This window comes from Rissa tridactyla, chromosome 1, assembly GCF_028500815.1.
Source record: "Rissa tridactyla isolate bRisTri1 chromosome 1, bRisTri1.patW.cur.20221130, whole genome shotgun sequence".
Taxonomy (NCBI): Eukaryota; Metazoa; Chordata; class Aves; order Charadriiformes; family Laridae; genus Rissa; species Rissa tridactyla.
In genome coordinates, this window is record NC_071466.1 from 117,934,195 (window position 1) to 118,078,373 (window position 144,179).

Sequence of the window (144,179 nt, forward strand, 5' to 3'; positions counted from 1 at the left end):
CAGCTCTCACAGCAGTAAACACCAGGGTAGAAGACAACAGAAAGCTTATTCTTCACCTCCAGGAAAAGATGCTTTGATGTCCCCACCACAGCGGGGAGCGCTCTCAGTCCCCTTGCTTGTTGCAGTGCTTTTATCTGCATGACATGAAGATGCTGCAGTAGCTGGGACTCAGCAGGAGGTCCCAGTTGTTGTGACCAGCAGGATCCCCCTACACCTGCTGGCACCAGCCTGGTGGTTTCAGGCCTCCCTGGGAACTCATGAGGGCCTGGCCCCGAGGATCTCAATTGCTCCAACAGTGAAAGGTTTTAAAAACACTTGCAACCAGAACTGTGGCCAGGATGCTGCATTTGAGAAAGCTTAGGAAAAAAAAACATCCTAGAGTCATGTCAAAACTACATTAAAGAAAAAAAAAAAACAAAAACCAAACCAAACTTCTGTAATGTATCACGCTCTAAATTAGCCATCTCTTAGGGCTCCAGGTCAAGCGTATGAAATCTTCTCCCATCCTTGGAAGGGGAGCACCCCGGGGAGAAGGAGATCAAGAAATCCTTAGAAGCACTAAGGAAGCCTCAGCAGGCTGCCAGCAGGAGGGACCCAGCTTCAAGGGCACGAAACTTCACTGCCTGGGCTAAAACACTGGGTCTCAGCTTGGGGGCAGAGATCAAAACCAGCAATCTCCTCCAATGCCTAGCTGCTAGAGCTTTCATACACAACCTGTCAGCGTGCACTAGGCTTGCAATGACCAATAACCTGCCCAGGATGAGCCCAGGCTCCTCTAAGGTTTCGGACAAAGGGCACCACCGAGCTAATGAGCTGCTGAGCACCTCATCACGGTTGGTGGTAGTCTAGCTTACCAGCATCTTAAACAGAGGGAGATTTTCAGTGTAGATGCACAGCATTCCCAATTCATAACCATAAAGACATGTACTCCTTCCCTTCAAATAGGTTTGAGTCCTGAAGCCAAGGAGATCTGCAAAACAAAGCAACCTGGGCACTCCTGTCTGCCTCCATGAACCACGCAGGTGATGGCCAGTAGTAGTACATCAGACTGTGAGAGAGAGGAAAGCTGCCATAACCTGGTGTTCAAACAGCTCACGATTTAGCCTGCTTGTGCTCATCAGAGTTTACGTTGCCTCAAACCATAAGCCCACAACCTCAGCCAAAACTGAGGAACTTCAAGCAACTTGAGAAACTCAGGAGCAGCAGAAAACCCGGGGCCAGAGCAGAAACATTAAATACAGTTCACCTTGCCCATGTGCAGAATCAACCATAACCCAAGCATCCCTGCTGAAGCCCAGGTGTCCCAATGAGCACCTCGGGGGAGGGAGAACCACTCATTCACATGAAGACACAATGCCAGGAGAGACAACACCACCACAAAGGAGATGGCAGGAATCTGGTGGAAAAAACATTTTTCAGGGCCTTGACAGTGACCCAGTGCACTCCCGCTGCAAGAGGAATTTCTTTAAAAGGCACTCTCACTGGGGATTTATGGGCGAACATGACTGTATATTTTACAGTACATTCTTATGGCCTCATCGGTCAATAATCTGCATTTAACTCAGTCCCTTCAGAGCGTGATGGGCCATAACGCTTGCGAAGCAGCTGCTACATGCTGAAATAATAATCAAGGAAGCAGAGAGCAGAGCTGATAATTGACTCTGCTAATGTGCAAGTCGGGAGTTTGAGTTATTGATCAGATGTGCTTCGGTGGCTTAGCAAGAGCACAGTCCTCCATGCCTGGAGGTTATCGACTCAGATATTACCCCCCAAGAAGGGGGTCCTCTCTTCTCCCTACCTACTCCCTTTGCAGATAATCAACTGTTATGGATTTTTTTCAACATTTCCCCTAGGACTGGTCTAACATAAACCCCTGAAATGGCCCAGCAAAGCAGCTTTGTCCCTGCTGCCAGCCTGCTGGTGTCCTGTCTTTAGTATCAGGGACATAAACACGCAATGCTGAGGAGACAATGACTTTCACCCCTCAGTACCTCTTCCAGGCACCATCCTTGGCATAGGTACCCCTTCCCATCATCCTCTTTTCCTTCCACCCCACAAGTGAATTCATCGCTTCCCTCTTCAGGTCTTCCACCCACCTTTCCTCCTGCTTCTTGAACGACCTAAGCTTCAGCATGTTTCTCCCCAGAGGTTACCGTGCCATGGCTGATCAAGGTGCTGCACTGGCACCTCATCCCCCACACCACCACTGAGCACCCGCTCACCCACCTCCTAGCCGGTTTTGGAGCCATAGCAATAAGCCACTTCCTCCACTGTTAGCTGGATGTCTGCATCCACATCTTGAATGTGCCTTTGCAAAGAGCCTCCTGCAAAAGCCAAATAAATTATGTCAGACAGTTCTTCTTTCTCAGCTAATTCACTGGTTTGTTCAAAGGCTTGCAAGAGTTCAGGAAATGTGGTTTCCTTTTGCAGAATCTCTGCAGGTTGCACCTCCGAGCAGTCTTACCCATGTAAGCTTCACGGCCAATTCTCCTAATTTGCTAGGTATTGCATTCATTTGCATGCATGTCAAACAGGCCTATAATTCTCCAGGTCATCCCAAGAGCCGTTAAAAATGTGAGTACAACATTCTCCATCCTTATCAAACACTGCTTTTTCTTCTAGAATTTTTTCTGTGTGGGTTTTGGTTTTTTTTTCCTTCAATAAGAGAAGAAACATTTTGCTTTTCAAGAGAAGCCCTTTCAACCTCGTGTTCCCCAAGACCTCTTGGCTGTGTGCCATTGTGACCTGGCAGCTTATTGATACTCACACAGTCTGGTTATCCCAGCTCCTCCTCTTTCAGTCACTGATGCTATCCCACCTTGACCCAGAAAAGAGCAAGGTCTGAGTAAGCACCTCCAGAACCACCTTTGTAGTGGAAACTAATATGAAGGAATTATTCAGCCCTTCAAGAACATCTTTATTTTCTTTAATTGCTCTCTCTTGAGTACAAGTGACTCAATCCTCAAATATATAAGCAGACCTCCCAGTGTGGGTAACTTGAGAAATCAATGCTTTTATATCTCTAGGCTTCTGCCCACTTAAACCCATTTTGATCTTCTAAGACTGGGGAAAATGCTGTCCAATGAAAGGCTTAGCCTGGGTTGTCCAAAACCACTTGTTAGTCGCTTTAAGCAAGTACCTGCACAGGAGTCTTTAATAATTCAATGGAGAAAGGTAAAAGAAAAGTCAGTGTCTGTAAGTTAGGAGCCAGACAAACCCTGTCAGGAAAAAAAAGCCATGTGCTCTTGGCCAGGAAGATAATTATCCACTGTAGTCCACTCCAAGAGGAGGGCTGGAGTCTCTCCATCCTAACGTCTTCATCACTGCATCATTATTCAGACCTAACACAAGACATCTGGGTGAAAAATTGTGTCCCGACTGAGGCCAGCCAAAATGCCCTGACGGCCCTCCTGACTCCAAGTCCCACACGGACCCCCCCACCCTGCGATGCACATGGCCGCACTTGGCCCCCGCTCCCTCCAAGGCACCAGCCAGACCAGCCGCTGGGAGCAGCCCTGCAACGTGATTAATGGCCACACAGCACCTTACCAGGGCCTCATGCTCTCCTACACCACCCTGAAAGGAGCTGAAGGGGGCAGGCAAGGCATCCACTGCCACCATCCCAGCACAAGGGGTCCCTCACGGGTCCCCGTCATCAGGGGCCAGATGACATGCAGGCAGCGCTAATGGCAACCCACAAGCTGCTGGCCCTCCGTGAAAGCTTTTTAAGAGGTGACTAAGAGAAGCGTGACGTGTGGCTTGGTAACAGGGTGGGGAAAACAACCACAGTGCTGAGCCGTCTGTCGAGCGGCGGCTGCAAGTCACACCACAAGAGACCAAGCCGGTGGCTCCCTGTGGAAGTGGCTAGCTGTGCTTCGCCTGCCGGCACGACACAGCTACCAAGGTGGGAAGAGATCCCACGTTTCGCACCATGCCCCCCCTGATGAGTGTCACCCACACCCAGCTCAAAGCCAAGCAGACGCTCTCCCGGGCAGAGCCCCTCGCAAGGCCGGCAGAATGCTGCTCTCTCCAGCGATTGCTCATGAGGCTGGAGGGAACACTGACTTTCAGATACAAGCTCCTTCAACCCACAAAGATGTGGCAGGATCCTGCTGGTAATAATGTTGGTTTTGACCACCAAACAAGAAGCCCATGGTGATTTCTTACAGATTTGCCGTGGTTTGGTGATTCTCATCATGTTGAAGCAAGAAAATCATGGTTTTAATTTTGCTTTTTTATAGATCGCCCTGCAGCCTTCTTGTCCATCTCTTAACTAGAAACACCACAAGGGCCCTTGCTTCCTCAGATTACTCCTTACTGCTCTGTAGGCCATGGTTCTGGGGCCAGTGTCACAGCTCTGCAAGCCACCCTTCTTCAGCTCCTTCTGAACATGATTCAAAAACAGAGACTTGTCCAAACCCAGAGTTGGATTTCAAAGGAAAAGACAGGATTCAACAGCCAATGGAGCTGATATCAGCTAGCACGCTTCAGGTGCAAGTCTGACTCTCTGCTGCCCACCATCATACCTCTTTGTGGGGAGGATGGGGCAGGTTGAACTCCCCAAAATCTAGCTGAAGGGTCCCTAGGTTGCTTCCGCCAGATGAGAGATGTCCGATGGGCTCTGCTCCCCCTCTGTCTGCAGGAAAGAAGGATAGCTTTCCATCCAACTCCAGCCTGCTGGATGCTATGGGATGCACCCATGTTTCCACAGCTCTCTACGTCCCTTCTCATTTTCCAGGCTGCCTTTCTAACTGGATTCATCTACTGCCAGACATTGCTCACCTTGCGGAGTCTGTAGCTCATGCAGCTGCTAGGTTTTCACAGAGGTTCAAAGTTTTTACTAAGAGTAGCAAAAGGTTGACGAGATGCTTGCAGTTTTGCTGTGGCTGGCAGAGTGCTGAGCTGCAGCAAGGGAAACAGGAAGGCTCTCGTTCAGCTCACTCCCATGATGCATGAAAAGCTAAGAAATATCCAGGCAGGCAGAGGAGCAATGGCTCTGTATGGAGACTCGAGATGCTGAGGGTCAACTCTGCAACTCAGAGATGTGGAAGATCGGGATTTTGAAAAGAAAAATGACATTTTACAGAAACAGACGTAAGCAGTTTCCAGACGAGCATCAGGAAAATACTTTCCAAGTGCCTGCGCCAGCTGGACAGAGCCTTGCCTGGAAGATGGGTACGAACAGAGCCACGGTTGCGGGCAGCAGATCTGCAAGGCAGGAGCCAACAACATGGGCGCTGGTGGCCTCCCCCAGCCCCAAGCCTCAGCGATTCCCCCGAGAAAGGAGAAGCTGCTGCTCTGCAGGGGTGGGGGGTGCCACATGTCTGGGCACCTTAGGGTTCCTGTTGCATCAAAGGCTTCCTGACTGATGTTGCAACTACTCTGTCCACCCTCAGCACGCAAACAAGCCCTCCCGCCTACGCCTGGTGGCTGGCTCCCCTTTCCCTGGGGGAAAGGCAAGGCACTGCAGTGTGGCAGACAGACAAGTTGAGCAGTATCCCTCGCAGAAACAGAAGTCCTGCAGACAAACCATCCACCCCCTAGGGCTCTCCTGACTTTTGTTGGATGGATGGACACAAGGACCAGGGCGTCCTGGTGGACAACAAGCTGAATATGAGTCATCAGTGCACCGCTGGAGCAATGAGGGCGAATCAGATCCTGGGATGCATCCGCAGGGACATCACCAGCAGAGAGAGAGATGTGATCATCCCACTCTACTCAGTGCTTGTCAGGCCACATCTAGCCTACTGTGTCCAGTTCTGGTGACCGCAATTCAAAAAAGACGGGGACAGACTGGAGAGGAACCAAAGGAAGGCCACAAAGATGATCAAAAGGCTGGAGAACCTGCCCTATGAGGAACAACTGAAGGAGTCAGGTCTCTTCTCCCTGGAGGAGAGAAGGCCCAGAGGTGACCTCATCACAGTTTTCCTGTACCTAAGTGTGGTACAAACTGGACAGAGGCTCTCTCTTATGAGGAGTCACACGGAGAGGACAAGGGGCAACAGGTACAAGTTGCACCAGGAGAGATTTCATCTTGATGTAAGAAAGAAATTTTTCACAGTGAGAGCAGTCAGTGACTGGAACACAACCTCACCAGGGACATGTTGGAGTCCCCATCACTGGAGGTTTTCAAGAAGCAACTGCACAGGGCGCCAGATAATCTCACCTAGGCTCCCTTTCCCACAAAAGGTTGAACCAGATAGTCTTTCAAAGTCACTTCCAGCCTGGGCTGTTCTACAAGACTGGTCCTGTCTCCACACCCCATCCTCCCTCCAAGTCTTTGCATCTCCTGGCCCCCGTGCAGCCTCCCCTCCCAGGCAGCTCCCCTGCTGCCCAGGGACACTGCTTCCAGCCATCCCTCACCTGCCTCTTACAAGGGGGAACCACGACTGCACTGTCCCCAGACATCATCTGCACTTGACAGGAGAAGCATTGCCTCTGCTTGCAGACCCCTCCCTGCTTCTTTTCTTCCACAGGAGGATTTGTTCTCTTGCTCGTCCCCTTCCAGACTCCTGAAAAAGTAGAGAACAAAAAGGGAGCCGAATCTGACACTTTATTGCTCCTAATCAGAAGGGTACAAGGAGATTTAGGAACCTGAAGGATTTTGGATATCCCACCCACATACCCATTCAGCCAGTGGATCCAGACACCTCTGTGTCGTGTGTCTTAATCCGTCCACTTGCGTTGCACAGCAATCGCCCTTCACCATGAGTTCACACAACTCCTACACCCACAAGAGCACATGAACCTCACCAGTCCCAAATAAATCACAGCTAATCTACCTGTTGTACAGGAACAGGCAACAAATCACCCGCTGACCATACAGAGCCAGGGAAGTTCTTTAGAAGGAGCCCAACATGGAAACATAGACTCCGCTACAGGGCTCTCCAACGGAGCTGTTGGAGAGACATTGCTGGTAGGTACCCACAGGTTTCACTGTACGTGTGTGTGCACATCTCTATTGCCCATGCTGCCCTGCCTGACTTCGGAAATAGCTCCCCTTCAGCACAGCAAGGAACGTTTCTGCTCCAGAGTCCGTCACATCAAAAAGGGCCAGATCTGGGGATGCTGTTTTGGATCCTTCATCCCACTCCACAGCATCTGCAAATGAGATGGAGGTGGAAACATCTGATCCAAGCCCAAACCAACTCCTTCAAAGGTTCAGGCCGAATTTTTGGTCCTAATCCTTTGCTAAATGCTGTGAAGTTCAGAGCGCCTTACAAGCCTGCTAATGAAGCAAGCGCAATAGGGAGAGAAATTAAACTCCCATTTCTGTGCCAAAAGTGAATCCAATTTTGTAGAGAAACTGCATAGTCAATACCAGGCGTCCTGTGATCGCTCGGTTCCAGTCTGCTCTTTTCCTTCCCTAACAGGATTTTCCCAGCACTACTTACCTCATCAGCCTTTCATTGCTGCTAAGCCAGGATTCCCAGACAATCTGTCCCACTGCCTCAAAACAACTTTCTGTCTATCACTAACAGGTCTGCAGCACCCATATGTCCTGCAGCCTCCACTGCTAACAACAGTCTTAATCTTCTTCTTTAACACCGGTTATCAAAGTAACACTCCGAGGCAGGAATAGATGCTAAACTTCGAATCATTAGCAGAAAACAGAACCAAGAACCAATTATGGAAAAAAAAAAAAAAAATACCCCAGTGTAAGAGATCTCACACTGGATTAAAAATAGGCTGTTTTTATTCATTCTCATGACTTCAGTTTGGCATGCAAACAGCAGGATTTGCAAGCTCAGAAGGGAAATGCGCCTGGCTAGGCGGCCAGCAGAGATGGCCCGCGTGGGGATGTACCCCCCCAGCACATGCCTGCAGGCTGGAGGACGCTGTGCCCAGCACCATGGCTTGTTTCACAGGGCTGGGATGCCTCCCAGGGGGCACCTGGGCAAGACGGGCTGGGGAGCGGGCAGGGTTAGCTTCTGCACTGGGTGGCCATTGCTGCTTCGGACCCGAGGCCCTGCTCAGACCTGAGGAGGCAGCAAAAGGGTGGCATAAGTCGCTCTTCCCGTGCAAATCCGTTCAACATTCTGTACGCTGACATAGGTCACGGGACTCCTCAGGGATTTGAAAGCATCCGAGGAGAAAGGCTGTCCGTCAGGCCCCTGCAGCTCCCCTCATTAGTTTTGCTGGAGGGATGTAATTTCCTTTGACAGCATCCTTTCCTCACACCTTGAAAATCCTGGAGCTGAAAACCAGCACCAAAGGAGAGACATAACTGCTGCCATCGCTAGCGTGCGCTTTTGCTGGTAACAGCATGGCAGGCACTGACAAAACAAAAAAATCTGTCCCAAAGCGGGGAAGAGAGGAGGATACCTGCAAAGTGAGGGTGGCTTTCAGTAAGCACTAAGAAACAACTGCATCTCCGGGACATGAAGCGTGTCCTCCATCTCCCTGTCAGAGAGAGTGTTGAGAAAGAATAGTTTCCAGCTGTAAGGGAAAACCGAAGCCCAGCAGCGCCCAGGGGCAGATTCGGCTGCAGCTGCCCCTCTGCTCTGGCACCAGCTTCACCATCAGTGACCATCGCAACCCCCTGCACGGAACAGCCCAGTGCAGCGACAGCACTGGTGGCCTGATGGGTGACAAGCCAGGGAGGTTGTTCATTGGCACTCAACAGCAAGTCAACAGTTTCCGTGTCGAACATAACATTAAGACGGATTGTTTAAATGCCTTGAGAGTTTGGTTTGGCTGGGACAGGCACAGGGGCTCAGGGGAGGGAACAAGAAAACTAGATACGATTTCCATGAGGATTATTTGTTCTTTGGCGTCTGAAAAGACCCCCAAAGCGCTATCATCAGTAGGCTTAAATTTATGATGTGGGGCTCTATAGTGCTGCTGGGAAATGCTTGGGGGGGGGGGGGGTCTACAAATAGACACCTCCCAAATAAAAAGTTGAAAGCCAATGTGAAATAAAGAGCGAATAAGAACATGGAAAGTTTGTGCGAAGACGAGTAGCCACATCCTGGCTACAAAAAAGTTTCATCTATTCCAAGTATACCAAATGGGAATAAAACTCTGAGACAGACCTTGTTTGTCCTATTAATTTGGCTGGGCATAAAGTCACAACAGAGGGGGGAAAAAACTACCATAAAACAGCCTTAAATAGCTAAAACTAAACCAAATCATTTACTAGCACACAGTCACAATAAAAGCAATTAGCATGCAAGATATTAAGAACCTATCCCGTCTTTAAGATGTCTATGGGCCATAAATAGAGGTGCACAAAAGATACAAATCCCAAACCTCTTATGCTATCAATTCTCAAGTTAATTATCTGATAATCACCATGGCGTTCATTTACAAAATAAATATCCCATGTAAATTTAAATCTGCGTGTAAATAGAAAAAGAGTTAATTAACAAAACAATAAAGTACCCAGCAATGCAAACACTCTGCTAACTCCACTCCCCCATTAGTGGGAAGACTCTGCTGGAACTTTGTGCTGAACTGCCAGTCTGAAGCACTGGGGTCTACACTTCCAGCAGCAAAGCAACACGTGCTGTCATAAAAGTCGCGGGTTTGTCAGCAGCGAGGAGGCACAAGAAAGCCCGGGTCCCAGTTCGACACAGCTTGTCCTTATTTCTACCTCCATCAAATAAAGCACATAAGCCTCCATGGAAATCACATGCTTGCATCCTGAGCTGAATAGGGATAAGCAAAGAACACGCTTAAATATTTTGCAGAATTAGATCCACAATCTTCATTTCATACTGCAGTAATTCGTTTTCAGAAAAATCTGTTTCTATGGAAACTTATTTTGGGTCCAGCAGAGCGATTTTTTTCCCCTTTGATTCTCACTTTTGGAATCAGTCTTTCCTCCTGTTTTCCTCTCTAGAGATGCTCTAAAAAAGCAGATTTCTGATTTCTTTGCCTGTTTCACAGCGAAGTACTGTGTCTAAGTTCCCTCATTTGCTAAGCAGAGAAAATTCTCAACTATGCTATTGTGAGGGTATGAAGCCCTTGAATGGAAGATGCTGTAGAAAAACAAAGGCTCATCTAAAAACTTCATCTTGCCTAGTGGCCTATAGCTTAATATGATTTACTTTACTTCTATTCTAAATCCTATTCTAAAGGATTCTAAAGCTTTTAGAAGCATCTTTAGAAAAAAAAAAAAGCCCTGATAGGCAGCATAAAAAGAAGAGAAAGCGTGAGGGGGTATATATGCCTTTTTTGCATCGTATGCAGTTATATGTACAGCTACAAAGTAAACACAGAATAAGAACATAAAACAAGTCTAGATGGTCAGACTATGTACCTCCTCACCTTGTCTGAGCAATGGCCAAAAGCACAGGCCTAAAGCAGAAGACAAAAGCAGAGCAGTCATATGTGATGCTTCCCCAAACCCCTACCGAACCACACTCAGGATTTACCAGGATGGCTACTTCATGGTTAGCAATGCTCAGTAGATTCCATTCTTGACAGTTTTCTCCTGGAAAACACAAAATTATAGCATGACATCCCATAACGAGGAGCTTTCCAACTTAATTTCACGTTGTGTGAAAACCCTGCTCCTTTTCATTCCTTCCGTTTGGAGGCTGCTGCTGGCTAGCTTCTTCAGTGCCCCACTGCCCCCGTGCAGGGAGAAAAGGAAAGCCCAACCACTCCCAATCCTTTCCTCGCCCTTTGAGACTTCTCACGCGGCCTGGGGTCATCTCCCCAAGACTGACAGGCCCAGGGTTGTTCAGCCATTCGCCACTTGGAAGCCATGCCATGGCTTTATCAGTCACTGCCAGCCCTCCCTGTGCCCTTGCCAGGTCTGCTGTCCTCTCTAGGGGTGGAGGAACGGTCCTGCACAGAAGGTGCGGGTGCACCACAGGCGTACACAGCGGCAAAACGACACTCTCTATTTGGGTCTGTATTCCTGACAACTCACAACTTCTTGTTTGCTGTCTTGGCTGCTCCGAATATCATGCGGATGTTATATACACCTGGCTATTCTCACATCAAGATCTTGCTTCTGAATGATAACAGTCAGCTCAGAGCCCATCATTTTATATGCAAAGCTTAGACTGATTTTTTCGCCACCGCCTCTCACTTTAGTCACCTACATAGAATGTCATCTGCTGTTTCATTGCCCAGTCACTTGCTCTCATAACGCCCCTGTGCATTTCATCAGAGCCAGCCCTTGTTCCTAATGCCTTGACTAACTTAATACTATCTTTCTTTGCTTAGTAGTCATCCTCTTTTCCAGACCATTTACACGTTCATTGAGCAGCACAGGTCTCATCGCTGGTGACCTTCCTTTTCTGTCAGAACTCTGTACTTTCTTTTCTGCCTTGTATTTTTAACAAATAATTTATCCATGCAAGGACCTGCCAGTCTTATCCCACCGTTACTTAGTTTCTGTAAGATCCTTTGATGATGGACATTGTGGAGGTTGTGGAGACTCTTTTGGCTCCTCACAGACTCCATCCATGAGATTTTTCTCATCCAGATGCTCACTGACTCCTTCAAAGAGCTTTATAGACTTGTGAGCCACACCTGTCCTTTTTCAATAGCCAGATGATTTCTTCCTTGCTTGGTGCAGAGTTCAAGCTTCTCAGCTGCCTTCAGCTCCCCCAGCCTTGCCATGTCTGGATGGTCTAGTGTAGCAGCTGCAGAGCCATCCAAGCCTCTGAGTACTCACACAAGATGATACACAACAAACTCTGCCCTGATCCTAGGGCCTAAGTGCCTCGTGTTAGTGAAGAGCGTAACAAATATCCCTTTAGACGCTCATTCTTCAAAACAGGTCAGATACTTGCCCATAACAGAGGCTCAAGAAGATGCAGTTGCCGAGTATGAGCTACCAGGCTCCCAGATCACTGCATCTGGCTTGACGACCCCATTCCCAGGAGCCTCTGGGTCTGCCCCAGAACAGCCTCATCAGTCAAGTCACAACAAGTTTTTTCTTGGTCAGGTCCAAATGATAGCACAAAACGAGGTACTTGGTCTCCCATACCTTTGCCTCGCTTGGGGAATGCACCGAATTGATGGTCACACTCTGAGACCAAAGAGCAGGATGACCTTGCATTGCCTGTACAGGATGCGTGCCTTAAAACATAGATGCTTAATAGCAGGACAGTATATTCATAGCTTTCCCTCTGGGCACAGAGGGGCTAGGGGCTTACCACAGGCACTGCTTCCCAAGGACAGAAGAAAGGGGACTTTGTGCCACACTGCTGGTGGCGAGAGTTACCCTGCAACATCCCCATCCTTCCTCCCTGTCTCTTTAGACCTTCAGTAATTCCTCTCTGAATAGCCTGCCTCTACTAACATTATCAGGCAGAAGCGTACGTCCCACTTCATTAAGCCTGTAAGCCACTGGCTGGATGATATCTGACTTGCATCCGCTTGCAATTTAAAACGGGCATTTGCCTCAGATCAAAGCTGCAGCAGGAACAGAAATTAGCATCTCATGGTCTCTCTCTCGCCGGTTTCATCGCCACAGTGTGTCTCCCTCATTACCAGGGAAATGAAACGTCTTTACAGTTCAGGCTGCCTCTGCCTTTTATCCCGCGGCCACCGCGTGAGGCATTACTGCCACATTTAACAGCGATTGGTCATGGCCCTTCTCTTTCAAACGGGACAGTGGGCCTCTCCTCCCTATTAGCATCCCACAAGGGGGCTGCGAGGAATCACAGCCCCTCCTGGTTTGCCCTACTGCCCCCAGCATTCACCCATTCTTTCCCTTATGCTTAAAATAATGATAAAACCGGTGGTTTTACCCCTGACCGGTGAATTTTCACACTTAGTCAACAGTCCCAGAAAGGAACTCCCACCCCCATCCCTACAAGAAGCAGGTACAGAACAGCACGCACAAGGCCAGAGACAAGGTCACCCTCTGCTTCACAGCCACCCCCACCATGCTTTGCTTTCGTCATGGTCCCCAAGGAGGGGTCGGAGGATGGCACCCCTGGTGAGGGCACGCTCCGGGGATGCAGGAGGAGCAGCTCCCTAATGGAGATGAGTGGTTTCCAATGGCTGTAGCGAGCTTGTGCCCACACGTCCCTAGAGACCTCACTGGCACTGGCTGTAGAGGAGAGCTCAGCTCCCTGCCAGCATCAACTTAAACATATAGCTCTCCTTAGAAATATACGGGGAAAAAATGTAATGAATGAATGAAAGCAAGAAAGCCCAGGTGAGCACACGCTCAAATTTGTCACCTGTGGTATTCTATTTCCTGTCTGGGTTGCAGGAGCAAGTAGTGTCTGGACCTCACTCTCCAGTTTGCATTCCTAAATAGGAGCTGCTCGGAAAACACACTTCTGTTGGTTTAAACTATGTCCATGAAAGGATTTTTTTTTTTTTTTTTTTTAATGCCCAGCAGGTAGGGGACCATTAATCCTGTCAGTCCCACACCACCACAACCAGCCCCTTTGCTGGCGAGTGCAGCTGGCTGAAAGGACGCTGAGCTGGGCCCTCCTGCCTGCTGCTGTAGCAAAGCGATCCAGATACCACAGTACCTCTCGCACATCCTTCCCCCACCTTGAGCCCCACGGTTTGTACCGCTTCTGCTTTGGAAAGCATTGCTCTAGGGCAAGGGCTGCCTTTTCCCACCCTGTGCAACAGCACTGTAATCCCATATTATCTGCTGGAAGAAAAGAGGGAGGAGGAGAATTGGAGAAGAAGGACCAAAAACCCATCAGTAGGCAGATACGATGCAGCAGGAGTTAAGGAAGAATTACAGAGTCCTAGAAGTGGTTCTACTTTGTCTTAGATGCCAGAGACCAAGGCGGAAGGACAAAAAAAAAGAAGCAGGGGCTGCAGGAAACAGCTGGAATGCAAAATGTCATCAAGTGAGGCCAAAGCACATGTCAAAACTGCATATTTTATTTCCAGTTTTTAAATATGTTATCACAGGAAGAAAAACGAATGTCAAATGTCAAAACCAACTCAGAGTTAATAGGAAGCAATGAAGAGACGCTGCTTGAGAGGGGACATGCCAGGAGAACTCCAAGTCATTTGTTTGGAAGCATTTCTTGAAAGTTTGGCAACCTTCCTCAAGAACCTTGCCCTGTCAGCACAGGACAGCACGCTGCTGCTGCGCCTTCTGCTCCCAGGGAGCAGGGCAGGCCAGGAAACCCTTGCCAGAGGATGCACAATATCTCCTGGTTTGCAGGTCAATTCCCACCGCTCCTGCACAGCAAACTAGCTCATCACCCACCTTCCCTCCTCATGGGATAGAGAAGCCTTGCAGTGAAAGGTCCTCCGTGCAAGGTGAGAGAGGCACAGTTGCCATCCTGTGTCCCACTGCACGTTGGGCAAGCTGTCCCAGCGGTCACTGAGCACTGGCCTTGCTCCTGCCCAAAGGCAGGTGCCGTAAAAGTGTTCCAGGAAGGCAACGCAACGCAGGGGTTCTGTTCCCACCCTTCCCACCCTCACATCATCCATCTTCTGAACAGTGAGGGTCTGCCCACAACACAGCTCTTGTGTTTCTATAGCCCCGCGCAAGCGCTTCCCAGTGGATTCATTCATCTTGGACCCAGCTCTGCATTGCCCTTTAGGCCCTTCAAGCCACTCTGAAGCTTATGAGAGGACCTTGGACCTTCCCACCACACGCTGCCCTCACAGAGGACATCTCCTGGGCAAGGGCACATCTGGGGGACAGGGTGCGACAGGGGCACTGCTATGCTTCAGGGTCTGCCTTGTTGCACTGTTTTCCCCCCATGGGGCTATAACAGCTAAATATACATTTTATCAGCTGTTCTAGTTTACATCAGAGGCTGGACTTGGAAAAAAGGTGGCGATGGGGGTGGGTAAAGGTGGCCAAGAGCCCCAGTAGCAAAATCAACACCATTCCCTGACCCACGACGCACACACGTCTGTCTCCCTCTCACACATTTACCTCAGCCGAGTGAAATGTTCTCTTTAAAAATAGGACTGTTTGGGAGCTTTTGCTGTGATAAGTTACAACTCTTTCTAAGTTCACTCATGGTAAAAAATACTTCTTAAAGAATATAGCCAAAAGGCTTGGTGGTGACCCAGCAAAGCCAGAAAAAAAATAAGGAGGAAAAATCCCCGCCACTGCAAAAACACACATTCTTCTTGCAGACCCTTTCATCAAGGCCCTAGGCATGCTTTACAAACTTAAATTAAAACCTCTAAATCTGTGTGAATAGAAAGCTGCTACTTACATAGGCCTCTGGTTAACTGAACGAAAACAGGACAGAAGAAAGTGCCCCGTTGATGCAGAAACCTGCCTCTCCCTGCCCCACCTTCTTCCTCCAGTCCACCAGACACAAAAATCTCATGTTGCATTAGAGTCTTGCAGCTTTTTACGTCAAGATCAGATGGCAGCAAAGATGCCTCTACAGACCTGCAACGGAGTGACGAGGTGGCCAAGCGAGGGGCCAGCATGGGCTTGGGGGATGCACCAAACCCAGCCAGGTCACTCATAGGGCTCACACGGCTTATGGAGACTGACCCATACTTAGCAGGGTAGAGGGTGTCCCACACCACCACCCCAGCACTCTGGTAACGAGTAGCAACCTAAATAGGTTAGATTTTTGAGCAGAAGGCTGGTCTTGACGGGGATCATCCTAAGACACATACAGAATGGGCTGTCAAGCCGTCTGTTAGTGGTTTTCTGCAGTAACACCCGAGGAGGTGTGAGACACCAAGTGACAAGAAAAGGGCAAAATTGCTTTTTAAAAAGAAGGGGAAACTAAACGTCCTGCACCTTCTTTACTGCAATCCTCAGGAAGATACAGGGATAAAGTATTTACAAGCACCTATAAGAATGCAAGAAAAAAATAAAATAAATCTTTTTTGGTTTGTTTTAAACCAGAACAGACCATGTCAGACCTATCTAATCTCCTTTGCAAGAACCTGCAAGCCTTGTGGGAAGGGGTAAGCAGAAGGCACCATATAGTCTTGACTTTACCAAGGCTTGTGAAGTATGCTCCCAAGGTACTCTTACGGGCAAGCTGAGGAAACAATCCAAATGAAGGCACAGTTTATCTGCCAATTTTGTGCTGTCCCTCTATGTGCACAGATTAATTGTTAATAGTTTATGGTCAAAAATGGTTCCTTCCTTCCTTTCCCACACCCTAACACACCTACATCTCCTTTCTGTATCCCCTAACTATGAGCTGGGTGCCAGGCAGCCGGCGTACAGCTGACTCGGGGCTGGCTGTCAGGCAACTCGGGCCACAGCCTTCCCTTAGCGGGACAACTCGCCTGCCTCCTCTCCTTCATCCAGCTACCACTTCTCATGAAACTCGTAGGAGTTTAATGTCCTGGGAGCATCTGCTTCTCTGTCAAAACAGACTGAAACTGGTCCATGAGTTAAAGCATTATCGAGACAGAATTAAGACAAACAGACAGCAGGATCTTTTACAAACTGGTGCAGAAAGCTGTTTAACATACCCATGCAAACGGTGCTTCAATTAGACAGGAAAAGTCAACAGCCTGAACACACAGTGGAGAAACAACTTGCTAGACAGCAAATCTGCAGGAGAGGAGCCTGTCGATCACGAGCCAAGCGCAAACAGTGCCATGCTGTCACACGCACGCAGAACATCAAACATCCCACCGGGATGTGTAAACGGGACATAACCCGCAAGGCAGGGGGGAAACCTCTGCAGAGAGCCCCACGCGCAGCTCCGAGCGCTCACGCTGCAGGAGAGACAGCTGGGGTCAGGGCAAAAGGAAAAAGCTGCGTGAGGTTCAGGAAAACATAACCCGCAGGGAAAGGCTGAGCAAGCTGGAGCCAGCCAGTACAGACAGAGGTGGCTGAACAGGGAAACAAAAGCATCAGTCTTCAAACTCATAGAAAAAGTGCTTTTTCAAGGAGAAAGGGATGGAAGCACCTTCCAGTTCCTTTGGATACAGGGCAGGCAGCTTTTCTAATTGTAAGGAAAGTGAAGACTTGAACAGATCATCTAGAGGGGTTGTAGTGTCTCCAACCCTCCCTTTGGTCAAAGGAAGCAGCTTCATAAACATCTGCCACGATCTCCGTACGGCTGCTTTTGTCTGAGGACAGTACTTTGAATGTTGCCCTGACGCCTGACCCTGTAACTCACTGGGACCACATCCCACTTTACACAATTAGGGGCTGAGGATCCCTTGACTTAATGGGGACTGGACTAAAATCTCATTTCCTCTAATGCATCAGCCAGACAGACTTCAGGTAGCAGAGCTCCTCAGCCTTGAAAAAGTGAGCCTGAGCAGGATCCCAGAGCATAGAGGAACTGCCCCGCAAGGACGCATGTGGGTTTTTTTTTTTTTTACATGGTACAACTTGGAGGTGTCTTAATACCAGGTCCCAGCCATGCAGCTTCCTGACCCAGACAGCCCAGGCATGAGGGGCTGGATGCTGCCTTCAACTACAGCAGTCCCAGCAAAGGAAAGAGATGGAAAGTCTTTGTACACTCATCTCCAAGATGGCTTGGTGTCCACTTTTTCCTTCTAGGATCCAAGACTCCATGCAAGCCCCTCACTCGGTCAACAGGATTAGGTTTTTGTGGATGGTTGTGGTACCCCTGCTATGGGCTTTCTTCAGCTAGTCTTGCTCAGCCCTCGTGTTCCTGCGACAGGTTTTGTGATGAAGACCAATTTCCTTTCAGATCTTTGGGCACAGGCACTGTCAGAACAACGGGACAGCAGTGTCTGAGAACTTCCCCAGCAAAGGGTGGGCAAAGGCAAGTGCAATGGGACACCAATACTCCATTTCCAGTTCTGCCACTGGTTTTTAGCCTGCGCATCACATAGATTTTGTCAAGTCACCTAAAATGAGTAGCAATTTGATACTTTTGTGCCACAGTGCAAAGAATGGGTTTTCCTCTTATACCTGTAGGGAAGTAACACCACTTCCATCCACAGTGGGAGACACATACTGCAAGGACCTCAAATATACCACAACGAACGGAGTGTGAAATGGGTGGGTACCTAAGCTAAGAGACAGGAACACCTGTTAAGAAAGCCCTATTTGCTTAGTAATTCAAAGCCGCTTCATTCCACTGAAAGTAAACACACAATTTCAAGGACTCATTGCAAAAGCTACTACAAAACAATAAAAAGCCCCTGTGCTGGTAGTCAGTCCTCTTCAGCTGTCCAGCTCTGCTCCTTCAATTTACACCTGCCATTATAGACCAGCTAAGTTTTCTTGACCCCTTCATCCCCTTGCAGTTCCATCAGTTGGTCTCCTGTGATGTTGCCCTTCTTGCTTTTTCTGAATTTGAAGTACCAGCAGAAGACAGCAAGGACCAGGAGAAGGATCAGAACCAGCGGTAAGTATAGGATGAAGTTCAGCAGTGGTGGGGATGAGCAGATCCTGGATGAAACAGTTGACTCTGGAGGAAGCAAGAAAGAAAAAAAAAGGCAAGTGAGGCCCCAAGTTAGTTTGATTTTCTCTCTCCTACTGTTTCTATAGGTTATCTTCTTAACACTTTTCCCTCAATCTTCAAAAGCTACCAATTTTTAAGAATTTGCACAGACTACCTGAGGAGAAGGGTGAGAGAAACCAGGTAATTTGCCTCAATTTCTTGTTTTGGGAGGTCAGGTAAGGCCCGGCTCATTCAGTTAAAACATCGCAACAGAAACAGCACAGCTCTTCAGCTAACCCCTTCCAGACTGGGCTCAGTAAGGAAAAGACACATATCCTTCAGCTCCTGGGTCCCTGCCCAACACCAGTGACAGCTGAGTGAGGCAGATGTCTGTCAGAGGCTGCACCACTGAACAAGGAGGAACAAGAGAAAAAACAAAGGAAACCAGATCTAGGAGGTCCCTGTCTCCCCCAGACACTTGCCCCTCCTTGCTTCTGCCACTCTGCTATCCTATTTCAGCCACGCTGAGCTGCAGGCAGCTCTCAACCCCATCCCGGGCAGCTCCTGCAGAACAGTTCCCCATTTGAGGTGGAGGCTGCCTGTACTGCTGGTGGACCCTCTGAGTACTTCAAAAAAAAACATGTTTGATCAGTCCCATGCTAGCTGAAAAGCTCTCATTTGCAGCCTCTCCATTTTTGTCCTGATCTCCTTACAGCCACCCATTAATCCTTGCCATCAAAATCTCCTCACTTGACACATGGCTTCAACACCAGAGACTAACCTCACATGCACCTGGCCTACCATGAAGGGTCATGCCAACTCCTGTGGGTCTATTTTATCCATCTCAAAGTATTGTTCTTCAATTCTCCTCTTTACCCAAGAGCCACGTGCAGATGTTTTATGTTTGCTCTGCAGAACCATGCTGAGCACGTGGGTCTGCTGATTTGAAGCCGTTCATGGGGGACCCACACAGCCTGGTGGGCTAGGTGTGACCCTAGGGATGAACAACCTGGGGGCTACTCCTGGCTGTGAAACTGGCTTTTACCTCTCTACCTCAGAAGCTCTGCACCCAATTCATATAAATGGAAGCGGCGTTTACTCTCCTATAGGAAAACAGGGAGAAGTCTCCACTACACGAATGTCTCTGTGTTATTAAGGAGGTACCCTAAAGGGCAGCATCAGGGATTAGAGCTGAAGTTGCACCATGACCCCTCGGAAAACTCCAAAACATTGAAATTTGTGAGCCAGAGGGGCATTTTAAGATACCTGCATCACTGCAGAAACACAAACACACACACGCAAAAAAAAAAAAAAAAAGAAAGAAGAAAAACCACCTCAGATTTTGTGAAGAACCAAGAAAACCACTTGGCAAAAAACACTTCTACAAAAATTGGAGGAGAATTTTGCAGCAGTTACTGAGCAATTTTAGCAATGGTTACTCCGCCAGTAAGGGGTAACAAGACACAGAGGGAGCTGATGAAAGAGAAATCCAAGTATTAGAGGTAGCCATGATGGACAACAGGAGGAACAAAACAGCATGGGGAATGGAATGAAGTGCTGTCAGTTCCTCCCTGTGCAATTAAATCCAGATTAGTTTTGCTGTAAGTGCAGAGTCATGTGAGTAGGCTCTGTGCCTGATTGTGCCAGTAGCCGGCACAAGGGAGGGCTCTAAAGGGTCCCCCCCAAGTTCCTCCACATCAGTCGACATTGACACTTGCTGCAGAAGCTACAACCATGTGTGGGCACCCAGGCTGGCTTCGGGCATGGCAATTCCAGGGCGGAAGGCACAAGAACTGCCAGATCATCTCAGCTGGGTGCAACACAACTGATTCCACTATTCATATTTTTTCTTCAACATGGGTTGCCTGAGCCTCCTATTTCCCCAAAGAGGCAACAAAAGCATACTTTTTTCTCACCCGTTACCTCCCTAAAAAAAAACCCCTGTGTATGCCTGATTGAACCCTTTGCTTTTTTTTTTTTTTATTAAAATTCTGTATGCAGAATCCAGCTCTATTTTTGCACCTGGCACACACCCCAGCTGACCCCAAGAGGACAAAGGCTGGTTTTTAGAGACCTCACTGGAGATGGACTTGCCAGAAAAATCACAACAATATTTTTTTTTCCCAAAACAGTTAGCATTTTGGCCCCAATGGCACAACTGAGAGCAAGGGCTTGTACCCATGGTCCTGCAGAGACCCCACAAGCCAGCAAAGTGCTGCAGACACAGGCGTGCTCAACAGTACCCTTTGGACCATGGGGCCTTGCAGTCGGAGCTCTTGGAGTCTCATTTGACCGCCACCTCCAACCTTTACAATGCCAAGCACCTGGGTTTCAGCCCTGGCAGATCAACGGGACTGGGAATAGGACCTCATTGCCTCCCCCACCAGGCCCACAGCACGTGTCCCTCAAAGGGCTCTCCTGGCTCCCAACACAACTCTGATGATCACCCCAGCACCAACCTCCTCTGCAATCCCTTAGCAGGTCCTCCCTGCCACGCTGCATCCCTGCCATTGCGGCCAGCATTGCCAGCAAGGAGCTGCCATTATCCACCCACACACCCCCCCCAGCATGGCTAAGGGGGAACCGGTGCGGGCCAAGCAGCCCCTCGCACCCAGCGGTATTACCTGGTGGGATGGTGGTGAGCTGGGTGTACCCAGAGCGTGCTGAGGCTTTCAGAACCCAGTCCTCCCCCTCGCTCTGCTGCTGCCACTCCTGCAGCTGGCAGTGATACACCCCGGCATCGCCCTCCTCCACACTCTGCAGCGTCAGGCTGAAGTTGCCGGCGGTGGGGCGGCGGAGGTACAGCCTCCCTGCCAGGCTCTGCTGGGGGTACTCGATGGCACCATCGCGGTGGAGGGTGAGCAGGGGCCTGATGCGGCCGCTCTCCTCCCTCCGAAACCACATGGCCGAGAGGTGGCTGGTGGGCTGGCGGGCACCCTGCAGCAGGCAATGCAGCGTCACCTCCTCGCCCTCTCTCGCCGAGATGCTGTGGTTGGTTTTCTCCAGCTGCAGTTGGCGCTCTGGGGTAGGATGCAAGCAGAAAGAGACATTGCGGTGTTGCACCACCATAGAAATACTCCTGGCTGCAGCCACAGGCTGATGGAAATCTTCTGGAGCAAAGCATGGGGGATCACTGGGATGGCCTCTAACAAGAGCCTCTGCAGGACACCCACAGAGCCCTTGCTCCTGTGATTCATTCTCCCTGGGGTGCTCCTCCCTTCCCTACCATCTCTGCCCCTCTTCACAGCTCTCTGCTGTAATATTTCTCCCCACCCCCTCTAAATAAGCGATAAGGCATCCTTTGGACCAAAAGCTATTTAGGAAGCTGGAATTTTCTGATCCATTTTACTTAGAGCTGCAACCCATAAGCCAAGTGAGGCTGAGAGAGGGAAGAACTGAGCCAGGGAAACCCACCGTGCACCCCAGTGGTGCAGTGCCCAAGATGGGAGCAGCTCAGCCTTCAGCCTTGTTCTCAGCAGCAATGTGCTGCAGGGTAAGGAAAACAGAGCATCTTGCTTCAGGGTGTTCAGGAGTACCAGGAAAGGGCTTCTCCTCTAGTCACAGCACTGTACAACCAACCAAGCGCACCATGTGTTGGAGGGAAAAGAAAATGCCACGATTCACTTTGTTATGAAGCATTAGACATCACCTGCCAGTGGCAAAAATACCAGCTTGGTTGGTTTGGGAGGATGTGGCAAATCCTCCTAACTCCCTATTTCCCCTTAAGAGGCACTGACACCTCCTTCACCCCTAAGCCTCAGATCCAACTTAGGAGCCGCTGCTTCTCCTAAGCCCTGCCAGAGAGGTCCTAAATAGGTCCAACCTGTCCAGCAGCACATATACAAGATATAACCACCTGCTTACCTGGGAGCTTGAACTCCAGCATGGTCCTTCCTGATGCTCCCTCTCCGAGTTTGTACCAGCCGTCCACGAGCCAGAGCCACTCCTCTACCACACAGTAGTACCTGCCCTGGTCCCCAGTGTTCGCAGAGAGTATCCGCAGCCAGAAAACGTTGCTGGACACTCTCTGGCTCAGGAACCGGGACTTCTGTGCAGGAGAGCTGAACTCAGCCCCATATTCCAGTATGCTGCTGTAGTCAGCCCTTACAATTTGCAGGGGGGTTGCATCTGTCGGAGAAGTAGGTAGGAGGTACCAGGTAATGGCGAACTGAGAATTATTCTGGGCAAAAACAATCCTGCACTCAATGGCTGTGTCAGCACCGCCGGCAACCTCCACAGAGCTCTCTTCCGTAGCTACCAGAAGCTTGCTTTCTAAAATGGAGAAATAAAATAATCACGCTGTTTGCAGCTGCCAGTACAGGGATGCTGGCAAGGAAAGGAATAAGGCTGTCCTGAGACTCGAAGAAAGCGGAGGAAGAGGGTGCTCAGAGGACGAAGACCCATTAGGGGATGCTGGAGCAGGGGGCTTGGGAAAGGAGGGAAAACGCAAATCCACACACCCTTATTTGAACTGTGGCGGGTGCTACTGTCTGGGTGCAGGGGAGTAGCCGAGGAGGTGCCTGGGGGACCACAGGGCAGGAACAGAGGGATGGAGACAGCTGCCGTGTTGGAGCTTTGGAGGCTGTGGCGGTGTGGGTCTCCCCTTTTCGCCCTCTGTCTGAAGCAAACGTGTCCATCTACGACTGCTTCTATCAGCAGGCTCACACGTAAGTGACAAAACCAGCCCACGGGAACAAGTGTCTTATCTCAGAGAGCCTGCGTGGGTTTCACTAACAGTCACCACCTCAGGTGTTTGCTGTGGTTATCAATCGGAAGCCACATAACACAGTTCTGAACATCCGCTGTGATTATACCCAGCAATTGTTCAATTTAGCGCCGAGCGGTTCAGGAGAGGAGAGCTGCGGTGCTGCCTGCAGCTCTGCCCCCCTGCCGGGTACATGGTTGCTCCCCATGAGCCTGTGCTGCTGCTCCTGCCTTGAGGGACGCCTTCCCATCGCACATCGCCCGTTGCTGCTGCCTCTCCTTCTCCTCCAGTAGCAGAAAGGCTGCCAACGGGTCTTTTCAAAAGGCCTCCAACTGCCTGCATTTCCCCTTGGCCCTCCCTTCCACGCTGAGGCACCACCTCTGTCAGATGTGGCCAGTGAAGGAGTACACACAGATATCTACCCGTGGTTAGACAGAAATTACTCAGCACAAGACACCATCAGGGTTTTAAGGGACCGTAGGCCAAGTTTCCATTCTTAGCATTTTCCTTGAATACAAGCTGAGCAGCAGGATGCCCTGTGCCACGGAGGCTGGGGGCCATCGAGATCCCTTAAGCTCAGCCCCCAGGTTCGGGGATGGGCTGCAGAGGACATGCTGAGATGCCCCCAGAGAACGTCTCAGGCCCCTGCCCTCGGCCACAGGCTCAGCAGGGCACTCTCCTCCACAGCACCTGCCCGAGGGATGCATCAGCAGCTGGTTATGGAAAGAGCCTGTGGACCAGGAGGGAGCTGTGGCTTCTGCTGCAGAGGCCAATGGGGAAGAGGGACACCACAGGGGAGAGCCCACACATTTCTCCTTCCTTCAAGCGTTTCTTCTCAAACCTCAAGCAATCCACTTCAGAGGCCATCATTGCTCTTCCCTCCAAAACAGCCCATCTGATGGCCCTTGACACCCCTGCACATTGCCTCTGCCTCCCTCTCAAATTTGCCAGCAAAATCTCCCAGCTCACATCCACTTATGCTGCTTTTTTCACTTTGCACCCTATTGCACTTCTTCCCTCTTCTCTCCGCACTGCGGAGATACATTTTCACGAAGAGGCAGACAGTTTCCTCCACAGCAGGACTTGCACATCCATACGTCCCAATATCTGCTTACTGCCTCACCTCACCAGTGAGGATTTCAGGAGCGACCAAGCAGACTTGGGTGTGCTTAGGAACCAGACGCAAGTCGATGCCTTCCAACTCCAGTAGCTAAAAGCACACCCAGCGCATAGCCAGACCTAAGGAAGCACAAATCGTCAGAGAGGGTCAGCCTCCCACCTTGAAGATATTCAAAAGCCCTCTGGAGACAGTCCTGGGGAACTAGCTGGCCCTGCTTGAGCAGAGGGTTGGACCTGATGACCTCCAGAGGTCCCTGTCAACCTCATCCTTCCTGTGTTTCTGTGACAGGTGAACTGATCACACTGGAAAAAATAAGACACTTGGTTCCCTGCCCATGGCAGAGGGGTTGGAACTAGATGATCTTTAAGGCCCCTTCCAACATCATCCACAAGGATATGCCTTCCCCAGCTGCAGCCGCCAGGGAGAGTGTGCCGGCAGAGCAGCCCCGCCACTCATCGCAAACAGTTTTTTTGCCTCTCCCAGCAAAAAGCAGCTGCAGAGAAGTCAGCTGTGGGGCCATGCTGGACCAAAACCTGCTCCTCCCTCCAAGCGAGCTCCTCCTGGCAGCACTGCTGCACTCAGAGTCAGCAGGTAAAACCCAGGACCTCTCCCCAGAGAGGCTGCCAGCACAGGAGACAGCAAACTGCCCGGGGTGGCCTCTCGCTTGAGTATGGCCCACCCTGACACCCACCGGGGCAGAAAATACTCCAGAGAAGCCAAAGCTACCAAAGCTCAGAGAGAAGCTGTGGGAACCGCTGCTGTGAGCACTCGATTTTGATGAGAAAAATTGCTGTTGTGCTCTCAGAGAGGATCACCTTGAGAGGAAGCAGAACACTTGCTGCAAAGCCCCTTCCTTTCAACTCCAAGTCTCCTCTCGCTCCTGCTAAAGATCAATTACCGAAAAGGGCAGAGCAGCCGCCTGCCTTTTCCTTTGCCACAGAAAGACGTGGTGCTGTTTTCCCTTTCAACTTAAATTTAATTAACCAAGCCGAGCCTCTCTCTGCCTGTCTCTCTGTGAACTCCGCCTGCTGACTCCACGCTTTCTGCCCAGCCCGGGAGCAGTGGAGCACACAGAAGGGCATGGCTGCTGCGGTGACCCATGTGGGGCCAGCCGGCTGGAGGGGCGGCTGGTGCAAAGCCCCCTGCAGCTCATTACAGAGCCAGGGGAAGCCACCGTGGGTGGCTGCAGTGAGAGGCCGATGAGAGCATCCCCGCTAGGGTTGGGTGGTAAAGCGTGGTATGGCTGGATCTCCATCTGCCTGCCCAGGGCGCTAATTATGGGACTCCACCAAGAATCAGAAGCTGAACTACCTAAGTCAGAAATGGAAGAGACCTGTCCTCCTTCCCCTCCTGTTATGATCTTTCACACATGTCCCTCCCATTTGAAGCTACAGGCCAGATCCACAGCGGCATTTTAAATTCCTAAAGCACCGACCGTGGTGCTTTAGGTGCTTTGCGGTAAACAAAGTGCTGAAGCAAGTCAAGAACTCCAGTATCTCTGCAGGCGTGAAGAAAGAAGCTGGTGATTCTCATGATTTGCAGCTTCATTTTCTTCAGCTTCGCCTCATCCCATTGCTGCTAGAGCTGTCTTCCTTCCCAGGCTTACTTCTCTACCTTCCCAAATATCTATTGCTGGCTCATGCTGTCTTCCTAAGAGAGACAGTACTAGAGCCAGCAGTCACCTCCCACTGCGCATCGCCCCCTCCCAGTTGCCACCATCTTTACAGCATCGCAGTACCCAGTAACAGCCGCAATACGTTTGGAGCCAAACGTCGTAATATCTCGCTGCTCCGCTGCTACCATGTCCTTTGTGTAGACGCTCTACAATTACACCTGCTCATCTTAATGCCATTTACATTACTAATGTATGCTCACAGATGCTGTCTGCTGTCACCCCCCTAGCCTCGGTACCACCCCGCAGACCCGCTGCCCCTGGCTGACTGTAGCTCAGGTGTAACACGGAGCATCCCAGCACCCAGCTCTGCAGGGGCGAGGAAAGAGCAGCAATGGAGCAGGAGGGAGAGCACCATGGAAACGAGCCCGAACAGGGAAGGAAATTATCAGCGTGCGCTACGGCAAACCTTTCAGCTAAAAAACATGGAAAATGCATAACTTCAGTTCACCGGGTCGTGATCCCGAAAAGCCAAGAATTAGAAGAAGGAGCACTTAATGCACGAAAAAAATAGCAAGAACTCTTCTTTGCTGGCAGAACAAACATGGAGGGGGAGGGGTGTGGAACAACCGAACCCCGGTATTCTCATGCCTGCCTCCACGGGCTCAGAGGTTTTGGCTGGAACAACCCCTTCAATTCTTCCAGCCGCCCCAGCCAGGAGCAGGGCAAGCCGACCCCGTGCTGCTGCCAGGAGTGGTGGGGAGTGGGAGCACGGCAGGCTGGCTGGGGGGCCACAGTGTATTTGCAACATCTCTCTCCCTTAAGAGGATGAGGCTGCCTGCGCGATGCCAGCAGGCACAGCGGCAGCGCAGACCCTGCCTGCAGAGGTGGCCATAAAAGGGAACCCTGGGCAGGGACCCCGTCTGCGCAGCCCAGCCGTGCCTGGGAGGAGATGCCTCCTCCCAGAGCCCCTGGCACCTTGCGGCTCTGCACTGGCTCCCAGCCTGTCAGAGAGCCCTGGTGCTTTCTCAGCACACCTCAAACACACACAATTCGCCACACCAGCATAAGCTCAGGGTCTTCCCGAGTGTATAGACATATCCCAGCACCATCTTCAGGGGCCGGCCTGTCTCTACCATCCTTCAGCCCTGCAGAAACTCACACCATGAGAGGCACCTCACACCCCCAGCATTCAGCTGGGCTCCTTTGGGGGGTGGGGGGCAGCTACTTCTTCCCAGAAACAAGGCTTAAAATCCTACTGGCAAGGCTTGATCCTTATGTGTTTGTAATAATCTATGAACAAATAGACATTGACGCTCCCCAACACCAAATTTGCCTCCAAGGGTGTTGTCAGGAGCTGTGGGTGCTGAGGAAGAAACAGGACAGGCAGCACCATCTCCTGTGGCCCCAGGAGGTGACCCCGCTGGGGACACCCCAGCCATCAGCGGTCCTGGTTGCCCCGGTCATGTTTGATGGATTTGAAGTTGCATAAGGAGAGACCTCTGCTGAAGAAGCGCCTGTGACGCTGCTTACCTGGCAGCACCACCTTTATCCCCACGGGATTGGACCTGGTGGTGGCCGCTGGCTGCCCCAGCGGTGGGGTGTTCCTCCTCCAAACTTCCACCTCACACTGGTACGTCCCCTCATCGGCAGCCGCAGCATTGTGGATGCACAGCCTGAAGGAGGTGGCAGCCTTCGTCAGCTGGGCTTTCCCCTGGAAGTGTGGCTGTGCTGTCCCCCAGACCACAGTGCCGTTATGAAAGACCCAGACCAGCTTGTGGTAGTGGCCGGTGGGTGGGCTGGGCTGGAAGAGCCACCCCACGGACACCGGCACCTCCTCAAAGGTGTAGCTGGCGCTCACTTGGCAGACGAGTTCAAAGCTCTGGCCGTATCTGACGGTGGCAATTCGGCTTCTCAGCGTGGCGTGCAGACCGAGACCTGCTCGGGAGGAGAGACCCTTGATGCTGGGACAGAAATCCTGCCCTGTGCCACCTCACCATCACTCTTCCCACCCAGCACCATCCCCAGTGCTCCAGCCACCGCAGCCCCCTGGCAGCCAGCACTCCTGCTTCCCTGCCGCTCTTCCAGCCCCACGCAGTCCCAGGCCCTCTCTCCTACCTCGCCCCCTGCTCTCCCACACCCCAGCCCCCCAGGCAACCCTGAGTTTCCTCTCTTCCAGGCTCCCCAGGGATCCTCTGCTGATGGTGCTTCCCTGATTGTTGCTTCTTTCCACCCTCCACAAAAGCCTAAGAACTCCCGTGGCCCGACTGGTGCTCTCAGGCTCCCAGCCCAGCAATAAGAAAGGAAAACCACTCTAAATCACAGCCAAAAGCTGTCTCTCCCTAAAGGCAGCCATTCCAGCAATCAAAAGGAGAAAAGGCATGGGCATTGCACTGTGGGGAGGTTAGCGGCTCCGTGTTCAGACAGGAGGCCAGGAGAAGCAATCGGATGCCAGCACCAGAGGTATATCTCTGACAAATGCCACCATACAACTCAGCAAGTGCCTTTGTTGAGCTTAATTACTGTAAGTGATTATGCTGCTAGAACAGATATTTTCTATTTCCAGGTAAGGAGACAGTCAGAAAGACCTGGTGAGCAAGCCATCGGCTTTCAGGTCTCCAGCTATTTTAGCTGTTGTGTCCCACTTGTCTCTTCCAAAACATGTCATGGAGGACTCAAGCACCCTGCTAGAAATGGGGAAATTGAAGCACTCCAGGGCCAAGCGATCAGCCCCAGCTCACCCTGCAGCAGCAGCAGAGCCAGGGCACGGCAGACCTCTGTCCTACCCACATGCATCCACCCACTTCTCCAGCCTTGCCTCCAGTGTGTCCAGCTTAAAAGCCCAGAAATAGGGGTGGCCCAACTCACCCATGGAGTTGACTGTCACTGCTGTCTCCCCCTCCTCTGTCCATCTCCGGCCTTGGGACCACTCCGTCACTTTGCACCCATACCGCCCGCCGTCGCCCTCGTCTAGCGTGTTGGGAATCACCAGAGTGAAGGCGCCGGAGCTCCCTTTCTCCAGCCGGAGGCTCCCCCGAATCCTGCCATCCTGGTAGGCGCTGCCCAGGCTCAGGGTGCCGTCCTGCTCCATGGTGGCCACCAGCACCCGGGGACCCGGGTGCTGCGGTGGCAGGTGCCACCACCGCACAGACACTGGGCTGGTTGCTCCTTGCACCTCGCAAAGGAGGATCAAGGCGTCTCCTGCCATTACCTGCGGCGTGCTGGTGGACACGGACAGGCGCATGCGTCTCTCTGCAAACAACAGTTACTGCATGGGAGAGGACATCGTTGTGCTCCTCAGAGAAAGCCAGAGATACTGTAGTATTAAATGAAGAGACTAGATAAATCTTGACATTGGAAAAGGAAAGGAATTGTCTGAAATTTTCCACCAGCCTTTTCTTATACTTTGGAGAGGGCTTTGTGTTGTTTTTTTGGTGGTTGTTTTGGTTTTTTTTTTTTTTTTCCTTCTTTAACATCTTTCCTGGGACATGGATACATAAATACTTAAAGAAGTACTTAAGAAACAGTCCCACAGGCAGCTCCCGCTACATCAGAACAGTCATCATCTAGCCATGACAAGGAAACCAAGCGTCTCCTACACATCTTTCTTAGAGTGGTTTCTCACAAGTTATCCCTCCAAAACAGGAAAAGCACCCTGATGGAAATAGCAGATTCCCCCCCCATCCAGAAGTACCTGTTCTGCTGGGTCATCCTGTGATCCTCAGGAGTAGCAATTTTCTGTACCAAAGACTCAGGAGGACCCAGCCTCCACAGAACCCTACTTATTTCCCCCAAAACTTACTGCAAAGAAACTGAGCTAAAGGTTTACACTTGTTGACAGCTGCTGCCTCTGTCATGCTAATGTTTGACAGAGCAAGTGCTTTTCCCATTATTATCTACCAAAATCTATGGCACATTTGTGCTCTTGTTACCAACAGCAGGTGTGTTGCCCCTGCCAAGATGAGGCCAGACTCGAAGTGTTGCCCAGTCAGGGATCACTGCAGGCTTTACCCAGAAGAACAGCCATTAGGATTTACTAACCTATCGGTTTCACGTCGACTTGGATGCCTGACGACAGATTGGTTTGGATGCTGTGAAAGTCTCCAGGAGTCTTCACCTCCGAAACAGAGCAGTGGTATGTACCGTTGTCCTTCAGCCCCACCTTATACATGGTGAGGACATAAACTGTGTTGCTGTGCTTGAATGCTCGGAGCTGCCCCTGCTTGGCTCTCTCCCCATATTCATCCTCCCAAATCAATACCCCGTGGGGGTCAACCCTGGCCATTTCCACGCCGTTGAGTAGCCAAAGCACTTGGAAGTGCCTGCTGCTGCTCCTCTGGGCTCCCACCACGCAATTTAGCTGCAAGGTATCACCTTCAGAAAGGGAGCTTTCAGCAGCAGCAATGTCCACGGAGAGGTCTCTGCCTGTGGGCAATCAAAAGCAAAGAGGGTGCTGGGTGGCCCTGCCCACCCTTCCCTCCCACCGATGGCTGTGCAGAGGGAAACAGGAGGGAATTCTCTATTGACGCATTTTCTTTCATATTAGAAAAGTTATTACGATGGAAAATTTTGCCCATGGGGTGACCGTTGCCAGTCCAGGCCCTAACCTGCAGTTGTAGGTGGAAGAAGCACCAGAGCCCTGAGGAGCTGACCTTTGAAGCAGCTAACCACCCCAGAGCAGGGCACCCGCCAGGCTGGCCTCAGGCCACAGCCACCCCCTGCTTAACTCGGGCATCTGAACTGAGGGCAGCTCCTGGAGCTGTTCTGCTTCTCGTAACAAATATCCCTTAAACCAGAAAGGGGCTTTATCACTCAGTGGTGTTTTTAACTCTGTTGTCCATAGTGGGAGAAGGCGCATGGAGGGCTGGCATTCAAGTTGCTTATCTGAATCTGATGCTGCTGGTCCTGCACGCTGCAGCTCTCAGTGGCTGCTGCAGGATGTGGGCAAGAGACCCTCGCCGAGTTGGAGAGGTTTTGGGTTAATTCCTACAGAAAGCAGAAATGCCAAGACTTGTCACAGCACAGGGAGGTTGGAAGGAAAGCAAGAGGAGGTGGAGGTCATCTCCTAGTCCCTGTCCTGCCCCCCATACCAGCTAGCAGGAGGTGCCAAGCAAAGAACGTAGCAACAGAGGAAGCACAAAGTCATCTTCCCCTTGGCAGACCCTCTTGGGCAGTCAGCCGCACCTGAGGAAAGGACCCCGTCTCTGGATCCCATAATATGATTCACCTTGCCCGTGAGGCATTCAAAGCCTCTGCTGCTAACGCCTCCTTGTTCCTGGAATCAGCCTGGCTGGAGAGTGGCTGCAGGCAGAGACCCCCAGTATGGCCCGAAACCCTGCACAGTGACAGCAGTGGCACAGGCAAAAATTAGGAGGTAGGGCCGAGACCTGACTCCCTGGGCAAGCAGCCCGGCTCACACCACTCCATCCCCTTGGGTCACTGTGGTGACCCCCACGTCCAACAACAAGGGCAAGTTTGGAGGTAAAACAGAGCAGCTCCCAGACTGCCACTGCAAGGGCTCAAACAATTTATTGAAAGCAGAGCACCCTGTGAATTTAAACACGGTTTATAAACAGTTTGCGGACAGGAATCCCAGCCGCTGCAGATATGTTTGGCATTCCCAAATATTTGCTGAAGAGTTTATAGAAACTGATGGAGCAGATGGCCACCAGCTCCTGGTGTGATGGGGCGCTCAGCCCCACAGCACAGGCTCTCCCACTGGGTGCTGGAGGGAGACCTCGGCCCTGCAGACGTGATGGAGGGCTCATACGCCCACCGCTGTTTCCCCCCCAGCAATACCAGCAGCTCTAATACAACCACCATATTGTCCCCTTATCACCATCGCCTCCCTTCTACCCCTGATACCTTGCCCCCGCACCCCCCAAGCTGCACACAGGGTGCTTGGTCCTTACCCATCTGTTTCTTTGGTTTCCTGCTCTGACTCACCACCCTCTTGTGAGACACTGGTTCCCCTCACCGCCCCAGCTCTGCAGCCTCCTCCATCCACCCTGAGGCAAGAAGACGGGGTACACCACCTCCCCAGGCAGGTTTTCAGGGAGAGATTTGCTCCTGTTTTACTACATACTCTTGCATATGTTAAAGAGCATCAACTAGACGCAGCCTTGTCTTGGCTGCTTTGAGGCAAAACTTACTGGTGGGAAAGAGAGATTTTCCCTTCCTCTGAGCACAGCTACCCACACACAGCTGGGGGAGGAGCAGGGCGAGGGACCACAGCCAGCAAAGGGCTTGTGGCAGGGGGGATGGCAGGCAGGGTGCTCAGAGGAGTGGCAGCAAACACACAGCGCTGCAACCATCCCAGGGCAGTGGGGAGAGTGGGTTTTTCCTCAGCAGCCCTGGGCGAGGCGATGCAGAGCTTGCAGATGCCAGAAGCCACGGGAAGCTGCTGGGCAGAGGGAACAGGAGATGCCTGGGAGAGATAGGGTGGAGTCAGGGAGGACGGGCAGCACTGGGAAGGGGCTGGTTTTCAAACTTTCCTATTTTAATCTCTTTCATATGAGCTAGCAGGTTTAAGTCTCCTCTTTCTAAATACCTAAAACTGTTTTCCTAGAGCATAAGGCCAGGAGCCAGCACCCACTTCAAAGCATAGTCTGGCCCACACTCCCGTTACTGCCATATATGACCTACTAGGAGGGGACATAGGGATTGTCTAATAAACAGGCTGCCCAGAGAGGTGGTGGAGTCTCCGTCTCTGGAGACATTCAAAACCCGCCTGGACGCGTTCCTGTGCAACCTGCTCTAGGTGACCCTGCTCTGGCAGGGGGTTGGACTAGATGATCTCACAGAATCACAGAAACTTCAGAGTTGGAAAGGACCTCTAGAGATCATCTAGTCCAACTCCCATCTCCAGAGGTCCCTTCCAACCCTTACCATTCTGTGATTCTGTGAACACCCGTTGCTGGGGAAGCCAGCAGACAGTAGAGCCATGTAGCACACACAGCACATCCCCGGGTCCCTTGGTGCCCGTGGCCAAGGCACTGTGACAGGCAACTGACTGTTGTCTACTTTAGGTTTTGAGGCCACAAGACCCTTGACTGGAACCTAACACTGCCAATGAGCCAGGCTGCTGCAGGCACTCGCTGCTCTCTCTGCTAACACCTTGTGTGGGCCCATGAGGTTGCATGATCGCTCCCGGCATTGGAGATCCAGCTGCATGAACCTCCAAAGCGAGAAGCACCAAAATCTCCTGAACCAGGGGCTGCCATGGCCCCAAGACCAGCTTGCCCCCCTCAGTGCCCCATGGAGGCGGCCAAACCCACCGGTGGGTCCCTGGGCTGTGGTGGAAGCAAGTGAAGGCCACTGAAGGTCGCTGCTATAGAGCCTTGAATGTACAAAGGAGCTGAAGCCAATGTGTGAGTTTGCAAGGGGCTTACCCTGGCTCATAACTGCCAGTGACGTCCTCCCTGTTTGCTTGCGAGAGATGTCCTTCCATGTCTCATCAGGATCCTCAATCCACTCAGTCGCCTCGCAGTACAGTTGACCTCGGTCAGATGGCTCCACTCCCCCAATGGAGAGCTTGTACGTGGTGTTCCCAACCTTGTTCAGCCGTACATCCCCCACCAGAAACCTCTGTGCGTAAGAGGGCCCTGGCCTCAAGACAAAGTCCTTGGAGAGGGTCAGGACCTCCTCAGCGTGGTGCTTTGCTGATCCCTGAAGACGGTACCAGCCAACAGAGAGATGCGTGTGCTGGATCGTGGACTTGGACACTTCGCAGGTGAGCTCCACTGCCTCCCCTTCAGCACGTGTGAGAACCTGAGGTGCCATGGAAGCTGAGAGGGTGTCTGCGATCACTGAGCACAGAAAAGAAACACAGAGAGCAGCGGGTCACAGGAAAAATCACGGGAAAAATGGGCAAATTGCTGGCCACTATGAAATCACAGCCAGGCCTTGAGGGATCTGACAGCATAGGAGAAGTATGTTTTGTAGCTGATTGACAAGGCTTCCACCAGCGTACACCAAGATGTGAAGCAGTTAAAACCTCAGCAGGGAAGAAAGCACAGCAAATCTCTCTGCAATACTCTCTTCAGACAAACTATGGGCAGTATTAATTAGGCAGCCCCAAGGAGATTAATGAGCAGCCCCTCATGATCTCAAGTTCAGTCTGGCACACCATCAGGACAAAGGTGGAAACAGCGGTGGATACCAGATGGAAGTAGCATACCACTGCGTACACTTGGTGGGGCTCACAGCAGGGCCTGTCCCTTTGCCTCTCCACCCCGTTGCGTTCCCTCTCCCAGTGCTCTGCAGGAGCTGCTCCCTCCCTCTTTCTGCGGGCATCTTGCTTGGGTCAAGTGCCATACCCTGACCTGAGAGGACACCAACAGCTAATGCACAGAGCATGAGAACTCCTGCCTTCCTAAGCATTTAGCTGTGAAATGCTGTGGCTGCATCAGGAACTGAAGTTAAAGTCGGGCCATAGGATGGCAGAGGCTTCCTCTCCCTTCCCTTGCCCTGGTTGGGAGGAAACAGCCAGAGCAACCTGCTGAGGGACCTCTGGGCATCCCATCCTTGGCCATCTGGGGGTAGGACAGGAAACCCACAGTGAGGAGAGAAGAAGGACAATTTGCGCCCCCCAGTCCCATTATTCTCCCCTTTCCCCAGCTGCCCCTCTGTCGGAGAACAGGAGAGGAGCAGTTCCACCCAGCACAAACTGGGGGGCAGAGGAAGCCTGCCTGCACCCCTGCCCGGCAGGGAGAGGGGCTCTCCTTCAGGACCCACCTGAGAGGTTCGTCTTGGCGCTGTAACTCCCAAAGTACCTCTCATCAGTGTTGGGTGTGTGGCACTCATACACCCCAGCATCTTGCTCCTGCAGCTTGGTGATGTGCAGCAGGACGGCATCCCCCTGCACCCGCTCCACGTAGATCCCCCGGCTGCGCACACGCTGGGTGTAGATGGCGTAGGGGAAGGAGTCGTCGACGGTGCTGACGATCTGCACCTCCCGCTCGGGGGCCGAGGGCAGGTAGATGGACCACTGGAAGTTCTGCTCCGCCGGGCCCTGGTAGCCGCTCACCTTGCACCACAGTGTGACATGGGAGCCCTCCGTGCGGTAGAGGGGTCCCTTCGGAACAGTCACCACTCGTTGGCCTGTGCTCAAACCTGCCGGCAAACAGTCGGCACATTGTTTGCAGGGGTATATGCTACCCGAGGGCTGCACACCCAAAACAGCAGTGGGTCTGCATGTGCACAGGACCGTAATGTAATACTGAAAAGAATTGCTGTGCAGTTTTGTTCTTTGAAGAACAAAGTCCGAACGACTTCACATCCCTCGCAATTGTAAGAACAAGTTCCTGTAACAACATACCTCTGAACTTTCTTGTCCTCTAGCACACTGGGTCACATGACTGAGACCAGAACATCATGGCCAGAGGGCTGTGAAGCCTGTTCATGGCTGGAGAGCATCTCTCAGCCAGCTGTTCAGAGGGAGCAGCAATCAGGCCGAGATCACTGGAGGAAGCTTGTGGTGTGTTAAAATTCAGAGGACCAAGCCCTCAAGTCCTGCACAAGCTGTGAGGGAAAGGTGCCAGAACTGACCACTGCCAGAGAAGGAGATGCAGCACAGAAGCCACGGGACACAGGACAGCACAGGGAACTGGAAGGCTGGGTGCTGCAGAAGTGCTCCATGGACAGAAACTGGGGAGGGCATGGGAGAGAGGGCCAGCAAGAGCTCCTCCAAAGGCAAGGGGCACCAGGAAGCATCAAGGGGTCCCCCCATTTCTGTCTGCAGAGGGCTTTGGGAGGTGATGGCCACCTGTGCACCCTCCCCTCCTGCAGAACTCCCGCTGGTGACACTCGCTGTACTCTGGTGCCCATCACGCACACCAAGTAAAACGCTCACAGGACATGGGCACTGAGTCAAAAACCGACCACGGAGACTGGGCCAGGGAAGAGAGCTGGTTGCGCCACAGCCTAAGAAACCCTCAGAAACCCCGTCCTTAAGGGAAGGGGCAGTGAGGTAACCCCCTCCACACCCCCAGCAGCCATGCAGCAGGAGCATGCACATCCCCTCACTGAAACCCTGCCAGGGTCTGTGGTATGGCTTTGGAGTGAAATCACAGTGCCAAAAGGAGAACATGCCACTGCACCTCTTCCCACGGCCACTGAGCCAGAGCAGCGGTGGCCACAGTGAGGCCGTCCTGGCCCCACAGCCCTGGTAAGGTGGCCCGCTGAGACGCCCACCCACAAAGGTCCCATCCACACCAAGAGGGTAATTTACTTTCCCCTCACCTGCCCCAGTGCAGGGCACTCACCCAAGAGGAGGAGGAAGGCAGCCACCAGGCACCGCATCAGCCCCATGGGAAAGAGCTCTGCTTGAATCTTCTCCCAGAGGGGTGGTGGAAGGCTCTCATGGGCAATGGCGACAGCCACCCTGCTATTTTGAAAGCGGCTGGGAGGAAGCTCTCTGGCGGCAGTGGTTTCCTCTGCTTAGAAACGGCACGGAGAGGTTGGGGAGTGGGGTGCAACAGCAAAGTAACACGCCTCTGGGAGGTGACAGCCAGCACCCCACCCCACCTGGGTGAGGGTGATGCCCAAGGCCCCTCTTGCCGCTGTGTGCGTGCCAGGTGCCCAGCGCTGCCGGCTGTGGCTTTGCTGTTCCACAGCAGCTAATGTTCTGCCTAGCAACTCCCGCTTTGCTGCACAGAGTAGCTTGCTCCCCACTAACAGAGGGGGCAAGAGGCCAGACCTCTAGGGCTCAAGCTCCCCCCAGCTACTTATTTTCCATAGCTGCAGACAGCAGAATGATGCCTCAGGTAGAGGCTGGGTTGGCACAGTGCTCCCTGAGGATGGCTGACCAAGCTCTGCCTCAGGGTGCAGTGGGGCACCCCAAGTGGGGTGTCTCTCCCACAGCACCCCCACCAGCCCATTGGCTACACAGGCAGGAGACCCTCCATCGTAACAGCCAGCCCGGGCGGCTTATCGGCTCTTGAAAGATCACCACGCAGCCAGAAGTCTGCCAGGAATGCTCTCCTGTAAGCACATCCCATGGGCAGGTACCTGCATGTGGGGCACCCTGGACCAGCAGCACTCGCAGGGAGCCCCACTGGGAGGGCTGAGGCCAGGTGACTGCTGGCCACAGGCCCAGAGGCAAGCGCTGCAGTGGCATCATCTGCCGCATGGCATTGCACCATCAGCACTGTGTGGCCTGGGGCATGCTGCTGCTTATGCCAGCAGGTGTCAGGGACTGGTGGGAGGCTGACAGGGGAACATCCCGGGCAGGGGGAATCCAGCCTCTTGGGCTTGCAGCCAAACACAAGTGAGGGGCTCAAACCAGAGACACTCTCTGAAAGGATTTGTTTGAGGTTTTGGGGCGGGGGGTTGTTTTGGTGTTTTGGGTTTTGTTTTGACCCCCGCCCCCGCAAGGATGGTGGCACAAAGCATTTACCCCTGAGCCGTGGTGCTCCCGCCATGCTGCCACAGTATTGACGGAATGGCTAAATTAGCTCAGGGATTCACAAGCAAAAACCAGCCATAAAACAAGTCCTTTTGCTTGATCCCACGGGACTCCTAGAGGGAAAGAGATTCATGTAATGAACCAAAACAAACATGAGGTCCCTCCTTCCCCCGTTTAATAAACTGATTCATATGACAGCCTGCAGGGCCAGGAGACAGAGGCAGAGGCTCACGCCTCCATTAGCTGGTTCCTTGTCAGCCTGCGTGCGCAGCTCCCGTAGCACCAGCAGCTCTCCAGAAAGCCAAAGGCAGGCTGGCCGGGGGGACGGGCTGTTGCAGCAGGTAGAGAGGTCCCTGCAGGATCTCACCTGTCCCCTGTCACCCACTACTGCTGCAATGAAATGGAGTAGAGGAGCACCACCTGTTTTGGGGGAAGAGGCTGCAACGCAGGACTGAAACCCACATGCTGCCTCCACAGAGGAGGTGAGCAGATAGGGCAAAGGCTGGCAAGTGGTGGAGTGCCCCAGCACACCCTGTTGGTGAAGAGAGCGCACGTCCCATGGCAGTAGGACACAGCCATGCACATAGCCATAACTGCATGGTAGGCTTCCATTCCCTGCTCCAGGATGAAATCCTCCCATCTCAGAAGGAAAGGGATGAAGAGGTTTGCTTTCCAAGAGCAACCAGCTGCCTATAGTGCCCCAGGGATGATCCTGCTGACAGTACGCCAACCCACTTACCACTTTGGAGGAGGGAAAAGCACCTCTGCTACAGCGACAGAGTCAATGGAAAGGAAACTTGGAGTTCAACCTCAGTGAGCTTCCGACAGTCAGTGTGCAGATAACCACACACACGGGGACAGTTTAACTCCAAGCTTGCAACTCTAATGATGCATGAGTCGCTGTTTACATTTGCAATGGAGAAACCGGGGAGAATAGGATTGCCTGGCCCAGCCCTATCGCAGGCAATGCTGATGCTCTGTGGACAAAACCAACAGCTCCCTCTTCCTGGGACCGCACAGTCTAAGGCTTACTCTCTTCTTCCCCGGGAAATAAGTGCAACCAGACACATGGCAGGGCTATTAACCACACAAGGCAGGGTAAAGGAAGAGGATCAGAGAATCCTTTACAAAGACAGCATTGCCATTAGAAACCACATCAGGGAAGCCAAATCCATGGGGAAAAAGATCACCTTACCCTATTTTCCTGGGAATGACACCAGATGGGAAGTGAGGGGGAAACATGCTTCTCGGATAGCATGTCCACGACCATGATAGCACCACATCCATGACAGCACCAAGAAATATGCTTCTTGGTCCCTGCCTGTTCCTATGAGGAGCAGAGGACTTGCCTCCTCGGAGCCAGGCAGTGCATATGCCCACACAGCTCACCCTGGTGGGCCATGGGGATTAAACGCTACTGACCTCTAACCCTTGGCGCAGCCTGACTACCGCCAGTACCCAAGCAGCAGGGCCACCTCTCAGCACATCCAAGCAGCATACCACCATCTCCCACTCCAGATCACAAGGTTGGAGATCAGATTGCTTTGGCTTTCACACAGGTGATGACCATCTTTAATTGCATGCTTCCATACCCACTCTCCTTCCTCTTGCCCCCTGGCTCCCTTTACAGGCACGCTTTTTGGGTGCTGCTCAGACACTTTGGGACAAAGCTTTCCAGAAAACACCACCAAAAAAGCAGCAGGGGAAGTTTTACCAAGCCCAGTGCAGCCAGGGTAAAGTTAGACTCTACCTAGAAGACCACAGCAGCAATTGGCAATATCCATGGCGACTTGGAAATCTACCGGACAGACAAGTGCTGACTAGACTCTCGCCTTGCACACTGCAAGGAGACTGGGTAAGTATGGGGATAAGGTAGGCTCACTGCCACAGCAGGGAGGAAACTGTTGAGGATGAAGGAGGCGACCCCATAGTCAACGTTTGTTTTTAGGGGGAACAGACTGCTGAGACCCAAAAGCAATTAGGCACACATAGGAGATAGGCTGCAATCCAGATCCCCTGTCTGGCTATATGGCCCCCCATGGGGGGGGGGGGGGGGCCTTGCACCATTTTGGTACCTGGGGTCAGGGCAGCTGTGGTTCCCTCTGCCCGCAGCTATCACATTCGTTGCTGGCTTCCACCCACCGCAGCAGAGTGCACAGTCCACCCCACCTTCCAAAGGAAACCAGACCTCAAACCACGCCTTGGGCAAATCCAACTTTGTACACAAAGAGTTTCCAGACACTACCAAGGTTGCTCTAGGAGAAAAAAGCCCTAACTCTTAAACAGGAGGGTTCCTCCATGAGCTTTTGGCATTGCTATGCAACACCCCAGGTGAAAGTAAACTGCTCTGGGAGGAGCATGAGCTCTGGGGACTCTGCTCAGACCCATGGCTCCACCATCTCCTCACGCCCATCCGAACCAGCCGTCAGCAGTGACCTGCCCTCCACATCTCTGCTTGCACAGATGAGCACCCTGGGGCTCCCCAAGCACCGAAGCAAAGGAGCTCGACACTAATTTGAGGCAGCAAGGTCCCAGCAGAGAGGCTGAAGGGGGCAAAGACAACGCAGCCCTCTCCTCCCAGCCCCTCCTCGCCCTTCAGCTTGCGCAACCTGCCCTGGAGCGGCGTGGATGGGAGCCCTGTTCCCCAAAGGCTTTTCGGAGGAGAAAGGCACACGGTGCCTGCTTGGCTGTAAACACCTCAGTGCTTTGCAAAGGGCAGCTGCAGAGAGCTACCTGCATTTCAAGTTGCTCTTGTGACCAAACGGGGAGGGGGAATACAGCCCAGGGGTGCAAGTTCTCCAAAAATGCCTCCTCGGCCTTTCCTTCACAGATCTCAGGAGACATATCCCCCGCCCACAAATGCCATTGCCACATACTCACAGTAAACAGGGAGGGGCAGAAGGACAGGGAGGGATGGAGGTTGCAGCCTTGTAAGCGAGGGGCTGGAGCCAGGAGGGGCGGGGGGGGCGGGATGCAGGGAAGAGCGCAGCATTAGCCGGGATAAGCTGGCAGTCTTGGGGGACGCACCAGAAGCCTACAGATAATCGGGGGAGCTGGCGCAACAGACTTTGAAGTCTGCTGTCAGGTTTTCTCAGCCCAGCTCAGACATCAAAGGCAGCTGGTTACTTCCCCCAATTACGGAGCAGGAGCCGGCCAGCTGCCTGGCTTCCCCAAGGCCAGCCCGGCTCAGCCACGATCCCCAGGGCACACTCTCATGTGCAGAAACCTCCTGACAGAGCACAAATGCCCAAATCCTCCAGCTGCTGCCGGAGCCAGGCTCGCTTTGCTTGGAGCTCGCCTTGCAGCTACATGGGCTTTCACCTTGGGCTGCTGGAGCAAAGAGAGATCTCAGTGGATAAGGATCTCCCCACTGACGTGCTGCAGAACCAAACCACCCAGGGAAACCAGGCAGCCACAAAAACAGGGGGAAGCCTTGCAAAAGTGAGGAAAGTAGCAACCTTTTCCCATAGCGGTGGGAAGGACTGCTTCTGTTACTCAAATCCTGTGTGTCCTGAGCCCTGGTGGGACGTGGCTGCAACTCACAGCAAGGACAAGGTCTTCATGAGCAAAACCCACAGCAGCACAGAAAGGCTGTTGCGATTGCTTTGCACCAAAAAACACAGTATCATTTGTACAGGAACTGAAACAAATCATTAAAATTAAAAAAAAAAAGGCAACTGAAATCTAAGAGCTGAACAGGCTGGGAAGCAGAGAAACACCTGTCCTGGGCAACTGCAGCTTTCTAGGACTCAGCTGCTCTCAGTAGTGAGCAGCCACGGCGGGCCTAGGAGGAAAACGCCCACAGCTCTTTTTTGGTGAACTGGTGTTTGCTCGCATTTGCATCATCATTTCTACTGCAAAAAGTCAAACAAGAACAAAATTGGCCAGGGCACTGCAGAGATACAAAAATCCTTCAGGGAAGTGGGATGGGTTACTCCTGCTTCCCTGCGGCAGCAGCAGGCAAACACACTTGTTCTGAACCTGCTCTGCCAGTGGGACATAAGCAGAGCCTTAACCACATGACTTATATATCTTATCCTAATAAAAAGTGCTCTTTAGCCCACCTCCTTCCCTTATTATTTATTTATTTATTTTTAAATCTTCTACCCACACAAAAGGGCTGAAAAGCCTCACTCTTCTACACCAGTCTTAGTAGTTTGGGCCAACAGTGCATTTCTGATATAAACCCCCGGACATCTCACCTTCACTGCAGGTGGCAGAAGGCTCAGGGAGGGGCACAATGTGCCACTGGGGACCAGGAGGGATGCTGCACCAAGGGAGCTAATTCATCTCCTCCCTGCCAGCTCCTCACAGCACCCCAGGAAGGAGCCAGCGCATGTGGCACCTCAGCAAAGAGGCATTGCTCAGCAGCTGCCCTTCCCTGTGCCGCACCAGGCCATGCTCCTCTGGCTGCGGGGCTCATCTCGGAGGCAGCGCAGCCTGCCCTCTGTAAATCCTGGCGATCCCCTGCTGCAGCACATGCAGGGCCCCATCACATCACTGAGCAATCGGCAACACAGCCCCCTGCCCGGCTCAGCTCCTGTCCCGCATGGCACCAGCAGCTGCTACGTACCGCCCCCGGAACTCTCCGCGCTGGGCATTCGAAGCAGCATCAGCATCTTTTAAGCAAGCAGCATCATGAAAGACTGAAGCAGAGCAGCAGAGGGTTGCGCCTGGTTGTTTCGGTTCCCGATGGACACAGCGAGGGCAGAGGCCAGGGAAGAGAAGAGAGAGGTTAAGCGAGGGAAAGAGGGAGAGCAATCACAGCGGACTGTTGTTCAGTAGGAACTTCTGTGGGGGAATATAGAACAGTATTATGTGTTGGGAGAGGAGCTAGGTTTTAATATTAAGCTGCTTATTTAGGTCTCTAAGTTATGGAGATGCTGCACTTCAAAACTAATTAGATTGACAGAGCTTGGATTCGATTACAGGATTTCCAGAAGCAAGAGGGTTTAAAAAAAATAAAATAACTGCCCTGGAAATGTTAGCAAGGGAATTAAATAGTCATTGCTGCAGCCAATTGTTAAATACATCTAAGCTGGGGAAAATGACAACTCCAGCTGCCAAAACCGACTGCACCGGTGGCTACAGTAGGGAGCTGCTCTCTAACAGGCCTGGAGTGGAAGCTGCACAAAATATGTGTTTACAAGTACTAAAGGTCAGTCGAGGGTCTCCCAAAGCCCTTTTCAGGAAGCACGTGCCTCCCTCTGATGGCAGCGTGTGAATCTGAGAGCACCCAGATTTTTCCCCACCATAGGCAGGCAGCTGCAGGCCTGGGGCTGAAGAGGGAGAGGCTGTAGGTCTCACAGAACAGCGCAAGGGTTACCTGGAGATAACCCACCATGTAAGTTGACATAAAGTCCCATCCTTACCAGTCAGGACACTAAGGCTCTGTCCACACAGGCAGAGCATGACCACCCCGCCACTAAGAACACGGGAGTGACGCACAGCTATGCTCCTGAAGTGATAAAGCAAGGTAGCAATGGCAGAACTACACTTACAGCTCACCTAGCATCAAAGCCTTTGCTCATCTACCTGAAACAATTCCCTCTTTCCCACTCCTCTGAGATCATGGGAAAAGCAGCAGTTTCACAAGGTCTGATAGCAGAGCCAGAGCGGCCCTTTTTAAAATCCCAGAACTGCCAACTTCAGTTGCTCTTGAAGTGCCTAAAGCATCCTTCACCTGTGAATATAAAGCTTCTATCCAAGTACACACACGCAGGTCTCCAAAGAAATTCAGCTTAGGGCCTGAGGGGGTTGTCAGAGTGTGACCTTGACTCAAAATGTAGCATTAACATGCTGTTTAGCGGTCTGGATGTATTTAGCTACCAGAGAGCTGTACCTGGCCATGCTGTAGATGTTCTTTTCCTATATGCCACCTTTTCACCCTCCTCGGCATCGGTTTGGGTAGAGCACTCTGGACACCACCACCCCACGCTGACCTTATTGACACACAAGCATCCCAAGAGCAGAAGACAGTGTAGGCAATACTGATGCTGTTGCTGCAGGTATCCTCCATTTGCACTAAAGGAGGATGCCTTCGCTATAGTCACAGAAGGGCTAAGTTATATTTACGCTAAGCCAAACAAATTTCCTTCAAACAAAAGGCAGGAGATGCAGTGAACTCCAGGGAAAGCCTGCAGGGTGCACAGCTTTGATTAAACAGAGACGTCAGGAAGAGTTGCAAATGTACAAACTAGATCTTACTTTTTTGTGCTTGGATTGTCAGTCTCAGTGTGAAAGCAAGTCTTCCTTCAGTGTTGCTGCTGAAGGGCTTGATAAAGGATGCACCCAGTACTGCAACACAGCAGCCATTATCTTACTTTTGCCTGACACCTTCCACCTAAGAGAGCCTGTAGCACCTTCCCTCCTACTCCCAGAGACTTGGAGAAAAACCTCTCACCACTGAAACTTGGGTCTCACTCAAGTTGGGAAAAGGTGACACTCAGAGGACGTGCTGCTGCCACCACTGACACAAAGTAAGGGAGGGTTTAAACACAGCAATGCCATGCCCAAGGGTCCTGAGAGCCATCTTGTTAACACTGTATACAATCAGGTCAAGGAAGGGGAAGTTAATGAATAGCAACTTACAAAAGACCTTTCTGAATGAATGCAGGGGGCTGGGAGACAGAAAGGAAGACAGAAAGAAAAAGATAATGGCACCAGGTAAGGACACCTCACCATGCATCTGAAAGGCTGCAGAAAAAGCCATCAGCTTCAAAAGGACCTTAAGATCTTATTTCTAAAGAAAATGTATACTTCTGCCAGGCTAGGTCCTCAGAGCTCAGCTTCTGAAGGGGCTCTCCCTGAAACATCAGAGACCGACATTTCTGAGCTAGGGGAAGAAGCTATGCTTGTCAGCCTGCAGTGGCAGGGTGCTGGGGCGAAGAGAACGGGCAGTGACAGAAAACAGCTGGTAAGGTTTGTCCCTGTGGAAGAAGGCCAAACACCCAATAAAGTTGGAAGACATATTACCCTTCCTCATTGCTGTAAGACTCACCTTATGACAATGATTTTGCTCTAAATAACTACTTCAGGAAGCCTGGTCACTCACTATTGGTACAGCTCCTAAAAGAGACAGCTTTAGAGGGACTGGACACTGGAAAACACACCAGGGGCCTCAGTACGAGACTTGGTTGACTCTAGTAGTCACACGGCAGAAAAGCTGCATGACTGAAAGCTAGGAGCCTGCGCAAGGATATAAACCACAATTAGAGTGGATTGGATCCACCCTGACAACTGTAATCCAAAGATTTATCTGCTGTGGCTTCCTCCCTCCTTCCCTAGCCCATCACTAGAGGGAGCAGCCATTAGCTCATTTCTCTCTGCCCCTACCTGCCTGGCCGATAGTTATATACACTTCTCTTGCCAAATTCTCATGTCTTAGGTGAGCTGAGCTTTCCTGTACAGCTAATGGTGAGAACCTTCAGATTCCCCTTATTCTAAAATGCATGTTTCAAGAAGGTCAGATAAAGTGCATTCTTTAGGTATCTGTTTCTCAAGTTCAGGATGGCTAGCCTGGGTTTTAAAGATGAATCCTATCATAGTTACCTTGAAAAATGACTTTGGTTCATACTAGGTACAATGTTCAGCACAGTGGTCACTTTTCTGGAACTCATAGACACTGAGCAGCATTTGTGTTATGACAGCAAGCAGCCGCTTGGGAGAAAGCAGGCCAAAACCATCTTATTTAGAAAGAAAATCTGTCCCTCCTGCTTTGGCAAAGGAAATCTGAATGTCTCTTTGGAGTCATTTCCTCATCAGAGATGCTCAGTTTCCTTGCATATTGTCTGGAGTCCTCATGGGGAAAGAGGCTCCAAAACATTTGTGTGCATTTGTCTCTGGTGTCAGCCTTGCAGATGATCTGTAAGTGGGCACTGGGCTGGAGTTCTACAGCTTGAGCTCTCAGCAGATGATTCAAAGATGCACCACAACAACATACCCCTGCTCTCCCTCAGAAGGATGAACACAAAAGAGCACAGTCCTTTAGAGATGCAGAGACAAACATCAGTCTAGATGGCAAAGGCAAGAAGGGACTCCTGAAAGAAAGAACAGGAAATGAAAGAGGGAACAAAACATGGAGAAAACAAGCAAACAAGATTGGGGACAGAAAAGAAGAGGATGTACCTGAAGACCAAAAGGGGAGGTTAGTACTACTGGACTTGCATTCAGAACCTGCATTTGGCTGTAGCCACATACAGCTTTCATACATCCAGGCAGATGCTAAGCAGCTTGGATATAGCCCCAACATCCCAGCCACTGCCCACCATGTCCAGGACCTTTGTAGAGCTGGTCAGCACAGGGGCAACAAGAGCCACAAAGGCAACACTGGTCCTGTCGTCTCAGATGCCCACTAACTGGTAGATTCTTATTGCTAGCTCTGCTGGAGGCGCTCTGGAAGCATCCTCCTTTCTCTCTAGCCCCACCCTTTACAAAACTTTCAGGAACATAGTATCTTTGAGACTCCTTGCCGTCTGCTGAATATGCCAAATCATTGGCAGGATCATACAAACAAGGAACAAGAGGGCATGACCTAGGTTAAGTTGCCAGCAAGAAACAGAACTTCATGTCCATCTATCTGGAGCTTCATTATTGACTTCTAAAGCCAGCAGAGGTGTACCCAGACTAAGTCTGTGGTGTAGTCTGAGGCCCAGTACATGCTGGCATTTATAAAGTCCCACATGAACAAAGTATGACATGATATTAACTTGCTTTCACAAAGTCTGGTTTGGAAAGTCCTGACTTTCTACCCCCTTGGCAGCAGCAGAAGCAGACAAGCACTTACATTTCTGGTACTTTGTGGAATGCAACTCAACTGCCAGGGAGAGGAGAACAGCTTGTCTTTGTGGCAGCTCTTCTGAGGGACCTGGAAATCCACAGAACCTGGCTTCCTCAATAACCCAGGCATTCCCCTGGAGCTCTCAGTATCAATCATCTGCCGGCTCTGGCTTAATGCTGTTTTCCCAAGTAACGGAAGGAGATCCTTGGCAAAGGACTGTCCGATAAAAGGCTACATGCTGTATTTTAGGTGTATTTACCTCACACAAGAATGAGCTTTTCCTTCAGTTAGCATGTCCCACAGCTTGGATCAGTTGCTAAAGGCTCTTTCTTGAAACACAATCTCTCCTGATACCTGCTGTACAGACCTCAGCCCCCTGCAATCATAGAAATTATGTATAAAGTCCCACTGAAAAGGCAAAAGCCATACATTTCCTTCAGAGATTTGGACAACCAGTTTCACCTTCACATGACAAAGAGGAGGCAGGTCTTCCCATGCATCCTACTCTACACTCCAGTCAGATTCAGCCCAGTGGAGGTTTTAGGACTGGCCTGGATTCTGCCATGGAACAAGCACAGCCAAGCATGTCGTGAAAGTCCGGTGCTATAGAAGCAACTAAACACCCAGGCTCTGGCCCAAAAGTGCTTTTCTATGCTGTCTCTATGACACTAGGCAGCTAGGTAACTCTACATGGGTGTAGGTGAGTTGAACACATAGGCATATAGGCAGACTTGTGAACTACCATCATTTACTGCAACACTCAGGCAGTTACTTGTAAGTATCCCCCTTCATCTTCAGACTTCAAGTTTTGGCTTTATTTTATTTTATTTTTTTTTAATTATAAAATCCTAGCACGCTTTCAAGAACTGTATTAAGATACAGGTCATCCAAGGGGGTGGGGGAGGCAAGAGGATTTCATAAAGCTAATCCAAACTTAACCAGTAAGCTGTAACCTGCACAGCTAGAGGCCAACAGCTGCTGTCCCACAGCACGCGACTCATCACTCATGGGCGTGTATCTGTTAAACATCTGCAGCCGCCAAAGGTTCTGCTGAGGGATCAGAGACTATTTATGATATTTCTCTATCTCAGCTGATGGCCTCTGTCACCCCTTAGGAACTTACAGCTTGATGCTACCTCCCAGCTTCCTGTAAGCACACTCTACAGAGGCTACCTTTCCATACCACCAGCTGTAACACCACCATCTGGGAAGAAGCCAAAGGTACACACTTTGCCGACAACTGGCCTGCACTGCAGCCATTTCGGACAGAGCATGCACCAGTTTGAACACAAACCAACCTTGCCGAAGACTGTCGTGGCCTCCCAAAACCACTTTGGCCTCAAGCAGCTTCTTGTTGGAAAGCAAGTCACCTCCTTGCAGTACTACCATGGTGTTCTTACGTAGTTGTTGAGAGGAAAAAAAAAAAATCCTAAGTTCAGCCATTGGCAAGGTAAGCAGAAAGTTTACTTCCAACACTACTGATTTTCTTCCTGGTACCTTGGAAATTAGAAGCCTCAGGAAGGGTTCAAAGACTCAACATCTAATGCCCAGGTTTTATAGCAGGTATTGAGCGCACTCCTAACTGTGACTCCTGGCCCTAGGTAATCAGAAGGAAAATCCCCCATCAAAAAGGTTGACTTACAGTGGGGTAGAAACAACCTAGAATCAGAAAACAATTATGTTCCCTAAGTCATCACACAAATGTAGGCAAATATTTAAAGCTTCCTGTAAAATAGGGCTCATGCTTATTTTACAGAGTAAGCAGTGCTGGAAACAGGACTGTAAGGTTTACATTTGATACCCTTTTGCCTCAACAATAATATCTGCATAAATGCAACGTACAAGGAAAGAACTGCCCATAGCTCAAACATCCAGACCCACAACACAGACATAATCAAAAAGGCTCGCTCTTTATTTTAAACATAAAAAGAAACATTTTACACAGCATTGTTAGAACTATTCGGTACCTGCATTCCAGAATTGTGCCAAACACTTTACTTTATAACTTTGAAATTAAAACAAAAGAAAGAAAATACCTTGTCCTTCTGCTATTTGATGTTCAAGCTTGTCCTGAATTGAAATTCCAAGCGGCTAGAGGAATTTGCCAGCTTAACCAGGAGATGTGGCAATGCAAACAGAGGAAGATCAACGTGAGCCCTTAGGATACTTTGACAATACCACAGGTTGCCGCAGGGAGGATATGGATGCTTGCACTGCATCTCAGGCAGCTAACTCTCCTGATACTCTGCAGGTTCAATACACAACCAGATGCACACACACCTCCACTCACACAAACCCCGGTCACACAGGAAATAATAATAATAAAAAACATGAAAAGTGACCTAGGTATTTTCTTTTCATTAGCGATAAGATTCCCACTCTATTTTAAAAAAAGGGGATAATACAAAATTGGCACAAGTAGAAGGAAACCTGGGGGGATAAGTCTAGCCCCTCAGCTTCTAGCCTTCCAACTACAGCAAATACAGGGTGGAAGGGGATGCAGCATTGCCTTCCAAGGGTCTGGCAGCAGTATGAGCTAGCAGCAAACTTGCTTCACTTGGAATGACAAAGATGGTTTGTTATGGGCCACGAAGGAAGGTCAGCATTAGCTAAGGACATGGGGACCTTTCATCGGAGCAGGGAGCTCTGACCAGAATAACCCTGAGTTTTTTCCAGCAGGGAGAAAGTGTGCTATGTTGTGTGCTTGGGAAGAGCTGGCGGTTCCCTGCTTGTTCATTCCCTAATTATTGCATTACAGTCATGATCCTCTTTCCCTAAAACTTAACCAAGAGCACAGAAACAAGGAGTCAGTCTGCAAGGACAGAAAGTGACTGATGCTGTGCTTCATACTTCACCACCACTACCACCCCTTCCGAGATGTCCCAATGCCATAGGCCTTCCATGAAGAAAGCAGATGTTAATGCAGGAAAGAAGCTGCTACATCAGTGTGGGACGGACAGCCAGCATCCCAAATATCAGAATGGTGTTATCATAACATCCAAGGAAAAAGCAAGATTTCACTACAGCAGAGAGGTAGGAGAGGAAGAAAGATTCTTGCTGCCAAAGTAATATCTGAATGAATCCTTTCCTCAACTCCCTCCCTTTGGAAAGCATCACTACGGATTTCTGGGCATTCACAGCAGAAGCTAGAGACCACTTCTGCCCTGTTCCCTCAGCATAGGCAGCTACGTCTGCCTGCAACATAGGCTTTTTCAGAGCTCTTCCAAAAAGGAAAACATCAGGCCAGAAAGAAAAGTTGCTATGAATGTTCAGGCCAGAGTCTTCCAGAGCTTTATAGGTTTTGTGTGTCCAAATTTTGGAACACTACATGAAATGTTTGAGAGAGTCAAATAACAACTTGCAAGCCCCAACTCTGCAAATCTAGTCCATTTTGAAGATGTCTCACATTCAGCTTACAAAAATCATTGGACGCCTCTATGTATACATACATACACACACACGTGACTGCATGCGTGTTCGCATGTGGGAAGCGGAACAGTCTTCTAGAAAAAACCCTCATGTCAGCCTCAGAACAAAAGTCACAATGCAAGACGGGGGGTGGGGTGGGGGGGTGTGAAGAGAACCCGCATAAAGAAAACTTAACTGCAGAAAAACCCTGATTTTGAAATAGCGACAGTATTGAGTGCAAGGTTCCACAAACACTAATGTAAAATGAAGCCTTCATAGCACAGATACTAGATCTGCAGCTCCCCTGGAATATGCAGCGGGATGAGCTATTCGTGAAGCAGACCAAATATGTAATGCATGTCTATAATGGCCACAGCACATCACATCACAGCCGCTGTCTTCCGTGGATGCTCTCCTTCAGCATCTTTCCTTTTATCTTAAAAAAAAGAAAAAAAAAATCTGGAAAGGATTGAGCCCTGGCCTCAAGTCTACTTTTCTCACCCTTCTTGATGCAAGCTAAACCCTGGCTGTGACATCAGGTTGCAGTACAGTCCTACTTCCTTGTTTGTTTATATGCAGTATCTTTATTCTGACTTTTATTGCTTAAAACACCAGCTGTGCTGGGAAGACAGAATTGCCTGGAAAAGGAGCTGCTCCCACTTGAGAACCAGCTCAGTGTATGTGGAAGACCAAAAGGAGGACTTCTATACTATAGCACCTAGGAATAGGTCTCAAACCCACGGGGAAAGCCCTGTACAGGCCCATGTACAAGACCAGGATCATTGGAACCAAAGGATTCTTCTTGCCCTCTTGGGCTTGCTCCTATTCCTACCCTGAACTGCACTTCAGCTACTGCAGATCTCAGACTCTGCTCACAGGTTCAAGGCTTACCACTGAGTGACTGGCAAAAGCAGCATCGGAGTCTGGTCTGTGCATTTGGCAATACATAGTTTACAATTTTCTCTAAACATGATCAGGTGTCCAACTGCAGACAGAGATCCATCTCATTTTTAATTTTTTTTCTGTAAGTCACACCATCACCAGTGGGGCAAGGTCTCCCACCTCTCTGCTGAGGCCAGCAGAAGGCCAGGCATTGTCCCTAGACACCACGTGCCCCCCTGCTACAAGCAGAACATGGTCTCAGGCACAACGTGAGCAGCTGTAGTGGGGGAAAAAGAAGGCGGAAGGGTGGGGGAGAAGATGGCTATAAGCACACATCCAACAAATGCTTGTCTGAGGATTGACTCTTCAGGGTTGCCAAGTTAGCCCCTATTCTTCACAGCTAAGAGCTTTGAGAGCCGAAAACAAAATTAAAAAAAGTTTTTAAAAAGTGCCTCAAAGACCTCCAGGCAAGTTACGTTTTGGAGTTAACTGCAAACCCTTTGGAAGCCAGGGAAGAGAAGGCATGCTGACAACCACAAACCAATTCTTTGCTGGAACAGTCTCATGAGGCACCAGCAGAGGAACCTTCTCCAGCCTTCAATTCAATAAAGAGAGGGCTGTGAGATATCAAGGTGGACAGAGAAAGGGAACAGGATGGTGTGATGGGGGTAGAAGGGAACAGTAGATTGGTTAACACACTGAAAGTCTAACACTTCTACCAGTCCCTTTCCCACCCATTGCCCTGCCCATTATACTTTCATACAGGGACATCTTTTAAAAACCAAGGTGGGGGGGGGAACAACCAAAACCACCGAACGAACAAAAAAAACCCAAACAACTTAGTGAATTTTGTCACAGGGCCCTGCTGAAAGAAGGCTCAACAGTTTGCACATTAGAAGGACATGATCCCTATGCAGAAAGTGCTGCTGGAAAAGGAGAACTCCAAGTCGCTAAATATGGCCTGAATGCTCTCAGGACATGACGTGTAACAAGGAGAAGCTTGAGGTCCAGGCTGAAATCAGAGAGGAAACGCACTGTCTTGTCTGGGCCTGTGAGCGAGTGTATCAGTACAGTCCAAGAGCCCTGTGAGTCTCTCACGAAATGCAAGTGTGTCTGGCTCCCACGCTCAGTCCATCTCCATCGACATTAGCCGGCGACGCTCTCGTCTTGTTTCCTGCACTTCCTTCTTGCAGCACCAACGGGAGCTGCAGTAGCCAATGAGGCAGGATAAGAGTCCAATGACAGTGGCCAGACCAATGCCAATCAACAGGGGATACTTGAAAGCATTCAGAACTGAAAGAGGAAGGCAAAGTCATTAGATATCACTGAAAAATTCAGAGATCCCCTTTATTTGTTCTTGCCTAAAAAAGGAAAAAATCCCACATTATTCAGTCATGGGCAGATTAATTATTTCAGAAAGAAATTACACTAATTTTCCTTTTTGATTTCTGTCTTTTGAGGTTTGAAAAATTAGTCTTTTACTGGACTCGCTTAACTCCCCTAATTCTTCCTCCACCATTTCAAAGCCTCAGGGAGGCTGGAAGCACCAGAAGGAACCTTGGAATGAGACAGCAAAGCAAAACTAGTTCCAAGAAGTATTCTATTACCTGTTGCTCCAAACAGAAGCCTTGCAAAATTTCCCCATCAGAGGCAAACTGTGGCTGCACTCTTTGTAATATGTTTCCAAATGGCAAGGAGTGGACTGCTTTACACTTTGCTTGATTAGAACTACTCTTACAGTATATTCTCTGCCTCTTGGCAACCCTGTCTAATCAACCTCCAAAGTCGATACCTAAACAAGAGATTTAATTTGTAGGCACCTACTGCTCAGTTAAAAGGCAGGGTCAAGGACTGTAAGGAGTTTGGAAAGTACAGTTGTACTAGTTATCTGCACAGTAGGGAGAGCAAAACCTGATTCAAGTTCATGGAACTTCTCAATATGACCTTTCCTGGAAATACTGAGAAGAAAGCAACTAGTTCAAAACCCCTCCTGCATTAGTTTTCCTCCTTAGCTACATGCTGAATGCAGCAACTAGCACACAGCTTGTTTCTCACGAAGTCCAGCAACGCTTGCAACTCAGGCTGGAAAGCAGACAAGGCATTAAGCGCAGGGAGCAGCACGTCTTGTGGTTAGGAGAGTGAGGAAGGAGTCAGAGCTCTGACTTTCTGTTCTTAAATTTGATATTAACCACAACATGACTCTACTTCAGCATGCCCCATCTGCAAACCGAGGCTTCCTCCTGCAGGCAGCAGAAAAGTTAACACTTGGAGAGAATACTATGCCTTCACTGAAAGATGCCCCAGCTGTGCAAAACATCATCAAGAGATGATCAGGAAAGAGAACACTCCACTCTCACGAGCGTGATCTGTTCACGCCTACCTAGTCTACAGAATCTGGAATCAGAAGATGCAAACAATAGAAAAGGATAACAAAATCTAATCAGATTATCACAGGCACCTTTAAAAATACCCATGGGGAAATATTTGTCACCAAAAGACATAACAAGGTGTTAAAAAGATAACTAAATTGCATAACACACGTTGCAATCTCTTACCATCCATTTTCACAGATAGAAAAATGGGTTTGGCTTTGATGTCAGGTTCCCGCTGCCATACGCCTGTGGCAGATCGCACCCATGGGGTCACTACGCAGTAGTGGTTCCCAAAGTCATGGTCCTCACAACCATGCACACGGAGCCGGAATTCCAGCGGGCTGATTCTCTCCAGGCTGAGATCACTGCTCCCATTTCTCCTGCTCTGCGTGACGATCCCTCTCCGGTCCAGCGAGGCCAGTAAGACAGGCTCTCTGTCCAACGCAAAGGAGCGCACAGCAAACCAGGAGACATCAAAGGACATATCATCTGCATTTGTGGATAAAGAAGAATTTGGACACATTGGTGAGCTCCGAGAAGTATTCATAGTGCCACTTCTCAGCAGAAAGGTTAATCTGCAAGCAGCATAGCCAACACTGGTCTGACAGTGGAAGAAAAAAAGAAAAGAAAGAAAAAAGAAAAGAGGACCCTGAACATGTCCTTTTTAGGAGGATTCAAACAGTGAACTGTAATGAAATGCACTGGCATGAAGAATGTATCTGCACATAAAGGGTGACTTACTACAGGGACCACAAAGAGGTTTCTTGCTTTCCTGCCTGCCATTCTAAAATTTGTATTTCATCTCTGATCTAAGTTTTCACCAAGCAGGCCTAGTGTCATAATAAGTTCTATAACTATGGTGAACCTACATTGAAAAGGGATTGGAAGAGCCAGGTATTTGCTAGCAAAGTAATTTGCAATCACTGTCTTCATGCAGGGCCTACACAACCACAAAGTCAGAAGTCTCTTTCCCGAAGACTCCTTCCTTACATTTTGTCTGCCTAAATGAATACAGAGGTTCTACACAGACCACAAAAAATTATCTACAAAAATACAAAGCATTCAGGAGCAAAGCCTGAGCTTTTATACATTTTTTTCCAGAGCTGTGAGTTACTGTCACACATCATCAGGCATCACACCTTGTACAAGTTTTACCACCCAAAGAGTTATTCTATAAAATGCATTTGCAACACTTTTAACATTTAACATAGCTGACAGGTAGTCAGAGTTCATCAACACATCTAGCTCTTTCAATGTTCATGCAAGATCCTATTGATCCCATTAGCAGATCTCAGTCTTAACCCTACTAAGCTGATGTAGCTGAGAATCTACTTTAAACATCACTGCTATTCTTTGCTAACATGAGCCCAGCAACACCTGTCAGAGTCTGAAACCTGGCATGACCTAGAGCATAGACAGGAAAGCCTGCTCACTTGTTTCATCAACAGGTCTTCCTTCCTGGCACGTGAGCAAGCTGATGGTCCCAAACTGGAAACAGAGCTTACTCTTTCTGTACTGAGTTTTGGGTACTGGTAGAATGTATGCATACCCAAGACAGTCCCAGTGATTTTGGTGATGTATCAAACCTCCATTTGCTAGTATAGAGATCTCTGAAAAATACAGTATTAGAAACCTGAAATTTAAAACTTATCTTTCAGCTAATTGAGTTTGCTCTTCTCAACTTCCATTAGCACAGAGATCAAATGTGGAAAAATTAAAGCCCTAAACCTGCTGCTGTACTCAAATTCTTTGCAGATATAAGCGAAGACAATTTTTAAGCCTCTATCAGGCAAGCTAATGCTTCAGGAAGGAAGGAAATCTTAAAATATTATTTTAAAGTAAAGTGAAGTAAGGGACATCCTCAGCTCTGCTACTTGAAGTATAGCATCAGCTGGCCAGGTGGAACGTTCCCCCTTACTGCAGACAAAAAGCACCCACTGTTTGGGGTATAATTAACTCCCCTCTAAGGTGCACTGGTTTTACACACATCTTCAAAAACTAAACAAAAAGATGAGAAAGCAGATGTTACTACTGGAAAAGCTGTCTGATCAAACTGTTTTGAGAGACCAGCCAGTTTCCTGCCCTGGCCAGCTGCTCTGGGTGACAGCACAGAACATCAAGAGAGCACCCTGCCTGTTTTGCAGCCCCACAGCAGCAGTAGGTTTCCTAGTCCTACGTGGGGGTCAGCATAGGTCATTTGGACCAGCAGCCCTCACAACAATCACTCTTGCCTATCACACTACAAGTACTACTATTAGTTACTTGGCATAGCTCTCGGGCTGCTTCCCTTGAAAGCAAAGTTAATAAAAATTACCATAAAGACATGTTCAGTTAACGGGACCAAACTTTGACCTCTGCTTTGTGTACTCATCCGTCTGTGGGAAATAGGGCTTCTACTGGAGAGAGCTCTGTTTCTATAAACTGCTCTTTGACTCTGCAGCCTGTTTATGCCAAATATGGTAACAGCACCGGTCCACAGGCAGTCACGTTGGGAACGATCAATTCCTTCCAAAGATCAGCAAGGCTGCCCTGAGCTCTTGTGTTTCCAGGTACCATAGGAGCACATGGACATCTTCCAGGCTAAGTCCAACTACGCTGAATACACCATTGCACTTGCTAAAAGAGGTCTGAACAATAAATTTAGATATTAAGAACAATAATCTAGCTTTCAGATTCCCAGACAACTTGCTACCTTTGAAGAATTCCTTCTTTTCAGTCTCAGTTAATCTGAGGTTCCCTTCCCTCCACATACAAAGATGAGTGCAGGCACTTGCTGTCACTTTGAAATAGCTGAATCTATCTTCTGTGATTACAACATGGGACAACAATATTATGCCAACATATTTTATTAGTCAGTATACACAGTGTGCAATTAGTGACTCACTACAGACAGTCAGAGGGAGGATTTGGCTCTGTGTACTCTTTGTCACTATCCTCCTTGAAATAGCTTAATACAGCAAAGTCATCCAATTCATTTCTATATATGTCTGGTTCTCATGCAATAAAAACGAAAGAAAATTTAGCAAAACCAGGACATAATCAAGTGCTCTCTAAAAAATTTAGCAAAACCAGGACATAATCAAGCGCTCTGTAAAGATCCACGATGAACATGCCTAGCAGCTCCCAAGTGCTAATAAATATGTAGTTTTAGTGACATAAAACAGATAACACACAGATCTTCCCAAAAGCATCTGTACCATTCCACACATGCCTTGCATCAATGTTGACAAGTCACCCTCCCAATATTTGTCCCCAGTCTACAAAAAAAACCAAACCAAACCAAAACAAAAAAACCCACAAACCCAACCACAAGAACCACACTCACACTTAACACTACAAAGGTTTCTTTCACCGGTTCCTTCCATGCTCCGTAATGTTGTAATGTGGAAGGCCATCAAGGACCTCAGTGCTTCCAGGCCATTCAACTCAGCTGCTTTTATAAAGGAATACAAAGCATTGGGAGCAGGACGCTACAGAGCTCTAGGAGCAGAGTAATAGTGGTGCTATGCTTCCTCCCCTCCTCAGTAAGTAAGGATCATCAACATGTAAAGCACATCTTTATGCACTTCTCAATTTGACACACAGGACTAAGCTGTCTGGGTCTTAGCTGCTTCCCTGGCCAATTGCTCCTCAAAACAGGGAATCCTGTTTCTAGACCAGCTCTTAGGAACCATACACTTCCACTGCTTAGAATGGAGCTCTCTCAACATCTTGTTACAGTGCTGAATCACAATTTTGAGACCCTTTTTGTTTACTACATTTAAAGGAAGTTGAATAGGGCTTCCTAGAGAGCTGAGCAAACCACTTCAAGCCATACAAGAGGTAAACAAGCTGGTTTTGTTAAATTCTCCAGAGTGCCCACTGGGTCTGTCTGGAGCAGATAAAAAACATCTCCTTTCAGGCACAGTAAGTAATACTTTTAAATCCCTAAGCACATAGCCCAAGAAGGGGTGATCTGGGAAATCTAGAGAGATCGTTTGTGAAAATGTGTATTCAACAGAAATATCAGAAGTAGCTTTTATATCTTCAGGGCACAGAAGAACTACTATTCCCCCCTGACACACATATACTCCCCTCATATCAATTCAAACGCTAACCACAGCTGCTAAGCTAAAGGAACACTTCTTTAGATGGAGCAGCTGCTGCCATGTGCTGAGCTTAGTAATACACACTCCATTTCAGCAGGGTCTCAAAGAAGCTGAGGAAATTAAAACACACAGCAGTCACGCCAAAACCTTTTCCACCCTTTTGAAAGTTTCCCACAGACTGGGTACACACAAACATACAGAGTATTGTGAACTGCTTCTACCAGACAAGGCTCCAACCCATAAGTAACACTTCTAGAAACAAATAGACTGATCTAACTGTAACAAAGAAGGGCACTGACAAAGATCATTTAACTTTTCCTCGGCTCCTTGGAAGTACTTTATTTTTCTGATTGTGCATACAAAACGGGAGAAGAAGTGGGACCTGACACGTCAACTTACTACAGGAAGCATTCATACTCATCCACATTCAGGCTCGCAAAGTTGAGTGCCTGTGTGTACAAGAGCAGAGCTGGCTGGCATACCAAGTGTGTTCAAAGCGTTTTGGACACGCATTTAACAAGACCTCCTATGCAATTCCCTGATATTTCTTTGCTCACAAGAGGGCCAAAACCACAGCTCTGTAGCAGGTCTCACATCAGAAAAGCAGATGGCTTTGAAAGCCATCAGGCCCCTAAGAAGACAGTCAAATGCAATTGCTTTGCTCTCCTTTCTCATCACATTCCCAAACGGAAAGACCACGTCTGTACTGCTGTCATCTGTTTTCCTCTAGGAGATGCTGGCAGCTCTTGCTCTGTTTATTTGATTACCTGATGTAGGCTTTCCCTAACAACATGCCTCATTTTCCCACTGGGATGAGACAGCCCTGTTACTTTCACAGTCTGTCTAATGTTTGGCACTCTTTTTAAAAGCAAGTTCTTCATTCCAGCTGTGAATTAAATTGTGATACTGACTCAGCATACAGACAGATCACAGACAGGATACAGGGAAATAAGGTTGCTACTGAGGAACTACATCTTTTTGTTATCATATGAGCCCTCAAGGCCCTTCTTCACCTAACCTGCTCCGTTATTCCACTGCTCTAGTTCCCTCCATCTCTTAAGGCCAAGACGACAGACTGACAAGGGAAGTCTGCACACCCTACAGCTGTTGCATAGATTCCAGCTGTTCCCTCCAGCTCTTCTGCCAGTCTCATCCAGAGGACCAGCAAGGACTGGAGAGGGGCCAGTCTCAGGTCCATATGAAAGGCCCAGATGGGGCTTCTCCATACAACATGGCTGGTTACGCCCCAAATCCTGCTCATTCAGCAACTGAAGGCTCAGAGCATGGCCTTTGAGGCCTCAGAGCGTGGCCTCAAAACCTGCCACAATGCCACAGTTTACTCCATTCTAGGTGTATCTGTTGCATGTGCCGCATCTGCCCCATTACAGACTCAAAAAAAACCAACCCAAAACCAACCCAAAAAAACCCCCAAACAAACACAACCCACAGAGGCAGAGATCTGCCATGTTCAAGATGACATTACCCAGCTATGGAACAGATTACAGTGCTGATGTTAAAACTGCACTGGCTGCTCATGACTGCTGGAAACAGCGTAATTTCCAACTCCGGGCATCATCTATCAATTCAACAGACATGCATGAACCCTTAGGACATTGCCCAGTTAAAACTTAATTGTGCTGATAAGCAGCCCCTCGAAAAGGACACCTTTTTACTTCAATCCCTTTGGTAATCCTTATCTTCTCAGCGCTCCTCCCAGTCTCAAGCTACTAAACGCAGAAAAAAACATCAAGAAACCAAGTGCAGCGGAGTATCACTCTCTGACAGGAGAGCCCCACTGTTACTAAGTGGCCTCTTTTCAAGTTTTAAGTGAGCCAGGGGTGCTGAGACCTCTTTCACAAGGCAACCCCAACCTTATTTTAGCTGTCGAACACCAGCAGAAGTAGCAGCTGCTCCCTGCCAGCAATTACTGCTTTGCAAAGAAACCAGCTGCTTTGGGTACTGCCTCACAACAATGCCTGTAAGAGCTTGGGCACACCTCAACTTAGAAGAGGTTTCCTGCTGAGCAGAAGCTGCAGGACAGACTGTGGTACACGTACAGGCATATGTCACCGTTTACTGTGTCCAGTATCCCTGGCTATGAATCTTTTGACAGCAATAAAGTTTACTCAGCTTTTCCTCCCTACCAAGCATTTCAATAATACAATCTACAGACTTCTATCATTTTTTCACAGGCAGCACACAACCGTAATCTAACAAATTGCTTCCCCATTATACTCAGATTTAATGTAGAACAGACATCTTTGAATTTCAAAGTGATGGGCCTTTACTAAGCTTGGTACTTCATCACATCAGCTACTACATTTTAAGTAATATTTTCTGCACAGCACCTCTTTTGTAGTGGCTTACATGCAGATTTCTAAATTTCACATGAATCATGACATCTTTATATTTAGGTATATGCATACATACATATTTATAGATTTATTTTAGATACATTTTTATATCCATAGAGAGAAAGAGAATGACTTGTTTAAAAAATGTAAACTCACTCCAAACCCAAATTCTGGGTATAATAACCAGAGTTACTCTCACAGCATTTTGAAGAAAAGTAGCTCAGGCAATGCTTGGCAAGCAGGTAGGGTTTAAACAATTCTCTGAACTTTTCAGCTCTTCATAAAAATTTGCCCTTAAAGTGTCCACTATCCTTTTCACAGCAATTAGGTACCATGTTTGTTTCTTCTTCCACACAAAAAAGGAGGCTCACCTCTGAAGGCATCAGCAACAGACATTCAATTTTAGTATTTAGGCTGCAGTAGTCAATTCTTGTGATGTTTAAATTTACATTAAGCCTTAAATTCACTCTGAAATGTCATGTGACTTTAAGATTTGTTTACAGATGACCATTTTCTCGTAACAGGTTTTGCCAATGGACCTCCTTTCCAATTAAAGGAAATGGAAATAGTTTTCGTGGCCCATCTAGTGACTGTAGACTGAGATTACCATCTGTGGGGTCAGTTGGTACAGACAGCACAGGAGGGTTTAGCAGTAAGAACTCAGAATGAGAAACAAAAAATCTTGTTTGAAATTGGGTCGTGTAAACCAAAGATGCTCTTGTATTTAACTATTTCTATAGGATTTTCCATGCTGCTTCTCAATTCTCCAGCCTCACTTAAAGGACATAGGGTTGTAACTGATGGTATTATTCTGCCTGGTGAAGGCAAATGAGTTACAAGTAAAATAATTTTGCCAAAATACCTGGCTCAAGTGCCATTCCTTCCGTTGTGACGATACACAGCAAATCTGCCAGTTCACCCTGGTAAATCGTTGGGTTGTCAGAATGCACAGAGACATTAAACACAGGACCTAGAAAAAAGTAACCACAATTATTAATGACAGGCTTTTCTTCAGTGTCCAAAACCTTTTTTGCGTGTTTTTGAAGTATTCTTTGCTAGTTTGTGGAGACAGAGCTCTGAAGTAGCAATAAACAACCGTGTAAGTTTTTGCAAAAGAGTTATCAATTTTTAGCCATTAATTTCTGCACTAAGACCAAGTACCCAAACTGCCAGACCTGTCACCCAACCTGGAGGCTGCTCTGCCCAAGTCTGCCTTCTACTATCCTGCACAAAAGCAGACTGTCTTCCACTGGTGACTCCTCTAAGAGAATGAGGGTTCAGGTCTTCAGGTTAATCCAGCACTGATCTTTTTGGCTGAGGCTGTCAATACAAAGTCAAGTTAGAGCAAACCAGTATTTTAACAATACATATGGTTCTGCTACAGAACTGAAACACAGACAATACAAGAAGTGCATCTGATAACACTTTGCTGTGGGTTTTCCTTCAGGCTCTGCCACAGATAGCTTCTTCTGTAGAATGTGTCTCAAAGCCCAAGAGTACAGTAAACTCCTTCAGTTGCAAAGTGGTGACGATACTGATGAAAACCACTACACTGTTATGAAATGCTCAGACACCATGACAACATGTGGTGTTTGACTTCTGAGGTACATAACTTAAAAAACAAAACTTCCCCAAATTTTGACAACAACTACATCTCTGGTGCAAAATTAACAAAACCACAACTCCTCAGATATGCCAACATTGCTAGTACTCTCTTTCACATGGCGGAAACTGAAGAATGTGTCAAAACACCCTTAGTGATTTCTCTACTAAACGAGGCAAAGGACATGAGCAGAAGAAGATCTGATGCTAGCGGTGGCCTCTGGGATGGCTCTGTGGGAAGGGGCCAGGGGACCCGAGAAGGAACCTGGGACTCAGATTAAGAAGTAACCCTGGACTCCATTAGCTGCTATCATTATTTGGCTCAGCTACCTCTGGTACAGCAGCAGCAACAAGCATAGAAAGGTGGTTTGGGAGGAAAGAAAAGCTGTTGGAAGATTTGCCTTCCTTCACTCTTACATGCTACAGTTAGTACGGGAACTGTAAATTTCAAATCCACTGAAGATCAGTGGCAAACAATGCTTTTGAAAGAAAACATTTAAGGCAATCATCCAAGACAACCCATTTGTTCCTTGCTCTCCCAACAGGTTTCTGTGGAAAGCTATGCCGATAACTCACCACACTGCACACACTTATCACATCACTTCCAGACTGAGGTTCTGGAAAGAAACTTGGATGTGCTGTGAAGCTAGAGCTATCATTTTTTGGTGAAACTATTCTAGACTACAAGGGCCTGACTTGTTTTGGTCAGCAGAGATTACACAGCATACAAAGAAATGAATTACAATTACAATGCAATAATTAGTTCTGTGGCCTCCAAAATTCCCCCCACAATGTCCATTGGGCACAATGTGCTGCTCTTTGTTATACCGTAAATTTCTTACAGCCCTCTTCTCTGCCCCAGAAGCAGTGGTACTTTGTACACAAGGGCAGTATGTAGACATATAATCCCAGAGGTTTGTACCCATTTTGACACTAGAAGTCCTCTCCATTTAAAATTAAGATTGCAAGTTACCCCACCAAGCAAGGATAAAATGGTGGTAGAGATGCAATAGAGGTTACATATGGACTACCAGCCGAGACTCCTACATGCTTATGCTGGAACATATTTAAAGAAATAAGAGACTCGGAACACTTTGAAGTTCAGCTGTTCAGGTAAGTGACTTCACAAGCAGGCTGCAGCCCTAACTGAAGTTCAGCACGATGGGATCCGTGTCTGGGCAAAGGGAGAGAGATTAATGCAATTGCTTCCTCAGCCTCTATCCAAACTGTTTCTATGTGAATTCAATTTGTTTCCTGACATTCACATCCCTCCCCCCACCAATCATATTCCCCTTGCAGCCTATTTTATTATTCAACTTCAGATAAAACAAGACATTTTCCCTCATTTTCTTTGCAGCTGTGCAGACAGAAGTTCAAGGTCCTAGGGGACTAAAGGCAGCATGGACCAGGGCACTCCAGCCAACTGTAACCAGAAAAGTCTCAAGCTGTGTGTGAACTGTCACAGCAACAGAAACAAAGACTGTCAAAATCTGCCAGGAACATCCATCCCTGCATTCCCAGCACACATCCTCTGCCGCACTGGCAAAACAGCACCATAATGATCCCTGTACTTTCTGTAGTTCAGGGTCTATCCCAAGTTCCAGCTGGAAGTGAGGTGACATCATGCCAGGAATATGGGGCATGCTCTGCTCCAGCTCTGTCCTGGCTAGATGCTGGCAAGGGAGATGAACTGCACTATCCCAACTTTGTCAGGCTAAGGATGGGCTGCCTTGCCCCTGCCCTGGCAGGGTAAATAAGCAAAGACAGAGGGTACATATAGACAGGACTTTTCAGGCCTTATTCGTAAGTTGAAAGTCCCGGCATTCAACAGACACTGGCTTCAAACCCTGGCATGGCAACAAACCACTAATGCAGTGTGGAGTATGAGCACTCCTGGCCATGGAATGTCATGAGGGTAAAAGCTAAGCTTGTTTGGTCACTCAGCCAGGAAAGTCTATGTATCATGGTAACGCAGCACTCCCTACACACTCTTCAGTTCTGGGTCACTAAGTGCATCTCTACCCTGCCTCCCACATAAAGAGTCAAAGCTTCCTGGGCAGTAAGAAGGCTGCTAGGCAGCATCTGCTCTGTCATTTCACGATTATACTTCCCCTTGGTAAGCCACAAACAGTTATTTCCCTTTGGTTATTTCCCTGCTAGGGTACATCTCCTGCAAATTACCATCTGTACCTCCAGGGAGAAATCACTGTCCTGTGTTAGAAGAACTGGATTTCAACAGAGAACGGAGAGATGTGTCAGGGATTGTGCTCTTCCCCCTGCAGCTGAAGAGGGAGGGAAAACAATTATTTTTTTATCTTTTTAAACCTAAGCAAGCTTCTTTACAGTGAAAGCTTCTTAGTTCAGTCTTGAAAACTGTGTGGTTGCAACCTCCTAGAATGAGCATCTTTCTTCTTTGGAAGTATCTCAGGCCTTCTGCTCATATGCCCCGGGCCTCAGGCTGTCCTCAGGCATGAAAGGGCAGAAATAAAGCATCTTCACAGATTATGTTTTTCCCCCCACTACAAAACCTGAAAAGGCAGGGGGCTGTTTTCAACAGAGACCTGTTAGCCCTGAGCTGGACCGCAAAGACCATTTAATCCCCTACCCTCCACCATAAGGTACATCTGACTCAATTGAGTCAGAATTGAGTACACTTGAGTCATCACTACACAGACTGAGAAAAGATTCACAGAAGCTGACAACATGGCTCTAATCCCTCATTAAAAGACATCTGCATGCCACCCTTCTCTAAAGAAGGATTCTGGTCTTATTTTTGTTCTGTTTTATTCTAAAAAACCCAACTGACCAGTGCCTTTAACCTGATTATAACTTGCCTGATTTATGTTTCCAGCTTAAACAATTTACTCTAGCTTCAGCTGAACCTGTCTGGCAACAGAATGAGAGATGCAGGAATGAGCTGCATGCCAATCTCAAAACAAAAGCAGTAGCAAACCAGTGTTTGTTAGTGGGTTACAAATGCAAAACCATCACCTTATCTAACTGGACATCTGCTTCACTGCAGATTCAAGAAAAGCACCTGGGCAAAAAACAGCACCAGAACAAACATACAATGCTTCCAGACACATTTTGAAGGCTCCCGAGGACGTCCCAAGAGGTCACAAATGTGCCACAAATATCTTCTGCAAGGTGTGGATCCTGTTGGTGTCCTTTTTCCCCCATTAGCATCACACCGCAGCATTCAAGGAGCCCTGCATCTAGACTCCACGGAGCAGTGCTTGGCACATAAAACCGAAGCGCTTTTCTTAAGCTTTTACCCTCCAAAACAAAGAAACAAACAGAAAAAAAAACCTCAACCCCAAGCTTACAGATGCAGGCATGTGCTAACAGGCAACTCCCAGTCGACACTGATGACACCAACTATCAGGGTCTCTGCATTGCCACTTTCAAGCACTTGCAGTGTCACAGGAAGGGTTTTGGGAGGTGACGTAAACTATCCCTTCGATGATATCCGAGTTCATGCTACATTAACACTACGAAAAATAGAACTCTACAGATAACAGATGATGTGACTTTGCTCACCTTGCCGCCTGTGTTTAACAGTTTGAAATACTGTTATTGGCACCTACTGGTCACTTGGGAGAATAAACAAACCAGAATTTAGTTTCAATTGCAGAGTTGACAGATCAAGCACGACCTGTAAAGCTCATCAAGAACAAAGCAAACTTAAGTGTAGGAAAGCTGCTCAGGAGTTTGAAAGCTGAGAAATAATTGGATTTTAATAACTTCAGGTTTGAAGATGTGTCATTCCCTCAGCTAATTTGGAAACTAAAGAGCACAGATTTACAAAACAAACCATTCCCAATTCTAAGACCTAAGCATCAACCCTCCCCTAAATCGACATCTTCTGCTGAGACCTTTGAACTAAGCCAAAATCTCTGTTCCTCACTATAGTAAGGCCACATGTAAGCTTAGACACAACCCCAAAAGAAGTTTTCTTCTTTAATCAAGTAATAATAATTCTATATTGAAAAGCATCTGCAGTCAAGATAGGAATAAAAAGTTTCCAAAGCATTTCTTGACTTCTGAATGCTTGAAAAACACTATATAATTTTAAACAAAAAGTGAAGAAACTGAGGTTAGAAGTTTACTAGTACAAACCTTTCATGGCAGATCTCATTGCTCAAAGCATTGATTTCATGCAGCCCATGAAGGAAACTCCAGGATCCAAATCCTATAGTGATACAGTTTTCAGCTAAAAAGTGTATTGCAAATTCTTCCACATATGGAAGTGAAAGGAAAAAGCTGCACCAAATTTGATTTACTACTTTGTGCTCAATCACATTCACATTGAACAGGCTGCAGGGTGGAAAGGAGAAGTTTAATTTTATTGAGTTAATTTACTTAGCTCAAGGATTTACATATTGGAGAAAAATAAAAAATTCTGAGCCCTATTTACCTGATGTCACCCTATTCTCCCTGCTTTCCTCTCTGCTCAGTAATCCGAACACCTTAAATCTGCAAGAAAAAGAAGGGGGAAAGGAAGGACGATAATAAAAAACCAGTTAACATCAAGATTTACAACAGACGAGATCCTAATTACCTAGGTGACATTTTGGCCTTTTCTATATCATTGTAGCCAGTACTTCTCTGCAAAAATAAGGTATAGTCTCCCCACGGTCACCAGTTACCTTTATTTTCCAGGCAAGTGAAGCAGAGCAGAGAAAGGTCAAGTAACCTAACTGACAATAGAGATCCAGAGCAGGCCATTGCACCCAAGCAGCCTGCGCCCAGTTCATTACCCAGCAGGGAGGCCACAACCACTGCATGCAGCAACCCTACTTGCAATCACAGACCACAATGGGGAAAAAAAACTGATGCAATCCACAAGGTCTCTGTCTTCCAAGATATTACTCATATCTGCCCTGGCACCAAATCATTCATTCTTGAACTGAGAATCCCATGACCTGCTTTTCTCCAGATAATGAGCTCCTTCACCCACACTATTCTAGCCCGCTGCCTTCTCCCTGCTTCTTCATGGAGCTGTTCCCTAAGTTTTACCCCAAGCCTCATAATAGCTGTTACTGGAAGAAGCCCCCAGTAGTTTAGTCTGTGGTTTCTACTTCCAGCTACAAATTAATGCACACAGGCACAAAGGCACACAATGACAAAGCATGTTCCTGCCCATTAACAGTGGCTGGAAAATACCAGCCTTTCTTGCCAAAGAGTTTCTGCTGTATTGCTCTCATTCACTTCCATGATTAAGGTTTCCTTCCTTTAAGAATCTTTCTAGTCTCCTTTTTGAAACCGAGCATCTCTTGGGGTCATTGCAGGGCACCATTTAATTTTAATTGCAAGTTCAACATCAATACTCAGATCATATTTCAGCAGCTCTTGGTTTATCTCAGCTTCTTCCAAAGCGAATGATAATACATTGCTGTGCAATGAGCTCACATGCAGATATAATCCAGAGTTGAAGATTTCATTGAGACCCTTAAAGTTCTCTTTTGTTTTTGCCTTTCCAGAGCTTTCTGCCCTCTGCTGAATGGCACGGGGGAAGTCAGCTCAGAGCACAGGCAAGCCCCAAGTGATCCTCTCTCATAACATACTTCTCAATACGAGATTAAAAGCTTCCTTTTCCCTGCTTCCCTCAAGGGAAAAGAAAATAAGTCACTTCTGTGGAAATCCCTGTGAGTGTACAGCAGCCAAAGACACTCTAAACATTAACTTGGGTTGCCGGATTCAGGTAAAAGAGGTAGAAAATTAAAGGATGAAAGCCAAAGAAGAATTTACGATGCCAGGATAAACCAGGTGGATTTCACAGAGACCAGGTGCCTCAGCATTTAAAAAAAAAAAAAAGACAAAACAAAACAAATGAACAACAACAAAAAACCACCACACAAACAAACAGCTGCAGGCCAGCTAGAGCCATTTGAACCAGATACCAGTACACAGACCTGTATCAGGTAAGCATTCTGATCTCCATCAAGTTCCCAACTATTTGACTCACACCTTTGCTGGCCAGCTTGGCTAAGGCTGCAGGCAAAGGGGAGCATGAAAAAAAAGACACCTCTCTCATCTGCTGCCCAGCCCTTGCAGTGCAAAGGCATTGCCACTGGAGCAACACCTCCAGGGTACCAAAAGACAAGTGAGAGATTTCAGGTTGGGCAGGTAGGATCACAAGTCTTACAGTCTTGATACACTGGCTTCAGAAGAGCAAGGAACAGAAGACAGGTGTGTTCCAGGCTGAAAGGCTATATACACATACATCATCCAATAGCTCAGGAGGAAAGAGGATGCATTTGAGTTTCATCAGAAATGATGCAATGAAATGAAGAGAAAATTTCATGACAGGCACTGGCAGCCGCTCTCGTCCCTTGCCTCAGTGGGCAACCTTTGAAAAAGATGGCAGAACTTCTGTTCTAGTCTGGGAAAACCAAAAAGCAGCACTGAAAAATATTAAGTCTTCATATGTGACAGCTTCCCCCCCCCCCCCCCCCCAAATAAGTTTAGTTTGCTTACAGCTACTGGACATACAGCAGGCATTCATTTTATGACATTAGTCTAGTGATCCATGTTATTCATAAGGCCAGACCAGAGGATTCATAAGATCCTCCCTGGTCTTAAAATACATCCAGCAGAGAACAATCTGCAATTGACTGAATATTTGAGAACTAGTGACCTACACTAGGCTTCTCGCCATCATCCCTACCCCCAACTTCCAGTTTATATAATTCAGTGGACAAAATCCACATTACATTTTTTAGTTCAGGAAGTTTCAAACAAATGCCTTTACATTAACATTTCAGATTGTTAACCAAATGGAATAAATACGTCCCTCTGCAACAGCAAATGGAGAAAGAAGAGAGGAGGTCTCTGCTTTCAGCCAGGAAGTTCTGCCTTGAATGGAAAGAATCTGAGCAAGACATTTTCCACAGATGTTCATGGAAAAACATTTCAGAGCACTGCCACATTTCAAGCCTATTGTGGCAGGAAACACTGAAGTTTCATGTGCTCAGTCCCCAGCTCATACATAAAAAGCTTACAGGCCTCCTGCCGTTCAGACAGATCACATTGCACAATGTGTATGCACACTGAAAACCCCTCCTTGAAACACCACTCAACACAGATCTGGGAGGGAGACAAACTGGAGGAAAGGATTTCCAATCTTAGCAAGTCTCCCCACCTCCTATCAAAGGGGAATCAATAAAAACAACTGAGAAAGAAATTCTTCCTACCAGTAAAAGCTTCATGTAAAATCCTTTAAGGGTTTCCTTCTGCTGAAAATGCTGCCTCCGTATTGATCGTCTCCCCACTTCATCCCTCAAGGTGCAAGCTGAAAAATGCTGTCAAAGTCCAAGCCTTCAAAGTAGGGAGGAGACCAGAATACTTTCTATTTTTCAAAATTATACTGCCTTACTATAATCCCTCCAGCAGTCACAGTTGAAATGTCCGTCTATTACACTTTGAGAGCCCCATAAGGCAGTGCAATTCATCCGTTAACAGTTTTTCTATCCAGGACAAACACGCTCATAAGCTACTCATCACACCCCACCCTCCCTTTAACTCAGGATTTAGCAGAGTGGTGCTCCCCAGCTTTTACGGTTGCCTGGAAAGCTGCATGTCCCGGCTTTTCCTGACCCTTTACTGTTAGTATCATCCCTCCAATTTTGGGGAGCCTCCCATTCTCCCTAGAAACCACTAGCTATCTCAGCAGTTCTGCCTTTCACCATTCCCATTAGAGGAAAATCTGGCACGAACTTCTTTTCCTGAAGAACAAGTTTGACAGCTGCCTGTACCACAGGATGCAAGACAAGGGCATGATATCTGAGCTGTGCTTTTATAGCTGCTCCACAACTTTGCCATTACCTCTGTCTCCCTGACTCAGTCACAGTTTGCATCAAAGACAGTACACCTCAGCAGCAAACAAAACCAAAGTAACACACACACAAAACATCTTCTGTCTTCCTAATAATAATTCCACAGTTAGTACATTCTAACTATGCTCATCACATGTCCTCATCATGCCCAGAGATTAATGTCCGGATAGCATATCCAAGGAACGACTGAAGGACACAAAGTTCATCCATCAATCGAAGAAAGGCAGGCATTTCAAGCCAGATTTTACTATGTGCCAAGATTATTTTGGGAAATAGCTCTCCCGTAAATTGTGCCTGGGATCTCATTTCTCTCTTCATTCTTTTGTAAAGAATGAAAGGCTGACAGGGCTTCAAGACCATCCCTCCCCCTGCTCCAGCCCTGCTACTGGAATTCACACATTCCCAGGGCAGTGCTACAGGCTGCCTCCCTTTCTTTGCTCCATGCACCAGAAATCCTATCTGGGTGCAGAGGCTGGGAGTAGAGAGTGACAGCAAAAACAAGTCAAGACTGCAACATTCACACTTCCCTCCCTTGGACAGCTTACAGGTTCCCCTCTGAACCACGGATATGAATAGCATCCCGCCAAACTTTTTGGACAGGAGTTCAAAACGACGTAACGCAAGCAATGTTGGGAGAGTCACCAACCACTACAGCTGTGCAGGAGAGCCTCCACATAAGAGTTTGGATGGGAGGGGCTTGGAATAGATTTCATTCTTGCTGATTTCTCGCATCACCCCTTTGCAAATGCTGCTCTCCCACTGTGTCTGATACAGATATCAAGAGTAATAAGGCTAAAACTATAGCCCATAAAACCATTTTGAGAAGACAAATCTACAGCAATATTCAGCTGTGACAGTGCTGCTCTAAGAGCCATTTGGAATACAGGCAACTAACAGATTGTTTTCAGAACAGTGACTTACCATAAAACTAAACAAAAAGCCAATCAGAAGTTACCTAGAACTGAAAGAAGCATTCAGCTGAGTCAATGTCCCCTCTCTGGACAGCTTAGGTCAGGTTGCATCTTCATTAAACTTTGTATCAGGATGCTGCATTACAAAGCTTCTTAAGAAGTGATGTCCTTATTGCAAGACTGTTCCCCTACACTCAGCCTTTGTCCTTTTCCCAGTGTGCCTTGTATAAGGAAGTTTAGTTTTTAGAAGTCACCTTGCAGAGAATGATTACCTTAGTTATGTATGCACCCTGAAGAACTAGAGAGCTCCAACACAGGATGCACCTTCAGGCTACACCGAGAGCTCTTCAAAACTGCACAGGAATTCACCAGCTTGGTTTATCAAATAATGACTTGAGCCTCTCAGTTCATAGGTGAACCACCATTATAAAAATAACTCCATGGCACTTTCCACTCACACAGCATTATAGGAAGTCAGGGTTAACATGCATCTCTGATGATCCAAACCAACACTGTCCCCCTCTCCCTCCCCGGAACAATATACCATGACAGGCACACTTCTCCAGAAAAACCTCAAGAGGCAGGCTATGTTACAGCTGAAGTTAAGGGTTTCAGCAAGGATGTGGGGAAGAGGATGCACTTCTGGGTACTGAAATTCATCCCAATTTGTGGAGCTTTTTAGTCCAGCCATAAGGGGCCTCTAAGGTCTTCAGTGGCGCGATACGCTTGCCAAGACTGCTGAAATGTTACCATTGCCTTGACCTGACCGTTTTCTGCAATCACATCAACAGGAGGGTGTGCTCACACAATTTAATGCTATGCTAATCGAGTCTGGTTTGGAACAGAAATCCAGTTTATATTAACGGTTTTCCAGAGTACTTGCTGCCTAACAGCAACCTAGTGATAAAGCTGGCAAATGCGGCACCAGTTACTCCACATTGAGAACCAGTTCTGAGCCTGCAGGACCATAAAAGCTGCATTAGTAAAGAAAAACCCAGAGGCTATGATTACAGCCAATTCATTAAACATCTTTCTGTAAACAATCAATAGCACAAAGGACACAAGTAGCACCAAAGGAGACAAGCAAAGCTCTCAGCCATTATACCATTTGGAGACCCTTTCCATGTTCCAAAGAGTAGGTATTTCCCAAAGGCAGGCAAACCACCGGGAGAGGATCAAAGAGCTCTCTCCCTTTCTGGCTTAGACACACAGATGCTAGATTCTATACCAACCTGACGTCTGGAAGTCTATCTGGATAGGGTTGGATAAGCCATTCACTGCTTCACGCCACATGCCACCACCACCTGGAGACCAGGCAGTCACCACACAGCGATACAGCCCAGCATCAGAAATCTGGGTCTGATACATCCTGTAGCGGAACTCATTCTCCTGGACCTTCTCCAGAACCACGCCATCCACACGAGTCTGGTCTGTCCAGTCTTCCAGTCGCACTACTGAATCCTGGTTCAAGGAGATTATGCGAGTGGTTCCATTGGGATTCGACTGATCTGTTAGTGGCTTCTCAGCTGTAATGAGGACAGAATAGCGTGGCGTCTTGATGTTTTTCGAAGACACTTTGCATGTCATCTCAAAGGTGTGGCCTGCTACAAAGAATGGCTTCAATTTCACTGCCTCCACCGTCAGCGTGTAATCTGAAGAGGGAAGGAAATAAGTAGCAAGAAAGGAGTTAATAAATAGGTGCAGATATTTCTGCAGCACCTTTCAATCTAGAAGATTACAAATAACAAAGTACTTTTTTTGGAGAGACAAATTCCAGCACATTTATCTAAACACACATGGACATCCCAGAATGCCACTCAACATCGCGCACATACCAGTACACAACAGTTTAGGTCAAGATGCAAGAATTCAAATGAACACCAAATACTGAACAGATAATGCAATACACAGGCCATAGCATGACAGGACCTCCAGGACTTTTTTTTGATTCAAGAGTAAAGGTATTAGACAAAACTCAGAGTCCCAGTTTCACATTGGATCTGGAAGAGCACCATCAGAGACAGGGTATGAGGACACTGCTGAAGTACTCACTACTAGTGACAAAAGCTGCCACTAACTAAATCAGCAGCACATAGTATAACTTCTTTTATTTCCCTTGAAAATCCACTCTAACAGCAATCCAGACACATTCAGCTGAACTCCCAAGACCAGTTGAAACTGCATGACCAAAAAATTGGTGGTAACAGAAGTAGTCTACATCCCCAGCACCCCTATACACACACCTCTGTGTTGAAAGAGTTTGGTATACCTCTGTCTCCACGTGTGTTCTTTTCCCTTGCTTCTCATGCATTCACCTGACTACAAGCCTACCAGAAGCCTTGACATTTCCCAACAACCCATTTGGCATCAAGAATGCCAGCAACACTTACTGCTCAGCTTCCTTTTCTATCTTCAGCATTCTCCAAGTCTGCCAGCTCCTCAAACCCAAGAATCCCTTAATTACAGGGTTTGGGAAAATTATATTTCTAGGAGCACAGCCCCAAGACACAAAAAAATACAAGCTCACAATAAGAAATTGAGAAAATGAGGAATGACTGAAATCAGAACCAGATAAAAGGAAAGGGAGTTGCTGGTTTCCTGGCACTGCAATGAAGAGACATCCCACACACTCAGGTTCTTCCTAAGGAAGGGGTACTGGGGCAGAACACACAGCTTACAGCTACTTCCCAAAGTAGCAGTATTGCGAGAATTCAGCCAGTCCAACTTGTTGGACTTAGTTTGCTGCTGCATGTTCTCTCTTCTCTCCCTTATAAAAAATGGGCATAGACACATTAAAAAAAAAACAAAAAACAAAACCAAACCTACACAGATCACCTTTACGCAAGGTGAAACTTTTCAGGAAAAGGGAAATAAGCAATGGTAAGATTGCTACACATTCCCCAAAACTGAACTAAATGCAGTATTATTTATGCCCTTCCCACAAGAGCAACAAGATACTTGTCAAGATTACATTTTGCAGTGTTTTGCCTTCGAGCAGCAGTTTTCACAATGAGTAAACACAGCCCACAAGATGAGAAACCCGGTATGACAACTTTAAATCAGTACTGTGTAAAGCAGGATCACAGCACAAAGCTATATAAAGAAACAGCAGGAGCGGGGAAGACTGAGCTGCTTCTAGTGGTCTAGCTGAGCACAGAATTACTTGATACTCCACACCACCCCCCCCAACACTTCCATCCGCTAAGCAAGTGGGAATACAAGTGGCACGTTTGTGGCACATTTAGGCATTCAGGGTACAATCACAACTGAAGGCGCACACACAGAGTCATTCTCTGCTCCCTTGTGTGAGAACTCATCATGCGTCTGATTCTAGACTTCAACTCCATTTTTTCCTCATTCTGTGTCCGTAAGGTTCTGATATACACCCTCTTCATAAGGCTGCAGCATTTAGGAGCCCAGCACAGCCCAGTTTGCCACATATTTTAGGAATCTAGTAGACAATCATATTTTTGCCCCAAAGGCAGAAGTGCAAACAGCTAGCTGTACTTCTCTGCCATATTTTGCTGCTTTCTAGGCCTTGTGAGGAAGCTCTGGGCAAAAATCCCTCCTCATGCAAACATTCTTTGTGCTGTTGATCTTCGAGTCAGAGCACTGGGTCCTAGACGCTGAAAAAGAAATCTTGCATTTGGTCTCTCATACACATACCTAAGACAAATACCTTCACATGATCAGAGCAGCTACAGATGTAGAGAGACAACTCTCCCTACTATGTGGGCTCCAAACGCTTTACTTCAACTATTCCCTGAGCCACAGGTCAGGCAGCAGTACACAGGGGAGCATCTTGTCCCCAGTAAGGACAGAGCAAACTTTGTTCCTAGACATCCTTTCTTGACTTTCCATTTGAGGGCAACAGAAAGTGCTGCTTTTACCAATTATTTTTGCTAAAGAAAAGGAGAAAGGAGTGGTGGTAGCATGGGACAGCAGCAGAAATGCCATCTGTAGAGTCTGTGGAAGAGAACATCTGAGGCCCAGAGATGCAGCTGGAGAACAGTGGTAGAATTCAAAAGGGTTAGAAATTAGGATGCTGAATAGAGAACAGGGAGACATATTCTTATTAAAGTCTTTTCAAAGTATTTTTCTATCTTTTAAAAACCTCCAATTCCTTAGGTTGGATGAATACAAAAGGCAGAGGCACCTCCTTTTAGGTGGGGCTATAAGAAACACAGACCAGTATAGAGAAAGAGACACAAAAAACAGCACATACAGGTGCTGGCTGTTTCTTGATGCAAGAAAGTCAAAAATTATCAAAGGAACATATCTGAATCTACAATAATATTAGAGACCTGTGTATGTAGTAAAGTAAAACAAAGAAGGAAAAAAAGACCCATATCCTATCAACTAGAAATGCCTGGATCGCCATTCTTAACAGTACAGTTCTGTGCCAAAATTGTTCTCCTTCAGTAGCAGCAGACGAAATGTAAGTAGCACTCCATCACCCCTACTTGGAAAAGCATGTCGTTGTTTCTGCGTGTAATGGTGCACATTATGGGAAAGAGAAGAAACCAAAGATTTGGCACTTAGGTTAGAAATAACAGTAATCTGCAAGAAAAGTTAAGTGGGAAAGGAAAGTTTCTTCACGGTTCCTATGTTAACAGAAACTACTCATCAGATCTTATAGCATAAGATGGGCCATAGAGGTCAAAGAAAATTTTCTTCCAAGAACTACATCCTAAAATCTAATCTCTAATCTTCAAAAAATTGCCAAGGAGGCAATATCTGTCTTGACCACTACCCTGCACGCTTGCCCCTCCACACACACATACACACCTGCAATCCCATGCAGAGTCTCACCTCCTTCTTGTAAAGCTCCATGAATGAAAAGCATGATAAAAGACACCCTTGGTCAGTCATATACAGCAGGCTGCACTCAGCAGAGTTTATGCTGGAAAACAGCAGGGGCAAGAGATCCTAACTAAACCATACCCAAAGCTTATAACCAGCTTGGGCACTACTCCAAAACAAAGGGCTAGCAGCAGAAGAAATCCTAGCCAAACAATTCAGATAAAATTTGAGTTATAAACCATACTTTGGAGCCTGGCAGTGCATGCCTCTGCCTTCTATCAACTGGCCACTCCAAGTGGTTAAGTCACACTATAATTTTCTTGCTCTCTACCACAATGTGCGTGCTCAGATTCAAGAGCGTATCCTGGGTAGTGACCAAAAACAGTTTTCACCTAATCTAAGCTAGTCAAATTGCTAGAGAAGCCTAACAGCTACAAGGGCAAGAAGATTTCAGGAAATAACAGACACCTTCCCTGCACTCCACTGACTCAGGTTGGAAAAGCAGCACAATGGCCACAGCTAACAGTAACTTCAGAGCGTAACATCAGCAGCCTCAAGTAACACTATCTCAATGTTCATAAAGGCTTCTTCATCTCCCAGTGCACTAGCTAGATTGCAAGTACAGGGAATGCAACAGATATTAAGGTAATGACAGCTTTGCCTTCGTAAGAGAAGGAGGCTACACAACACCCTGAGGTACGATTGTAGCCTCAGCTGCTCCAATACCAAAAGCTCTGAAAATACAGCAGGCACACAAAGACCCACACCACAGCCTGATATGTGTATATACAATGCAGTGGCTCTCACCACTGCTGCACACACACAACTAGACCTCCCTCAACTGGCCTGCTCCCCTGCCAAGCACAGAGCGCAAACACTTCACCCTCATGCAGCGACAGGCATGAGGAGCCCAGCCACCAGTAACTGGGGCTTGCACACTTAACGCACTTTCTTGTTCCTACACCCAAACTGGCATGCGCCCCTGGCAGCTTGGTGCCGTGGGTATGGGAATTTCTTTGCTCAGGAGGAACTGCATGTCTCTACTATGCAATATCTATTGTACACCAGTAAAGACAAGTGGGCGGCAGAAATATCACCTCTTCTCTATTCGCAGGACTTTCTGAAAGATTAAGATGCCCTTGCTCCCAATTAAACGTGATGGGAGGGCCTGGATAAGCATTTAGGACAAGCTATGTTAAATATAATTATTTTGTAAATTAAAGACAGAAGTATTAACAAAATGCCAAATAATAGTACCTTTGGGATTTGGAATTTCAATTAAAAGAGAACATTCTCTTTTGCAAAGAATTACATGCAGATCCAAAGTTGACAACACCGGTTTAAGAAACAAGCACCAATTCTGCATTCCACTGGAAACAGCAACTGTGTTTTAAATATAGGCAGTACTAACACTCAAATTAATAAATAAAATTATCTTTTAAACTATCAAACTTTTTTCTGGGTTGAAAATCATACTGAGCCAGACAAGAAAAGATTTCCTCCCTTCCTTTACCCCTTTTTACTGATTGGAATTTGTACCCTAAATAAGCAAAAAATAACAATATAATTGATGCTTCTCGTTTTTGAGGTGAGATAAAGAAGTTTTCTTTGTCACCCTGGCAAAGGAGAGGGTAGAAGAAGGAGGGGAAGAAATAAATCAGGCAGACCACGTCAAAAATAACAGTAATCTATGATAGTGATTGGCTGCATTTGCAAAGCTGAGTAAGCAGAAAGATGTAAGCATTATTGGTCCCAACAGAACAAAATAGAAAAAGAAGATAAGAAGCCTTAAGTTAAAATGGGGAAACATACAAGTTATTATGCAACACACATAAAAAGGACTTTGACATCTTCATATGATGTTTACATTTCAAGCAAAGGCTTCCTTATCCTGAACACCACACTGTGCCAACTGACTCAGACACAACATAAAACCATTTCTGCTTTCTCAAAAACTCAGAACAACCTTTTCCAAAGTGGAATTTCTCTGAAGTCCTCCCCCCAAGCACTGCTCTAAAGTTAACACCGACAATGCAAGTAATGAAATAGTTGGAAGAAAAGCCTCTGTGTAGGCACAGGCTATCCCAAGGAAGAGGCAAATTTCTGTTCTCTCCTTAGGCAAACACGTGGGAGCCTGGCTGCTTGCTTTTATAAGCACTGGGAGCAGTTAGGGACTCAAATCACCAGAGATACTTGTCAAAACAACAGTCAGAGAGCAGAGGCAGCAGCAGATTAACTCCTTCATAGTTGCTGGCTACAGCACTGGGCTCCCAGCTGAGTCTGGAGTTCACATGAATAGGATATGTCAGGGGACAGGGCATGCAGAGAAAAGCAGCTGAGGATAAACTGATTAAAGAGTGGGGCACATGAGGGATAGAAGTGAAGAAGGGGAAATCAAACCTATATATTGCCCCCCCCCCCGCCATGCTTTTTCAGGAGGAGAAGGTGTTTGTAGGAGAGCTCACTTTCACATCATAAATCCTCCAACTCCCAAGTTTTGCCAATAAAATGTACTCTTCAGCATAGGGACTATAACATTTACATTTGTGTTGCAAAATTAGCAGAGTTTTTGGAATCAAACCAGAAACAAGGGAATGTTCACACCTGTCACAGTTTGTTTTCCCTCAGAAATGTCAACACAGGCTGAGACTTTTCAACTCCAGCTGGTCTCTCTAGCTGCTCCAAAGGCGATGATGCATTAACGCATGCATGCACATACACACACACTCGTGTTGTGGCATAACAGCTGAACTAATTGTGACCAGCATTCAGCATTAATGAGAGATCTCATTCCTGCTGGAGAAGCCAGCTTCGGTGAAAAAAAAAAAAAAAAGTGACCTTCTCATGGACCATGCTTAGTCTGGGGATGAAGGGAGTACTGAGCAAGCAGCCCACCATTTCTCTCTCCACTGAAGCAGAATCACAGCAGAAGCTCCCCAATTCACTGTTTAGGGGTTATCCCTAAACAACTTTGAGCTGATTTCAAAATACTTGTTTCTGAAATATAGTTCTCCGTCTATAACTGCCTGAGCTAGACTGTTAAATAAATCCATCAGGATAAATGCCACTTAGCTAAGCACAGATTTTTACCAAAGACATTACATGCTAAGTTATCCTATTCCTTTTGTTCCTACCCAACAGACCCTCTTGCATGACCTAACATCTGAGCCAAAATGGTATCACTCTACAGGACATCCAGGATACATACATTCATTTTAAACCAGCATTAAGTGATTCAGGTAACTCTATGTAGCTTCTAAGAAATGCTCCCAGAGTCAGTTTAAATACTGTCCAAAGCTAGTTCACTTCTGCCTATAAAAGGCCCAGATCCAAGCAAAGCACCGAACGACTTTGCTCCGACATCCACTTATTTTTGATACTCTGGTACTACTGTGCCCACAAACTTCCTCAGAAGTGCCTTCTAAACATGGTCTTGTAGAAGAGAGAAAAACAACTCTCAAACTGGCTGACAGAGAAGACTTAGAGTGACGTTCCTTGTTTCACCTCAAGACAACCCTGTTGCTAGCAGCGAGATGCATCCTAGAGAGACCGAAATACTCAAGAGTCATGAAAGTGGGCAATGACCGCAGCATCACTGCTGGATGGTACCCCTGACACAATGACAGCTCAGCCCATGGAAGTCTCAGCACAGTTTGATTGACATCGCTCTACTTTGCACTTCCACTCCAAACTGTTGCATAAAACTAGTGAGTGCTGTTAAGTAGCTACTTCCCTCCACAAATAAGAGGTCTTTACACAAGGTAATAGTATTTTTTCATAACACAGAACCCATTTCCAAAGCTCATTAGCAGGCCTTCTGGCTGACGGTCCTACTCAAGAGAAAACTATCTCAGCTATCCAGGTCTTTCCATGAATAAGTGCAAGGTTCCTACCTTGTGTAGCCCAGAAAATGCTGACAGATGCAGAAGTCACATCTTTGCTCTTTACCCAGCTGTTGTTGCGGTGCCTGCTCCATGCAGAGATAACACAGAAATAATCCCCTCTATCACTTTCTGAAGTCCACTGGATTCGTAAACTGAAGGTGTCAACAGCCTTTTTAGAGAAGATTATTTCCCCATTCTGAGTCCTCTCTCTGCTCCTGTCCCCAAGCAGCAGAGTCCAGTCTGCATCCATTGTGGCCAGGAGTTCCTCTGTCACCACATCGTCGCTGCGCAGGCGCTTCCTATAGTACCAGGAAACTGTGAAGCGGATGTTTGCTTCAGTGTCCTGTGCATTTGTGATCATGCAGTTGAGCTCTGTGGGGTCATCTGAAAACTTGGGTGTTTTAGAGGCATTCAGAAACACCTCATAGTCTGGCTCTGCAGGAGAGGAAACCCAGAAGAAAGAGGTTAGCAGCTACAAGCAGAAGGGAGAAAGTGACAGATCTTATTCAGAGATACTGCTCACTTCTAACATCCAGTTTGTGAAAGCACCTGAACTAGAAGCCAAGTGCCAGAATATGCATTTTTCTTACAAGACCTGGGGACCAGGAACTGGGACTCTAGCTCTCAGACTTGCACCAGTCTGACACAAGTACCCCTAGGCCTGCATTTCCAAACAAGACCTTTAATTTCATATGTCTAGTCAGACCTTTTCAGAAAAATCAGGACTAAGAGAACTTGGTTGAGCAAAATCACCTTTTTTTAGGCTTGGCCCCAAGAACCCCTCATGTAGGTTCAGTTTCAGTCCAGCCAGTCACCTTTTGCACTTGTTCAAACACCTGTGGCATCCTGCAACAACAGGAGGCTGAGTATTCTCTGGCTTTGCACGGACCACAGATACCTCATTTCCTTAATTTCTCCCGAGGGTAAGAGGCTATTACCCATCCTGAAATGCCTTCTTTTCCATACTTAACCATCCCATCACGTCTCTACAGTACAATTTAAGAATGTTAAAAAGCAGCCCAAAACCCAAACACCTTACCCACCCACACACCAAAACCAGAGGCATGGGTACCAGCCACAGGCAGTACCAACAGCAGTGCACAGTAAGTTTCAGTGGCCAGCATAATAAATACTAAGTAGATTAAGAGTCAAAGATGCATAGATCAGAAGAGCTTCACAGTCTGAATAGAGAAGTACATGCTGTATAGCTATGAGGCTAGAATATCTCAAGCTTGAAGAGGAGTGCCTGAAATTCATGGGTTAAAAATGGGGCTGTTGTATTTAAATCTGAAATAGCTGGCTGTCCAAAGCCTAAAAGTGATAAGGCAGCCGCATGACTATTTTCTCTCAGACTACAGAGATAGTAAAGGAAAATGATTACAGCAAGAACCTCACACCACAGAGGAAATACATATTTATTTACTAGTGTTAGAATATTTTTCTGTCTTGCTGTCTACTATAATTCAGAAAAAAGACTAGCTTTCCAACTGTTCGGCCAATACTCATCACATGGCTTTTACATCCTAAGTGTATTCAGCGCTCTATATTTATTTTTTGCTTTGTGTTTTATTTGGCATTTTGCCCTCCTAGAAACAATTAACCAAAGCTATAATTGGGACAGAGAAGGCAATCCAAGGCTAAAACTTAGGCTTAGCTCACCAATGAGCCAAGATAATAAAGCATCTTAATAGAACTGCTGCGCAAACTGTGTGCACATGCACTTTTGGACTTCAGATGCAAAGGATAAAAACAATTGTATTAAGCAAGCTGGCTGCTGCTATGTCAGCTTGCAGAAAAGATCTCACATCATTAAATGTTATGCATGCAGTGTCCTTGCATCTAGCAAGGACAAGGGCGTTAATACAGACCAGACATTAGAGCATCTAGTGATACTGATGGTGAGTTTCTGCAGTGTTAGGTAACACACAGGCATAAAAGTACTGTTTACGTAAGTCTGTAGTACCTACTACCAGTGAACATAAGTGCAGATTTCTGCGCACTTTCAGTGTAAGGCAAAATAAAAAGAAAATGCACAGAACTCCTCTACTGCAACCAAGGCATAGATTGTAATGGTTGCAAAACCCACTTTTGGTGTAAGTCCCCATAGATCCTACAGTTACACTACTCACTATCCTCCTGTCTCATTCACAGAAGACTAGTCTTCTCCAGGGCCTCATGATACATTCCTCATGCTCTGCGGTTTTCTTATCGTTCCCCTCACCTCCTTTTCCCCCTCCAAAAAAGAAAGCATTCAAGACCAATTAATATTTTCACAGCAACAAAGACTATGAAAGCAGAAACTCTTCTCTAGACAGGAATACAAGAAGGAAAAAGCTGCAAGAAACTCGAGTTCTTAGATAATCACTTCAGGTTTGTTTTATTTGCGGGCAGGGAAAGGACCACTAAGAAGAGTTTTGGCTTTGACAGCACCACTCCAGATAGGCGCTTCACCCTGACAGACACTTAAACAGAGGATTTAGAAAGAATAAAAGGCTGGCTGGATAAAGCTCATTCCTCCACTCTGTCAGCTGTCAAAGAACAGCCTCACTGACAGTTCAATGACTTAATACTCCAGCAGCTCTTAACTTCCATTAAAGAGGAGGAGTTGGTGAATTCTGGATGCAGTTGAAAACCTCAAATGCTGAAAATTTATTCTACTTTCCCGTGCCTTAGCAACCAAGCATCTGCTAAAGAGCATATTTTATTCTCTCCTGTTCCCAAATAACACCAAATCAGAATGGAAAGAATAAGGAATAGTCCTACAGGTATAGGCACTATGAGAGAGTACATGAGCATGCAGTGCACCTGCGCACGCATGAATATGTGTGGGGGAAGAAGAGAACACTCACAAATTGAATGTGCAACTTGAATGTCTGAATGAGGACAGGAAATCAAGACATTCATCACTTGCACACTTCTAGCACACGTTACAAATATACTTGGAAACAGCCACAGCTCAACCGCTCTGTACAATGCTAAAATGCAAAATTTAAAGTCATTGTCACTAGGATTTAACCTTGTGACACAGCTATTTATTTCTGAAAACCTGGCTTCAAAAGCAGGCTCTCTATATGCTGGCTTCATTCAGTACCTTTACATTGGAGGAGCTCTGCCCTTGTAACTGGACAGTACCACCAATTTCTGATGACAAGAGGCTCTGAACAGGTACATTAAGAGAGTTTAGGCCTGGATACTTGCATTCAGTCAAAGCTGGGAACAAACACCAAATATTACAGCTCAACTAGTTCTCCCCCAGCCTCACATTTAGGTTCACGCACGCTTCCAACACAAACAATACTTTGTGAATTTTAGCAGGTGCCCATACTTACCTACAGCATCCTGCAACACCATCCTGAGTTTCATTGCTTCTAAACTGAAGCTATTCTCTCCAAGATTAAACTAGGGGACAGGATGGGTAGGCTGACATATCTAGACCTACTCCTAAACCGCAGGCTTTGCAGAAGTTTTGCTGGAGTTTCATTTTCAGTATTTCTCCCAAGTAACTTTACTTCTAAGGATGTTTGCATAAAGAGAGATCTCCAAAGCTTAAGAGTTCAGCTGGGATAATGCACAGCAAAAGCTTTACCATCTGCAGCATACATGAGACACTGGATGTCCAAAACAGATTTACCTTGGGAAAGGGGGGTAGGGAAATACACTGTCAGCCTGCTTTTGTAGGCCAGGTAGATCAGGTAAGCCTGTTGAAGCTCTTACCTACAGCTTCTGTTCCTCATTCAGTCAACAAGTCTTAAATGAACAGCTGTTAAACACAGCTGCCTCCAACCAGACCCTTGCAAAATAATGCAAACATTTGATGGTATTAGAGCTGTAAGAAGGGAAAACCACCAAGAAAAACTGAGGGATAAAGGAAGGAGAGAATAAAGAGATCATCAACTTTCTGTTTAAGTAGATTTTTTTCTCCTAATGGTGAATTAAAAGAACTCACTGCAGAAATGCTGCAGTAACGTATGGAAGCCATAACTTCAAGTGCACAAATAATCCTTTGCTTGTCCAAAAGGCGAAAAATCCACTCATCTCTAAGACTGAATGATTAAAACTGCACCACGCTGAGTGGGATGTTAAATACTGCAGGAAAATCTGCTTTAGTAGCCACTATGCTAATCAACACTACTAGCATTGTTAGCCACAAGCTAGGTCTCTCTCACTCAGTCACACTACTCAATAGCTATGTGACATGGTCTTGTAAAATGGACTTGTGTGTTGAGGGAGGAGAATAAAGCAGTATAAAGTCATGTTTCATTCTAAATCCATCAGTAGGATATGGTGTCCCTAGTGATTAAAAAAAACAAAACAAAAAGCCAACAGCTCTGAAAGCTATTAGAGTTCATTATGAAGTTTCCATTATAAATAATTTTTTATGGTATATGACTCATAAAAATCAGGGGAAGCACCTGATATCACTGTGTTCAGAGCCTGTTGCTGGATCAGAGCCTTGCTAATAGTACAAGGGAGGCGACAGGGGAAAACATGACAACAGGGGCAGCTTCAGCCCCTGGAAAATAAGGCAGGTTTTTAAGTTCTATTTCCCAGTTGCAGACTGTTCAGTAATACCAGAAAGCAGAGCACACAGGTGGGACATGCAGTAAGAGATCCTAAAACCCTACAATGTCCAAACCCAAAACCCCACAGGGCAGATCAGTATTTTTATATGTGAGAGAGAGATGCCCTATCATCTATATCTATGATAGATGCAAACGAGAGAGAAACTTGCCCAGAAGAGATTCTGCAAGGTCCTCTCCCTTTTCTGATGGGACCAAGGCAAATGACCCATGAAGTCTGAAAGTAGAATCACTCACCTAATGCTGTCACCACTACACTGACCGGTGCAGATGTCCTCTCCACCACCTTATGCCAGCTCCCGTTGTGCAGGGGTACCCAGACTGCTGCTTGGCAGAAGTAGTAGCCGGAGTCTTCCACATCTACATCACGCACCAATAGGCGGTAGGAGTTCCTATCTACGTGGCTCAGGCTGATGAGAGTTGAATCACTGACAACAGAATCACGGTCCATACTCAGCAGAACCTGAGCATCTGACAAGGTATCATCAGGTGACGCAGAAAAGTACCACATCACCTCTGCTTGGAAAATACCACTCCTGTCTGTTGTGATGTTGCATGTAAGATCCAGGGAGTCTCTTTCAGTCACAGACACATTGCTTGTTGAGATGATCACATCTAGAGCTTAGAAATGAAGAGACAAAAATTCAAACAAAAAATAAAGCTTTTTTTTTTTTTTTTTTTTTTTTTTTTTTTTAAAGTCCCCTGTAAGTTATCCATGTCTTCACGTTATCCTACAGAAGCTTCTGAAGTAGCTCAGTAGCCCTACCTTCAAATGCCTGCTGGCTATTAAGCTGCATGATCTATTACAAAAGAAGTATATATTATCAGTCAAGCACGGAATGCATGATGAGGAGGAAGAAAGGGAGTGGGAACAGGGTTTTTGTAACTCAACAGCAACTGGTCCATGAAGACTTTTTCCCAATCACAGACCGCATGTCACCTTCGCACAGCAGGAAAATGCGTACAGGATTTTCCATTCTCACAGGAGGGTCAAAGTGTTTTGGAACTATCTCTCAGAAGAGAAAGTGTCCACTGAAATCACTACGAACTACATTAAAACTCAACTTGGTTTCTGCTGAAACAGCTTTGAGCTCCTCTAACAGAACCAATTTAGATAAGAAGCAGACACAGCCACATGTTGGAGTCCCGACTGACCTCAGGTGTCCTGCAAAAACATGAAATGAAAGCAAACAGAAGGCAGCAATAACTCCTTGTACTGATGACTCCTCTACTTACTCCTCTGACCAACACACACTGGGGACTTTAAAGCAATGCCAATTGCCACTTAAAACACATCTAACAGACTCCTCCCCTGGCCAGTGAATAATTTTAATATACATAGCACATACAGTTATAGCCAGCATCCAAACGGGACCTTCTGCATTCTGTAAGTTACCAGGCTGGCCACAGCTTTGTTAAAAGAAAGCCATGGGATGAAAGTGTCAAGACTGGGAGTAGAAAAGCTGGCCCTAGTTACTGATGAGAGGTGAACCAAGGGTGCTGCATGTGTTCTTTGCAAATCTCAGTGCAAATCATTCACCAAGTTACCTGGCCACCACATGTCTTCACTTGCTCATTCCCTCCTCCTACATTGCCTGAAGATTAGATTTGGATCTCAGTGCAGCACCATTCCCACAGTGGGTGATGCAGCTTCTCTTAAAGTCTCAACTGAGGACAGTAGGCAGGGCTGCTACAGAACTGGCTCTTCTCAGCAGATCTATGACCAAGACCACAAGCGAGAATACAGGCTCCCACCTTAAACAGGCAGCTACGTCTCTGGTGCAGATTAGTGACTTGTGTGTAAAACCATGTTCTACTACACGTACCCATCTGTAAAAGCTTTCTAGGATTATCATCAGGAATGAGAGACAACATATAAAGGCCAGAGCCAAACTGAGCAGCCACAACTATTGCCAATAAAACCAAGCAATACTCATCTCACCACTCACCTCCTGATAGCACAGAGCAGTCAAACTGAACAGAGGGTAGCAAGGCACACCGAAGTGGTAAAGCAAAGTCCACTGTCTGATGAGTATCTCATTGAGATTTCCCTCACTGTCTTATCATGGGATTGGGATCAGTAGAAAAGCCTAGTTAATTTAACAGACTAATACTAGAATACAAAATAAGACTCATCTGCAAGGTTAAGAGCAACATTTCTCCAAGGAGCACTTCTGTCTTCATGAAATGGTGATCGGCATTCAGAATCTGGCATTATATGCATACAGAGGGACTCTAAGAGAGTTTACCCATATGTATATACTCAATGCTCCTTTTTTGGTTACAGACATGTCTGAAGGCCTCCCTTAGACTTATATATCTGTTGTGCAAGGCACTATTAAAACCAAACATGCGAGAACGAAGTTGGGCCCAAAGATGTCATGCTTTTAGGAGATGAAAATGATGGGCAAGTAGATAGAAGACCAACAACAGGAAAAAAAAAATCCCACAGTTACACAAGTAACCTATGAGTGACTTTTTTCATTAGATATGTTAATCCAAATTTTGGTTGGTTTGGGTTTTTTTTGTTTGGTTGGTTTTTTGGGAGGTTTTTTGGTTTTTGTTTTGTTTTTTGTTTGTTTTTTTAATCTTACAAATTCAATCCCACAGTTTACAGCAGGTGAGAATGAGGGAAGTGCAGCAACCGGGCATACCGTTTACAACTCAAGTTCATTTTAGAATTCAAGTGCAGAGGTTTTGGATGTCAGCACAAGATGCTCTTCAAGTCCTGCTACAAGATGTGTGGGTAAAAATTTCTGCAACATTTTGCTGGAGAATAGCCTATCCCATTTAGCATAAATTTTAAAAAAAGCCTTCATACCCCTGACAAAGTGCCAGTGCTGCCAATGACCGAGCTAAAACTGAAGGCAAAAAAACCTCTGAATGAAAATCAAACAAAAACCCCACAAACAAACAAAACCGCACACCCAAACTACATTTAAAAATTGCACTACTACTGGTCCTGTTTTCAGTCACTGATTAAACCCCACCTACTTAAACCAATCTCTCCAAAAGTGCAACAAAATAGAGAATTACAGCTCTTAATTGAGCAAACCCTGCCTCAGCAGAGAGCACCTCCAAACTTTACTGTGCAACAGACACCCTGAAAAAGGGGGGGGCAGATAGATCCTGTCAAATTTCACAGGCTAAGTACCACCAGGATACTAAAACTACATCTAAATGAGCCAGCCAAAAAAACCCAATAGTTCTGGGTTCTCCCTATAGTGATTAAAGAATTACAAAAACAAAAAGATACCCTTACTGTCTGAACACTTCTAAAATATCATCATATTTTCACGTTTCTGAGGGATCATCATTGCCTGTTTTCCCACCTACTGAGTGACAAGATGCATCCCCCCCGCTTTCCCTCCACCAACTAGCAATGGTAATGCTAATGCAGTTAAGTGCTTAGTGCATCTACTCCTGAAATCTATACAGGCAGGGATATCTGGATATCCTCAGCACAGCACTGTATGTATTTTTGTCTCCTTAGTCAAGCATGCAATGATGCGTTTAACAGAACCATTACTGTCCTAGACCTCTGTCAACACAATGGAGCAATCAGACCAGTGATCCAGTGTCAGTGATAAAAATCACTGGATAGTTTGTCCTGTTAAAATAATTATTGCCTGCCTCCTTTCTCTTGATCTGTCTATGCTATTTTAATAAACAATGTACAGAAAAGCTTCACATCTGTCACTGAATCACAAGCCACTTTTACAGGGAAAGTGCAGCTGTTTAGTGCTATGGGACAACCCTATGTTAATGAGAGAGTAGAGGGAAGGTTTGGGGTGCTTAAGGGTTAAATACAATGTTTATTTAAGAAATATAAAAAACAGAAGCAATCTGAAGTGAACTAAGGATGCGATAAAACCTAGGTCTAAGCATCTAAGAGGTTTCAGTCAATCCTTCCATACCATCATCCCCATTCTCCCCAAAATAAGAGCTGGAAAAATTATGCTAAGCATTTTCTATTGACTTAGATGTAAACAGGCCAGCTATCCAAACAGCACTCTAGGTTCTTCTGCAATGTATCCTCATTTAGTTTGGCTTACTCAATTTCTGCTCTCAGAGTATCACACTCTGGACGCAGCACTGCTGTAGCTACAAGCTGTGACCCCAGCCATCAGTAACACTCACCAGTCCGTTGGATTGCCACACTTGCTATCTCCACGCTCTTCTCCTGAATCTTCTGCCATGAGCTATCCGCCCCTCTCACCCACTCGCTCACAAGACACCTGTAGGCACCCCCATCCACTGACAAGGCCTGGGATACAGATAACCGATACGTGTCATTAGCTCCTGTGTCCAAGCGGATATCTCCATTACGGTAGCGCTCTTCATAGCCAGGACCCGGCTGGAATTTGCCTTCATGAGTCAAGGATAGGATGTCCCGCCAAGTCGATCCACTTTTGATCTGCCAAGTCACATGCAGGTGAGTGTGCTCCGGTGAGGTGGTAATTGCTGAGCAACGCAACTTGATGGAGTCACCCTCGGATAGCTTGAGAGACATTGAGGAACGTGCTTTTGAACTGCTCACCGATAAGCCATCGGAAATCACTATTAAAAAGAAAAAAAGACCAAAAGACACAAGCATCATAAAACAGAAGCGAGAACACCCACACTGACCTGTTCAGATATGAGACAGTAAAACTACCACAGAGCAACACCTGGATAATAATTCCTTTTTCCACACATAAATATATTCCAGGAACAAGGAAATTCAGCTGAAAATCCATTAAAGGATGTGCTCCACTTTAAACAAGCCAAGACAAGCATTCAAATTCATTTATCTTTCCCCTCGCTTTAGTTTCTCATCCAAACGTCATCATTCTGCCTATTCCCATCCAGAATCATCTTGATTTTCATGGGAGTAAAAGATAAGACACTTGAAAAAAACATAGTCTCCCAAGGTACTACTGAAGAACCCTAGATGCGAGAGCAAAGCTAGGGTATGACTGCAGTATCAACATGCTGACAGGGAAAAGGAATATTACCTCCTTCATATAGAGAGATCCCTAAATGACACTACCAGAAAGAGAGAGAAGACAGGTCTTCTGTGTCTTTTACCTGAAGTTAGCCTCTCTACCCAGAGGCTTAGGGACATTAAATATTCGCAGATATCTTCAGTAAACCCACTGCTTAGTTTTCACATTTTTATTTACATATTTACTAGACAGAAAAAAAGGAAAGTGGTGTTTATAGTAAACCGCCACTCTTCCCTTCTTCACTTCACTTGCCTTTGCTATCATACTTCCCAATTTTCGATTTTGGCTTTACAAGAATTGAACAGGAACAGGGAGAAGAAAAAAAAAAAGAAACCAGAAATCACAATGCTCATAAACAACAGAAATTCAACATTCTTAAGGGTACATCTATAATCAATATCAAAAACAAATTTAGAGCACACCTCACTCTTCAGAAATACCTTTCACTTGGACCTCTGCATCATAATTTCCCTGAACGGTGGCATCAGTGCTGGGCGTGGAACATTTGTATCTCCCTTGGTCAGTTGGCTGGATGTTTCTAATCACAAGTTCCACAGCATCGTTGCTGCTCCGTCTCAGTTTGATATCCCCGTGGCCCACACGTTTTTGGTACTCCTCAGAGGTGAATGTAGAATCCCAGGTACTCACTATCCGCACAAAGTCAGTCTCCCGGGAGAATTCCCAGTCAAAGTTCTGTTCACTGGGTCCATCATAGTCACTAACGCTGCAAGGGATCACCACCTCTGTGCCCACGACTCGAATAAGCGGACCTTTGGGCACCCTCACAACACGCGCTCTGCAGAAAGCTAGGCAGGAAAACAGAGAGAGAACACAGAGTTAACAAAGGAATTAACAGAATAGACTTCGACCAAAAAAAACCACCATGAAATAGAATAAGGTTGGGCACTCCACTCTGCAGAAAGCTAAACAAGTAAGAGCAGTATTTCCCATTAACATTTAATCTCACTGGAGCAGGAGCCCCTAAACACACCATTTTTAGCGTGGGCAATCTTTGTTTCATTGCTTATTCAGTAACACATTAAGTAACGACATACTGAAGGAGAGAAAACTGTAAGGATGAAAAAAAAAATTTAAAAAAGAACTAGACAGAGATCCAATAGGTAGCAGTTTCTCTACTACAAGCCAAGTGCTATGTAAGACACTTAAATAACATTAATAAGTGGTTTTCATTACTACAGTGAGGGCATAATCTGATCAGGCATTTTAAGTCTTTTGCTGACATCAGTAGAGGATTCGAAGTAAGAAACTAACTCCCCCCTAGCTTGAGGGCCATAAGAGTGGTATGTTGACATTCTCCAAAAAATGAGCATAGTCTCTTCCACCCTGAAGGGTCATGGCTTCTCTAGCACATGTGAGCTTCCTTGCCTTCCTAATTGATTTAAAAGGAAGAACTGATTTCAACAGACAGTTTGCTTGAAAGGATTTCTGCAGCCACACCTGTTTCTAGCATGCATTTCCTCTTTGGTGGAAATCCCAGAACATGGGAGCATGAGCAGAGCAGGCTCCCTCCAGAGCAGAGGAACAAGCAGTGTTCAGTGTGTTTTCTGGGACTGTTCGACTAGAAGCACAGAACAACAACACCAGTTCTCTGCAGAAGGCTGGCAAAGCAGTATGTTATGCTCCAGGCAAAAGTGTGAACCACGTAAACTAGCCAGAAAACCTGGCAAAGACGCAGCAGGAGACTTTTCTGGTTGATTTGGCTCTGTAGGCCAAAGAATAACCCCAGCAGCTGCACATGGATTTTGGCAGGTTCTTACTTCCCAAAAGAGCAAGCTGCTTTGATTCATAGTTCCAACCAGAGAAATCTTTTCAGAAAGAGAGGGATACTACCTAAACTTGGCCTCCAAACATGAAAAGCCTACTGCATCCCACCAGCTCGATATCCATAGCAAGATATTTTAGCAGCCAGGTAGAATAGGAGAAGCCAGAACAGAAGGACAGATCTTGCTAAAATCAACTAGATGGCCATAACAACATCTAAAGCAGCTGGACCAAAAAGTTGATCTGAGATACCACAGGGGCAAAGCCAAATTTAAACAAACAACCCCCCAACACACAAAGTCCAGCAACCCACAATTGCTCTAATTCACCAGCTACATTGAGAAAGCCACCAGCTAGTGACATGAGCACCAATACGCTTGCTGAGCCTTCCCCTCCTCTCACTCTTGCTGTAGGTTAAGACACCACTTGCTGGCTCAGAGCCATCACACCAATAGGTATCCAGGTGTGGGCAAAGAAGTTAGTCTCATGAAGAGAAACCACCCACTGGGGAACCTGTTATAAAGTGCAGCTAGTCCGTTCCAGAGTAGCATGAAGAAGGAGATTGTCCTGGTTTCAGCTGGGAAAGAGTTAATTTTCTTTCTAGTGATTGCTGTGAAAGGAACGTCAATAATACTGATTATTTTAGTTCTTGCTAAGTGATGTTTATACTTTTCAATATACTTTTCAGCTTCCCATAGAAGCTGAGAAAGAGCATAGACAGAACAATGGAATGGACAATGGAATACTCTGTACCATAAACGTCATGCTTTGTATATAAATGGGCGGTGGAGTGGGGAAATCAGCAATCACTGCTCAGGAAGGTACAAGTTCACAGAGTAGTGAGAGTGACTTGTGTCATTGCTATTACTGTTATTTTGCTTTTCTATTACTGTTCTATTAAACTGTCTTTATCTCAACCCATGTTTTTCCCCTTTCCTTTCCCCTCCTTTTCTCCCTCTTCTCCCTGCCCTTCTTGGGGGAAAGGGGAGAACTGCGCAAGCAGCTGTGTGGTCCTAGCTGCTGGCTGGGTTTAAGCCACAACAGATGCGTTAAAGAATCAAGATTTCTCTGGGCATTTAAAAAGTAGAGAAGCAGTTATACACACTGAGCATAACTACAAGAGAAAAGCATATTTTTATCCCCAGTTACAGTTCAGCAAACAGTTGAACCAAGTGACAGTGCCTTTCCCTCCTTAGTTCATAACTCACAGCATTCTCTTTGCTTTGCAGACTGTTCACACGTACAGGCTCAGTCATAATTGTCCTATTTCCTCATTACCATGACCTTCTATATTCAACAGTGGTACTTCATTAAACTTATTTGTAATGCACACTGGGGTTAATCTCTTACCCCTTCTATCCCTCCCAGAAGACAGTTATTACATACCCAGTCAAGTAACTGAGGAGTCCTAATAAGGAAGCTGGACTTCTCTGCACTATTCACATGGGAATCGGAGAGGAAAATCTCCACTGCCAATGTATTGTTCCCCAACCAGATGTCTTTAAGGACATCTCTCCAAACACAAGCACCATATAGTGAAATCATTGATACAGAAAAATAACCAACAGCAAGCAAAGAAAGCTGCAGGGCTCCAATATATTTCCTCACTAGGTCTTAAGTTGCATCCCCATTCAATCCTTCAACTTATCCTCTTACAGAAAGCAGTAACAGCAGCAGGTAAGCTTTAAAGCACTGCCTGACAACCAAACCAGCTTCCAGCAGGCCACTGTGAGAAGTCAGCTCAGGATCCTGACCAAGGGCACTCTTCAAACGCTGAGTCTCTAAAAAATACTCCCCTGTGACACTAAAACAAGAAGACAACACTGTTCTGTATGCATCTTCAGCTGTAGACCCACATACCATGCGCTGCACTAATCCAGTCTAGAGGTGACAAAGGCATGACTAATGTGGCAAGGGCTGCACATTTGTGTTTGAGATTAGCACCGACAGCTCAGTTTGTCTTCTTCCAAGGTCACTAAAGACCCTTTGACACTAAATGAAGGTAGGGGGTGATTAGCACCTTCATAAGAGAAGGCAGGCCAAAGGGAAAGATAGGGGCACAGGGACTTCTCAACAGATCTGTTCAGAGGCCGTTACCCTATTGCTGTAAAGCAATGACTGTCCCCCTTATCACTGCACATTCCCACAAGCAATTCCAGTTTAATGCAAAGTTGGAGGGAGGGCAGTGAAACAGGCTGCAGGAGAGAAGAGGGACGGCCTGTAACAGTTATAATTTTACACTTTACAACCAATAGGATTCTTGTAAGGCAGGAGCACATAGAGAGGGGCATCACAAGAGAATGAGAACTTACTGCAGAGCATCTGCGGTGCCCTGCCCACAGGTAAGGAGGAACATGCACAGGGCAGAAACTCTGAGGGTGAGCTACATTTCTAGGTGACCCAGGAGGCTCAGTATCTAGCAAGCTGTGAATTCAGGGTTCTGCCTTTTGTCCTGCAGCAGTCAACAGCAAGAGTATCCCTACCTTCTAAACAAGGTGCTATGTTCTTTGCTGTGCATTAGGGATTAACATTTCGTGTAGCTGTAGCAGAAGCCACAGACGCTGATCTTGGCAAGGGGTGAGCTCTATTTTACTCTGGCAGATAAATGAGGCACTTTTACAAATATTTTATTCTTGCAGTGCCCCGTGTTAGTCACATACACCCCCTGCACCTTCCCAGAGCAATCAAAGTTCAGCTGTCATTACGTGAGAGCTTCAAACTCTGTAAATTTGCTGGAAACATTTATTTTTCATGACACCTAATATATTTCACTGTTAATATAAGGTGACATGTTCTTAATGAATTCACTTGAATCCCATTTAACTGTAGAAACAGATGGAACAGGACAGAACAGTGTATACACTAGTGACAGAAAACAACAGAACTCTGACAATTCAGTATTTTCAGTATCCCTGAGACCACCAAAGATGTGTATTTAGTAGGAACTCAATAACTGGCTCTGTATCATAAACTGTAATGCTGGACATCAAACCTGCCTGAGTACAAGATTAATTGCCTAAATACAAAATTTTATTTTTTCAGAGTTACCAGACCACCAGATGAAATTGCAAGGAACTATTTTCCAAACCAAAATGTAAAGGAGCCCCTGTAAGGAGGCCAGCACACAAACACAAGGGATGGGACTTGTTGCTTGGGCTCACTAGAAGGTGACAGGACTACCAAGGCAACACTGGTGCTTTTGCAGGGCTGGGCCAGAAACACTCAAAAAGTAGGGCAACCACAGAGCCTTCATGGCTGTTTGTCAAGCACCTGATTAGAGGATTCTCCCACGGGAACGAATGAAATATTCCACCAGGAACACTGGCAATGCGTGGCTCACGGTAGAGTAATAAACTGGGGCCTGCCATATTAATAATCCAAAGGCAAGATAGCCCAGATATAGCCTAGGCAGTTTTGAGCTAGTATTTGTTCCCTAGCAATGGTCCATGAAGTACTTAAATTAATTTGTCCCATCACCTAGATGCACCATCTCATGGCTGTCATTAAACAAAATCCTTTCAGAGGTGAACAAGGAAACCAGATGACTGAATAAACAGGCTGTGAAGTCAATCCGAGTACATAAATAGCAACCTGTCATTTTTAGGATAACCAAGAAAACAAGACAGCAAAATTGTGCAGGATCTACAGAACAGGGTGTCTGTTTAAACTCTCAACAAGCTACGCAACTCAAGGAAAGGGCTAGAGAGGATTTCCTCTTGCATTAGGCACGTTACTATAGATGATAGGGAAAGTCTTCCAGGAGCTTCATTTTCACACAGGTTTTGCATCTATGTATCATTTATGAAAGAACAAGATGATAAGTAATCTGTGGAGTCACCCACAAGGCTGAGATACCATTGCAAAGAACCCACTTCTGCTTTAGCACTCTCTCACTCAAGGTGCTTCCTCCAGCCTGTGCTAGACAGCTCTATCTAATAAGAAAACATGTTCTCTTAGCAGCCCAGAGAAGGAGGTTGATTCTCTACATCCGCCAGGCAAAGGAAAATGCAATGTGACATGCAGTAGGAAGCCAATTAAAGCCAAAAAAGTAAGAGCTGAAGAATGAGTAAATTGGCTCAGACTAAGCACTCGAGCCTCTGCATCAGAAAGACTTAGAACACACAGTCCAGCTCCTCAACCAAGGCAGTCACGGGAGACACAGCGACAACTTTGCTGATGCCTTTCATCTCAAAAGAGCTTACCGAACAAAAGGTTGTTTCATTTGCCAACCAAACATTACCATGTCTGTGAAGGAAATACAGCAGCCCTTTCAAATTCACAACAGTTTATGACAGGAAAAAAATACTGCAGCCAACTTTGCAAATGGTGGTAAAGATTTTCCTTCCCTGAACTCCTCCATTTATTTTCAATCTAGGCACCACTTTGCTGCAGCACTGTGTAAATGAGGGGGTTGAGCAGGGACAACCCTTCTTGTGCCACTCTGGAGAATAAGCAATGGATTCCCCACCATTAAAGCTGTGCACTCTGCCTCCTATTTCTAGCAAAATCCAAAATCTCCCACTTCTGTACTGCACTGCTTAACCACAGTGTGATGCATGAAGCCATTTTACAAGATGGAAAGGAAAAAAAAAATATTTTATGTTTGCATCTTTTTTTGTTCCAAAGAGACGCATCCACACAAATACACTTCCTCCGTTTCGAAAGAGAACTGATCAGGCTCCCTCTGGGAGGAATTCCGCAACTTTCCCTAGGGAGCAGGCAGGTGAAGGGACAGACAGCATGCCACACGTTCACAGGCTCTTCTCCGGGGAAGGAGAACCAAAGCATATCAGCATGGGAGATTATAATCCTTATCTCCAATCTTCCCCTGTTCCCTTTGCCTCTCCTCCCAGCTCCAATTATCATCAGGCAACTACACATCAAGAATGTCATCTGTGACTATCTGGGAAAGAAAGAACAAGTTATAACAAACATGCCTGCAATGTTTAAAAACCTTTCAATGCTGTTAATGCAATTTTTATTTTTTTAATATATAATATGATTTTCCTAGAGGTGGTACATTTACACAAACAGCATGTTGCTTTGGGATTTTCTCCCCCTTTTTAAATGCAATCAATTAAATTTTCTATCCTACACTGTGTACGTATGAGGAAAAAAGTCAGAGAGATTAAGCAGAAGAAAAGGAATTTCTTTAAGTACCAGAAATGCAGCTAACTACTGAAATTCCTTTACTGGTCTCAAAAAGAAAAAAAAAATCTGGACAAGTGAGATCTCTTACCATTCTCGCTTAACACATGACAACATCATAGTCTTCTTTCTAGTGCAGACAAACAGACAGTAGGGGTTGGGATCTATGCTAAATAAAGTGGTAGGCTCTAGCTACTCTTTCCAAATTACAAAGTTTAGATTGCCCTCAGCCGCAGCAGCGACCTCCACCTTACAACCACACAGCCTGCACAGGGAGGGGACAAGAGGCTCCTTTAAAAGAGACAAAATTTGATTCCTTATGTCAAAGCTGTAATCACCACAGTAGCCCAGAATCATCTAAAGCACACAGGGCTCCCTCCATACCTTGCAAGCCAACAGCACTGTTACACCTCCCTAACTGCAATACTCCCTACCTAAAAAAAGACTGATAGATTTTTATGGGTTGAAAAATCTGCAGTATATCATCTGAAGATATCAGAGAAGAGAGACTGAAAAAGTCCGTGAGAGAGACATTTACATTGTTCCTTCCCAGGCGGCTAGGATTCTTTTTTTAGATAATGTAGAGCTCTTATCAAAAGGAATTAGCCTGGGTGTAATTGCTTAAAACCCATTATCTCGATCAGGATGAAGAAACGCATACTGCATCTTAAGTGAAGCCTCAGAAATGCTATCAAGCTGCAAGGCTGCTGGATTGCTCTAATCTCCATGCCATCTGAGATATCTCAGAAAAGCTACATCTCCAGCACCGGGTGAAAAAGCAAGTACCTTCCCAGTTGGACTCAATCTATATCATGTGGATTAAGATTCACGTGAAAGGATTAAAGCAACATATTTTGCAGCACAGTGATGACCTGCTGTCTTCCCCATTTACCCCCCTCATGCACCACCCCCAAAAAAAACAATTTCAAATGCACCTAAGCAAACCACAAGACTTTCTCTAGGACACAGTTCTTCATTATCACAGAACCACAGAATGGTTTGGGCTGGAAGCAACCTTTAAAGATCATCTAGTTCCACCCCGCTGCCATGGTGCAGGGACACCTCCCACTAGATCAGATTGCTCAAAGCTCCAGCCAGTCTGACCTTGAACACTTCCAACGATGGGGCACCCACAACTTCCTTGGGCACCCTGTTCCAGTGTTTAACCACCCTCTTGTAAAAGAGTTTCTTCCTTATGTCCAATCTAAACCTATCCTCTTTCAGTTTAAAACTGTTGCCCCTTGCCTTGGTAAAAAGTCTTTCTCCATCTTTCTTACAAGCCCCATTTAAGTATTGAAAGGCCACAATATGGTCTCCCTGGAGCTTCCTCTTCTCCAGGCTGAACAACCCGAACCCTCTCAGCCTTTCTCCATAGGAGAGGTGTTCCAGCCCTCCTCTGGACCTGCTCTAACAGGTCCATGTCTTTCTTGTGCTGGGGACTCCAGAGCTGGATGCAGTACTCCAGGGTGGGGTCTCACCAGAGCAGAGTAGAGGGGTAGAATCACCTCCCTCAACCTGCTGGCCACACTGCTTTTGATACGAGCCCAGGATACAGTTGGATTTCTGGGCTGCAAGCGCACATTGCCGGCCCATGTCCATTTTTTCATCCACCAGTATGCCTCTTCAGGGCTGCTCTGAATCCATCCCCCAGCCTGTACTGATACTGGGGATTGCCCTGACCCAGGCATAGGAACTTGTACTTGGCCTTGTTGAACCTCATGAGGTTCACATGGGCCCACTCCTCAAGCTTGTGAGGGTCCCTCTGGATGGCACCCCTTCCCTCTAGCAAATCAACTGCACCACTCAGCTTGGTGTTGCCCACAAAATTGCTGAGGGTCCACTCAGTCCCACTGTCTATGTCACTAATGAAGACACTGAACAGTCCCAGTCTTAATGCAGACCCTTGAGGGACATCACTTTCACTCATCTCCATTTGGACACCGAGCCATTGACTCCAACTCCTTAGATGCAGCCATCCAACCAATTCCTTATCCATCGAATAGTCCATCCACCAAACCCACCTCTCTCCAATTTATTGACAAAGATGTTGTCTGGGACTTTATTAAAGGCCTTTGAGAAGTCAAGACAGATGACATCAGTTGCTCTTTCTTTATCCACCAATGCAGTCACTCCATCACAGAAGGCCATCAGATTAGTCAAGTGGTTAAGTTATGCTGTGGTGCACCTTTCCACTTCCAGGAGTCCTTCTGCATAGCTGTTAGATGTATGCTGCTTAATAGGGTCAGTTACTTAAGTTCTGTCTGTCATCAATGGAGAGAAGTTCTCTGAAAAACTTCTCTCCCACTGCTGTTCATAGTTAGAGCCTAAGGAGACAACCACATGAGCTCAGCAGAAAAACAAAATAGATTTTCCATGCCTCTCCCCCACCTTTTAAAAAAGAATTAAAAAAAATCCAAACCAAACCATGCCAAAAAAACCACACCAACAAAAAAAACCCACCACTCTTACTCTAAATACACAAAACACACCAGCACAATGGGCCAGATGAACATCCAGTGAGTCAGACTTGACCTGTTATGCCCAACACAAGTTTCTGGATGATGTTACTTTAGATAAATACACAGTAATTGTCAAGTTCAGATCCGGAAACACAGTCAGAAAGCCTTGTTATCTAAAAAGACAGGGACACTAAGAGAACAATACTTCACCATATATAATACACTATATCACTGCAGATAGTCAGTAGATCATCTGATCACTGCCCCAAAAGATCTGTTTTGCAAAAACTTCACTGAACTGCCTCACAAGAAGGAAAGCCTCCTTCCTCTGCTGTGTCCTTCTGCTAACGCAACACAACGGGCAGAACTGCCTCTTTTGCTATCTCTTGGGCTATCAGGAATAAAGCACTGTTCACCTGTTCGGCTCCACCCTTTTGAAGATCAGCTGACTGGAATCTCTTTCACCCAAGCACACAACCCATTTCAATTCTCTGCGGAAAATGAGCCACACGAATTTGCTGTAAGTGCTTCTGTGGATTATTCCTGCTACAATACAAGAAGAGACCAGTAAAACCACAGTGGAAGCTTGTAAGGCAGAAAGCAGGTTACATATGCAGTACTAATTAGAGTTTAAAACACTATCGCCGGCTGCTGACAGCATAGATCGCACTGTGCACCACTGCTTCCCAGTCATGGGGAGAGGTATGCTACTGTAAGGTAGAGCAAGGCATACAGCAGGCAGACAGGAAAGGAGAAGGCATATAAACCTTTGCCAGCTGTGCGAAGCAGAAGGCTATCTTGGCCTTGGCAGGCCTTGAGTAGCCCTTGGCAGGCAGAGGACTGTGGCACCACTGGTCCAAAGAGAACAAGCGTCTAACAAGCAGAGATAATACTAAAGACTGTGTTTTAGATTCTCTGGATGTCAAACAGCTCCATCACATGTGATCTCTTTTTCCTCTCCCTACCACTGACTGACAGTTGAAGATAAAAGGCTGTATCTAAAGAACTACTTTTGATAAGTCTCCCAAATGCAGTTGGGAGCAAAAGGGGAAGGAGAGAAAAAAGACAACAATGAAATGCAAGAGTCAACATGGTGCTTCCCCTGCTGATGACCTTCATTTACTTTCCTCCAAATAGTCTCGCAGAACTCCATTTTTATCCTAGTCTGCCCAAGCAGCCCGTTTAGGTTACCTGGTGACATCTGACCCAAAAAGTCCAGGGACTCTGGAAGTGGTATTTAGACTGCCACACAAGACAGGTGATTTGCTGCTGTTCTGCCCCAGAAGCAGTTTGTGTTGCCAGAGGAGAGGTTCAATATATTACATTCTAAGGAAAACAGTTGACAAAGCAGTAAAGCCCACAACTCAAAGTTGAAGAGCTAGCACAGTTGGAAGCAGAGCTACAAAATATTTGCAGAAATGCTGTATCCAAAGTATCTTCACATTTTCTTTAGTGGAGAGGAATGACGCAGGTTAAAAACTGTAATACTAATTCCAATTCAAGAGGAGTGCATACATTTACCAATATTTTTTAAAAGTCCTCAAACTGGAATATACAGAATTAAAATCAGTGCTGTTCTGCAACATCACTAACTTGCATTTATCTGTTATCTTAAATCTTTCCCAATGCAGTTAGAACTGAGCAGAGCAGTCCAAATCCATTCAGCCTATTCTGCAATTTCCTCTGGGCAGAGACCAACCATTTTCTTTGCTCTATGTGGAATGCAACACACCACTAGGATTAAATGAACTTTCTTTGGATTTAACTGGAGAAAACTATCAGACTAGTATAGATCATTTCTAAATCTGCATCCACATTAACTAAAATCATACACTGAGTGTGAAAATCCAAGACAGGACAAAAACTCCAAATCTCAGACAAGATCATGTCAAACTATAAAAGCTAATACATTTTTTAACCAGCATGGTTTTAAACAGGACATAGCATAGCATGTAGCAGAGATGAGAAAGCTGGAAAGCTAGAAAAAAACATATTTTTGTCAAAAGACTTTTTAAAAGATGCATATATAGCAATATCCACGTGTTTCACAAATCTGTAATTTCACAAATTATACATTTTAAAAAGGAAATCCTGGAATGCTCGCTCCTCCCCTCTCCCAAAAATAATTTCCATTATTATTATCCTCTTCCTCCCAGAGCAGAAGGTGTTGATTTTTATTGGTGTGCAGTAATCATTTGTTTCCAAGTTATCTTTAATGCTAGGTAACATCCAAAAAGACACTCAAAATGCTTTCAAGTAGAAGTAGTGCTGAACCCAGTATCAAGTCTTTTACTTTTATTGACAATTACACTAAAAACAAAAAGCAAAACACAAAAGCACCAACAGCTGTTTGGTTGGTTTTAGTTGGTGTTTGCTTTTTAGGTGGTTGTTTTGCTTTGGTTTTTTCTGGGTTTTTTTTTTTTTTTTTGTTGGGGTTTTCTTTTTTGGTGTTTGGGTTTGCAGGGGCTTTTGGGGGGAGGTTGGGTTGTCATTTTGGGGGGTTTTTTGACTTGCTTAAATTTGGTGGCACTCATCCACCACAATTTAACCTAGCACCCCATCCATACCACACAAAGTCCTGTCTAAAGCCAAGTTAAATCTAAAGGGGATTAGAAAATGAGATTAAAAAAGCCACATACTTTCATAATCCAGATGTTATTAATTTTAACCTCCACTTCCTCCAAAATTGTTTTGGGGGATCATTTCAAATCTCAGTACACAGAGACTAGTTTCCCAGCAAGCATTCCACTGGATAAGCAAAGGTAACACATCGGCTTTAGCAAAAACAGCAATAGAGCAAAGACGAATTACAGAAGTCAGCAGCCACAACGCCAAACAACCCAACACACACATTAGTCTCTCAGACTCTCTGGTTGGAATCCTGAAGGGCAGCTTCACTCTGCAACTGCTGTTGTGAGAGATTATGGAAGGAGGTGGCTGGGCAGCAAGCCTGCTGGAACTGCTGAACAGGGCAGCACGTGGCACTGGCCCACCTTGGCTCCATGGTTGACAATTGATTTGCAGCCATAGGAGCCAGCAGAGGGATGGATCTCAATGTTTATAGAGCCATCCTTTTCATCTAATCTCCAAGCAAGTGGCCACATTAAAAATGCCAACAACAGATACGCACAGAACGGGTGTTTCAGCATGGGAATGAGTGCCTGTGCCTCATCAGCACATGCAGGTAAGTGCAGTAGCACAGCTATTGCCACCTCTTTTGCTGCAGGTGATGTACTTGGACAGATTAACCAACTAGACCAAACTTATGCAGTAGAACAGGAGCAGTTAGGAATAGATCACAGGCATTCCCGGTTTCAGGCTTAGTGCTCATTTCACCGTATCACACTGTTTCTTTAAATAAAGATTAAAACAGAAAGATATGTATAGCTAGGCAAAGACATAAGCAAATGCAAAGCAGACAGTTAGCTTGTGCTCTATCCACTGGTGCCCCCATGGCTCAGGGACCCCCCTGAGGACTTCATTTGGGCACCTACACCACCACCAATCCATACTGCTATCTGCAACCCAGAAAACCAGAAACCATTGTTTTCCAACGCCTTCGCTCAAAGCCCATAGATCCAATTAGCACTCAGAAGCCAATTTCAGGTCATGCAGAGCAATACTGTTTAGTATGCTAATCTCTATGGAGCCTGCATGTTAGGAGCACAGATATTTTTCTCCTGGACAAGAAGGAATTGTACGCATGCGTACACACACAGAGTATGATTTAAGAGACATAAGGGCTCTTCCTCCTTTAATACAAGATTTACATAACTAATTCTGTAATTGAGAACAGGACTGCAAGGTATTTACAGTACTTGTTGCTGCTGAGCTTTTATTATTTGCTATGGCACTGAAAGTGAGAAACTCTCTTGCCCCAGAAAAAGCAGCTAGTCTGGTCTATGGCATGAAAAAAAGTGGACACATGAAATTATCCCCGTTTCAGGAAGACACATTTTTCATTACAGTATTGTTTCCCTCTTGCAAAGGAGAAGGTTGTCAGTTCGGAGGGGGCAAGAGGAGGAAAGAAGCCCAGATAAGAAAAAGATGAGAGGTAAGGGACATAAAACAACATCTAGAAGGCACACAGGAATTCCGGTCAAGGTCTTTAAAAGGGTCTGTGTAACCCCCACACAGACCATTAAATAAAATTGCCCCCAGATGGGTCTGCAAAACAGCTGGCTTTAAAAACAAGCATGCCACACCACTCTTCATTATTTGAAAGAGGCAAATACCAATACAGACAGTTCTAGAAACACAGGAAAAAGCTTCACAATCAACATTCACATCAATCTGGATGGTTGCATTAAGACTCCTGAAAATTGAGAATAAGGTATTAGATCAGTAGATGGAACTCAAGATAGCCTGCTTATTTATTTCACTAATATTTAAAAAGCAAAAAAGCTTATCTCCCAATCATATAGAAATTTAAGACTAGCACAACTGTCTACTTTAGCACCTGGCACAGTCCAAAAGAAAAGGCTGTAGAGGGCAGTTGGTGCTGAGGCCCCAAGAATCACACTATGCACGTTTGGGGGTTTGCATTGGACCAGGTTCAGTGCCATAGGCCAAAGACCCAAGGGTACCTGAAGCACAGCACATACGCTCCTGAAGTGACGCTTCTGGTTCAGTTATATCCAAAGGAATCCTAATTGCACACTCAGATTGCTTTCCAGTAAAAAGCAGTGTGCAGAAAGTGGGACAATGAGGAGATTCACCTCAGAAATTCAATCTTCACCCCAACTAAAATGGTAATGACGATGCAGCCTGCATGCTCCTAAAGGATACTTAAAGGGCTGTTCACATTTAACTTGAACTTCAATGTGGAAATGGGAACTCTTACCTAAATCACAAATGTGAGCTGAGCTATGAACAAATGTATGGCTAGGATATGAAATCCACCCACACTTCACAGTGTTGCTTATCCCTGTTCAACAAATTTAACAGCCAAAATTTTCAAAAAAGCATGCAAGAGTCAAAAATTTGTTGGCATTCACTGCCTCTGGGAGCTTGAAGGCAAATTAGCTGTGTAATTAGCTGTCTGTGCCCCTGAATTCTACCTCTAGAAAGCTGTTCTCACATGTGAAAGGAAATGGTACTGCATGCGGCTGCTGTTTCATTTACTAGAAGATTAATTTTGCTAAACAAAAAGAAGAGACTTTCTGGAATGGGTGGGCAGGTATGTGCATGTGGGCAACAAGCAAAAGATTCAGAAACCAGCAGAGACCTGAACTACCTCACGCAAGACACGTGCCAGGTACAGCTCCACTCCCAATTACCCCAGTGCTGGAGTGAAACAAACTCTTTTGTACTTGTGCTTTCTACAGCAAGCAGAAAAAAAAAACCACTCCACTCTTGTGACCAAAGTTAGCTCGTTGAAGAAATGAAGGAGGTTCAGTTTTCAAAAAAACCCTGAGTATTAACCTTCTGGGGAACCAAGTCTCTTGATAAAGTTTCAGGCTCACAGCCTCAAGCCTTCCATCACCTCTGAAAACCTTGCCCTGTATTCAATGCAGGTATTTTGTTATCTCCAGTAGTGGAACAGCAAGGTTCATCAATTCAGTACCTGGCTGTAGAAGTCTAACAGTCTTCTCATGTTCCCCATCACAAATTGAAAGCCTTTTCTCCCTTTAGATTACATGCCAGCAAGTTTTCACTGTTTTGATTAACTTGCAGCATTTGCAGTAGTAGCTACCCTCACCTCTACAACTAATACCGAATAGCCTCCCTGGTATACACAGTAACACATGGCACTACAGCATGTCACCCACATTTAAGCTTTTAGGAAGAATTTTATGCCATTAGACATTTGAGAAGACACACATGCAGCCACGTAATAAAAGACTGCATCACAACGTATTACTGCTTGGAGTCTTAGTAAAGTTTGGCATTCAGCCATTAGCTACTAATTTTCAGATAAGTGTGCCTAAATACACATCTTAAAATGCTTCCTGTTATTCCCACTTTTAAGAAATGTATCTCAGAAGTATTTACTTTCCTGCTGTCATTGGCATGCTGTGTATAGGAAGGTCAGCACCACAAGTGATAAAAGAGAAAGGGAAAGTTAACACACCATCAGAGATCAGCTAATACGCACCATCACCCAGAACATTTCAGAAAATGAAACTTCAGAGGTAGCCAAATGCAACAGCCATGAGCCAGCAAACTCTTGGAGGAAATATGGAGGAATAATGGTTTTAAACTAAGAGGGTAGATTTAGACTAGATAAAAGAAAGAAATTTTTTACAAAGAGGGTGGTGAAACACTGGCACAGGTTGCCCACAGAGGTGGTAGATGCCCCATCCCTGGAAACATTCAAGGTCAGGCTGGATGGGGCTCTGCGCAACCTGATCTAGTTGAAGATGTCCCCGCTCATTGCAGGGGGTTGGACTAGATGACCTTTAAAGGTCCCTTCCAACCCAAACTATTCTATGATATCCAAGGTTAAACATGAAGATACCACCTCTAACTTAGGAAGTCTCCAAGGTACAGACGATCATGAGATGATACACTAGGACAGTGACAGGGTGTGCTCACTCTTCCCTAAGTATCTGCTCTTGGCCACTGTCAGGGGCAGACACAAGCCTGAATGGACCTTTGGTGTCAGCCCTCCCTCTCTTTCTACAGCTTTAGGAAGCAAGAGCTGGAGGAAGAACTTTTTTATTACTGCTGCTCCTCAGTGGCACCCAGGCTAGTGACTAGGCTGTGCCCCAAGGTGAGAAGAGAGGCAAAAAAAAAAGAATGAAAGAACACAGAATTTTCAAGTAACTCTTAAAAATCAGAAGAGAGGGAATCCTTTTGAGCATGAAACAAGAGAAAGGCAGGTAGAGAACCAACATGACATTAAAATAGCAGGAGGAGGAGAATACAGTTTTTGAAAGACACCCAGAGGGGAAATGCTTAATGGTTTCTTTTCTGCCCCAGTCTCCTTGCAGAGCTGTTCTAGGTTACACTATTTAATATGACAACCTACGTACAAAATAAGTAGCTGTTAATATTTGGGTGAAACTTGGATATCCTGAAATTATTCAGTAACTAACACTTATAATCAGCTTACATTGAAACAGACAGCAGATTGCATTCACCCTAGGCATCTCACATTTGCTACATTGGGAAGAACAGTTATGTCCCATAGCGCATTGTTCAACAGAACAAAAGACTCTACAGCCAAACTTGATCCCAACAGAGAGCATGTCAGCCATTTTCTGAACTTGTACACGAACATAGCATAAGAACAATATAAAGACAACGCTGCAAGTTCCAAATACTCATTGCAAAAGCAATAGTGCACTGCAGACTAAGTCTCAGAAGTCTCTGTCGGCCACTGTATCAACGCAAAGAAACAATTTTAACATGAACTGAAAAGAAATTATGTCTGGTGCAAACACAGGAGCTGTCTAACACCATGCAATACAGAGCAGCATAAGAACAGAAGTGCAAAGTACACCACCAATTTAGAAAGTGAAGGGTGTTAAAATTCACCTGGAAAGCTGTAGATGGACTTGGCCACAGACAGTAGAATTATCAGCCCACACTTTTAAACTGTGAGAGAAGATTCTTAGTAGTACCTTTTAAGCACCTCTGAGATTTCTAGCTAACAGGTGTCTCCCTGAACTGCGCCCTTCACTTGAGGGCAAACAGCCCTCAGGTAACCAAGGAGATGTACTCAATGTAGAGGGAGAGCTCATATTCCCCAGAGGTACTTCTGATTAGGCACAGAAAGCCATAGCATGAAACATTGCTGTCGAATGTGCACAGCAAGCCCCGATCCCTTTATCGGAACATATCCTGGAAGTCACATCAAGCAAAGGAGACCTGTTCACCCAGCCTTAGCACCAGAGACAATATGAACAGACATATCTTCAGAATGCAAACACAAAACACAGACCCATGCGTAAGAAAACAGAAATGTGAAATACATTTGTACCACACCAGCCTATACAAAAGGTGTTCATTTGGCACTTAGGCCTTGAACTCAATCTGCAAAAAACTGAACTGAAAGCCTGATCTCACAAACATTACCAAAAAAAGGATAAGCAAGAAAGGGACTGAATGCTGTGCAATAGCAGGAAATTCCCCTTACTCTCATGCTTCATGATAACATCTGAAAAGATAGCATTGCTTGAAAAAGTCAGTGTTATGTCTTAAGCCCCAGTGGGCAATAGAAAGGGAGTTATGCCTTCATTAGTACTCAGAGAGAGGCCGTACACATGTAAGTCAGGCTTCTCAATAGATGGTTTAAAAATAAAAGATCCTCCTCCCAGCTCTGCATCTATCCCTGTCGAATGTCAGCAATACATAACAATTTAAGAACCGTAACAAAGAGGCTGACAAGCCCTTCACACATAAATACAACAAAACTGTTTATTTCTCTCTTAATTTCTTCATTGTTTGTAAATTCATACTTTAAAGCTTCAAAGTACTATTCATACTCGCTGTTCACTTTTTATTTTACTGCATCACAAAATCAGCTGGGTTTAGCTCTCTTGTTGGTATGGCAGTCATAAATCATGTTAACAGCACTACCTTGTAACAAGGTTTGTTTATTATTAGAGAGCGATTGGTATTATTACTGTTATAAGAAAGTAACAAAGTACCTAGAAGGCACTCCTGCTGCTAGTGAAGGCCTAAACAGAAGAGGGTACATACAGCATTTACAGAGCTCTAGTTAACTATACAACTTCCCTCTCACCTTACCCCCTGCCTCCCTACTTAATTTTGCAGAATGAACTGAAGAGCATTTGCCCAGGAGCTTAAACCAGTTAAAATCCACAACATCAAATAAGACATTTCCAAGAATTCAAGCGGAAGAGCACCTGCCGTAATGCAATGCAAGAGCAGCCTACAAATGCCTCTACTGTTTGTAGTTTTATACCTAAGCCTACCAAGACTCAAAATGCAGGGTACAGAGCACACAACTAGATCAGATTTTGCCTTTCTCCAGACAAAACAGAGATTGTTTCGTGATCTTTGTCCCTTTCACAAGGAATAAATAACCCTTGAACAAGGGACTGCTAGGAGGTCTTAAAGTACAGAAGTCCAGTCTGTCCCTAGGCTGAAAAGAGGCACTCTTTGCCTTTATCATAAAAGGACATCCTCTGCCAAAGAGCAGTGGTGTTTAAATAAAAAAAAAAAAAAATAATTAAGTTTAACACTTGAGTAATTATGTTGCTTGGGCAGTTGCATTCAAGGTATTTGTATTTTTACCTGCCCCATTCACACTACTGTACTTTCATGTATTAGCAGTTCAATGCAAGAAATTCACTACCTGTCCGTCACCTACAGTTGCTCAGTGAGATCTCCCAGAATTCTCTGAGATCCTATTGAAAAAAATCTCTCTACTGATGAAAAGAACCGTCTTCATTAATCCAACTTGGCAGATGTGGATCATTATGGGAGTTCACAATTCTAATAAAATTGTACTCACATCACGTTACCCAGATTACAAAATCTCTGGAATAAGAAAGCTCTCAGGCATGGTGCTGTAAATAATCAAAAACACTTCTTATTCATAGAAGACAAGTGCTTTAATAAAGGTTATGTACATAGTTGACTACAGGGAAGAGTCACATGCTTGGTCAGTCAACTGGTTATCACTGAAACTATCATCTGTTAAGCAGCAGAACTCAACTGAGATTATAATCAGAACTCTATTTTCTACAGGAAGGATACATATTTATACACTGTTTAGCCCAAACTTTGAGTGAAACCTACCCAAACAGATGTATTGTAAACGAAGGCTATAAATTATCTGCAGAGAGCCTGAAACAATAGCAGAGGTAAAAGCTGTGTCCTTGAATGTCAACACTGGAAGCTAATAACCAATTTAGCATCACTATTGTGGACTGTTTCAGCATTTATATATTTTTCTGGAAATGCACAACAGTTGAATGTTGAATTGCAGACATCAAAGCCAGACTAAGACCATGAGACAGTACTGGAGTTACAAGAAGCATCCTGCAGGAAAAGTTTAAAATGAGGCTCCTTAACTTCTGTCTGTAAAAGGGAAGAAAAAAGGACAGACTTCCTCACCTAACCTCACAAGCTCCCGATAAGCCTGGATGTCACTCATTTAAATGTTTGTCCCTATTTCCTCCTTAAATGCCAAAAATATCAAAGGACAGGGAAAGAAAACACTAACTCTTTCCAATTAGTTTCCATCTCAACATAAAAAAAAAAAAAACAAAACCTTGTACAACACTCTGTTAGTTTGATGACACTAAGCGGGGAGGGGGCTGCAATCCAGAAATGGACAGTGGAATTTCTATGTGACTATCACCATAAATTCAAATAATGTTCTGCCAACTATTCATTTTTAGAGCTTACTTGGTTTTAAACTCTGTTTTTATTATTACTTGTGACAGGAGCCTCCATGCAATGCATAATTCAGCATGCATGTGGCAGAAATCATCATCAGAATTATAACTTCAAGTCACAGAATAGCTGTTTAATCTAGTAGCAGTATTTATGTAACCACAGTGGTATAAAGCAATGTTCTTTAGAGATCTTTCATTAGACCAGCTGATACAGTCAGAAGAGATGGCATACATGTTCTTCCTCCTTCTGAGAGAGATGCAGCGAGGAACCTCTGTAAAGTTTCACATGCACAGTTATACCTTTACTATCATTCTGCATCAACACTCAGCTCAGCTTAAGTCCCACGGCCTCTCATGGTTCTGCCCTATCATAAGTATATACTCCAGCGCTTCCACCCATAGTGAATTTCCACAGAACAAAACACCCAACATGACCTGACAAAATCCTTGCTGGCATTCAAACGTCTGATGCTGCAGAGAAGACTGTTTAGGTAGAAGTGGACTCAAATGGAGGGAAAAAAGGCAGGCAAAAGATGACTTAATGCACAGAAACAGATGTTCTGAAAGAAGACAAGAGAGAGATTCCACTCTCCTAAAAATGCCAACAATATATACCACCAGATAAGCAGAATTCTGTCTAAATGAGTGCTATTCAAGTTTCTCAGCAGGTATTCACTGCCCTTTATCTATTTTGATACAAAGCATGCATGCCATCTTCTTCAAGAAAAAAAGAGAACCACCTTAGTACAGGCAGGCTAGCTAGGAGACAGTCTCAGGCTCCTGCCGCAGAGGCTACTGAAGCAGAGCCACAGATCCCCGCAACCTCCCACCAACTGTCTAAGCTACTACACTCAGTGTATCAACCTGCCATCTCCAAAGAATGCCACAGCAGAACAAAAACACAGGGAGCCATACCTGCTCCATTTTGCACGTCTTTAGAGAGTAAGTGTCAAAATACTGCCTCTGAGGAAGTACTAGAAATTTGTTTTAAACTCAGGAGCAAATGTTATATCAAATTACAAGACAGTGGGTACAGACAGGAACAGTGATCAGTGTATTTCCTGTCATAATCCGGTGGCATACACCCAGGACTATACAGAGGTCTTAAAGGTAGGGCATTAATTACCACAAGCTAAAAATCTCCTTGGCTGTACGCATTGAAAGCAATCGTCGATTCATGAGCCTTTCAAAGGTATAATGGGTATAAAAACAACAGTTAATGGGGAGGTGCAGAGCAAAGTGGAGATGTTAAATAGTAGTGAAAAGCATTCAAGTAACTTCGAAGGCCAAAGTTCTTTGCTCACCCACACAAACAAAACAGTCAAAATACGGCAAACAGGGCTGTCCTGTCAACAGCCTCCCTGTGCATGTGTCAGCCACAGCCAACACGCGCCTGGCTGTTTTGTATCAGAAACTGGGTACTGAGCTCACTCAGCCTTGTTCAGGGAGCGACCTTGTTGACTAAAACACCACCCAGTACCTGCTGCTATTTTGCTCAGGCCAGCAGGCATATGTGCACTCAACTGAAGCAAAACCAGTAATTCATTTTACACAGGCCCAGCAAAAAGTAGACACAAGGCTGCATTCATACCCGCACACTCAGAAGCGGAAAGCTCTAGCTTCACATTACCAAACTCCCTCAGACTAGCTGTCCTCTACCACCAATTCACAACATGGGCCCTTATATCAGGTATCTTTGTCCTCCAATAATCAGCTCAAGGCTTCAAGCCCAAAGCTTTCATCACATTAACCCTTTCAACATGAGAGTTTGACATCTAAGGAAGGAGGTAGGGGGAAAGGATACCTAACCTACAATCAGTCTTCTCAACAGGCCTTCAATATGTTTAATGCATGCAGGTCCCAAGGAAAGGGTCCTAAGCAGGTCCCGCATGTGTCATTGCTAGATGTTCTACAAGCCCATGGCCCCCACTCCTCGCACCGTGGTACTCCAGGCACCTTTTTTTTTTTTTTTTTAACCCTCCCTCCCATGCACCCAAGGTCAAAAAAGACCTTATGCCACCAGGCCAAGATGAAAAAATCATCATCATGAAGTAAGTGCTCTTCACCACTATACCATTTGCAGAATCTGCAGCTTTGGGTCTTAGCCTCCTCCCAGCCAAAAACTCATACTTTGGACTGCAAGCAAGATCCTACAGCAACAAGGCAACCCTGACACCGGAGGATTACTGCTGACCCCAGACTGTCACTCATGTGAGAACAGTATTTATGCTGGACTTTGGCCAAACCCACATATGCAATGCAAGTTCTCACCCCAATGCACCAAAAACAGAAGTGCAACAAAAGAAGAAAATACAGAAGAAAGCGAAGCCAGCAAGTTACTTTGATGGCATATGCACATTCCATGACAGCACTGTAAGGGGACTAGTTTCTTACTCTGAGTAGGAATTGTTAAAGCAAGGAAAGGACCCATCTTACAAGTCTGGGTACAGAAGCGGCTGGATGCACGAACAGGTAAGCGCCTCTCCACAGCTTTAGACAGGGACAAAAATCTCTATATATACATACAAACATAAAGCTGACTGGTCACACCAACAGGAAGGTCAGTGAGAAATACTTTAAATCACCTTTAACAGCTCCTTTCCAAGTAGCTTTGGCCTATCTCTGTTGATCCTTATAGGTTTGAGGCAAAGTCTGGAACAGGCAGACTCCCTGGTTATGAGCAGGAACAAGGGTACCATCTGAAGTCTCATTTGTTCTTTGGCTGTTTTGGAAGGACATTCCCACCCAGTAACTCTATTCAAAGTACTGCAGCCTCCCCCTTACCCCTCCCTTTCAGACTCAAAAGGCAGACACCAGCATCAATTCAGATGCCACAGCATACCCTGCAGCCACATGCATCACACTTCAGTCCTTGTTTTAAACTCCGCAGAAGTCTACAATTAGGTATTCCCATTTACCTGCCAGTGGTGAGCAGAAAACTTTGCTGAGAAAACTACGGTACTTCAAGATTTGCTTGCAGAGCTTTGAGAAACTTGTGTTTTTTACCAAGGCTGTTTTTTGGTGATAACGGCCCCAACACCACTGTCTTGTGCAGACACACCTTTAACCCAATTTAAACAAGCTATTCCCCCACTTCCCTTTCTCTCTGGGAAGCGCATCCTGCTCCAGTACTCTCTCCTAACCTTCCTTCCCCCACCTCTAATTTCTAGCAACAGCCACACTTCTGTGGCCACTGAATCCTGGCTATATATGCTATTTTCTCAACTTTTTTTTTTTTAAATAAATAAACAAACCCACAAACCTAGGGATGTCAGCAGCTTTGCAACTATTGACAGGTGCCTATCAATACAGCTGCTGGCAACCAGGGCTTCGTCAATAGCATTAGTGTCCATTCAACCCCACTTTGTGATACACATGAAAGACCCATGCTTACCTTGCTACCTCCTACTTCCAGACAATCAGAGTGATTTTGCCTCCAATAAGCTGTCATGCTCTTTATTTTCTCACTGATGAAGCCTGCTCCAAGCACTTAAGCTCTCTAAACCAAGAGGTACAGCATGCCCTGTCTAGAACCAAACCCTGAGATCAAAGGCAAACCAGGTTGATGCAGTAGACTTATTACTCCGCATTAATTTAAATCGCCATATGAACTGAATATGAACAAGCACACTCTACATACAACATAAAGGCTCTTTATATAGACATAAATTCCATCCACTGACACCATCTCCCAATACACAGTAGGTCACTGGGCTTCTAAAGAACATAACGCTTCTTTTGGGAGATGGTGGAGGCTGCAACATCTGGGTAAATATTACGGATGGTGCTCTGAAAGCACAAAATAGTTTATGGCAAAAGACAAGGGAAGATGCATCACCTCTCCCACCCTCTAGCACTTGGAAGAGGATTAGAGCACAGACTGAAAGACTAACACCTCACTGCTTATTCTAACAGTTTCTATTAACAAATAATTGCCTGTTTTCACCTCAGTATTACTTGCTGTATTCAAGCACAAATTAATATATGTATGATTAGACATATGTTTCTGAAAAAAGGGTATTGAAACTTAAATGATTATTCACAAGTTATGTGAATTCTGGATTTCTCTCAAAATTATTATGTTGGGTACCCTGAAAATTTAGGAAGTATCCTCTATTAGTTCAGCATCTGTTTCATATTTAGAAGCTATTCTTTGCAAACGCAGGGGTCACACTGCTTTTAAAACAGCTCCTGCCAATTCTCTTTTGCAGGGCAGATTTAATAGCAAATTTCACTGCCACAGGATTCACTGTGTAATAATGAAGGGTAGTGTGTCAATAGATGAAACTGAACACATCAATAAGAAGCTGGCAGAGGTCCCCGTGGATGCCTCTCTTGCAACAATCATTTTAATGCAAGTAGGAGAACAATGCTGTTACAGCCTGCTCAAAGATTCCCCACAGCCACATTGCATCAAAGACCGACTGAAACACGATGCTAAATCTCTGCAGTTGGAGCTAGCAGTGTAACTCGCACGGAAACAAAGTCCCTTACATTGGCAATTATTCTTTTTAAGACTGGCAAACCTAAGCATAGCTAGCTTTTGTCATAACTGGACTCTTGCTAAACAACATAACCCGAAGTAATGGTTCCACCAAACTCTTTTTAACAGCTACTGATACGGCAAGAAAAGACTGACTCAAAAAGCATGAAAGCATGCAAATTGCAGTCATGAAGCAAACACTAAGGAGCATGGCTAAACCACACCTTTAAGAAAGTCAGCAGAAAGGCAAGTCCAGACTAATCAAGCCTGTTAAACAAAGAGTGGCATAAGTTCTTACCTTTTTTTTTTTTTTTTTTTTTTTGAGAGAGAGAGAGAACAGCTACAGCAGCAGGAGCTGTTTTACAGCCAGCATGAAATAAAGGACAATGGGGGACACCTGGGAAAAAGCCTGAGAGAAGAGCTGAAGCCAGAGAACAAAAGTTAAAAACCAGACATAAAGTTTACATTGATTTTTTTTTTTTAAAGCCACATATAAGAAAGATGATATATATACTTTGTGTGCTACAAGCAGCAGATTCTCACAGCAGATATGATCAGTGATCGACACAGACCAGCACATTGCTCCAGCATTGGCCAATTTTGCAGAAGGGGGGGAAAAAAAAAAAAAGAAAAAAAAACTTCAACTTCACAACACACTTACAGAAGTCTGAAACTGGAATAAAAACCCTTCCACTTCTCCACCCCCAATTCTAGCTGTAATTCTTTGACACCTTAAAAGCAATGACAGAATGCTTTCTCTAGGGACCTGAGACTAATTCCGTATTGAGCTATTGCAAACTGATGCCTTTCCAAGTCTTATAATGTGGCCAAATTTGGACATTTTTCATAAGAATAGCAAAAGCCACATTCTTGATGCAAAGTTAACTCTCCAGCAACTCTCCGTTGCTCTAAAGCATGGAGGTGCTAGAACTAAGCAGAGATTATTATTTATGCAAGAGTAAGGAGGGAGAATTGGCCAGAACATGTGAGAATTCAAAAAGAAAAAAAAAAAAAAGCTAGAAGCTTCTTCTCCCTTCTCCCTCCCCAAGTGTACAGCTGGAAATACTGGAGCTTTTTTTTCTTTTTTTTTTGCGAGAGTATGGGACACAGCACAGATTTTCCTAGAAGAAAATATCAACCTATGGTAGACACCAGCCCAGAAAATTTCAGCATGAATGCCTAAAGTCTTGCAGAATAAGAAACAATTTAAGACATGGCCCTCATAACAAAAAGTATCAATCAGACACTACAGGCACTGCTGGCAGCCCTGCCTATCAGCAGCTGTAACAGCTTGCCTGGGAGCTCCAATCTTTAATTAGTTCTCATTCCTAAAGTTCACAAGTCAATTAATTCCAAAAACCATCCTCAGATCCTTTTTTAAAGGAAACCCTGTTGAGGACTCGGTGTCTTATTTACCTATTCTTCCCACAGTTCAGCTAACAGTTCAGATCCTTTAGAGCATCCATGCAAATTCCATCTGGCTGTAGAGATTATCACTAGTCAAATACTTCAGCTTGCTTCAGCAATTCTTCATATTTCTGCAGCAGTATTTTGCCATTGCTGCATACAAGAGATATTGTTCTCCAGGCTGCTTCTTCAGACACTGTCACGTAAGACTTTCCCTGCAACTTGCCTCACCTAGTGTAATGAAAAGGAGCACTGACTACAACACCCTACCACAAGTTTCAAGCAGTCCCCACGGCAATTACATCAACTCAAATCTACCAGCATCACCACACTGCTTTATAACTTTGCAAGACTCAAAAAAGGCATTTAGCAACACTGGTTCTACCTTCTATCTAGCTCACTTTAAACTTAGTCAGAGTGCCATAGTTAAAGTTGATAACGGTTCCCATTGGAAGCCCAGCTTTGAAACCTCCTCCAACTTTCTCCAGAGAAAAAAAAAAAAAATCCTTTTTTCTGTCTCAGACTTCACTTAGAAGAAAACAGTTATGTTTTATAATTATGAAAGTTCATGTGTAAATGAATTAGCCAGTTTCTGATATGAAACTCAAAAAACTAAGAAACTTTTTAAAACTTCTATAACTTCTGTCTTGCTTCTTATCTTATTTTAGATACGCTGGTGACCTGTAAAGACAATATTCAAGGCTTCTGGCATCTGAGCAGCTATTTTTCAGATCATCCTATCCCAAAAGCAGTGTGATCTAAAACTGATTTTATATCTTTGTCCCTTGCAAAACCTAATGCATCAGGTGTATTAAAAGCTTATCTTATTATTTTTAAAGCCCTTCTCAGCAGGTATTCAAGAATACTTGGAAGAAAGCTACAATTGGAGGTTTTCTAAAGAATAAACTGACAAAAAAATGGGCAATTGGAGAACTTAGTATCTCATTGGTACAAGCTCATTCCTTCCTTAGGGCTGGAGATACTAACAATCCAGACAAAAACCACTTCTGTTACAGTCTCTCCCTGTCTTGTTCAATCCAGTTTTGGGGTACCTTGTTCAGGTTAGGAACCAGGGTCATGCAGGAAACTGCTCGTTATTCTTGGACAGAAATGGAAACATTAGTATCCCTAGACAATTCTGCCTTACAGGTGTCTAGAAAACAGATTTTATCACTTACTACTGCAGACCTTCTAAGAAAGCAGTACTAGAGACCTTGATAGACACTGACATAATCCCTACTTCGATGCAGCTCATGGTAGTAATGTTTTCCTCAAGTTCTTTCCAACTTAACTTTTAAGTGATTGATTTCTATACATAATCAGAAAGAAATCACATTTTCTGATAATGTGTCCATTTCCCTTCCTTCTAAAACACAGAACTACACACACACAAAAAAAATAAAAATCAATAAAAGTCATCTAAAAACAGAGAATCGAAATGGTCACTTTCTGAAAGTATCTTATTGAGATATGTAACCATTTCCCTACTAAAAAAATATACAGGTCTGTTTTGCAGATAAGAGTGTTTGACAATGATTACAGAGACTGGAAAAAAAAAACCAACAATGCAACAACAAAAAACAACCACACAAAACCAAATCAACCTATAAATTTATTAGATGTGAAAGCTGAAATCTCAGATGTCCCTGAATGTTTGTTTATATAGCTAGACGGATGGATATGTATTATTTCTTAAGTACACTCCCCTCTAATCAAGCATGTGGCTGCATTTTTAAATGACCCCTACTGCTTACTTCAAATCTTGTTCAGGCAGGTTTATACCTCAGTTCAGGGATTAGAGCCAAATACAACAGAGACTACCTAAAGAGAGCAAGCTGTTGCTACGTTGAAATGTAGCAATCGAGACACCTGGAGAACAAGGTCGAAGAATTTCAGAAAAAGCACCCGGACTCCCTAAAAAGGAGCCCTGGGCAGGAACCTACAGAGACGCAAGAGAGCCAGAAAAGGTGACTAAGCTATCATTTGCCAACCCAAAAGAACACAAGATGTAAAGGAAAAAACACTCGCTACACCACTCGCCCTTTGATTCCCACATCTTCCCACAGCCTACACACTAAGAAAATACATCAGCATGGCGAAACCACACAGAAAGCGCTTCCTCCTCAGCAACACCACCTGCCCTTCAGTGCCTCACCAACCCAGTTCCAACCCTCACTACGTGCTTCTACTGCCTTAGCAGTCTGCAGCGGCTAAGACCAGGACTGGCTTGTCGGTATTTCCCCATTGGGAACCTTTTTAACCACCTCTAAAGCTACAACAGAGATAGGCAGGCCTAGCTGTCAGCTCCTCCTGCGAGTACCAGTGAGGATCTGCTCCTGCCTTCCTCCAACAGCAGGCAGGCAAAGGCTACCAGCCGGTAAGCAGGCACCAGCCAGGGAACAGGAAACAGTTTCCACTCTAACACACCTTGAACACTCCTTGGGCAGTCATCCTTACATCATCTCCCTGCCCGAAACCTTGAGGCTCTCCCATTTTCTAATGCTTTCACTTTAGCTGCAAACACAGGAAAGATTAAAGCACACTTTTCCTTGAAGTTCATGATCACAATAACTTATACTAATTACCAAAAGCTTTCTATTGCAGTGCTTGAATTAAACATTGATTCAAATGACTAATTGTTGCAGCTTCTGACGAAAAGAAAAAAAAAAAAACAACAAAGAATTTCAGACACGAGTTGCAGAAACAACTCTATTCATGTATACACAAAGCTCCTGGGGATCTGGCATGCTGGAACTGACTTCCACCATAGTGGACAGAGAGTGTCACGCAGGTCTAAATGGTAGTAAGAAAAAGGCCATCTCTGGAACACCCATCATCAATGGTTTTTTCCCCTAGGATTTACTGAGTGCCTTCTCTCCTCAAGCCCCTTAGTACTTAAACAAAAACCAGCTTTTTTCAGATAGACTGAAATTCTTACATTGGATCTCAAACACGAACTAGGGAAAAAAAACTCCAGGAGCTGCAAGCTTGCTGTTTACTCTACAGTCTGAGCACTGGTAATCACCAGATACCTGTTTTGGTTTTTGGATGCCTTGTCCCAGCAGGGATGTTTTGGTTCCCAGAGCATTTCACAGGTTGATTGGGCAGATTGACTTCAGAATGAAATCACACATAAGAGAGGCAATGGCAGTGCAAAACGCCCTCTCTTCTCAGGATCTAACCATACCAGAGGAGGGAAGAAAAGAGAGAGACTAGATCAAGCCTTAATCTCAGGATCCACAATCTCCTTACCAAACAGATTATAAACTGTACTGGATCCAGAAGAAAGGATGAGAAAATATTCTTATTTGTCACAAGCAAATACTTCAGCCATTTGCAGATCTGTTCAGATCTGAACAAAACAATCAAGTCTAAGTACACACAAGGAATGAACTCCTCTATGCTTCAACTCCTTCCCTCCGTCTCTCTTGTACAAGAATTCCTCAACACTTGCAGGACATTAGTTAACAAAAAGCCCCAACCTGTCGCTCTATTAAAGAGCTGCTAGAAAACACATGTTCACAGAAGTATACTTTTCCCATCCAGAGTGAGAGGAACACCACCTTCCCAACTTCTTGACATCTGGAATATCTCATAGAAGCTACCAAGCAATGGTATCAGAAGACAACCACACCGCAACACACACCCCAAGTAAGACTGAAAAACTGAGGGGTTTTTTTCCCTGCACACAAAAGCACTTTCAATTTTAACAGCACCATTCCAATTAAAAAAAAAAAAAAAAAAAAAAATCACTAAAAGGCAACTCACAACATCCAGAAAAACCTTATCATGGACAGTGGCCAGATATCTGTGCATACACATTTTAAGTTCATCTGGAATTAAGAAGGAAACAACTTTCCTGTTGCACATCATCCTTAATAGGTTTTACTTTTTGCTGCATGACCTTGAGTATCTGGGAGTCCTGATTTTCCTGTCCCGTCCTGTCCTACTAAGCCATTCTCTTGAAAAATTTTATTCCCTTTCTGTTTCTAAACAAAAACACTAAAAGTGTTCTCTCTAGTTCATCACTGTTTCCCCGGATGGCAGAATGCCTATACTGTAAAGATAAACAACATGACTAACCCCAGCTACAAGTAAGAGAAAGCACAGTGGACACCTTTGTGTAGTAGGATCTTGACTTGTAGATAGACATCCCTCTGCCCCGATTGCCTCACTGCCTGCAAGTAGCTTCAGGAAAGAGGCTGGGATGAGCCCAGGTTTAGAGCTGACTTTTCAGCTATAACTATCTGCTCTGCAGACCTGGCTATGAAAGATTCAACAGCCAAACCATGAGAAAAGTGCTCTGGCAGACTTTTAAAAAAGAATTAGTCATAGCAATGTCAAAAGTATAAGCACAAACTAAGTCAGCAAATAGAGTTTTGTTTAAAGAGCGTTGAAGCATGGGGCTAGGGCACTGTTTAGTTACTCACTCCTTCCACGCCAAATCTGGAAAAGGCTCTTACTTACTACCTGCCATTAGTCAAGCATTCTGAATCAATAACTGCATGTAGTAATTTGTGGGGCATTCTTGCCCACCAGCACCTAAAGCACTCCTGACTGCACAGAGCTGATACAGAACCGCTTAAATACTACACATAACTATCTTACCTGAACAATCTTCTTGTTCTCTAGTTAAACTCTCTGCTACTTCAGTAACACTGTTAGCAACAATGCTACAAGTTCGATGTTAAAGAAAAAAAGAAGGGAAAAAAAAAAAAAGGCAAAAAACCCAAAACCCACCACCCACCCTTTTGTGTAGTTCTCGCTACAGTCTTCATTTCTGCACGCTGCCTGCCTGGCATTGACAGCGGTAAGGAACAACGACACACGTTAAGCTCACGACAGCTACACAATTACACGAACACGGCATCAAACATCACCTCGACAATTATTCCTCATTTCTTAGCAGGAAAACTTCACGGCAGAGGCAGCAAACCCCGAGAGCCAGGAGGGGAGGGCGCAGAAGTACCGCTCCCCCCCACCACCCCTTCCCAAAACGACACCTGTGTGCCCGGAGAGCCCGGCTTTCTGCTGCCGGCACGCAGGGCTGTGGGGGGCCCCTCCTGCAGCCTACCCCCACCATGGAACAGGCCGGAGAAGGACCCCCCCACCCCCCCCCGGCCCCGAAACGAGCGACTTCACGCTCTGCGAGGTGACATGTCGCTGCCCTCACCTCAAGAGCGGCCACAGCCCAAGGCACCGGGTCCGGGGGAGCGGCTACCGCTGCGCCCTCACGTTAACCCCGGGCCGCCCGTGGAAGCCCCTCTCCCCCGGGGACCACGCCACGCTGCACCACCACCACCCACCACCACCACCCCCCCCCAACGCCCCATCGCTACTCTGAGGGGGGGCCCTTAAAGTTTCGGGGAGGTACCCGCCAGCAGCCCGCGCCCCGGGGCGGGGGGGGGGAGATGGGGTGGGGTGGGGGGCATGGGGGTGCTGCGGCACCGTTAGGGCTGCGCCGGCCGTTAACGGCCGCGGGCGGGCCGGGAGAGGGAGAAGGCGGCGACGGCCCGGACAGCCTGGGGGCGGCAGAGCCCGGCGGGCAGGCGGCGCTACCCAGCCCCCCCTCGGAGGGCAGCGCCCCGGCTGGGCTCCGCCGCGCCTCAGGCGGGCACGGCACGGCGGGCGCTCCCTCCCCGCCGAGGCGCCCGCGCTCACCGGCCCAGCCCTCCCTCGCTACCTGCGGGCGAGGTGGCCGAAGCCCAGCCCGGCCCAGCACCCCCGTCCGCCCTCCCCGCCGCGCACCCCCCGGGCTCACCGAGCAGCAGAAGAAAGAGGAGAGGCAGGCAGGACGCCCTGTCCCCGCGGTGCCCCATGCTGGCAGGGCTGCGAGGGGGGTCGCCGGCGCGCAGACACGCTCGCCTCGCCCGAGGACCGGCGGCAGGGCGCTCCCTCGGCCGGCCGCTCGCCTTCCCGCTGCCCTGCGAGCACACGGAGCCGCCCGCCCGCCCCGACCGGCCGCGCCGCGCGGCGCAGCCAACCACAGAGACAAACTTTCCCCAGCGCCCGCCCCCGCGCGCTCCCGCCCGCAGGTAGCGGGGGCGGCGCGGGGGTCCGGCCCGGCCCGGCCCACACCCCCTGGAAGGGGAGGGGAGGAGAGGGGTCGCCGCCGGCCCGGCCGCCGCCAGCCGCCGAGGGGGGGATTGCGCCCGCCGAACCCGCTCTGCCGGGGCCGCCCCGCACGCGTGGCGCGGGAGAGCCCCGGTACCCGGGCCGGGGAGCGGCCGTTGGGCCCTGCGGGTGCGCGGGGCCGCCATGGCGCCGCTCCTGCTCCGTCCTGCCCCGGCTGTGGGTTCTCCCCCACCCCGGCCCCGCCGCTGTGGGGTGAGGTCTGCCAGGGTCCGCTGTGCTTGCACCCCCCAGCCTGGGCGTCGGATGGTCCCCCCTTGCCTCACAAACACAGCCCCAGGGCAGGGTCCCCCCACATAGAACCACCCCACAGGCCAGGGCGGAGGGGGTGTCACAGGAGCCCCTGTCCACACACACAAACCCCAGCTGGAGGCTGCCTGCTGGTCCACGAACACCCCACCGCGCACGGAGGCTCCCTCACACTTGGTCATGCATCCCTGACTGCGGGGGCCACTCATGTCCCCATCCGTGCACGCCACGTCTCAAAAACCACTGCCGGGTGGGCCCCACTCATGTCCCCTGCCCATCCATGGGCACACATGACAGCTGGGGGCCTGCCTGTGCTCCTGCCCGCTCCCTGGAGCCACCCCCTTGGCCTCAGGGTGTGGGTGCGGAGAAGGAGAGCAGGGACAGTGCCCGGCCAGGGCAGCGGGCCACTCTACCCCACCGACCCCAGGCAGCTGCCCACAAGCAACACTGCCCTGTTTGGGGACTGGGTTTCTTTTTCCCTGCCTGTGTTTCCCACTTAACTCAATGCGGGGATGATGCCGCACAACACTCATGCCACCACTCCGCCGGCTTTCTTCCCGGCCTGCTCACGGAGATTTTTGTTTGCTCGGGGATTTAATTTCCTGTTTGGTGGTAAAAACAAAGAACTGAGGCACTGGCTTTCTCTCTAGTAACTCAGACAGTTATCTGCTGTTTCAGTCCCCTTGCCACAGTAACTGTAAAATCAGTGCTCTCCTTGTGTCCCTTTTGCTGTTTGCTGTCCAGGCTCCCTTCAGGCTCCCTGATTTTCTGTTGTTTGGTAGAGACGGATCTGTGTTACGCATTTCTCTGTGTGGGGAATCTCCGGAGCCTATGCATGGTTTTGGGCTGCTGCTCCCGCACAAAATGGCTGGTTTAGGCTTTATTCTGGTGTCTTCAGTGCACCTTGGTCTTGAGCATGACTTGGCTTGGGTGAGGTTGTTTGCTCCCACTAGCAGGAAGTGTGCGCTGTGTTCGTAGCTGAGCGTGATTATCAGACTGTATTTTAGGTTGGACTTTGTTAGTCACTCTGCAATGCTTTACAGTAGAGAGGGTGTTGCCTGATAGGAATGAAACAAGAGCCTCCTAAAACTGATGAGGAGAACTTTCACCCTCCAACCACAATTACCTGAGCTCCTGCACACAGTAGATCTCTTTGCAGAGCTGCAGTCGCGAGGCGCCTGGGGGACGCTTAGTCCCATCCACACTGAAGTTCTCCGAGCTCCCAAACTGCAAATGAGGCTGAATCCACAAGCGTGACTGAGAAAGGGCTGCCCAAACTAAACAAAACTATCTTCATCCATGTTTCACATGCCTGTTTGTTCTTGCTGCCTGTTTCCAATCATTCTGCTCTACCTTCTCCTTTGGCCAGCATTCAAACACATTTTTTCTTCACTGGAAAACATCACTTCTGTAAACCGAGACATGTCCCTCACATCAAATTCAGAAAACAGGTTGGATCTCTCATTCTTACTGGTCGGCTTCTGTCATGCTGGTTAAACTGCTGATCCTTCGTTGAACTATAGTCCTGAAAATACATCACCTTGTGCCTCTTAAGCCTTGCAGCAGCAATCCTGATACACACACATGGATGTAGTCATGGATGTAAAGTTCACTGTGTGCACAAGGCCGCTGATTTTGCGGGAGGCCCAGTCCAAGTTTTCTCTGTGCTTCCTATTTCCTGTGCTCTGTTGCTAGTTGAGGATCACCGACCCAGGAGCTGCTCAAAAGTTATAGCAGTGACTTGATGATTTTCCTCATGTCCTCGGAAAGATTTTCCTCATGACTGCCCAATTTGGAACTCCCTATTGCCCTTACTGTAACTGTCAGATACCGGCATCTACTTCACCACTGCTACGCGCTGTTAGTCACACTGGTGAAAAGAATAGGTAAACCCCTGCTGTCCTGAGCTGTGGTGTGTGGTATTCTCAATAAGTGTCATCTCACTGTTTTACTTCATGCTTAGTAAGAACCACTTTCCTTTCCATATAGTCAGACTTCCAGACAGAAGAGGCCACTGTAACTCATCAATCTGACCCGTATACACAAGCTTTAGATTTTTTTCCCAGCAGCTGGATCAAAGTGAGTTTGAAAGACAACACATCTTGTCTTAAAGACTCCAAGTAATGGCAAGTACCTTCCTCCAACTACTAATTTATTCCGATGTTTAATTATCCTTGCTGCTAGGAAATTGCTTCTTTCAAGGTTGAATTTGTCTAACTTCAACTTTGAGACATCAGAACTTGTTATGCCTTTGTCTACGAAATTGCACACCCATCCCATTTTCATGGATAAGTAATTCTACATGGTGCTCCTATCATCTCTGCTTACTAAACTGAATACATTGTTTTCTTTGAAGCCTCACATTGTAAGATTCAGTTTCGGTCACTGCATCATTTTTTGGACTCTCTAATGTTTCTAAGGCAGGCACCCACCCTGGCTATGTTGTCATTGTGGTCTACGCACACATGCTGTGCACGGAGCAAAAATCATTTCTCAGTCATTTGGTTTTCCCCCTCTCGCATATCAAATAATGGAATTAGACCATTAACTGCCTACACCGCACAAAAAGCTTGTGGAGTCCATTACCGATGTTGAATCCCCAAGTCTCTTTCTGTGTCTGTGTTTTCTGAGAGAGCATCTTTACCCTGCCATTCATCACCAATCTTCTTCCTTCCTCACTATGTGGCCTTGCAGCAGGGTGTGTTAAAATACATCTTGTAATGTTGTGACAATTTAAGCAGGTGTTTGAGATCCCACATTCAATTTGAGAACCATTTCTCTGAGGCTGATAAATCGCCAGCATAGATGACAGAAAGAGCGGGCCTGAAGCTGGCCGCTGTGTCAGTCTACCTTCTCCTTCAAAGCCTGTTTTCTTCTCTTTTTTGTGTGTCCTACTTTCAATGGATTGTTACATGTATGTGATTATGTCATTTTTCCCCCTGCCAATTCCATTTTGTGCAGTTCAGCTATGAGAGCCAGACTGAGGCAAAAGCTTTCTCCAAGTATGAAGTCGAGACAAATATCTTCCTCTGTTTTTGTGCTTTCTCCATGTTTATTTATGAGATGCAGAGTAAATATGTGGTCAGTTGTTTGTGGCTCAGGAAGGCATCCCATTTGACTTTCTGTGTTTAGCATGTTGTTGTTTTGAGTAGATACCACATATAATTCATTTATTGATGATGCTGCAGAAATGTTTGCCTACCTTTCTTCATACCTAGATTTCTGCATAATGCAAAGGCTGAAGGCATCTCTCATTTGGGTGTAACGAGATTAGCCAACAGAATCTCAGGGAAGAATCGAGACTGAAGCGTTATATTAAACACATTATTATGCATGCACACATGTCCATGAACTGATCCTAAAGCACACTGATCCTAAAAGAAACCCACATGCAACCACTCCCTACTTGCGCCTCTCCTCCGGCATACACTTGCTAGCTTTTGCAAAGTGTCTCTCTTGACAAACAGGGATACGACCCTTGTTCTCCCCACCTTGTTGCCTGAGCAGCAAAGGACAAAGGCGAGACAAGCGCATATACAATGCAGAGCGCGAGGGTAAAGAGCAGTCCCATACATCTCTGACCAGCAGCAGAGGGACCCACCCTGACAAGGACCCAGCATCCTGCTTAGGGGCAGAGGCTGCAAAAGCGCTGCTGACGTGCGGTGCACATTGCTGGCTGCAAACCTTAAGCAGAGGAGAAATCTTTTGGTCCCATTGCCTTGGCTATGTGAGGCCCCTTGCTGCTGGTGTGCGGCAGCCATAGGCTCTCCACAACAAAAGAGAGGGATAGGCAGACAGGCAGATAAAGCCATGCTCAACTGCTCCGTCAGCAATACGACAGCCACTAAGGGCAGGAAGGGGACTGTCAGCGGCTTCCAAACTGCTTGCATGAGAACCCCGGGGAAAGGGAACCACAGCGTGAACGTTGTCCTGGAGACATCTACATGGGGATGTGCCGTCTCGTGTCTTGGCTACTCATTAAAGACCCTTTTCTCAAGAGCTAGGGACGTTATCCCCAGCGCACTGGCTGAATTCCACATTGCTTGATTTCATTCTGCCTCTAGGTTCTTTTTGTGTTTCGGAGCGGGCACAATACTCGTCTTCATTTCCTCCCTCGACTCTTGTTAAATTTTGCCTTGCTCTATTAAACAACTTACATGTTCCAGCCAAGGGGCCGCCCCATCACGGTTGTGGCTGACGTGAGCCCTACACCCTCGAAGCTGTCCGGTCGGTTTTGTGAAATGCTTCTGAGCATACCTGCATGGAAAATATATGCCCCCCTGTCATTCCTCTCTCAGTAGTTCAACAGAAATATGGGCAATAGCAGAGAGCTCACAAAGAACTGTGAAAAACTCAGCTTACCCATTATGTATTATGCATTAAAACCTGTCTCCATTGAACTGTCCAAGATAAAGTCCTACTGGCATTTGATCAAAAGAGTAGGAAATTACCTTGATTTGTCCTGGCTAGAGCTGGCTGCCTCATGTAAAAAGTATTTGTGAATAAATTATTTGCAGATTGATGGGGAAAAAGTGAGTAATTTATTTGATGAATATTGTTCAGCTGGCTATTGAGCTAACTAAATCATGAGGAAAAAATATTGGTGAATGATTTATTTGAAAATCCAGTTGAAATTTGACAGGAGAAAATGGTCAAACAAACTATTTGCCACTATTATTCAAATGCCGGTAGACCTGGATAGTGTTCATGCACTAGTAAAGTGCACCCTGATGCTTCAAGCCATGGCCCTCAGAAAGGTGAAATATGAATTCAAATCTTCAAATCTACGCTCAAATTCTCCTTAAAAGAGATTCTCCTCAACCACAGTCCAAAAGATACCTAGTAATGAGCACAGAACAGATTCTACATTTGCAGTTATTTATTCTTACTTATTATGAAGAGACTCTGGAAACTATCTCGCCTGATACGATAGCAATGAAAACTGAGTACCTTTTACTCCTCTGCTGCCTCCCTTCACTGGATCTCTAAGCATTTTACAAATTTCAATGGGTTTAATGTTACAGCTGTTTTGTGAGGCAGGAAGGGATAATGAAACCCAGGAAAAGTAGGAAGCGCACGCCGTGTGCTACAGGTTTCTTTACATCATAAACTCTCAGACTTCATGAGCGTTTTTAGACTAGAGTCCTTTCAATAGAGCACATCATTTAAAGACTGACTACATTTTTCAAATCTGGCTGCCCGAAGTTTGGTTCCTAACTACTATAGCACTCATAAACAGCTGCTTTATATTACATGCTGAGCTCCTGTTGAATTTGACGGAATTTTTGAGCACTAAACACATGAGGAGAAAGCCCCATATATCGTGATACTTCCGTGCATACATATAGATTTAGCAGCATAGCTCTAGGTGCCTTGCCTGTTTGATGGTCTACAGATTAGAGCCATAATAACTAGGAAACAGGCAGGCTGCAGAAACCTGTCCATGGCTGTGGGTTGCACATCCATGTCACTGAGCAAACCACACGCAAAAAAGTTATCCAACCTGTTAGGCCATAAATGAGACGTTCTCCTACTTCACGCCTCTCTTTTGCACTTCCAGCAGCAGGGCTGCAGTCCCTCCTTTGCTTTTTGGTTGAAATTGGGAATGTTTTCTATGCAGTATGAGGGGCTGTCCTTCAAAGCACTAGATAGGTATTAAAGATTTGGCGTTAGATGTTATGGCGGCTCCCACTATGGCATGAGCAGCAAGGAGGAAATCAATACCCTATTCAAACGATTGGACATTTTCTTGTCAACTTCAGTGCAACAGGATTTGATCTCTAGTAGCAAACTGAGCATCAGCAACCAAAGAATTAGTGAACAGAACGTACATGCTGAGGCAGTAAATGCCAAAATTATCCCCCAAGAACTTGCTGTCCAAACTCCTACAGAAGTGAATAATTAAAGAACCAATCTAAAAGATACATATTTTTATGAAAGGAAGACTGGATGTAAAATTAAAGATCTGCTGTCAGCTTAAACACAAATAAACTATAAAACCAGAAATAAATATTTGTACAATTGCTGTTGATCATTAGCAGCAGTTTAAAATCCAGATTTACTCGGCATGATTTTTGTTCTCTTTCCCACTGGCATGTCTCCTCTCTTGAACTGGGAAAAAATCAAAAGGAGTCAATTTTGCTTTCGGTTTTCTCTCTTTCTGCGTTGTGACTGCAAAAATCATAGGGGAGGATATTGCTCTGTTTTAAAGGAACAGTTTTCATTAGAAAGAGAGAAGGAAAACAATAGAAACATTTCTGTTGGCATTTGTTTGTTTTTATATGGATTCTCCTAGGCAAAACTGAAGTCACGAGGGAAGCAAGAGTCTCTGCTTGTAACGCTAGCAGGTACAATTCTCGCCCGGCTCCGAATTCACTCTCTTGATACAGTCCAGTTACACTCCATTTTGGGAGCTTGCTTCTTTTCACTAAGGTCAATTTGAGCTTAGCTCTTCTTTGTGTTTTTTACCTGTGGGACTCCTATCTTCCCACATCAGAAACAAGGCTCAAATCCTTTTCTGACCTTGATTGCAATGAGTAGGACATCCATGCGATGCGGATAAAGCAGATTAAATCAGAAGCAGTAACACTGCGTTTCTCTGGCAGATCCTTCACATATTGTTACCTTCTACTACGCAAGGTACGTAACCCAACCTTGACTTCAGGCTATTCTGAGACACAGAAATTACAGAAACAAGAAGCCAGGAGGTCTCTGCCTATGCAAGGCTGAAATGCTACACATAAAACACACTGAGCTGTCACCTATTATCCTGAGTTGATTTAAAATAATCTATAATCCAGGGATGAGAAGGGAGCACCATAGAATGTGGCAAATCCTTCTCATATAGCAAGACAGTGTTGTCACTATACTGAACCATGAAAGAAGAAACACGCTGTTTCTTCAAGAGAGGACTTCTAATTTCTTGAACACTGCGGCTAAAAGAATCTTTTTGAGTGCATTTACATTAACAGGAATTAATTAAGAGATTAGGCTGGGGCTGGTGATCATGACCCCGTCTGACAATCTGGGCACACTCTTTATTAACGAGAGCCTAGAAACAGGAGAGAGGCATGATATAAGCTAGTGCAGTCACGGCGTCCCAAGGTGCAGAGACCTCAGTCCAAAGGATGATCCAGAAGTCAGTCTTCTGGGGGTCTTCCCTGCCCTTGATGGGACTGGAGGAAATGATACGAAGAGAGCTTTATGTTCTGACATAAAAATCAGGGAAAGTCAGTGAAGATTCCATGTGCATTTTTCAGGTTCATTTCTAACTTGCAGTGCCAAGCAAAGAGATCAGAGGTGCAAAATACATGCAAAATAAAACCAACATAAAAGTTCAATAACAACTGGCAAACTGAAACCTCTGCTTTTAACAGAGTTCCAGAAAAAAACTCCGAGAGCTTCATGCACAAATAATAAAGGAGAGCAAAGCAACCTGTGTACTTATTTTATTTCCAGTCCTTTTGGCATGCTAATAGTCCAGCATCTCCTGCCTATTGCAATTGGCTGTCTTCTTTCCTCTGTTTTGTTTTCACATCAGATGACCAGCTAACTAGCTATTGAGCCAGAAGAAAAAAAAAAAAAAAACAAAAACCGAAACAAAACCAAAAAACCAGGTCAAAACCTGCAGATGTCTCAGTGTTTGTGCCCAGGGGACATCAGATAACATGCTGTTACAGTCTGCCTGCAAATCCACTGGTTGGCTTGTTATTCTTGAGTGTCTTCATAAGGCCTCATTGATTCTAGTTTGGCACTTTGCTCTTGACCCTGCAGCATTTTGGGGGCATCTGCAATACAAAAGGCTCATCAGATCATCCAGCACTTCTCTGAGTCTTGGATAATGGTCAGGGAAGCAACTCAGATGCTAACATCTCAGAGAAAATTTATCTCACCCCAGACCTTCAGATGAACCATCAGCTGGGGGCTCCTGCAGTCTGCTAGGACGCTGCTCCATACATCTGTGCCTTTGCGAATCTTGCAGCCTTGAGGATGTTCACTTTTAGAAGGTGCATCTGTATTTGCAACACAGGGAATGTGCCTGCTGATCATGTAGTTTGCCAGGACAGACAAAAAAAGACCATCACAAGGTAAACTACAGCACAAAGTCTTCTTGCCTACTCTGTGGCCGCAGGGACTTCAAGCAAGGAAACACATTCACGTTCAAATCACGATATATGTGTCTCACTAATTTAGACCCAAAAGACTTCAGAAGAGGGCAGATTTTGGCTCTCTGAGAAAGCAGTGTCTGCATATAATGTCACTGGAAAATGCCCAATAAGGCTACATGTACTGTGTCCCTCAAAATACACTTCTGTGACTGGGGAGTAGTTGTTATTATTCGTGAATTGCATGTCTTATAGCAGAATAAGAAGGTTTGGTAAAAACAACATGAATAAATAACCATTAGCATTGTTTTAAACAGACCTCCGACCTAGCGTTTGCACAGATGAGTGAGCAAAAATGGGCAGGAGAGGTCTGCATGGGGGCTTTAACTATTTTCTTGTGTCCCCAAAGAAATCAGCATTTCTCTGTTGGTGGAAGGGATGAGAGCCTGTGCGTTCTCCGCCACTCAGACTTCCCACAGGCTTTCAGACCAGCTCTTCACCCACCACCATGGCAGCAGTGCTGTGGAGCGGTGTCTCCTGTGAGCAAGATGACCCAGGAGCAAGGGGGCTTGAAAAGCAAGGAAGGACTAGTGTGAAAGGATGTGTCACAGCATTTCCAGAGCTTGTCACGGAGGATCACGGCAGCTGGGTAGCCTTGGAGACAGAAATCGAAGGTGTGTTACGGGGATTTACATCCTGGGTTTGGAAGCCCTGTTTCAATTTAAGATGATTAGCAAAATCTGTGAAAGCCCTCAGGAAACTGACTCCTTTTGCGTTTTTATAAAGGCATCAGACAAGACATAGCCCCTTTCTTTTAGCAGGAATTCCCTAGCCAGTGACTGGAGAAATGTGTTGCTTTTCTTCTTGCTGAGACTAGGCAGCTGCTGCGCTCGCTAGATTATAACCCAGGCTGCATGAGAAGATTTGATTTAAGGCAAGCCTGGCTGATGACTCTCTGCATGTAAAACTTCCAAACAAGGAGGAGGGAGCAGCTGCAATTACAGTTTTCAATTCGGAAGTGAGAAAATAGAGATAATTTCCCTTTCTACAGCAATGTGAATAATTATCAAAAAGAAAATGGTTCACTGGCAGCCAGAAGCCTTGCTCCTACTACCTAGAGCAATGGGCCAGCAACAGCAGCACAGATTAAATGCCTGGATGGAGAGGTCCACTTCTAAATGTTAAATCTCCTTTCCCCATTCTCACGTTTATTTGTTTTTCATTCTCACTTACTTTCAATTTACACTTTTCCCCCCAGAAAATACTATGTTTTACATGGTTTACACATGGATATCTCTTCTGTGATTCCATGTTGCCTCTGCTTACATCTCAACAGCCGATAGAACAAGACTGCAAGCCATTCAGGCATTAAGCCTCTATAAAACCCTGCATCTGTTTCTAGATTAAAAGCAACAATATTCATTCTCAAGAACATTTGAAAACCAGCCATATTGAGCAGCTGATGGGCACTCCCCACAGAGCTGCCTTCGTATAGAGCTAGTTTTCTGGTGCTGCCTCAGACAGGGACTCCTAGCAAATTTCCTCCAACAGGAGACTGACAAATCCATGGCAATAGCCTTCTGACATGTTAATAAAATGCCAAGCCAATTCTGGAATCATCTTCTGGTGTACGAATCCGGACTTCTTTACCTGAATGTTGCCAACGCTTCTGCTGCCACCTAAAAGAAGGTGGTGCCCCATGTGACGAACACCAGCACAGCTGAGCTACCCGAATGAACGCTGCAGAACAAGAAGTCCAGTGGTGCTCAGCTGGTCTACCTGAAAATCCACTGAAATCCACTTCGCTACCAACGCTGAAAATCCACAGGGTCCGTATTAGAATGATCAAGCAGTCAACTTTAAAACATCGGGACAATCTGCTACTGAGCCCAAGGGCTCTCAGAAATAATGACTGTTAAAGAAAAAAACCCTCCTCAGAAAGGAAGGTCTCACTGATATCTTACATAGCAGGTAGTGCCTTTTGCATTTCTTGTTGAGCTTCTGTAGCCGGTCTTCTCTGACTGCTCCCGTCAGCACATGTTGGAGCACATCTCATGCCTATTCAAACAAACAAAAGAGGATGTCTCGTCTTTCACTTTCTCCTTCCTCCATACGGCAGGGAATTACTGCTCTTCTCCATTCTGCTTCTCATGTGGAGACAGTCATTTTTAATTTTTTATTGCAGTAAAAATAATACAAAGCTTCATGAATGAAGCTGGCAAAATACAGAATAGGGCTTTACTCTTCATGCACAAAGATAAAATGGTAACATAATATTTAATCAGGGAGTGAAAGAAAGAGAAGTGAGTTCATTAACTTTTCCCTTGAGTGAAAACTCCTGTTTTTATTCTTCTTTTATTTTTATTCAAATAATTTGCAAGAGAACACCATCCGTATGCAAATGCGTATGTGTTCTCAGAATACAGCTTTCTTTTATATAGACGATCGTGAACTCACTCCAATAAAGGGAAAGAGTCAGGATTTTTCTACAGAAATAATTGGCCAGGCAGCCAGCAGTAAAAGCTCTATTAACCTCCAATTATCTCTTCCACATTCCTGAGAGCTTGTATACTTCAGTGGACAGCATTTTACAGCACTGGACATCACAGATCCAAACTGCTTTCATCCCAGTTTAATTTTCCCTCCTCCCCTACCCACTAGTGACAGCAGAAGAGGAAGAAACAGCTTTTGCATTTAATTCCCATGCAGCAAGATTCATGGTCTTGAGGGCTTTGGAGGCTCCATGTTGGCTCTGTGAAGACCCATGTCTTCACTTCTGGATGCCAACAGGAGCTGTGGATTTTGCCTGGAGTGTGTTCAGAGGCAAGGCTGCCCGTGACACAGAAGGACAGAGGAAGGGCAAACAGGCTTTGATTTTGAATGATGGGCAAACATCATTCAAAAGATGATGTTTGAATTGTGCCCTCATGCACCAGAGACCTGGAAATGGGAATGTGATTCATTTTACAACCAGGGGCCAACAGCAGGGGAAAGGCTCAGGGTGACAGCTTCCAGACACAGTCTGGGGGGACTCTGAGCCTTGACGTGATTGCTCACCTCTACTACCCCCCTGACCTGTTTAACAACCACCAGTTACCAGCTTCCTGACTCAGATCGGGCATCAGCTCAGCTCTGACTCATTAGGAATCCTCATTATGGGGAGAAACATTCTTGCCGAGCAGGCATCCCAGTTAAAAGAAAGTGCTCAAGAAAGAACAGTGAAGTTCAGCAGAGAAGTGCCTGTTCAGAGACACTGATCTGGACCGTCCCACTGAACTCCACCCTGGAACTTCCCCGGACAGACTCTGATGGCAGCGCGCTCCAGCCCTAAAGCAGAGCACAATGACAGCATCGAAATAACTCCAGCGTTAATACGTCCTGAAGGTATGCTCCTTTCAGAGGAGCCTGTGTGGTGTCTTTTCCAAGTGATCCCTCTTATGGGTGTTGCCTCCAGATACACCCACTTGGAAAGCAGCTTGGTTGAGCGAAAGTTTTTAGAGATGCAAAACCAGTCATCAAAATAACCTAAGCAATTCCCACACCCGCTCTGTGACATAAAAAAACATACTTGTCTCCCATCACCTGGGCCTGTTATTTCTGGATTCTGCCTGTTCTTGTTTCCCTTTAGATAACCACGCTATCAGAAGCTACAGATTTATGAGGAGCAGATGAAAACCAGGAGACCCAGTCCCATCCTTGAAGACGTTACTTCTGTCAGATTAGTATGTGAAAAACAACCAGGAACTTCTCAATGAATCTTTCTGGAATATTTCCTAAACAGCTGCTGATTCTTTCTGAGTAATAACAGAAAAGAAATCTGAGAGGAGAAACTGCAGCTGCTGCCACAACAGAGAGAGCTTATTATGAGACATTGTGCTCGTTTGTTTTTTCACTTAATTTCTTTGGATTTTGGTGGGTTTTTTTATTTTTGCTGGAGTGATAAATTACTATGGAAAATCCACACCAGGAAATTGATATATACCCCTACCAACAGGCAGGTTCCCATACAACTGTGGATGATGTCAACTATTTTGGTTAGTAATGATTTTGTCCCCTGTGGCATTTTCATTCCCTTGCTACAGGACTCAAATTTTGCGCTGGAGGCACCGAACTGGGATTTGAGGGATTTGCCACCAGTGCCTACCTCTTTCCAGCACCCACTGGCTCAAGTTACTTCCATTTACAGTGCCACAGTGCACCATAATCATAGGTATCTTCTTATCTGCCTCGATGCTTAATGTGTTTTGATACTAAACCTTTCCGAGAAAGGATCATATGTGCATTGGATTTTTAGGCCCTATTATAATACAATAACTGATAACAGGGAACACTGCCTACAGTAAAATACGATTCCCAAGGCTGCACTTAAGGCAACCTTTCAGTCCTTAATTAACCCACACAGAATCAGAGAGGAAAGAAAGAAAACACAGGAAAATCGGAGCTCCAGGCATCTGCTCCCACAGTCCCCGAGGAGGAAACCAGAGCTGCCAGCCCAGAGCACTCCACCACGCAGCGCTCCTCCTGCTCGGAAAGAGCAGGGATCTTATGCTTGTCTTACACCCAGGCCCAGTAGGAACCAAGGGATTATGAAATGCGATATTCTTGGAGCAGACCTAGCCCAGCACTACCAAGAAAGGAAATTCAGAAAAGCTCAGCTTTTTGAAAAGAATTAACAAAATTTCTTTGAGTTCCACAAAATGCCACTTTACATTCGTATTACAAAGCCATGTGTAGGCCAAGAACTAAAACGAGGGGGAATACCTCATTTTGTAACATAGATGGACTTCAGCGGGCATCCGGCCATTGTCCTGGTTTGAGCGAGACAGGACTAATTTCTCTTCTAGTGCTTGGGAAAACTGCACTTTCAGAAGGCTCTAGTGTCTGAATTTGTGAAAATATTTACTTTATAGCCAGCTATGGTATGCAGGTTTCAAGGTCTCAGTGTTTCAAGGTCTCAGTGTTTTCGAGCCTTGCCAGGTGCAGAGATGAGGAGGAGCAAGACCCAGGCACTTGACCCAGGCTGGCCAACAGGATTATTTCATACCATGAATGTCACATTCAATATAAATTAGAAAGTTTGCTGCAATGTTCTCTCTCCCTCGATGGCAGCGATCCAGAGAACTTCTTGCCCCCATGCCAGACCCCTGAGCCCTTCCCTTCCTCCCGAAGCCGTAGTGTTCGCAGTGTCCGACATTTGCTGTCCACTGCTGGGAGTGCACAGCTTCCTGCTGGTATGATTGGCTGAGTATAATCCTCGTGTATTTTATACTGGTATCAGGATAAATATTGGTTCTTTAGTGTTATTAATGTTAATTTTCTAGTCTTATTCTATTAAATCTGTTTATATTTCAGCCCTTGGGTTTCCTTGTTTTTTCCCAATTCCCTTTCCCAGATGGGGAGGGGTCATTGGGTGATAGAATAATTGTCTAAACCATGATAAATTGTTGTGGGTTTCTCTAACCATAGCATACATGAAGGTGAAAAAACTTGTAGTCACCAGCAAGCTTTGCTGAAGCACCTCTGATGTTCCCCAACCTCCTCCTTCACTGCCAAGCACTTAAATGAAAAAAAAATAAATGCTACTGTTGAGCAAGTAGGTTATTTACCTCCTTAGATATTCCATGCTCTCCTCTGGAGGCTGCACACTCTTTCCTCCACCACAGTTCACTTGCTGTGCAAGTTCAGTTAGGCATTTGACAAGTCCTTTACAAATCTGGAAATACTGAGGTGTAGCAGAAATATTTCTTTGTTCGAGGGTTACTGGGTGGATTAGTTGCAGTAGTTCCTCAAAGGACAACTTAATCTGCATTAGCAACTCACCTGCTTCTCTGCACAGCATGTGTTGGGAAGGATGGATGGGAAATTAGGAGGTTTTACTCTTCACGTCTCTTGATATGTCTTAAGCAACTTGCCTAAATGTCTGGCAAGCATTTGTAGTTAACTGTATTATGAAAGCAAGGCAACAGAGAACCTCTGGCTGGTTTGGGCATTTTTTAAAACTTTCTCAGGCAATCAGCAGCATATCCTTCTAAGCAGCTGAGTCCCTAAATTATTTGTTGATTTTAAAAAATGTAGTTTTAACCAGCAACGTGACTTTGCAAACAGTCTATTATATGTCTTGGAATCAAAACTGCTCTGTGCCACAGACATGTTTCATTATTGCTTCAACAAGTTTCAATTCCATATGGCTTCAGTTACAGAAAAACTAACTGGAGCCTTTCCTTTCTTGCACAAAAGCATCGTCAGCTAAACTCCAATAAGAGAAGCTTTATTTCAGGCATGTGCAAGGGGTGGAAAGAGCCTAATTGAATCTGATTTGATAGCTTTGCCAGTTTTAAAAATTAGTGTGGATTGCCATTTCTTCTAGATGAAGGCAAAAAAAAAAGAAGAAAAGAGGTCAGATTCTGAGCTGGTGCCTGAGTTGATGACCTAGTCCCATTTTATAAGTAGGAAAGCAGCAGTCATAGAAGGGTGACTTCCTAAGAATGCAACAGGATGGTGTGTGGGTAACTGATGAGAGTTACGGACTGGCACACAACTCCTCTACAGATCAGATGTGAATGGGAATACCACAGCATGGGATTTTGATAAATCCATGCTCCTAATTTTGGTAGCCATGGGCTCTCAGTTCTTCTGGCTCTGACACCAATGGCTTCTTACAGAGGCAAAGCCATCCCTTAATAGAGTCTTGTATGGGATCATGGCGATTCAGACTTCCTCCTGCAGCTTGTGGTCCTCAGCCAACGCCCACTCAAGTCAACAGGAATCTTTTTCTTGACTTCAAAGCACACTCACTAGGCCCTAATTTGTCATCAGATCCTTTGAGTGTAATTAAAGCCATATTGTGTAGAAATGGAGGGTGGACACTGTTCCTTGGATCATGCATTTTTCTATCATTGCTTGGTTAGTAGGACTGATGATGATAATAATAACAGTAATAGAAACATCCATTTTGCTTGTGCTGTGAGCCTGCCAGTGGCCTCCAGGTAAGGAATCACAGCCTTGCCTCAGTCACAGCTTTACAAAGATTCACAAGGAGAGAAGTCTAAACCTTCCCTGCCTTTAGCATCCCTTCACTTAATCGCATTGCCCCTTTCTTTTCACTGGATTGCTTGAGCCCTGGCTGTAAAGTAGGACTTTTCAAAAAGCTTGGTTCTAGAAGCCACTCTTTCGCTGAGATGTGACATCATTTGTCAGGGAGGCAGTGGGCTCCCAAGGAAGGGAACTGGGACCCAGATCATGCTGAGAATCAAACAAACTCTTCCTGTGGGGGGAAACAAGGTCTGAGGAGCTCTCTGCCTACAAGCTCAGTGTCTGCAAGGTTTCACTCCAGCTCTTTCCCCGATGACTCGTACTGCTTTTGACAAGTCACCAGGCAATCACAGATCAAAATCACAAGCGTAGCCCCAACTCCAGCTGGCAGTGCCTTAACTGAGACTGGCAGCAGCTGATTTCCAAACCAGCGAAAAGGTATAAGAACCTCACTAAAGTATTGCTGGGAGGGATGGGGCTGTGCCCCCGTCCCTGGCGAGTCATGAAGCATCGCATCTGTATTGCATGCAGAGCCAAAGCATGGAGAGATTCGTGGCCAAGTGCTGCTTTCAGGTCCTCCTCCAGTACAGAGCAAGCACGGTGGCAGCTCCTGTCTTCTAACCAAGAGGAAGCTCTTCTCCATAGCCTGCGGAATGGGGTGACAGCAGATCTATGCATCCTGCCTCTTGTTGTCCCATGGCAGAGGCTGCAAGATGCTATTCCCACCCCTGGGAACTGAGCAGGGTGCCCATTCCCATGGAAGGACCGCCAATGGGTCCTGTGCAGCACTATGTTCATTGCAGGGACTAAATGGTTCGTTATCCCACAGCCTGTATACATTCAGAGATGACCTAAAAATGGACTGGATGTGTTTGCTGCATCTTTTTTAGCTAGAATTGCCTTGGTACAGTAAAACATGACAGGCTGCTCCAGTTGCTCAGACTTGTATCTGTGTCTAATCAGCCCAGGTGCCCAGCTGTCTACTAAAGGAAATCCTCCTGGAAGCCACCGAGATGGGCTTTTCTTTATGAAATCTCATTACTGTGATAGGTGGTAGCAGTGTCTATTATGCAGGTTGGCATTATATTCAGTTTCTTCTAACGCTGCCTGACTTTAACTGGCTGGGCTGACATCTTCTGTGAGAGGTCTTGCCTGGGGCTGATGGATTCCTCAGCCTTTTGTACTACATGCTATTCAAATCCAGTTACTCTGGCCCTATTCATTTCCTCTTAGGTTCTTCAATAACACCATTATAATGCTGAAGTGCTTAAAGCAACTCCTGCATTTATATCACCAGCTCACCACCTGATGGGAAGAGGCAGTCATTTCCCATACCCTCGCGGAGCTGCCCAGGCTCTGCCTGCCCAGGGACCAGCACGTTAGCATAACGTGCATAGGTTCAGAGCAGGACCCTTGCTGATGTCCATCACTGCTGAGATCAGCATCTCCAGGATTTCAAGACGAGGCGCTGGGCAATGAGAGCACACAGAGGCGGTGAATACCTGCGAACACCTTCGTTGAAGTGATGTCCCACTGGCATGTGGCAGCGCAGGCAGGGAGAAAGTCCAGCTCTCTGGGACAGCACTCCAGTGTCTTGCCAATGACACAGTCTCTTCCTTCAGCCTCCACCTCAGCGATTATCCTCCCCCTCTGCTCTGCCCTGGTGAGGCTGCACCTGGAGTACTGTGCCCAGTTCTGGGCTCCCCGGTTCAAGAGGAACAGGGAACTGCTGGAGAGGGTCCAGCAAAGGGCCACCAAGGTGATTAGGGGACTGGAACACCTCTCTTATGAAGAAAGGCTGAGGGACATGGGTCTTTTTAGTCTGGAAAAAAGATGACTGAGGGGGGATCTTATAAATACTTGAAGGGTGGGTGTCAGGAGGATTGGGACAGGCTCTTCTCAGTGGTGTCCGGGGACAGGACAAGAGGTAATGGGCACAAACTTGAACATAGGAAGTTCCACCTAAACATGAGAAGGAACTTCTTTACTTTGAGGGTGGCAGAGCACAGGCTGCCCAGAGAGGTGGTGGAGTCTCCTTCTCTGGAGACACTCAAAACCTACCTGGACGCGTTCCTGTGCAACCTGCTGTAGGTGACCCTGTTCTGGCAGGGGGGCTGGACTAGATGATCTCCAGAGGTCCTTTCCAACCCCTATCATTCTGTGATTCTGTGATTACATGCCTTCCAGCTTCTCCAACAAAAGTAGTACAGCCTCTTCCATTCTCATGTTTTGCCGTCCAGCCCCTCCACAGCTGCAGTCTGTGCACTAAGAGAGGCAGGGCTCCAGGGGCTAAAATAGCAGGCGAGTTAGACACTCATAGAGACCAAAATAAGATTGCACAAAGCAACCATTATTCTGTCTCTCCTCCATTGCCTTTCTGCTTGTGGAGGGCTTGCTTTCGCAACCCTTAGCATTGTTCTTTTAGCAGCATTTTGCTGGGGTGTGTGTGCAAAATGTGTCTAACGGAAGCTGGCCAGCATTTGTAAAGATCTCTCAGTGGTAGCTCTGGGCCAGATGCCAGGATATATAGCTCAGGAGACAGGTATCGGTGTCCTTGGGAGGCCTGTCCTTCCTTGGGAAACCAGGGGGATGGAAATCTCAGCTCTTCTTCCTGTGAAACTCCAGATGAGATCAGGCTGCCCAGGAGAGGTACTTGTATTTTAGAGCTGCCTGGAGAGTGCTTTGGATGTGTGCCGTGGCACTCCTCAGGGTCCTGGTGGACCATGTGGGTGAGCAGCCACTCAGAGCAACCACACCTCTCACCTGGAGCCGGCATGTCCTCCTGCATGGAAATCAGGTGTAGAGCAGTGGGGACCAGTAATCGCTTCTTACTGATAAGCTGGGACTTGGCCAGGATGAGCACCAAATTCAGGTGCCAAAAAGATCTTAGGCTGAAATAATAAAGATGTAGCCTCTGGTGCCAGAGATCATATGCCGAAAAGCACTGCTGTTTATCCATCCTGGCATCAGGGAGACTGGTTTTAATATTTAAAACAATGTTTCAAGCCTAAATTCTTCCTGTAGCCATGAAACAGCATACATGGAGGTTCCCAGCTGACATGCCATCTCTTCCTCCTCTTTCTGCTTGTGTCACAACTGGTCCTACTTTATCAAGCCTAGCACCTTCACCTTCCACTTAGAAATGCCAGTCGGGATTTTACACTTATGAAAAGGCATCAAAGCGGATCTCACAGTCTATCAGGGCATGTGGTGCTCTGTACCCTATGAGACCATCTTCACTGCTGCGCTGAGCAAAATGGGCAATTCTCCTTCTGCAAGCCAGCTATTCAGATCTCAAACAGTTATTTTTTTTTTTCCTGAGCTGCAGTTATTACAAGCTCTGTCTTTTACGGGCATGTTGTGGTGCTGGATCAGAAATAGCAATGCACGGCTGCTGAAGGTTGAGCCCTGTGTTTTGCTAACACTTTGGAAGACGATGCCATCTGTGACATGATTCAGATCAGTGGTTTAGTGAAATTCTGTTGGCAGGGAGTTATTCACCAGATTAATGTTTCAGAAGTTCTCGTGCTTCCAAAATGATGCTTCGCCTTCCCCCTCCCTCTGCTATTTTCTTTCGCATCTCTGTAGGTAGGCCCTGTCAGATGTCACAGGTGCCTCGTTAGCATGTCTGGGTGAGGTAGGAAATAGAGCCTTTGCCGGCAAAAAAACCTGTGATGCACAGCTTGAAATGATGCACAGAGATGCTGCCCCTCTGGCTCCTTGAGCAGGGCGTTGAGGTGCCGCCAAAGCCTGTATCATGGGCACAGAGCAAACACCCTCCCCTCAGACGCCCAACGCATCCCCACGGCATCCCAACACAGAGGGGATCCTCAGAGCACAAGCAGAACACAGCGTGGAAAGAAAATTTGGTTCTTTCATGAGAACCGAATTTTGTCCATCTGGAGGCCACCATGGCAAGTTGTCATGTGACTGGGATGTGCCCCCTTTGCATAAGTGAGAAGAAATTGAAACCACCTCTGGCTTTAACACCGTGTCAGTAGTACAGCTCCCTACGTGCATCAGCCTTTTCTGGTTTACAAGCAGCCAAAGCAACCTCAAAACTCATTTGCAGAGATGGGCTTTGCAGAGGTCCCCTCAGGGCAGGAAGTCCCATTGCTTTAGGTGCTGCTCAAACACCCACAAAGCCAGTAAAGAGCTCACAGCCCCGTGAAACACCTCACAAACGTACACCAGACAATTTAGACAAGGGAAATAAAATTCTGCGGTGCTGTCGTGTGCACCTCTCCCCAGCTGTTTTCTGAAATACATTTTTTCCCATAAAATAGCTCTTGCGGTGGCAATTTTCTGCAGCACGCAAAGGTGTCTTCTTACAAAGCACCTGTAGTGTCAGACACTCTTCAGAGCTGCTACAGCATCTTAAGGACAGGGGGGTTGTTTTGCATTACATCGGACCTTCTCTGGGTAAAATGATCTCCACATAGTGTTATTTGTAATCGAGAAAGAGATGTTAGAATAAATGAATTCTCATCACCATCGCAGGTCTTCATAAGCTGCCCACTGCCACAGTAATTGAGCACAACAATTAAGCAATAAAGACAGTTGTTTCTGAAGTACTTTGAACATCATAAAAATAGTCTTAATGGTTAAAAACCAAAGTGCTGGGAGCTATCACTGTGACAGCCCTGCAGACGAGAGCTACGTCTGGGCAGCGAGACGCAGTAAATTCACCCACAGCAACGTTGGATCACTTTGGAAAAAATAGTTAGGTAAAACAGAACATTTTTATACCTGTACATTTCTGGTTTGCTGTTGATTGGACAGTGTGTCTGATCATGTCGTGTAGCGGAGTGATAAATAACTTAAAAAATTATTTCCTTGAAATGGTTTGGAAATATACCTGTTCTTGCCATATATTTCATCTGGGAGGCAATTTTCCCCTGCCCTTCTCCACATCAGCCTGGAGTTTCTGTTAGAAAGATGTGGTAATACAGAGAGACATCAGCATCATTCACTGAATGAAAATACTGAAACAGCAAACAGTTTCTAAAAATAAAAATATAGTGAATATGTCTTTAGGTCTCTGAGGCATTATACGGTGACTAATCAGAGCAGTTTTCCTACGAAAAAGGGACAGAAGCAATAGAGATGGAATCAAATTTAATAGTACAAAATGTGAGGTCGTGCCCTGAGGGAGTAATAACGAGAATTTCTGCTACCAGCTGGGAGCTCATCAGTTGGAAGTGACAGAGGAGGAGAAAGACCTGAGCGCGCCAGCCGATCAAATGGCTGTAAGCTGGCAATAGCATGCAGATGTGAGAAAGACAAATGCGAACCTAAGACATGTCAGATGAGGGATTTCTAATAGAACTAGCAAGATTTTAATGCCATCGCAGAAGTACAGAATATCGTGTGCCCATATAAAAGATGAATTATTTTAAAATTGCCTTTTCTGTGCCTTTCTCTCTCAGGATGACCAGGGGAGGAGAGAGCTTTCTTCTACAAGAAGAGACTAAATGAGCTTGGTTTCTTGAGTCTAGCAAAACGCAGGCTGGGAAGAGATATATTTGTTGCTTACACATACCCCGGAGGGAAGTACCAGGAAGAGAGAAGAGCTATTTGAGCGAAAGGGCAGTGCTGGCACAAGAGCAAGTGCCTATAAATTTGCCAGGAATAAATTTCAGCTGGAAATTAGAAGAAGGTCCTGACTGTCCAAGAAGTGTATTTCTGGGATTGCCTTCCAGAAGGTTTTATCAGGACAAAAATCCCAACTTGTTTTAACACAGAGGTGAGGCAGTTCTTTACAGATACCACAGCTACCCTGAACAGCAGGGCATTGGGCAACATGATACAGAAGGTGCCTTCTTCAGTCCTATTTTCCACCATCCTCGTGTGTCTAGCTCATTCAACAACCTAAGATTTCACACCGATGGTATTCAGTTACCTTTGAGCTGTCAAAGCTGTCCGGTTTCCTTTGTTTTGCTGACTAAAAGAACTCACAGCTGAGGCCTGGTACTGTCCCCTGGCTACTTTCTGGCACGTTTCATTGTGGAAATTGGTGAGGACAATCCCAAGCCTGTTTCTAATGGACGCATGCCACATGAGTCACACTATCCACCACGTCTAGGGGGGAATGGGCCAAAGGCTCCAAGCTGCCTGTCGCACTGAGATCAGCTCTGCTTCTGCCCAGGGTGGAGGGAGATCGCTTATTATCCAGCCTTTACCGCCAACGCACGTAGAGACCTCACTCGGGCAGTGCAAGGTGCTACACGAGCACATCACAAATAACCCTCTGCATTGAAGAGCTAGAGATGAAGCTTGGGACAAAGGCATGGAGAAGGGTGGGAAACCATGATTTGCGAGCACCAGGTAGACGATGAGCAGCATCTTGCCAACTGCCCGGCACTCCATGCAGCACTCGCTCTAGTAAAGGCACCTGAAATCCCAAAGAAGGCCAGCCCACAAGTAAAAATTCAGGTGAACAGGTATGGCAGAGGATCAGGTGGTAGGGACTGGCTGAGGTTAGGCATGTGGCATTGGAGCACTCACTTGAAACAATTTAAATGGTGCCATTGGTGTAATTGAAAGCTGGGAACCTCAGCCTCAGCCTGGTGAAGGTTTGCGAGATGGCTCTGAAGATCAGTGCGTTCTGGCCACCCCTGAGGTGCAAGGAAGTTTGTCCTCCCTCTGCCTGTAACAGGAGACTCTGGGAATCAACAGATGATCTCAGAAAGTGTCTAGATGCAAAACATTAGATAAGGAAAGTATGTTTCTTTGCTTTCAGACCTTAATATATCAGCACTGACCTTTGTTTTCTTTAACCTTCTTCTCCCTGGCATATCACGGCCATCGGGCTGCAATACCATGAGGGCGATTGTTCTTTTCATGTAGCACTGTAACTTTACGCAGCAATTTGTCACTGCAGATAAAACATCTTTGCTGTCCCAGGCGGCATGCAAGCTAAAACAGGCATGGCATGCAAATTGAACTGAAAGTTAAGAGTTCAAGCGCGGAGGAGTCTGGAGGAGAGGAAGGAAGGGGGGAGTGCTTCAGAAGGACGGTTATGCCGAGCACTGCCAAGGAGGAGGAACAGTGCATGCACAGACAAGAGCAGGGAGGGCTCTCCAGGCACAAGAAACATGGCCCAAAAAGACAAAAGTGGGATGCAAGGACAGATATGGAGAAAGCCTAGAGAAATGCAGGGGAAGGAGGCTGGAGGAGGAATCTAGAGAGAGCTAACAGCCCTGCGTGTGCACTGCGGGGCTCTGAAAGGAGGAGAAGGAGCCCAACGGCATTGTAGATAACACAGAATGGCTGCTACATCCCACCCCAGAGCTTCCCCTTCGTTGCTGGGCAAATGATAATATATACACACAGACTCACAAAGCATTGGGAGATGCTTGAAGGCGAAAGGCAGCTATAAAAGGACTTATTACGGTTGACGTGAAGAAGCTGTGGAAGTCTTCATTCGGAAATGCACCTGGGTTTTGTCTCTTTGCAGCACAGATGTTATTCAACTGCAAAGCTGCACAGGAGTTTCTTAAGTGCATATCTTTGTATTTAATTTGGACAGTTGGTTTGGGTTTGCAGCAGCAGAGTCCTTCCGGTGTGTTTGGACAGTACACACATAAAGCCCTTACTCTTAGCACAGCAGCGGAATGTATATGTTTAGTTCAGATTTATATTCCAAGCACTGAGCAAACCCTCAACAAATGCTGTCTTCAAAAATTGGCCGCACACCCACGCCAGTCAAACTTTCCATGGAGTCAGAACCTCAGAAATCCCTCACCAAGAAGGAAACATTGGCCTGGTCTGAATTCATTTAAGGAGAGGAGGGAAGAAAGAAAACACATTCATCAAGTTTTGTCTAGTCTGATGATACTGGCCTGAAACTCAACCTTCTGCTTTTGCTAGATTTTACACCCTTGCTGACCAGCTACATCTTACTCCAAAGCCCTAGACGGAAGAAAACTTGGAAGTAAGACTAAAAGAAATTATACTCTTACTCCATCTTTTGGGGTACAAATGCACCCTCCTGCAGTGACCACCCTGCGCTCAGTGCCCTGAGGAATTGGGGGGCTTCTGGGGGTATGTGAAACAAACCGGGATGGGGCAGCCCTTTGTCTCAGCAGGGCCTCCGGTAGCACAAAGCAGCTCTCTCCCTCCCTCTTCTCCCATGAGAAGGGAATTAATCAGAGAAGTTGTGCCACCCTGCAGCAGGGCAGGCGATGAAGAGAGAGGCAGGCAGGGTGTGCGGAGCAAGGCACGTTCAGGACATGGGTGCAGGAGCAGGGAGGGAGCCATGGGGCAGCAGGACAAGCAGGTAGCTGGCTGTGCATGGCTCCTTGCACCCAACGAGGCTTGGAAATCTCCATAACTGAGTACCCAGGGACAGCCCAACAAGCACAGCGGGGGCTTATGCTGCTCCATCCCTCTACTGCTCTTGTGACTCCAGGCTGATGGGGAGATACTTATGTTACCTTTTGGCTGGGGATAGGAGGAAAGAGTTGTACCACTGCCTTGTTGTTGATGCTATCTGCTGGTGAACCCACTGTGCCCTTGGAGAAGCCTCCGCTCTCCAGGGAAGGCGAGTTTTTGCTGTAAAGGCACTGTGTCAGGGCTTCGTTTTCAGGCAGGCTACATTTGAATGATGCAGCGCAGAGCAGATGTCCAAGAGACAGCCAAGAGGTGGAACCCAAACAAGGCACAGAGAATGAGTCACCCACAGCTGAAGCCAAGCAAGGACTGAACATTGAAACAAATCGTATAAGGCGAGAACAGGGCCAGAGCAGAGTGGGAAAGAAAAGTCGTCCTAGCAGGGAAACGAGAAGAAGGAGGGTGAGCAAAAGCAGAAAACTGCAGAAGAGCGGGACGTAAGAATGACCACACTTCACCAGACTGGTGGGCATCCAGCTTGGTCTGCCGTCTGCAGCAGTGGCCAGGAGCAGACGTTTAAGGAAAAAATGCAGAAAGGCCAGGAGGCCAGGACAGGCATAGAGTGTGACTTTCCCCAGAGGACCCTCCCAGCCTCTGGCAGGCCACAGCGCAGCAACTCCTCCAGCCAGGGGCTGCGCCTGCAACTTTAATAGCCTTCAGGGACCTTTTCTCCTCTGAACCTAATTGCTTTGCAAACCCCTCTGTGCTTTTGGCCTCCATCCTAACTGGCAGCAGTGAGCTCCACAGCCTGAGGGCGTGCAGGGGGAAAAGCACCGAGGGGAGGGAGGGAGGAAAGCTGCTGAGAAGTGAGGGAGGATGGAGGGGGATCCTTCTGGGAAAGGATCCACTGCATCACCCAGGCCAGCTGTCTGCACAGCACTCCTAAAATGGCAAATTGAGGTCACATCACCGTGGTGTACTCCCAGTCTCTCATGCCAGGCTCTTGGAGGGTCCAAGACATCAGCAGTGCATTGAAGTGGACTGCCCCAAGCGTAGCACTGTCAAAAGGGACATTATTTCTGAGGAAGAAAATGCCAAAACCAATGACTTTCAGCATCAAGAAGTTACTTTCCCCATCCAGA

The 144,179-nt window shown here is 46.4% G+C and overlaps 2 protein-coding genes across 2 annotated transcripts; both read right to left on the reverse strand.

Annotated features, from left to right (window-relative positions):
* Nucleotides 1–13,769: 13,769 nt before the first annotated feature.
* Nucleotides 13,770–36,387, reverse strand: CD101 (CD101 molecule). Its single transcript, XM_054188396.1, has 9 exons — nucleotides 35,960–36,387; nucleotides 34,431–34,808; nucleotides 33,086–33,502; nucleotides 29,736–30,119; nucleotides 28,563–28,946; nucleotides 27,228–27,632; nucleotides 22,122–22,529; nucleotides 20,882–21,277; nucleotides 13,770–18,284 (listed from the first exon to the last, which is right to left on the reverse strand). The coding sequence occupies exons 1-9, from the start codon at nucleotides 36,003–36,005 to the stop codon at nucleotides 18,088–18,090; spliced, it is 3,015 nt and encodes a 1,004-aa protein (XP_054044371.1). The 5' UTR covers nucleotides 36,006–36,387; the 3' UTR covers nucleotides 13,770–18,087.
* Nucleotides 36,388–47,769: 11,382 nt separating this feature from the next.
* Nucleotides 47,770–119,137, reverse strand: PTGFRN (prostaglandin F2 receptor inhibitor). The gene is made up of 9 exons (XM_054184552.1): nucleotides 118,947–119,137; nucleotides 88,031–88,396; nucleotides 86,743–87,162; nucleotides 82,840–83,223; nucleotides 78,032–78,457; nucleotides 70,568–70,987; nucleotides 59,847–59,954; nucleotides 52,726–53,031; nucleotides 47,770–51,463 (listed from the first exon to the last, which is right to left on the reverse strand). Exons 1-9 carry the CDS (start codon nucleotides 119,002–119,004, stop codon nucleotides 51,297–51,299), a joined length of 2,655 nt encoding a protein of 884 aa, XP_054040527.1. The 5' UTR covers nucleotides 119,005–119,137; the 3' UTR covers nucleotides 47,770–51,296.
* Between the last annotated feature and the right edge of the window lie 25,042 nt (nucleotides 119,138–144,179).

Excerpts from the sequence above, each read along its gene's own strand:
- CD101 (XM_054188396.1), bottom strand. The coding sequence starts at position 36,005 with ATGGGGCTGATGCGGTGCCTGGTGGCTGCCTTCCTCCTCCTCTTGG. Across the intron at positions 34,809-35,959 it reads TGCCTTCCTCCTCCTCTTGG|GTTTGAGCACAGGCCAACGA; the intron begins GTGAGTGCCCTG and ends GTTTGCCGGCAG. Across the intron at positions 27,633-28,562 it reads AGTGACAGTCAACTCCATGG|GTCTCGGTCTGCACGCCACG; the intron begins GTGAGTTGGGCC and ends CCTCCCGAGCAG.
- PTGFRN (XM_054184552.1), bottom strand. The coding sequence starts at position 119,004 with ATGGGGCACCGCGGGGACAGGGCGTCCTGCCTGCCTCTCCTCTTTCTT. Across the intron at positions 53,032-59,846 it reads AGGAATGGCACTTGAGCCAG|ATGATATGTCCTTTGATGTC; the intron begins GTATTTTGGCAA and ends CCACAAATGCAG. Across the intron at positions 51,464-52,725 it reads TCTATCTGTGAAAATGGATG|TTCTGAATGCTTTCAAGTAT; the intron begins GTAAGAGATTGC and ends TTCCTCTTTCAG.